Below are 141635 nucleotides of genomic sequence, written 5' to 3'. Positions count from 1 at the left end.
CATTGCACTGACTCCAGTAGTTGCTAAGTGCTTTGAGAAGCTGGTCCTAAAGTACATAAAGGACTGCCTCCCACCTAGCTTCGACCCCCACCAGTTTGCCTACAAGGCCTATAAGGCAAACTGGTCCACCGAGGATGCAATTTCCACTGCCCTCCACTCTGGATATTCCTAGGATTTCATTAAGGATGTTCTTCATTGATTTGCGCTCGGCCTTTAATACCATCATCCCAGACATCCTCATAGCCAAGCTGATAAACTTAGACTTCCCTGCAACACCATCATATAATTTGCAGATGACACCACTCTGATGGAACTCATCACTGACGATGATGATACCGCCTACAGAGATGAGATCCAACATCTAAGAGAGTGGTGTGACTACAATAACCTAACTCTCAACACCAGGAAAACCAAGGAAGTGGTCATGGACTTCAGCAAGATAAAAACTGACCCTCCACCCTGGACTCCAATGCCAACACTAGATATTCCTCAATAGCAAGGGCAATCGTAAAAGACCGCCTCCATCCTAACCACCATCTACTCAACATCCTGCCCTCTGGAAAAAGGTTCAGATCCATTAGGTGCAAAACCAACAGACTAAAGAACAGCTTCTTCCCGTGGGCTGTCAGGAACATAAATGCAAACTGAGAGTTTCTTACAATTATTCTGTTGATGCTACTTGCTATTTATTATTATTACTATTTGTGTGTGTGTGTGTGCGTTTGTGAGTTTCCTTTTTCTTCCGTACAATATTCTGCTCCTCCTGTGCAATATTTCGGCAGATGTGCAATCCATCTATCCATCCATCCATCTTCTTCCGCTTTATCCGGGGCCGGGTCACGGGGGCAGCAGCCTAAGCAGAGAAGCCCAGATCTCCCTCTCCCCAGACGCCTCCTCCAGCTTATCCAGGGGAACACCAAGAGATGTGCAGTCTCCATCCCTTAATCTCCATAGCCCTTCCACCCTTATTTATTATTAACTATATTTTATTATGAGGTCTACATCGTGTACATAGTGTTCCTACATCGTCTGTTCTTCTTCTTTCTTGTTTTCTTTACTTTCACAACTTTGTGGTCTTGCTTCCAAATTTCAGTGTGCAGAGCAATTATTCCTATAATTGGTCTGCAATCATAGGAAGTGTTTGATTGATGTAATAACCAATAAAGGCATTTCTATTGATTATTGAGAAGGGAATGAATAATTCTGGACATGACACTTTTTGCTCAAATGTAAATAAAAGCTGAGAAATATTTTTTCACAATGATGCCTCTTGTACATCGTCTTATTATCTTTTGGGAGATGCCTGTGTCATTTCCAGTAAAAAACAAACAAACCCTTTAATAAAAGTAACTTTAAGTCAACATTTACCAGGGGCATGCTGCCTGAAAAGAGGATGAATAATATCCATTAGCTTACCAAGATAAGAAAAACATCTGAAGCAGAAAGATAAAATTATACAGTGCACTAGTGTTGTCAAGTTGAGACAGTGCTGAAGTGCATGTTTACATGAAAGCAGCTACATGCACATACTTGCCTGCCCAGAGCAGTTCACAGAGTGCTCTTTCAGTTTAGGCAGGGCTTCATGGGGTGACTTGGTGGTGGCGGACCTGAAAGTAGAACCATATACTTTACTGTGTACTGCACACAGAAGGCATTGAATTCTTTGTAAGTATGTGGTTTTGTCATTTGATATTAACCACTGTGGGTTCCTTGTGAAAAGGAAATTCTAATTAAATAGTAAACTTTTTCATGAAAGCTTTCATCCTGGTTAATATGTTTGCAATCCATATTACTGCCAAGGCACGTTATTGAAGTACTCGATGATGGAAAAGTAAAAAAATAAAATAACATCAAAATAAACAGCAGTGGTGCATTTAAAATGACACATAATTAACCATATCTACAATTTATAAATTACAGGTTTTAAAGTTGCCTTCCGGTGGGTTTAGGATCGTATATCATGATAAATATTTCACCTTTACAATTTAGCCAGATTACAGGTTTGTGCGTGGAAGGTAGCTGTGCCTCATTAATAGACAAGTATGCATCCCCAGGGCAGAGACAATATGTGCCAATATACACCAACACTGAGTGCTCAGCTCTCATGTACTCATCAACCTGTAAACTGACACGCACAGTGAAGAGAGAGAGAAAGAGAGAGAGTGTGTGTGTGTCTGGGCCTGTCTGTATTTTTGTATCACTGTGTATAGGGTACCTGTCTCTACCCTCCACAGGGGGTTTTGGATGTAGTTTCTCAGACTTCAGAATGACAGTTTTCACCTTTGCAGGATGCAGTGTCTGATGGGAACCAGGTTCTCTAAACTGGGGAATTTCTGTAGAGACACACAACACTGTGAGCAGGTTCAGTGCCATGGGTTCAGTTACCTATCTATTCCTTGTTATCAAAGAAGTGTTCATTGGTAGAAAATTTTAGGTCACTCTATAAAGTGTCAGAAAAAGCTGTGGGTGCAACCACTTTATCTTCAAGTGTAACATATACAATATGCTCATTGGCGTTCTTAAAGAAAATCAGCCAACAAAATAAATTTCCCTTTCACTTCAGTTCAGCTTGTTCTAAAACTGGAAAAGAAGAAAACAAGTCAGTGTAACCACAGACTTATAGTTTTCCTGCATAATATCTTCTTTCTTTTATTTTTCAATACCAAACTGTCATAAAACACATAGGTACATATAGAAGTAATAATCTTTTCCTGTTTTCCTGCATGACAATCCTGCAGGCAGTTTGACAGATTTAACAAACAAGACACTACATGTGGCTGCTGATGGTATTTTGGACAGAACCAGATCCATCTAAAGCTAAAGCAATCATATGCATGCTCAATGCCATTTATTTTTAATACCATTTGATCTATTTCTGCTTCTATAGTTACTGCAGCTCCAGCTCATCCTGACTGTGGGAAAAGAATTTTGTTTTTTCTCTGTTGATAAGCCGTCTAGAACATCCTGTATTTGATTCAGTGCACTGTCAAATCCCAGCTCAGCACAGAATTGTTAGGCTTGTGCAAAAGGCTCATTCACCTCCTCCGTTCCTTGGGTCTGGAGCTGATGACAAGCGCCATCCATTTTCATCTCTGGCTTTGTTGCCTGGCTGAAGACAGTGGACAGCTTGCAGGGTGACAGGGTTTGCAGTATGATGGTTTTCAAACCTGGATAGTTCACTGGGCTGTAAAGAAGCAGTGCTCCCAGGTCTCTGCAGGGGAAACAATACCAGAGTACATGTATAATGCATTAATTTTACACTGTAACACTGAAAAACAAACATTTTAGCTTACCTTGTTAAAGGCTAAAGGCAACATACCGGTTCCATCCGTGGCATTAATAAAAGCTCTATTAAATTTCATCTGGACCTTTAAATTGATGAGAGATTAGTTAATTTTCAAGAAAAAAAGTTGTAATGATTCCACATAATAAGAAATACTATGAACAGCCACCTTGTTGTTCTTAAAGGAACCTTTGAAGAGCAGCAGCATACCTAACGCATCCCTCGGAAGGTTCTCAACTGAATGGAGTCTCCTGTGATACAGCTGCACCACTGATTGATGTATTGCTCAAAGGGACACACAAGTGTCATCTGTGCATGCACAAAATGTCAAAAAAAAAAAAAAGTACAGGAAAGGTTTGACATCTTGACAAATGTATTTACTGTCTTGAGAGGACTTAAGGAAACTAGAAAAAGTTGCATTTCCTGCAAAAATGCAGTGTGAATGCCTTGTAGTGGAATCTGAAAACAGCAGAAGAAGGAGAACAATCTGCTGAAAAGAGCTGAAGAAGCTGAAGTTTGGTCTGGTCTCAAGGCGGCTACTCATGTCACTGAGCCAAAGTGGTTCTCCAGAAACTGAAAAGAGATGGAGAAACTGACAATTCTGCTAAAATGAGCAGAAGAGGCTGAGATTTGTGCTGATAAGAGGTGAAAAAGCTGAAAATTCTGCTGAAAAGAGGTGAACTTTTTGAAATTTTTTCCAAAAAGAGGTGAAGAAAGTAAAACATTTTGCTAAAAAGAGGTGAACTTGTAGAACTTTCTGCTAAAAAGAGATGAACACACTGAAAATTTCGCTGAAAATGGGCCAAGAAACTGAAAATTTTGCTTAAAAGAGATAAAGAAGCAGAACGTTGCACTGAAAAGAGGTGAATCAGCAGAATTTCTGCTGACAAGAGGTAACAAAGCTGAAGTTTCTGCTGAAAACAGCTTAAAAAGCTGAAATTTGTGTTGAAAAGAGGTGAAAAACAGAAATTTGTGTTGAAAAAAGTTTAACTGTTAACTGAAAAAAATGTTGCCATAAGCGGGATTTCAACCCGGGCCTCCTGCTATGAGAGCAGCTGCTCATCTCACTGAGTTAAAACACAGCTAACCCCGACACGCAAAATCAGTGGCCACACTGATAATGTACTCCATTCATTTCAATGGGCAAAAAAAATTGCATAAAAAATGTAATATCTCAAAAAGTATAGAAGAGATATAGCCAGCATAAGCAGAAAGGGCAGATTTTTTAAAAGTTTGAATGGCAAAAATCGGATAAAAACTGTGGGGCCAGTTAAGGGCCAAAAAACGTACGTAAGCAACAAGAACTAGAAAAAGTTGCATTTCCTGTGAAAATGCAGTGTGAATGCTGTGTATTGGAATCTGAAAACAGCAGAAGGAGAAATATCTTCTGAAAAAACCGTAGTGTTTGCTGAAAACTGCTGCATTTGAAAGGGTACACTGAACAGTGTCAATAAAGCACAGTGAGAGCAAATGGAGAAGATGTGTAACAGCCACAGGTAGGATTCGAACCTGCACCACCGTGTCTCACGGCGGCTGCTCATCTCACTGAGCCAAACTAGCTCTCATCCCAAAGAGAGATATGATGAGAGAATAAATGTTCAGTTTGTGCTGGAAAGAGGTGAAAAAGCTGAACTTTCTGCTGAAAACAGATGAAAAAGCTGAAATGGATATTAGAAAATTTGCTAAAATAATTAAACATTGCAGAATTTTAATAAATTGGCAGAAATATTGACCAGGCTGCACAACCGTCAGCTTGAAGTATTTGCGGAAAACATGTTGTCATGGGCGAGATTCGAACCTGGGCCTCACGCTCTGAGAATGACTGTTCATCTCACTGAGCTAAAACACAGCTCGCCCCAGCGAGCAAAATCAGTGATCACACTTGTAATGTGGTCCATACATCAAAATGGGCCAAAAAATGTCATAAAAAGCTTAATATCTCAAAAAGTATAGCCGTTATGAGCACCAAAAGATATAGGAGGGATTAGCAGAAAGAGCAGAGGAAACATATTATATTAATCTGTCACATTAAAAGCTGCGGATGCGTTACATAATCCTCCTTTGTCTGTTTTAAATCACTGTCCTAAGCAAAGCTCACTGGAGCACTGCTAATAGCTTCAAATACAAACCAAGCATAGTACATATTTGTGAAAAAAAGAAATAAAAGAACACTTACAGTGTGCTGTGATAACAATGCAAGATACATGATCAACAGTATAAAGAGAGGTTCAAATTTGAGTTATGTAAAATATATGAATATATATCTAAATAATGGATTATGCCAGTCTATGCACCCATATAAAGTGCAAGTTCACTCTGTCTATACACTGATCGATGATGGTATCATAATAACAGGTTATGTGCCAAGTTTGCACATTATTTTTTAGTCCAGATGCACTGCAGCCCTGTTCAATAAGATAATCCACAATCTGGCAACCCAAAGTCAGTAAATGATGATTTAAGAGATGTAACCACTTCTTTAAAATTTAACTGCAAAGTTTTTTCTCGTTGGGCTTACCTGCAGCCAGAGGTGTGGTCTCTTTTAAACTCCAAGACTGGAGCAGTTTCCCAGCCAGAAGAACGTTGGGATCACATTGGATCACTTTGAATTTGTTTCCCAAATCCAAGTTCTACTGAGAGATGCTAAAGGTCCACAGTTCTACCAGCTGGACCCCTTTTACAACAGATCAATCAACTGAACAAACAGACAGACACACAGAGAGACAGACAGATGGATTTAACTTCCTTAAAGTCGTCTGGTGTTCAATGTAGGAGGATACTTTTGCCCAAATGTAGTCCATTTCTATAAACAAGCACAAACATTAGGTTAAGATGAATTGGTCACTTTGTAGTATTAACATAAACTACCGCCAGATGAGTCAGTCATTTCTGGGAAAGACACTCAGAAGGTGAAGTTTGTCAAATTGTTCCTGCCTGACTGCAACTCCAACAGATCAAGACAAGCATGTCCTGGCCTCCAGCAAAGCACCCCTGCAAGGATGCTCGAGTCAGGTTTCCAAATGTCCGAAACTTGAGCATCAGGTCAAGCTTCATGAATGTGCAGAAGATAAAGCTGTTGAACACAGGAACAAAAAGCAGGCAATAGTCAGGTGGTGCAGCCACTACAGAGTCAGGTATTTATTTGAACTAAGCTAGTAAACTATCTTAATAATCTACTAACTTTAAAATTTCAGCTTATAATAGGCTAATAATAAAGAACCATGTCTGGACATGCTATTTAAAATGAACCACAAACTGTATTTGAATAATGTTTTTGATGGCCAATCCAGATTAATTTCAGTGTTGACTAGTGAATAATGAATGTGTGTAACACATGGAATCACAAGTCATTTTTTCCCCACACGCAAGTAGTACTTCTGCAGAAAACAAGACTGAAAACCCCCTGCGTCATCTCCCCATTTAAAACTGGATGCCATGTTGTTTTCATGTTGAATAGTGGTCGGGTCAGACCGTCTCTTACAAAGTGACGACTATAACTCAGTTTTGCCTAGAAGGACTTTTTTAAATAAGCACAAGTGATATGGTTAGTACATGCAGGCACTGGGTTTGGCAGAGACAGGACCAGGTGAGGCAGGACCAGGTGGTGCCCTGACGTCTGGCGGCATGGCAGCCACAGGCGGTGGAACTGGTGATGGTAAAGTAGGAGGTGGCTGAACAAACTCACTAGAGCCATCAGCGGACATGAGGATGTGCTGGAGCGGTTTTCTTGAACCTGAACTGAAAGATGTGAACACACACTGGACATGCGCGTAACTACTCTGGGGATGGAAGTCTGTGACCATGGACCATGTCTCACTGGAGTAGTAGGCATGATAAGGTGAGTATGATCAAAGCCTATAAGCAGTAGTGGAGCTACTTTATTAACAGATGGTAATGGGATACCTTGGACTGCTTGTATTTCCTTTGGAGCGAGAATATAGGGTAGGTGTGTTCTGAAAGTGCTAACTGACTTGTAGCGAAGGCATTATTAATTGTGAAAGTTTTCTCTGGGTGTGAAATGGGCGAGATCTTGAAACTTAAAGAACCTTGAATGCTTTCAACTTCTTGACAGACAGTTCTGAGTGATACGTTTTCAGCTTTCCCAGTTAGGTGGAGATGCTGCGCAGCTGATGTCAGAAGCATGGTACATTGGGAGCCGTTGTCAAGTACTGCATATGTTTCAAGAGTTCTTTTGCCATTACACAGGAGCACTTTCACAACCTTTAATAGTACACTAGGACAATCACCCTGTCTATCAAAAGACAATGTCCTCACTACAGGATTAACTTCAGTTCTAGGTCTCTGATTTACATCACACAGGCTCTGTAGATGTCGTCCCATGCAGGTGGCAAAGTCTTTTCTCAGATCACACTTTGCAGCCTGATGAGTCCTAGCACAACCCCAACACCATTTGTTCCTCTTTATCCAGTTTATTCTCTCGTCCTTTGTTTTGTGAATAAACTCAGGATACTTGCTGATGTGGTGTTCAGGTGAGCAGCAATATGCGCATGTTGCCTTAGTCGTTATGATGGGCTGTGCTGGCTGTACCGGATCATCAGATGTATTTGATGTAGAATTGTTGTGAGTGGAGATGAATACTTACGGGCACATGGCTGGTTGAAGGATGAAACAGCACGGTCCTTTCTTGGTTGACACCTGCACTCCATTTGCAACCAGGATGAGAACAAAGGTAAGGTATACGTCATTTCTCCTTGTTCCCTATAAACATGCCGTTTAAAGCGACTAGAATGCTCTGCAGGCAGCTTTTCAAGCAGGTGATCAACATGGGACCCACAATGTAGTTCTGTCCTTGATCACCCATGGTGCAAAGCAAACCAACTAGAGCTTGTACACGAAGAGCGAAGTTATCCAGAGTCCGACCATCGCCTGCTCTGATAGGAGGAAGCTCTAGTGTATTCCGTAGTTCTTTCAATGTTAATTGTCTGGGTTGCCCGTAATGCTCATCGAGGGCTTTGATGGCTTGAGTATATGGGTCAGGAGCATAGGAAAAGGCAAGAGCTAATCGTTTAGCTTGGTATACTCTCAGATGATCGAGAAGGACATGATATTTGAAGTGCTCTGTCTCGTGAGGGACAAGAAGGTTGGTAAGGGCCATCCGTAACATACTGTATTGCATTTCATCTTCTCTGGTAAGGTCTGGGAAAGAAGGACCCTCAAGCTTATATACATGTGTTCTGGTAGTAACAGGGTGACTAGAACTAGCAGTAATGGGTACCGACGGTTTCTGTGCATGCAAACCATAGATGTAGCTGGTTGCTGCTTTAAAGGAAGGTGCTGCTTTTATTCTGGAATGCAAATGAAAGGTTCATCTAATGGAACAGCAGGTTGAACACAGGGGATCTGGTAAGGATCCTGCAGCGAGGGAGTGTCATCTTGTGTAGGAAAAACTGGTCTAGGCAAACCACTTGAAGGAACTGCAGCATCTAATATTGATGAATTCTGTGAAGGAGGGCTGGTAGCAGGAACTGTACCAGAATGACGACTAATCTGTGGGAGCTGAGAGGGTGATTTACAGGTTGCTGAATCAATCACTGGGAACTGCTCATGTTGCAGATGCGTTTGAGGAATGGAGGATTTGATTTCATCAGATGAGACAGTGCAAATTAAAGATCTTGAGGAACTGCAAGAACGGGGAGGAGATAAATGAATCATGAATTGCCTAATCTTCCTCATCGTAATCAGGAGTTCCTCATCACCTCATCTTGATTGGTGGGTAAAGGAGCAGGGTGTGTCTCTGGCTGGATATCTGCCTGTCCGTCAGGATCCTGCAGGCCATGTGTGTCTGTGTCAATATGCTGGCGTTCAGTTTGACACCTTGTCTCACATCTAGCACTTCTAGCTCCAGGATACTGAACCTCATACTGTTGTAGGTAGGCAGGGGGTTGCCTTTCACAACCAGAACATCTTAAATCTTCAGTTAATGGAAGCAAGATGCATCTGGTGAAGTGATTGTGCTGAAAGGTGAGTCTTTACAACACTAATAATAAAGAACCATGTCTGGACATGGTATTTAAAATCGACAAGAAACTGTACACGCACTAGTGTTAGTGAAACCTCTTTATAGTCCTATACAAATACAGGCCATTTACCATAAAAAGAGCGTGAAACACATACTTTTTACCTATTTACAGTTTGGCCTATGACAAGAGATTTTCAACCATCCTATTTGAACTAGTGTATTTTCATTTGAGGTTGCCTTTAACTTGTTTTTAGAAACTTTGTATTGTTCTGAGACAACACTCCACTGTTAAGGTTTGGCTCAACTTGAGCAGGAATCCTGTGAAATCTTCATATTTCTCTGTTCTCTTCTCCAGAATTTCTCTTTGCAAAAGAGGAAGACCAAAGAGCTGGAGGTGTTCAGTTGCAAACAGAGAGTTCAGTTCCTTGTGAAACAAACAAGCTTAAAACAAGACAAAATTGGTTGTGTTTGACAAATTCATTTCAGAATTGAGATTTCCTTATTTTATTCTTACTTTATTTTGCAAATTTATTTGAGAATTACTTTATCCAATTAAGTTTAATTTCATGTTGTTGTTTGTAAAGATCTGGATGGATATTTTTTATTTTCTTATTCTTTTGTTCAGTTTTATTTTTCAAGACTTGGTAAATTGACTTTCTTTATAATTTGGCCTGCCCTTTTTATTTTTTTATTTTTTATTTTGGTTTTGGCAATAGTGAGTAATTTTGGGTTCGAAAATATTTGATATAGTATAATTACGGTAAATGTTGCTATTAGTTGTTATAATCTGATAAGGAATATTTTATGTCATTTTTTTGTTGTTTTATTTTTCAGTTTACCCACTGAGAAAAAAATAATTACCAATAAATACCATCTTACTGTTCAGTGCGATTTATTCCAATTTTTTGCAGGACTGTTGCATATTATTATCATCATCATTATTATTATTATTATTATGGGAGTGTGTGTGTGTGGAGGGGGGATTAATCACCATTTTATCATCATCAGCCTTTGACGGAAACTCACACGGATCGTTTCATGTTCATGTTTCACGTTTCATGAATTTCGTGATCCGCAAATATTTACTTAACTTAAGGCCACCTACACACTCTAAAGCAGGGAGCCAAGCTTAAAGGATAAGCTTGATAAGACACCTACGAACTGGGATTTTAGGTTTTGTTTAGCAAGTTAATCCAAAGAAAGCTTCACTCCTGTTATGCTGAACTGACTTCGTACAGCACCTAGAAACGAAAGCATGAAAAACAAAATCATCTACGTACACAGACTACGTCACATAGTAGTAGTAGTCCGGGACTGCGCACTCTTCACTTTTTTTTCCCCGAACTTTATTTGAAATTATAAAGCGAACAGTCAGACATTCCAGTTCAGTTCTCTTCACTTTAGCTCCTAAGAAGATTCGTGTTGAGTTTTGACGTGAGACGATATGAACGGAAAAATAAGCCTTCTCCTTCTTTTTCTCGTCTTCCTTACATCGACACCAGGTAAGACCTCTTCATGTTTTATGGGTGATTTTTTTTTATTTAGAACATAAATCTACAGTTCATAATCTAAAAAAACATTGCTCTTTTACATTTACAATGAAACTTATTATTAAACACTGTTGGAAATGTCGAGTTTAAACTGAGTGGTTAACGGTGTTTTGAGCGTGAACAATACAAACAAAAAAAACAAAAAAAACCCAAAAAAGACCAAAATATGTTTATTCAAAAAATGAATTTGCAGTGTTGTTAAAGTATACCAAGCTGCTAAAAATACACGCACAATATTAGGCACATGAGCGTGTGTAAGTACTCATTCGCCTGGCTCCTTACAGCCTTGTGAATAATATAAATGTGATGCTGACAAGTGATGAGATTATTACATTAAAAAGTTATTTTTAAGCAATACTGGTGGAAGATAAATGACTGACATTCCAAAGCTGACATCTATAAAGAAATTAATTCAATCAGAACATCTCCTTCCAACTGACTTTTATCAATTACAAACAAAACAGTGAACAAAACTGATGAAAGTCTGTTGGAATGAAATGTGATTCAATAAAATGGTGACAAGCAAGACAGTGCGGGGAAGTTGTATTTTTCCCTCATAGGCACCTGTTGTTTCTTCAGGTGTGCAGAGATTTTATTTTTAAGGCAGTTTAAAGAAAGCTAAATACAGGCAATGTAAGGCATTTTCATCCTCAGTTTCGTTTTTACTTTGTTCCTCTCATTTCTTTCATTATGTGTGATTAAATTATTTTAGTCCCTTTACCCTCCCCTTACAAAACATTGCCCCTGCAGTGCCCCCACTTTATCCAAGCACTGCTCTTTGTGTTATGGTTTCGTTATTATTCACAAGCCTATCTGACTTCCAGTAAGTCCAGTCTGTTATTTATTAATTCTGCTTCCTAACACCGTGTTTAACAATGTTATCAGTGACATCACGACCTGACCCAGCAGCAGTGGCGGTCCTAGCCTGTTTGGTTGTTATTGATCCCTTTACCCCTAGTCCTAAAGTGTATATTTATTTTCTTACTCTTATATATATTGTTTGTTTACTTGCACTGCTGCAAAAGGAGCCTCGTCGTCTCGTCTCTCTATATACTGGACTGTATGTAGCGGAGATGACAATAAAGTTTACTTTGACTTCAGCAGCGAGCAGGCGCACACTTTTCGCGTATAGAATTTCGGTAAAGCATTGGTGCAGATTATAAGTCTGTATTATAATGTCTGGTGTTTTCGTGTTTGTTGTTTTGTTTTATTTTGAGAGTTGGTTATTAGATGCCGCTCCAGCCACCAGTGAATCCCTCTCCTCCCTGTGCCGCAAGCAGCAGGTGCACCTCGCATACGGAGGGCGCCCTTACTCCCAGGAAATGGGTGATAGAAAACCGATCGGTGCCTATACCATTCCCAATATGCGCTGGCTGATGTCGGGGCAGCATGAGTACGAGCAATTTTTTATTTTATTTTGCCGATGCCCGTGATGCCGATGTACTGGCAAAAAATTACCAGGACATTTTCCGTTTTTCTACGGAATTTTTTTTTTACAGTGTAAGTCTACAGCTGCCTAAAGCATTCATGGTCCTGCAAATGTGTCCATCAGTGTACATGTGTACATTTTTTTTTTTTTGTATTCCAGTTTAGTTCTTTCTGGTGTCCAGCAATAAAGCTGCCCTTTTGAGTTTGTTTCATTTTCGTGTCTGAGTCTGCATTTCGGTCCTTTCCTGTCTGCCTGGACACAGATCATGACAGTTATGCGCCTCATAAGCCTTTTAAAACCCCAGAATGGCAGCCATTGCCTGAAGGAGCGCAGTATTCATCAAATTCCTTTTAGGTAGCAAGAGCAGGCGCCAACTGGAAGAAGCGTGGAGAGAATTCACAGAGCAGAACCTTCTAAATAGGACAGCACACAATAACCATTTACATTCTTTTACATTATTAGGGGAATCTAAAACATTTTTACATTAAACGTCATACTTATTTCTCTAATTCTGATTCTTTAGGGAGCCCCTCATTAATTCCTCTGTCTGCAACAAGTTATTATAGCCCCTGCACCAACCCCCCCAATTTTCTTATTAGCCAGTTTCTGGAAGCCTGCTAAGGGGCACCAGGGCTGTACTGCCTGCCCTTTGTGGTAATGCTGTGGCATTTAAAGATATCGGTGACATTATCTCAGGGTAAAAGTAGAATACTGCTAGTGACTGCACTGTGAAGCCCGAGTTTCATTAACCAGACAAATATGATCATTTTAGACTAAAGCAATGCTTTTTTTCACATGTCATTATGAATGTCATTGACAGGTGTGTGCCCACTGAGTTTCCAGGAAGTAAATGTCGAGGCAGGTGAGATGGCAGTACTGCAGTGCCCTTCTTACAGAGAGTACCGTGATGGAGATGCTGAGGTGTTCTGGACCAGTCACACCGTGGATGAAATGAAACTCTTCAACATGTCAACATCAGCTGAGCAGAGGCAGATGGGTGTGCTGGTTCATGGAAGAATCCTTGTTATTCTCAGAGCTTCAGTAAACCATCAGGGGAATTACTCCTGCTCTTTTCGGTAAAATGAATGGTTTCCTTGTCTAAGACTGACATCAAACAAAAGTCGTGCCCACACACTGACATAAAGTACTATTTCCTATACGACAGGATAGCAGAGCAAGTTTAACTTGTATTATATTTTATTATAACATTTTAAGGTTGTTATTGAACATCACGGCACCAGAAAAGCACTTTTTATATTTGTACTGAACCAGGTTGCTTGTTGGCATTATGGTATGACAGTTTCCCTAAATGCTGGTAACATATATGTGAGGATCCTGTGTTTGCAAATAACAACCCGCCATCTGAAGTTAGCAAATCCTGAAACACAACTGAGGACGGCGGGTTGTTGTTAAGGTACAGAAAAACTGGGACAAAGCCATATTTTATTCAAACTAGAACATAGAAAACATTCATTTTTTTATAAACTTAGATGGTTTAACAACTAATGTACCATTTTAAGTAAATTTTAAGAAAACAATCATTTTAATCATTCTTAATAATTTTCAATTAATAACTTTGAATTTGACAGCAGCCGCATGTCTCAAAAGGTGGGACAGGGCCATGTTTAACACTGTGTAGCATCACCTCTTCTTTGAACAACAGTCTGTGAACATCGGGGAACTGGGTAGAGCAGCTGCTGGATATTTGGGAAAGGAATGTTGTCCCATTCTCAACAGTCACTCTTCATTGCCCTATTTTTTTTGTCCAGTGTTTTGATTGGTGAAAGGTCTAAACACCAGGCAGGCCAATTCAGCACCTGGACTCTTCTACTTCAAAGCCATGCTGTTGTAATGACAGCAGTATGCAGTTTAGCATTGTCTTGCTGAAATATGCAAGGCCTTCTCCGAAAGACATAGTCATAGAGTATATGTGGCTTTAAAACATGTATATGTATATACCAGCATCCATTATTACAAGCTGTGTAACACGTTGCCAAAAAATCTTTCAAGTTTTGTTTCGTCTGACCTCAGGACAGTTTTTCGCTTTGCCTCAGTGAATCATAGAAGATGATTATGTTGTTCTTTGCATGGTGGTGCATTAGCCTACATTAGTGGATGGCACAAGTGTCCCTGAGCCCATGCTGTGATTTTCATGATAAATTAAATTTAAACCAGTGCTGCCTGCAGGCCTAAAGTTAAAATCATGATTTTCATGTGTAACACAAACACTTCCTTCTCAACCTTTTATTGGTTGAAAAGTGTTTTGTTGAATTTTGTTGAGACATGTCATCAAATTCAAAATGAGTGTTTTCCTGAAATGGTACGTCTCAGTCAAAACATTTGTTTTCTGAGTTCTGTTGTGAGTAAAATAAATAAATCAGGTAAAATAAAATCAGACAACGGCACACAAGAAGCATGAGTGTATCACAGGTTATTAGGTTTCATCTTCTGTGGGTCAGAGAAGAGCCTCTCAGTAATCCAGCGTTAAAGGAATGGATTACTGAAGGCGAAGCTGAGAGGGATTTTTATACAGAATACCAGATATGTTAGTTTCATTTCACTGTTTGCAGCACAAAACTTTCTCAGCTAATAATAAATCCTGATGGACAAATAAGTAGATGAACACCATTTTAAAACTAATTCTTTAAGTCTTCTCTTACTTTCCCATTTTTTTGTTTCATTTTGCTTGTTGCTCAGAATGAAAGTAAAAACTTCCTGTTACTGTTTTCTTTCCTTGGTAGGAATTCCAGCAGACAGTCCTGGATAAGCCTCAAAGTATACACAGCGCAGTCCAGAGACTCTGAACAAATGAACCAGATCTCTAAAGTATGTTACACAGAGGAGTACTGCAAGTTGTATTGCCCTGAAAAAAATGTTCGCTTTAACACCCTGAATATCACCAGCAGCGGCATCACATGGCACAAGGTAAACAGAGCAGATTATGTGAATGAGATCAAACTGTAAAATATTGTTACAGGGTTTTAATGTTTTTCCAAATTTGACAGCTGACTACTTAAAAATTGAGCTTATATGTTGTAGGAGGGCGGGTCATCACCAAAAGACGGTTACTTCCCAAGTGTGAAAAAAGAGGACAGTGGCTACTATACCTGCACCCGGTCTTACCTGTATGATGGTCAAATATATAACATGACCTCTACGGTGAAACTTGATGTCCAACCAAGCAGTAAGAAAAACACATTTTGCAGATATTTATTTTTAATGATTTTAATACGTGCTTTTCAAAAGGTTTTTTTTTATTTCCACAGAAATAACTAAGAAAGCAGTGATAATTTCACCAGAGAACAAGCAGGTATTTGAGGTAGATTTAGGTGAGTTATTGTCTATATTCATACACCTTCATACTCTTGGCTAAAGCTTAAATGTTAATCGTTTATAACAACCTGTCTTAACTCTGCTTTTTCTAGGTTCAACAGTGGTGATTGATTGTAAAGCAGTTATGATGTCAGACACTGATGACTTGTTTTGGTTAAATGGAAATTCATTTGTGGATGCAGACACTAGTCTACCAGTTTTCTATAATGATACACGGTAAATATTTCACACACAGGTCCTCTGTGGGTCACACTGATGTTATATGTAGTCACATCAGCTCAGATATGAATTCTGTTTTTAGATCTGCCTCAGTCATTTCCTTCTCTTCTCAGGGTCATCAGCACAGAGGGAATCAGCATGAGAACATCTCTAATCTTCAGAAAAGTATCAGAGGACCATCTGTCAAAAAATTATACCTGTAAACTGCAATCTGCCTACCAAACAAGCCTTGTCACTATCACTCTAAAACAAAAAGGTATGGCCAGCTGAACATTTTGAGTACTTAATAATACTCTTTAATGTGTTTATTTATTAGATGAGCTAATTTAGAAAATCCCCATCACTCCCTACAGCTGCTCCTTCCTCTTACTTTGTGGCTTTATGGATTGTGGGCTTTGTGCTGATGGTGATGGTACTAACAGCAATTATTTATGCAAAGTTTAAAGTCGAGATCACGCTTTTCCTTCGTCAAATTCTTGGCTGCCATCGAACCATCCCAGGTAGTATTCATACATTTTGCTAATTCAAACATTGTCTGTGTTCACATTTTTGTCAGAACGGCAAAAATCTGCTTTTTTCTATCCACTTTTAAAACAACATTTTTATTTCTTTCCATTTAGATGGAAAAAGCTACAACGCCTGCTTGATGTATTACAAGAGTAGCACAGATCCAGGACTAAATGAAGATGACAGAAAAAGGCTGGAGAGTGAAATGAAGTACAGATTTGGTTATAGTCTCTGTTGCTACAGTCCTGATGTTGTACCAGAGAGAGGTGCTTACATTTTTCATATTTTTACAAAATTGTTATTCTAAATTTTGTCCTTACAAATTCAATCAAGGGGAAAACAACGCACTCTGATCTGTGCTTGTCTGCTCCTGTAGGAGAGGCTGTGTTAGACTGCATAAAGCAGAGTCAGACAGTGGTTCTGGTCCCCTGCTCAGAAGATTCTGGTTCAGGAGTCGACCTGCTGAACAGTATCCAAGCATCCCTCAAGAAGTTGCAGACTCACGTGGTTTTGATTAAAACTGAGACAGCCAGAGTCTTGAGCACAAGTTCATCTTCAGAGGCCTTAAAACTCTGCAAAGCTGCAGACTGTGTCACCTGGAAGGGAAAAAGCTCAATGCTGCCCTCTTCTGCCTTCTGGAAGCTGCTACGTTATTACCTACCTGCCCCGCAGAGAGCACCCAGAGCTTTAATATGACTGTACAGTATTTAGGATGTAAGACTGTATTTCCTCCACTGAACACACACACATGTAAAGGAAGCTCTTAAAACATGTGGTTATCCTATTTGGTCTTTCATCAAGTCAGCAAAGAGGCACAGAGAAGACGATCAGACAGAAACTAGGGAGGATCAGAAAGACAAACACAACAATATTGTCATCCCCTATGTAGCATCTTTATCAGAAAAACTCAGGAGAGTCTTCTCCGAGCACAACATCCCAGTGTACTTCAGACCCAGCCACACAAAAACTGGTTCATCCCAAAGACAGAACTCCTAAACACAAACTTAACAATGTGGTGTATGCTGTACAGTGCAGTGAGGAATGCCCAGACCTCTACATTGGAGAGACCAAACAGCCACTTCATAAACGCATGGCACAACATAGAAGAGCCACCTCCACGGGACAAGACTCGGCAGTCCATCTGCATCTAGGACAAAGACACTCCTTCGAGGACACCAATGTTCACATTTAGGACAGAGAAGACAGATGGTTTGAAAGAGGAGTGGAGGAAGCCGTCTATGTCCACTGTCAATGACAATCTATGAACAGAGGTGGTGGTTTACAACACCAACTGTCTGCCATCTATAACCCAGTTTTGAGATCCCTTCCCAGACGCCTTAACGCCCACTCACATCCTGGGCCATCTGACCTCAGGAAATCACATGATAGGGTTAGGGCTAGGTTTCACTATGAGTACACCCGAAACCATGCATGATTGTGACCCACACCCGTTTTCACACCTTGGCTCATGTGATTAGGTAGAGGATCAATAGGGGGCCCATGTCCCTCTTGGTGGGTTACTCCCATAGAGCTTAAATCTGGGACTCTCCATCATTTGACCCTAGAACTGAAGAAGCTTTTCGGTTGAGAGGTGAAAAGTCTTCAAGCAACTTTAAGAAGTCCAGACGCTTTTCTTTCCAAGCTCCTTAGACTGTAAGCTGGAGAGGAAGCAGCATCTCACTAATCCAGAAGATCTTCATTTAGTCTGGATAAAAGCATAACATTTTAACTATTAGAGGAAATATTTATTCATAACCATCACACAAATGTATCATTATATACAGACACTTTTATTGCTGGTGATATATATATATATATGTCTGTGAAGGTTCTCAGTCATCCAGGTCATCGTAGTCAAAGGAGCTTGCAAAGAAAAGCGTCTGGACTTCTTTAAGTTACTTGAAGACGTTTCACCTCTCATCCGAGAAGCTTCTTCAGTTCTAAGGTCAAATGGTGGAGAGTCCCAGATATAAACCTAGTGGGAGTATCCCCCCACAGAGGGACAAAAGGACCCCCTGATGATCCTCTAATCGCCTGAGCCAAGGTGTGAAACTGGGTGTGGGTCCCAATCAGCCAGAGTTTCGGGTGTGTTCATTGTGAAACCTGGCCCCACCTTATCATGCGAATTCCTGAGGTCAGATGGCCCAGGATGTGAGTGGGCGTTAAGGCGTCTGGGAAGGGATCTCAAAACTGGATTATAGATGGCAGAGAGTTGGTGTCGTAAACCCCCGCCTCTGTTCAAAGATGGTCGCTCACAGTGGACATAGATGGCTTCTTTCACTCCTCTTTCAAACCATCTGTCCTCTCTGTCCAAAATGTGAACATTGGCATCCTCGAAAGAGTGTCCTTTATCCTTAAGATGCAGATGGACTGCATCACACTCACTCACATCCTGGGCCATCTGACCTCAGGAATTCGCATGATTCACAATTCCTCTGAATTTCTTGGTTTTGCCTCAGAAACAGCTTTTTTGATGTCACCCGACAAGTTTTCTATTAGATTAAGGTGTGGGGATTGGGCTGGCCACTCCATAAGCTTAATTTTGTTGGCAGCATGACCTTGTCAATTATTTTTGATATAAGCGAATTGATCCATGATCCCTGGTGTGCGATAAATAGTTCCGACACCATAGTAAGAGAAACATCCCCATATCATGATGCTTGAACTACCATGCTTCACCGTCTTGAGAGTGTACTGTGGCTTGAATTCAGTGTTTGGAGGTCGTCTAACAAACTGTTTGCGGTCCTTGGACCCAAAAAGAACAATCTTACTTTCATCAGTCCACAAAATGTTTCTCCATTTCTCTTTAGGCCAGTCGATATGTTCTTTGACAAATTGTATCGTCTTTAGCACGTCTTTTTTTTTTAGTAGCGTGACTTTGCGGGGGCTTCTTCCTGATAGATTAGCCTCACACAAGCATCTTCTAATTGTCACAGTACTCACAGGTAACTTCAGACTGTCTCTGATCTCCCTGGATCTGATTATTGGCTGAGTCTTTGCCATGCTGGCTATTGTTCGATCCATTCGAATGGTAGTCTCTCTGGTTTGGCTTTCCATTTTAAAGCATTGGAGATCATTTTAGCTGAGCAGCCTATGATTTTCTGCACTTCTTGATATGTTTCCCCCTATCCAATCAACGTTTTGATTAAAGCACGCTGTTCTTCTGAATAATGAATGACCTCACTGATTGGACTCCATGCTATTATTTTGAGCACGCCCCTTTCACTTAATCATTCAGTTACACAGACTCAGGTGCATTCATATCGAGAATGTTGGGTCTGTTGGTCTCTCTAACTCTACTACATCTACTGATAAATTATTTGCCATGTAATAATATGTTTTATACCAAAAACACTGGTTGATCTGGTTAGTCATGTTGGACTGCTATTATTTTGAACACAACTGTGAATGACTTTAGGTTTATTAGTTCCCTTTCTGTTCCTTCACTTTTGTCTTTCTTCTTCTCCTGTTTAGATAGCTTTCCCCATTCAGTTGTGTATCTCTGTTTTATTTTGCTGAGTGTTACTTCCTGTGTCTTTAACTTTAACTTTCCTGTCTTGTTTGGTTAGTTGTCTTCTCCACCGTTTTCCACTTCCCTCATTACATTTTGAATGTATTGTCCCATTCTCCGCTTGTACTTTGTTGTTGTCTCTCTAAGACTTCTGGTTCTGTATCCGTATGTTTAATGATTTCTGGAGACACTGGATTCCCAGGCTTTCATTTACATATTCTCTGGTTTTCTGGACTTTGTAACTTGACCCAGTATTTCATATTAAACCTTTGCGTTTGCGATGGGAGAAATGAAGTGTTCGAGAGATCAAATCATTTGGAACAGCTGTTTTGGAAAAAGATTTGCTCTTTTGGAGAATTTGGAACACATTACTACAGCGACATCTGGTGGCCAAATAAATGTGATTTTAAATTATTGCACTGAATAAATGTGAATGTTTTCATGTGTCTTTGTCTTTTTGTCTGTCACCTTTTCTGTTGGTTTATAGTATTATTTGTATGGAAGGATATTTTGTTTGAACCAGTCAGTAATTGTAGGTTGCGCTTCTGCACATAAAGACATCAATCAATATTTATAGGGTGTGTTTTTATGCATGTTTAATTATTTTTATTAAGAAAAACAACATGTTCAACAGTACGTGTTCAACAGTACTGAGACAATTTTGTCTTTTGCACGAAATCTCCTGCTTTGAATGATATTCTCTCTTGGGAGACTGATGTGGTTGGAGTGGAAAGATTGGCTAGCTGGAATAGATGAGGGAATATGGTGGCATGTTGGTCCAGTAATCTAGAGGGTCATCTCCTCTTGGTACATATAGGGCTTAGAGAGTGTTGAACCTCAGCAGTAGCATTATCTGTGACACCCTATCCATGGTTGGTTCACCGACCCTGCTGTCAAAAACATGGCAGAGCTTGTACTGTAGTGGCTGATAATTTTAGGATGTGCACATCTTTCTTGAGGGTTGAGATGGATAAGCCCTTTTTGATGTCATCAAGGCAGGCTGTGGCTTGGGCTACCATTATTTGCCTCCTGACATGATGTCACCCTGTCAATGATCCCACTTTACCTGTCAGTGGACATCACTCCTCGATCACGATTTTGAATTGATTACTCCACAAACACAAGCCACAGCTTTTCTGTCACTGCAACTTATCATTGATCATGTTCTTCATTTAATTCTTAAATTAAATGTCTGGCCACAAATGAAGACAAATCATTTTAATTCTCCCCAAAGATACTGAGGCTGGGCTTGGGGGCCACCTACAGGCTGTGGAGGCTCAATGTATCTACAAATTCACCACCCAACAAAATATGGGTCTTAGTAATGTGGAACCGGGTGAGCATAGGCAATGTGTCTGCATCAGAAGACAGAGGAGCTGAGTCACACAAAAGAAGTCAAAGGAACACTGCTTCATACAACATTGGAGAATTTTATCCACATTACTTTTGTAAAGTGGATATTTGATAATATAAAAAGCATAAGATACACTATGTTTAATTCAAGGTTCCATCAGTTTTTCCCTAATGAAATGAATTTAAACAAGCACCTGTTTGGAAAAATCTGGATGTGGAAACCATGTTATAGGTCTGGAATCTGTCCTTCATGACCATTGTCTCTCTCTCATTTAAGAAAAATCCCGCAAACCTGTTAACATCAGCTAGGCATGTTTTGCCGTGTTATTGTTAGCAAGTAAATCATGAAAGTGGTTCTCAGAAGAGGAAGGAGAGCAGAGAGAGGATGAGTTTGCTGTCAGGACTTTGGATCTGAGCAATGCTGTCATTGACTTTGCTGTGAGCAAGGCTTGAAAGACGAAGTTCTGATGGGTGAGTTGTTTGACTTTGTGTCTATGTGAAGGACTGAAACATTGCTACCAATTTATGTTAAAAAATATATGTTGTAATACATGTGTGAGTGCGTGCTACATCTAGAAGCTGGTCCACTGGAAAAGCTCATTGAGCGAGCAATTCTTTAAATGAGTGTGATTGTTTGTCATGATGACCTCATCCAGTCTGCGAAGACCTATTGTTCTCTCTTTTTTTCTGTGCTTGTAGAGATCACAGTTGTCTTTGTGTTACTTCAGCAAAGCTAAATCTCTTTGGGGGATTTTGGTAGTTTAGTTAAAAAATATGATGTGGGATTAGAGCATAAGCTTAGATATGTGTGTCCACTCACCTCACCTCCAGTGTTGGTCAAGTTACTTGAAAAAAGTAATCAGTAACTAATTACCGATAACTTCCCCAAAAAAGTAATCCCGTTACTTTACTGATTACTTATTTTCAAAAGTAATTAATTACTTAGTTACTTAGTTACTTTTTAAAAACACAATTTACAACCTGAATAGGTGATAAAGCGATAGATCTTTCAGCCCAATTCTACTTTTTCTACATAATCCATTATACAAAATGTAATCAAATGGAAAAGTCTCTTTTTTAAACTTGTTTTATTAGTTTTAACCTTTTAACTTTATGCATCAAGCAAAAATTTAATTATATGCAACATTCTCTGACTGGAAGACATTTGTTTAATATTTAAACTTATTTTCTGCACATTCCAGCACATAAAATATTTTTTTGTGTGTGTGTTTACACTCAGTCTTTCAAATAGATGCAAGTAAAACACAGCAGAAAATAAATAAAATCAAAGACTAGCGGTCCTTTTGCTCTATTTTCACCTGTAAAGCAGGAGTGGGGTAGGCGGAGGTTTACCCTGGTGCAGGTGTGCCGCACCGGTCAGTTGAAGAATCCGCGAGTGTCTCTGTGAGTTTCCCATTACGTCGTAGCGCACTCGGTGCTTACTTGGAAGTTTAGGGGGGGTTTTATCGCTGTAAAAAGAAGTTTTCTTCCCACGCACAACGGACACTAATGTTTTTGTCACTTTTTATGGAATCAAACTCAAAGTAAGGTCAGTACTTCCACGCTTTAAACGCTGCACGCTCATACTCTCTCCCGCACTCGATATATGATCCACTGTTGATCTGCACACAGCTGTTGTCACGAAGGTTGGACTCGCTTACGTCACTGTCATGAGACATTCTCTCAAAAAAAATCATGGTTTTAGTAACGCAGTAACGCAGCGTTCCTACAGGAAAGTAACGGTAATCTAATTACCGTTTTTGCAATAGCATTCCCTTACCTTACTCGTTACCTGAAAAAAGTAATCAGATCTCCCAGAGATCTGCCCATGTCTGCTCACCTCTGACTGCAGTTGTTGTCCATGATGCTGATCAAAAGCTGAAATTATACTATTGATTTTATTTATTATGCTGTGTTTGCTCCAGAACAATCTGAGCCCCAAAATATCTTCACTGGGACCTGTCATACAGTTGATATGCCCGTGGAAGTAAAATGAAGCGCGATGAATTCAGAAGCATAGCCATGCTCACACATTTTGCTAAAAAAACCCAACAAAAACAAAACAAGCAAGAACATCCCACTATTATCTCATAAAACACATGCTCCTGTACTGATTTCTTGTGGTCTCATGCACAACTCTAGTGTATCCAGCATTAACACATCTTTGGACTTCATGCTCAGAATTCCAGGGTAAAGTAAACAAATGAAAGTTGAACTCCAAATCTTTTATCTGCTTGATTCACCGTGGAATAAAGAGGTAACAGGCTTCACCTGCACATGAAAATCAACCTAATTCGTAAGTTCACTAAGGAAGCTCTTATCTGTCTGCTTTCCTGGGTCTTCTTTCTGACAGCCTTCTTCTAGCCAGTCAGCCTCCATTCTTTGTGCAACCCACCTTTACCCAAACTCCATCTCATACAAGGATCTCAGAGCTCCATCCAAGCCTCCATCTTTATCTTGACCACCACCAGCATCTAGACTCCAGGGTCTCCTGCCCTAATTCCTGTCACTGCTGGGATTCAGTCTCACTGTGCTGAGCCATATGAGTCCAATCACCAAATAGCTTTGAATTGAACTCTATATATTAGTAAATCGCGCTCAGTTCCTTCTTATGATACCTCCTTATAAACTGCCTTTGAAAATAGTTAGTTAGTTCGTTCCACTTCTCACGTGTACACCACTCTGTATTGGTCTTTCACATAAAATTCCAATAAAATTGATTCATGTTTGTGGCTGTAATGTGACAAAATGTGGGAAGGTTCAAGGGGGCCGAATACTTTTGCAAGCCACTGTATCATGAATTCAACCTGTCCCAAGCTGCAGTTTCCAACTACTAATGGCTTTGACAAAATCGCATAAAAAGCACATGCAACAATAAAAACATTATGATCCAGACACATGCTCTGCCAATCTGATCGGGCTGTTCATAGCACTTCCTACATTGGAATAAACAACATCACGTTGTCAGCACAAACAATCACATGTCTGTCATTACCTGCGAAAAAAGGAAGTGACATCATTTTCATGGGAAAGGTAGTTTTTTTGTTGTTTGTCTTTTTTTCCTCTCCAGGAAATGAAAGTCATGTTTGACTTTCATTTCATTTGCTAATGAAAGTCACGTTTGACTTTGTGCCTCTTTCTGTATTGTTCCCGGGATGCTTAGGTTTGATTGCACTGTTGGAAATAGTTTATTTTGATGCACATGCTGTTTTTGCAAATTGTGCACAATAATATCCATTTTCATGTTTTGCTGCAGTTAATAAAAATTAGTGCATCTCAAAAATGAAATTTAAAGACTGTGCATTTTTTTGCATTTGCATTTGCAATTTTGAGTAGAAGAATGTGTAAAATCAAAAACAATTTTCAATTTCTTTGTAGTTTATTGCACTCTTTAGCAATTTAAATAGTTACTATGGACTTAATGCATACATATTATTAAGATTTAGGATATAACAGTTGTAATGATGCATAGAAGCTTGAAATGCTCAAAAAAAATGGCACTACAGCATGTAAAAATCTAAAGATGAGGTCTGGTGGTTCTATGTTGGGCTTAAAAGGGTTAAATGCCTGTAGTAAGGAGCCTGTTAACAGAGATAAATTGATCAAATTTTAAAAAGGAGTTATACCATTAATTAATGCTATGACTTCTTTGAGCAGTCTTGTAGGGATGGAGTTTAATAGACATGTTGATGGTTTGGAAGAAGTAATTATTGGAGTCAGCTCTGAAAAATCAAGTGCTCTCATTTTAAGCTGTGTTGGTAATTTTGTGGAGCCAGGAGTGTGAGCATAGCACGAGCCACTGGGTCCAAGTCCTCCATCATATCTGACACCAGTTCCACAGACAATTCCAGGACAAGTCCCCTTGGCATCCATCTGGTCTGACCTGTCCATCCTGTTGCTCCTGTTGAAGTTCTGCTGTCTTCATTCTTGTGCCACTTCTCCACATGCTCTGTGACTGCCCGACTGCCGTCACCTCCCATCTTTTACAAAGAGTGAGCGCATGTGATGATTTCTTTGATTAAGATGGGGTAGGACATAAAAACCTTTCAAAATAAAAGCATGCAAAAATATATACAAACATGGTCTAAGGAGCTTGGAAAGAAAAGCGTCTGGACTTCTTTAAGTTGCTTAAAGACTTTTCACCTCTCATCTGAGAAGCTTCTTCAGTTCTAAAGTGAAATGGTGGAGAGTCCCAGATTTAAGCTCTGTGGGAGTAACCCACCAAGAGGGACAAAGGACCACCTAATGATCCTCTACCTAATCACACAAGCCAAGATGTGAGAACGAGTGTAGGTCACAATCAGCCAAGGTTTCGGGTGAACTCATTGTGAAACCTAGCCCCACCCTGTCATGTGATTTATGAGTTTTCCTAAACTCCTAAACAGAAACTTAACAGCATAGTGTATGCTGTACAGTGTAGCGAGGAATGCTCAGACCAAACAGCCACTTCATAAACGCATGGCACAACATAGAAGAGCCACCTCCACGGGACAAGACTCAGCAGTCCATCTGCATCTAAAGGACAAAGGTCCCTCCTTCGAGGATGCCAATGTTCACATTTTGGACAGAGAATATGGTTTGAAAGAGGAATGAAAAAAGCCATCTATGTCCACTGTGAATGACCATCTTTGAACAGAGGCGGCGGTTTACGACACCAACTGTCTGCCATCTATGATACAGTGTTGAGATCCCTTCCCAGACACCTTAATGCCCACTCACATCCTGGGCCTTTTGACTTCAGGAAATCACATGATAGGTGGGGCTAGGTTTGACTCGAAACCTTGGCTGATTGTGACGAACACCCTTTTTCACACCTTGGCTCGTGTGACCTTAGAACTGAAGAAGCTTCTCGGATGAGAGGTGAAACGACTTCAAGCAAATTAAAGAAGTCCAGACGCTTTTCTTTCCATGCTCCATAGACTACGATGACCTGGATGACTGAGAACCTTCACAGATATCTACAAACATGCATAAAACCATACGATAAAACCAAACCAATAAAACACACTAAATAAAACATTAAAACCACTTCCACCCCATAACAAAATGTTGAGGAATATGGACAGTTTACCTCTTACTGTCATTTTCTTAAGGTTTCAGCTCTTTAAATCGAGTTTTTTATTCAGGAATCTGGTCTTTTTTCTTAAAACTTAATAAATCGATGAATCACTAGGGATCGTCTTAATAGACTTCATAATGTTCTTGAATAAACAGATCTACTATTATTGCGTTTCATATGGGGACTTCTGAAATTTGATTTGAGAGTACTCTGGGAACTTTTTTTGTGGTGTCTGTTTAAAAAAAAGAAACCGTTTCTTCTTTCAAATCTAAGGTAAGATCCACTTCGTTAGATCTGTTATGCTATTAGATGTGACAAAGTGACATGACAAAATGAAAATGAATTTTAAAAAAAACAACTAAATTTAAAGTTAAGGGGTAACAACATTTCAAGACTAGTTGTCTCCTAGAAGATTTATAAAAAAAATAAATAAATAAAACCACAAACACACACAGTTTTATGTAAAGTAGATAAAGGTGTTATACATATGTGGAAATATGTAGGATCTTTCTCCGGCTTAGGGCCAATGTGCTAGCAATGACAAATGTAGCTTAGACAAGAAATGGCCTGATGTTGGACTGCATGACTAAATTAACCAGTTCCTCATTCTTACCAGAGAATCATTGCTCAAGTTCAGTGATCACTCATTCCAGAAAGGAAATACTAATTTCCTTTTAAGATCCTCTAACTCGGAAGAACAGCTGACCAACGTATGTCCTCCACAAGTCAATTCCAAAACAAATCCATCTGTAGGTATCTGTGTAAACATGCTGTTACAGACAGGAGAGCCTGGAAAGCATCATCTTCTTCTACAGGGAGTGCAGAATTATTAGGCAAGTTGTATTTTTGAGGAATAATTTTATTATTGAACAACAACCATGTTCTCAATGAACCCAAAAAACTCATTAATATCAAAGCTGAATGTTTTTGGAAGTAGTTTTTAGTTTGTTTTTAGTTTTAGCTATTTTAGGGGGATATCTGTGTGTGCAGGTGACTATTACTGTGCATAATTATTAGGCAACTTAACAAAAAACAAATATATACCCATTTCAATTATTTATTTTTACCAGTGAAACCAATATAACATCTCCACATTCACAAATATACATCTCTGACATTCAAAAACAAAACAAAAACAAATCAGCAACCAATATAGCCACCTTTCTTTGCAAGGACACTCAAAAGCCTGCCATCCATGGATTCTGTCAGTGTTTTGATCTGTTCACCATCAACATTGCGTGCAGCAGCAACCACAGCCTCCCAGACACTGTTCAGAGAGGTGTACTGTTTTCCCTCCTTGTAAATCTCACATTTGATGATGGACCACAGGTTCTCAATGGGGTTCGGATCAGGTGAACAAGGAGGCCATGTCATTAGTTTTTCTTCTTTTATACCCTTTCTTGCCAGCCACGCTGTGGAGTACTTGGACGCGTGTGATGGAGCATTGTCCTGCATGAAAATCATGTTTTTCTTGAAGGATGCAGACTTCTTCCTGTACCACTGCTTGAAGAAGGTGTCTTCCAGAAACTGGCAGTAGGACTGGGAGTTGAGCTTGACTCCATCCTCAACCCGAAAAGGCCCCACAAGCTCATCTTTGATGATACCAGCCCAAACCAGTACTCCACCTCCACCTTGCTGGCGTCTGAGTCGGACTGGAGCTCTCTGCCCTTTACCAATCCAGCCACGGGCCCATCCATCTGGCCCATCAAGACTCACTCTCATTTCATCAGTCCATAAAACCTTAGAAAAATCAGTCTTGAGATATTTCTTGGCCCAGTCTTGACGTTTCAGCTTGTGTGTCTTGTTCAGTGGTGGTCGTCTTTCAGCCTTTCTTACCTTGGCCATGTCTCTGAGTATTGCACACCTTGTGCTTTTGGGCACTCCAGTGATGTTGCAGCTCTGAAATATGGCCAAACTGGTGGCAAGTGGCATCTTGGCAGCTGCACGCTTGACTTTTCTCAGTTCATGGGCAGTTATTTGGCGCCTTGGTTTTTCCACACGCTTCTTGCGACCCTGTTGACTATTTTGAATGAAACGCTTGATTGTTCGATGATCACGCTTCAGAAGCTTTGCAATTTTGAGACTGCTGCATCCCTCTGCAAGATATCTCACTATTTTTGACTTTTCTGAGCCTGTCAAGTCCTTCTTTTGACCCATTTTGCCAAAGGAAAGGACGTTGCCTAATAATTATGCACACCTGATATACGGTGTTGATGTCATTAGACCACACCCCTTCTCATTACAGAGATGCACATCACCTAATATGCTTAATTGGTAGTAGGCTTTCGAGCCTATACAGCTTGGAGTAAGACAACATGCATGAAGAGGATGATGTGGACAAAATACTCATTTGCCTAATAATTCTGCACTCCCTGTAACTGACAAATGTGGTGTACGTGTGGTTTGATTGAGGTGTAAAACACTGTAAGAACTGCTTTAAAAAATATCATGCACCATAGGAAACTGCCTTTGTTGTGGCTTTCTACCATTTCTTCATGGTCTCGAAATAATCTAGCTTGCCTCCCCAGCATGCAGGTCACTGCCACAACACGTTACAGGTGCTCCCTACTTTCATGTATTTCAGTGAAACTTGCATTTTCTATCTGATGTAAAACACTGCCTGAAACAGACTTGCTTTAAAGTTGTTTCAGGAAACTACATGTTTTTTAAAGAGGTCAATGTCTTTATCCAATTCTTAACTTTAAACCTTCCTTAGGACCTAAAAATAGCCCGTGGAGGGGAAGGGGGGTCTGCAGTTTTTCATACAAGTTTAACATTTCAGTGGTGAACTTACACATGGCTGTAGCTCAGGAGGCGTAGCAGATGAGATCTACTAATCAGAAGGTTGGTGATTCAGCCCCTGGTTGCTTGGGCAAGATGTTATCCTGAAGTTGCTCTCCTATGCAACTGTTGGAGGGTGAACGTTAGAAAGTAACCTAAACAGAAAAGGTGCTTCTTTGAGAATAGGTGAATGGGGAATGCTGTATAAAGCTCTTTGAGTGCTCAGCTATGAAAGAACTATTCCAGGTTTGTCCTGATATGCTGCATTTGGTTACGCCAAGCATCTCTACTTTGGCCCTGCCTGTGCAAGGGACATTGCTCCAGACATCTTGTGGTTTGTTCAGATGCAGTTTTTCTAAATCTGTTGCCATGCTCTTCTTAGAGAGAACAGGCTTTCTCTTTGCAAGCCTGCCAAACAAGTCAGTCCTTTTCTAACTGTGCTATCATGAACTTTAATATTTCACATGGTAACTGAGCCCTGAGATGTAGCTCTTGTTTGCTTATTGTCCCAATCTCCCACCCAGCTTATTTCTAAGTGTTCCCATCTAAGCATAAAAATTTATTTTTTTGTATCTTTAGTGATTTGTTAATCACAGATGATTTGAAAGGCATCCTTATCTGAATTTATTGCTCTTACTTGTGATGGTATTTTCATATTCTTTTGGTTTTCGAAGGAAAAAACCACCAAAAACCAGTTGACAGAAGCAGGGATGTTACTGCAGAGGTCACTTTCACATCCTGAAAGTAAAAGGATATGAAAGCTGATGGGTCAAAAAGTCTTAGTTCTAAGGCTTATCAAATCACAAACACTGCAAAAAAAAAAAAAAAAGTTTTGCATTACCACTGTGTTACTGGACTGAGAGCTGCATTTTTTAAAGTATTCATGTCAGTGTGAAGCAACTTTATTCACTGGCCAGGCTGCTACTGCAGATTTGTTTGCAGTACCAGCTGTGCTTACAAACAAAGAGATATGTGGGTGGAATCATATCTCTGTCAAACGTTTCGAACAAAACACACACACACACACACACACACACACACACACACACACACACACACACAAATCATTCACCATAGGGACAATTGTCGGTATATCCACTGCTACACCGCAAATAATAACTGTTGAAAATGAATTCTGCAAATTGTATTTTCATAAAAGGTGCACAAATACGGTTTAAAACAGGTTTTTGTTGCAGCCTGGGTGTGACAGGATTAAAGGAACTGACCTGAAATGGCCACCAAAGTGACCAACCACATTAGGACCTCTTCCTTTAGGCCCCGCCCTCCACACGGCTCAGTTGATTCGCGCAAAGCATTCTGCTCCCAGGCAGACACCTGACAGTGCCAAGCTCACAGTAGGCACTCTCGCGCCTGCGATCTCTTATTTGTGCACGCCCCTGAGTTTTACCCTCGAGGATCTCATTTTCGCTCGTGATTATGGGGTTTTTTTCCTCTCATGGATATGTTTGTCACTATTTCTTTCTTGGGGAAGTGAAAAGTTTCACTTTCTCTATGTGTCTTCATAGGTGTTCCTCAGACTGACGATATGAAGGGAAAAATACTTCTGGTCCTTTTGTTATTCTGGCCAGGTAAGATTTAGACCTTCACATTTTATAGGTGAAGTGAACTTAAGCAAAGGGTATATAAATCTGTTCCTTTAATAGGCCAGTCATATAGCTAGAATTCCAGCACAGGAGGTCACATACTTGATGGCATAATAGCTCAGCTAAGGTTTACTGTGTACTTTACCACCTAGCTTTAAAAGGACAATTAGTAATTTTGCCTGAATATAAGCACTGGACTCATTTGGAAGAAAGTGGTACAGAACTGTACACCAGCATACTGAACTGAAGATTAAACTGATTAAACTGATTGGTTCAACAGATATCTCTAAAATGCAGTAGATATAACACTCACTGAACACAAAAAAGAATTAAATAAAAAGAAAAACAGGTCAGATGTTAAAATGACTTTCTTTATTCCTTCAAAACCTATAATGAATATGTTCCTGCTGCCACTAGAGGGAGACTTGAGTTCAAATATATCTAGCATAAAATGACTTGGCTTCGTTTGTGGCTAGCTAAGCTCTACCATGTAAAACTAAGCTGCAATGAAGCTGTAGCCTGTGTCTACCTGCTGGTAAGAACCTTCCTTATGTTTCTCCACCAAATCACAGTGATGCTCATATGACATCAAAAGGGGCTTATCCCTCTGGTGATGAACAAAAAAAAAAAACAACAAAAAAAATGAAAAGAAGAAAAGCGAAACAGAAAAGTGCACAGGATAACGGTTAGTTGTACATTCACAAGGATGAGTCTGCAACTGCTTTATGATGTGTTTGTTAGCTGTGCTGCCTGCACTCTGTGGTTATGTGGCATTTAAAGATATCTGTGACATCAGCTCATGCTAAAAGTAGAATACTGGTAGTGACTGCACTGCGAAGCCGGAGTTAGATTAATCGGACAAATTTGATCCTTTTAGTCTACAACAGTGCTTATTTTCATATGTCATTACGAATGTCATTGACAGGTGTGTGCCCACTGAGTTTCCAGGAAGTACATGTCAAGTCAGGTGAGATGGCAGTACTGCAGTGCCCTTCTTACAGAGGGTACAGTGATGGAGATGCTGAGGTGTTCTGGACCAGTCACACCGTGGATGAAATAAAACTCTTCAACAAGTCATCATCAGCTGAGCAGAGGCAGATGGGTGTGCTGGTTCATGGAAGAATCCTTGTCATTCTCAGAGCTTCAGTAAACCATCAAGGGAATTACTCCTGCTCTTTTCGGTAAAATTTAATACAATTCCCACATTAACGGTTTAATTATCTAAGACTGACATCAAACAAAGCCACACACCTCATTTATGAATAGATGTCGTGCCCACACACTGATATAAACTACTATTTCCTACACAACAGGATACCAGAGCAACTTTTATCTTGTGGTTATTTTTGAAAGCTTGTTATTGAACATCCTTCGGCACCAGAAAAGCGATTTTTATCTTTGTCCTGAACCAGGTTACTTGTTGGCATTATGGTGTAAAACATCTATGTGACAATCATCCGAGGTTAGAAGAATCCAAAAGCACAACTGAGGATGCTAGGTTGTCGTAAATGCTAACATCTGCAAAGCAAAGATGCAGGGAGTTCATGAGGTCATGAACTTGGATGAGTTTAAATACCTGGAGTTAACAATTCAGAGCAACAATGCACAAGAGAGGGAAAGGAGAGAGCACAGGAAGGGTGGAGCAGGTGGAGACTAGTGTCAGGTGATGTGTGACAGAAGGAGAACAGCAAGAGTGAAGGGGAAGGTTTTACAAGATAGGAGTGAGGCCTGCTATGATGTTTGCTTTGGAGACTGTGGAGCTGGCAAAAATAGAGCAGGTGGAGAGTCAAAGATGTGTATGTTTTCACTGGACATGACCAGCATTGGCGAGGATCACTAATGTCATTCAGATTCATCTTCTCTGAATTGTAAAGAATCGCACTAATCCAACATTGAAGTGATGGATTGAAAAAAAGAGAAGGAAATTAAACACTTTATATATTTTTTATTTTCTCGACAGTAATTCCAGCAGGCGTTCCTGGATCAACCTCAGAGTATACACAGTGGAGTCCAAAGAGTCTGGAAAAATCATCCAGGAATCTAAAACATGTTACACAGATAAGTCCTTCACTTTATATTGCCATGATGAAAATATTCTCTTTGATACCTGGAATATCACCAGAAACAGCACTACATGTCACAAGGTAAACAGAGCAGATTATGTGAATGAGATCAAAGCAGTGTTTTACTGTTTTTCCATATACAACATATGTGCTATGTTGTAGGAGGGCAAGCCATTTCCAAAAGACGGTTACTTCTTGAGTGTGAAAAAAGAGGACAGTGACATCTATACCTGTACCTGGTCTTACCTGTATGATGGTCAAATATATAACATGACCTCTATGGTGAAACTTGATGTCCAACCAAGCGGTAAGAAAAACACATTCTGTAAATTTTTATTTTCAAAGACTTTAATATGTGTTTTTCAGAATATCAGCCTTTTTTCTTTTCTTTTTTTTAAATTTGTGCAGAAATAACTAAGAAAGCAGTGATAATTTCACCAGAGAACAACCAAGAATTTGATGTAGATTTAGGTGAGTTATTGTCTATATTCATACACCTTCACACTCTTGGCTAAAGCTTTAATGTTAATCATTAATTAAATCTGTGTAAACTCTGCTTTTTCTAGATTCAACAGTGGTGATTGATTGTAAAGCAGTAACGTCTTCGGACACTGATGACTTGTTTTGGTTAAGCGGCGATTCATTTGTGGAGACCGATAGCACTCTGCCCGTTTTCTATAATTATACATGGTAAATATTTCACACACAGATTATATATAACTGATATGCTTTATACAAACGTCACAGCTATCAATTCTGCTTTTAGAGCTGCCTCAGTCATGTTGTTCATCTCCTTTTCAGGGTCAACAGCACAGAGGAAATCAGCATGACAGCATCTCTAGTCTTCAGACAAGTGTCAGAGGAGGATCTGTCAAACAATTATACCTGTAAACTGCAATCTGACTATGAAACAAGCTTTGTCACCATCACCTTAAAGCAAAACGGTATGGCCAGTTGAACACTTTGAGTCATTTTATAAATAAATATGTCGATGAAACTTGATGTCCAGCCAAGTGGTAATAAAACAAATTTAGTGACATTTTATTTTCAAAAACTTTAACGTGTGCTTTTCAAAAGGTTTTAGATTTTGGCGTTTTTTTTGTTTCTTTTTTAATAGAAACTTTTATACCACCAATGATCATTTCACCAAAGAACAACCAAGAATTTGATGTAGATTTAGGTGAGTTATTGTCTGTATTCATATGCCTTCACACTCTTGTCTAAAGCTTTAATATTAATCATTAATAAAATCTGTGTAAACTCTGCTTTTTCTAGATTCAACAGTGGTGATTGATTGTAAAGCAGTAACGTCTTCGGACACTGATGACTTGTTCTGGTTAAGCGGCGATTCATTTGTGGAGACAAATAGCAGTCTGCCCGTTTTCTATAATTATACATGGTAAATATTTCACACGCAGATTATATGTAACTGGTATGTTTTATGTATCCGTCACAACTATGAATTCTGCTTTTAGAGCTGCCTCAATCATGTTGTTCATGTCCTTTTCAGGGTCAACAGCACAGAGGAAATCAGCATGACAGCATCTCTAGTCTTCAGACAAGTGTCAGAGGAGGATCTGTCAAACAATTATACCTGTAAACTGCAATCTGACTATGAAACAAGCTTTGTGACCATCACCCTAAAACAAAATGGTATGGCCAGTTGAACACTTTGAGTCATTTTATGAATAAATATGTAGATGAAACTTGATGTCCAGCCAAGTGGTAATAAAAACAAATTTTGTAACATTTTATTTTCAAAGACTTTATTTGTTCTTTTCGAAAGGTTTTAGATTTTTTTTTTATGTTTGTTCTTCTTTAATAGAACCGTTTATACCGCCAGTGATCATTTCACCAAAGAACAACCAAGAATTTGAGGTAGATTTAGGTGAGTTATTGTCTACATCCACATACCTTCACACTCTTGTCTAAAGCTTTAATGTTAATCAGTTATAAAATCTATGTAAACTCTGCTTTTTCTAGACTCTACAGTGGTGATTGATTGTAAAGCAGTCACGTCTTCAGACATTGATGAATTGTTCTGGTTAAGCGGCGATTCATTTGTGGAGACCGATAGCACTCTGCCCATTTTCTACAATTATACATGGTAAATATTTCACACACAGATTATATATAACTGATATGTTTTGTTTCTGTCACAGCTTTGAATTCGGCTTTTAGAGCTGCCTCGATCATGTTGTTCATATCCTTGTCAGGGTCAACAGCACAGAGGAAATCAGCATGACAGCATCTCTAGTCTTCAGACAAGTGTCAGAGGAGGATCTGTCAAACAATTATACCTGTAAACTGCAATCTGACTCCCAAACAAGCTTTGTGACCATCACCTTAAAGCAAAAAGGTATGAATCAGTGAACTCTGAGTAATCTGTATTTTTTGTTTATTTTTCAATAAAGGGTGTCACCGTCATTCTGACCAAATAAAAGTGTCTTAGTGTGTTGTTAATGTTCTGATTACTCTCCATTACTCCCTACAGCTGTTTCACATCTCGCCATGGGTTTATGCATTTTTCTTGCTGTGTTGATGGTATTACCAGTAGCTATTTATACTATGTTTAACATCATTCTTTGGCTGCAAAAAAATCTTGGCTTCTACCACAGAGCCCCAGGTGGGATACTATTTTAAACATGTGTTACAGATTCAGATTTTTTTGTCATTTTAACGATAGCATTTTACTGAAGTGAACTTCAGTGTGATTGTTTGTTTTTCTTTGTTATGATAAGACAGGGAAACTGCATCGTTTGAAGACTCGCTTCTAAACAGAAACAGCAGGAGGCCTTGAGTACAGGTTCATCACCAGGGGCCTCACAGCTCTGCAAGGCTGTGTCACCTGAAAGGGCTCCATGTTGCACTCCTCCTCCTTCTGAAAGAAGCTACGCCATTACCTGCCCGTCCCACAGAGAGCACCCAGAGATTTAATATTAGTATACAGGTAGAGGTACATTCAGAGTTTATTTTAGACACCTGAACATTGCCAGGTGCCAGGCATCCGCCTAGCAACGAAAAAAAATTAAACATATGTCTCTCTTTGTGATATATGGGTAACATGGACCTGTACGAGCTCATATGTTTATGGACAGCACACATACTCACACATTGCAAATGTGTGAGTATGTGTGCAATGCATCTGCAGACATCGAAGCTGCATTTCTCTTTACTAAGGAAAATGTCACAATGTTTCCAGAAAATTACTTGCTTTAATTTATTGCATCGTAAAGAGCAAAAAGGTTGAAGTTTGTATTGCTCTGAAGGAGCGTTATTATGCACGAACGCTCCTGGAGGTAAATAACTGGTCAGTTTTGCAACTGTTAATAATGTTCATGTTATGGCGGCTTATCAAACATATTGACTCAGCTTACTTTATGTGCAGGCATTTGTAATTTTTTAGTAGTTGATATCATATTTTACTTTATTAGCCTTTCTACTCCTTAGGTTATGACACTGGTATGATTAATTTCCTTATCTAAGAGTAAGGATTAAGCTTGAAACTAAGATTTTTATCATAATAGATTTTTTTTTTTTTTTTTGTAGTGAATGTTATTACGGGTACATCGTTATTTAAAGGAGAAGTGAAACAAACAAGCAAAAAAAGCAATCATCGAGTCTTAGTAATGATATGAGTGTTTCTTTAGCTTATTATATTTGTGTAGGTGTATTTTTATTATTTTATTTTTTTAAAACATAAAACTGTGATGGTTGTCTTCAGGCTCTGATGACATCAACCACTGTGCCTTAAGACTCAAAATGCAACATACATCAGGAGAAGTAATTGTAGAAGAAATTGTAGAAAAGGGGAAAAAAAATAGTGATGGTTTTACAGACAGACTAATATCCATTGATATTCATTCTTGGGTTTATGGAGTTCATTATACAAGTCCTGGTGTGACTCTTTAATAGTGGAAAGATTTACCTATACACTGACCTACCTAGTGTGTTTTTACTGATGAGCACAACTGCAGTAGGAGTAACAAATTAATCAATAAAATCAGATTTTGTAGAGAATAAAGATGTGTTGATTCCAGCCAGTTTGTTTATCCATTTATTATTGTCACTGTAAATGTCTCTCCTCTGTATGTGGAACCCCCCAAAAATAATCTCTGTGTGGCATCTTACTGGATGTCTAATTTCACAAAATGCATCTCGAGGACAGAGCAGGCTTGCAGGAAGAGCTATGATAGAGGACGCACAGGTGTGTTTTTTTTCCTGTGCTGTACAGAAGAGGTGTAACAAAAAAAGCTGGACTACACAAATCAAATAGACTTTTAAAAAAAGTGTTTCTTTGTATTTTTACATTTCTGTTATTAAAGATGATAAACTCAGTGACCAAACTTTATGCCCTTCACCATCTGCCAATGTAACATGTACTGCTTTTAATAACTGTGAGACTCCAAAGTTAACATATCTCATTGATGTTGATATCTGGACTCTCTCTGCACTGCATGAAACACACATTCAGTAATCGGGGGGGGATACCATACATATTGGCCAATTAATACATTTTACTACTTGCCAGCAACTTACAGTATCTAAACATTTCTTATTATACATGCAAAATTTAGAGAGCATCAAAGACCACTTTTAATATGAGAATCAAAGGAAAAACAAATGGCCCTAATTTTTCAGCATTTGGATGAATCTGTGCAGAGAGTATAGACATGCACACTGGACAGCTCATCCTGCTACTTTGTATCAGCAGTCACATCATCAGTAAAGACTAGTTACCTGGCACATAATCTCCGCATGTCATGAGGCTGCAGAATGTGTGTGGAGGACAAAAATGCAGACATACGGGGCTGAATGGAACTGAAAACTGTTATTTGGCTGATAGCGGTAATTCCAATAAAGCAAAACACAAAGTTCAAAAGCAAAGTGAAAACAATAACTGTAAGGGGGCTGTAAGGGATGTAAGTGTGTAAGAATGCTACAGAACACGATAAATTATTGTTGCATGGTTTGCTGTCTTTCACTGGAACCTGTCGTTGCTGAAGTGTGTTTCCATTTATAACGATTCTCTCTTCCAGACTGCAACTGCAGGCCTACGTTTAATGTTTTTGATGTATGGCCTATTTATTTATTTAAAAATAAATAAATAAACAATCATTTATTTATTCCTGTCTATATGTATGTGATTTTCTGATTACAACTAGCATAGTGCGCTTGTTCTGTTGGTGAGTTACACGCAGCGGAATATCATCTCTTATTCTGCAACCTTGCTTCATACTGCATGGCTCTTAGCAGAATGGGCATTTATATTGAAATGAACTCTGTTTCGCAAACAACGCAACTTTTGCAAATCATCTGCAAAACTTACCACACTAAAGACCCGTTTTTTAATAGTCAAATGGGACCACAAGGTGGCAGTAAGTCACTGGATGAATGCAAATAAACCTTAGAAGATCATATAAGGGGCAGAATGCTGTTCTTATGTAATGATGACTTCACATTGGCAATGTTTAAATTAATCTAATGATTGTTTATCTGTTTATAGCTATAATTGTTCAAGCTCATGGGCATTAATTTCTTCCACACAAACCCTCTCAGATATGCTGATTATCGCATTTAGTCTACAACATCAAGAAAAATGCTGTCATTTCCAACCTTCCCTGCAACAGATTAAAGACACAGTACAAAACAGTGCCGTTAAACATACTTTGTAAGAGTAAAAAAGGAAATTCAACTCAAATGCTTCAGGAGTGGGAGTTGGTGTGGTTCAACATGTTGTGGATACAGAGATGCTCTTCTGCATAACTTGGTTAACAAGAGGTAATTTGAGCTGTTGTTGCCTTCCTATAAGCTTGAGGGATTCTAGCCATCTGCCCTCCACACACCAATAAGCCATTTTAACCTGGGATTGCACCATTGACATCCAGGGGTCCGAGTTGCAAGAAAGGATTTTTATTTTATATTCGGTGTTATGGTACATGAAGGTTAGCTATGGTGTGGTTTCTAAAAAGGGGGGAAAAAACCCATTACAATAAAAATAAGGACTAAAGGTCAAGGTAACTGGATTCAGACACTCACATTACAATCCCATTAAGAAGGTGAATTATCCACATTTTGCTGTACAAAAAAATGCAAATATATATTTTAAACAAGCATTAAGATGGTACTCCAACACAAAGAATGACAGTATCTCTACCTAGGCAGCCGGTCAGTAGTCAAACCTTCATTTTGTCTCTGTAGATCAGGATTATTGTTCCATCTCCACTTAACACTGGCACACAACACAGTGCATTAAACAAAAGTCACATTAAACACTGAAGTTGACTACTAAACCCTGAATAAGGGGAGGAAACTATCAGGTAATTCTACAGGTAATTAGACTAATTAGTAAGTAAACTAAAAGTGTGAAAAAACTGAGTAATTAAACAATACAGTCAAACTCATGTTCAGATGACGTACACTAGGCTAAACAGGATGGACTAGTTTCCAACAGCTCTCTGCTTCTCCCTCTGCCCGAGAGCAAATCACACCAGCCTGTAAGTATAAATACACTGAGTAATGTAGTTGCAATAACAGGATTTTTTCTACAGCACTATTCAGAATCAGAATTTCAAATAAAAGAAAACTCTGGGTAACCATTGGAAATTTGAGCCGATCAAGAAAATTCCTCATGGGGTGTACCTGCAAGTCTGGTAAAACTGTTGCATCAAGTGTGCCTTGTCTAAGTGAACTTAGTCAGCTCTGTTAAAATATCCCCAAATGGAAAGGTGTAACATCACATGGAACATCTGGGGCAATACCCAGTGGGCAAGAAATGGGAAAGGCCCACTCAAAAAACTGTCAAAGAGGCTCTTCCTCTATTGGATTGTTATTTTCATAATTGGACACATTATAAAAGCTCCATTATATGTGTAAGTCATAGTTCTAAGTCATGAACCAAATCCTAATCCCTTTTTATAAACTTTTAGCTGTCATTTTAACTCCACTGGTTATAACAGGAACCTGTTGTGAAACTTTTGATTGCAGAGGGGTATGCTGGGAAATAAATTGCATATACTTCCTGACCTTGTTCCCTGCCACCTATGCAACATGCCCGCAAACTGTGCAACAATTGTTTTGTTTTGTTTTGTTTTGGGGGGTTTTGTTAGGCATGTGTATCGTTTTAAATTATGTATCGCGAAGCAAATCAATAAAGTGGTGCTAACATGGGGAAGAAGAACCCACCGGGGCTTTGGATCTGAGTGGTGCTGTCATTGACTTTACTGAGCGCAAGGACTGAAAGATGAAACTGTTGCAGGTGAGTAGTTTTCTGTGTTTTTGTAAAGGATTGAAACATGACTAATGCTAAATAATGCGCTGAAAATATGCGCTCATACGGAAATGCTATGCGTGTGTCATTAGAAACTAATACACTGGAAATGATCTTTGAATAAATTAGTATGCTTGTTTGGAAATGTGACCCCATACAGTCAGTCTGTGAGGAGCTGTGGTTAACGGGTTTTCCTCTTTTGTTCTTTCCTTGTAAAGATCACAGTTTTCTTTGTGTCGCTAAATGTGTTTTGGGGGCTTTGGCAGATTAGTTGAAAACGATGATGTGCGGTTAGAGCATAAGCTTAGATATATGTGTCCACTCCACTGACCTGTGACTGCAATTGTTGTCCACGGTGCTGATGAAAAGAGTTATGCTATTTTTTTCCAGTGTGTGTGTGAGAACAGTATATAAACACATAACTGCTAGTTGAAAGAAACAGTTGGGGGGGTTTCACACCATGAGATTCATGTCACAGCGGTTACCACCTACCTGAAATGGTGTGAAAAAAACATCGTCCTAGCTTTCGCAATGACATAAAGGCTATGGGAAAAGGCACATGGTAGACTTGCGTTCTTGCAGTTTCTTGTAGTTTGATGTAAACGGCTTTAGGGGACGCAGCGACACTTGTGGTGAAAAGATATCATACATCATAAAAGCAGTGAAGCTCGCGGGGCTGTTGCACCCGCAACTTGGGGCTTTTCCTTCAGTTTCTTTTTACCTCCCTCCCTTCTTTTCATCATTGCGCATTTTTGGTTTGGTTAATTCACATCTGGAGTACAGCAGAATTGCATCATCCGCTGTTTTTGACGCAGATAATGAGGGCTTGGAGTGCTCTGCCGAAGGATACCGCGACGATCCTGTCGTTCATCTTCATCACATTTTTATCAGGTAAGAGACCAATATCGCTAATTGTCATTCCCTCGGGACAGGAGGATATAATATGCTAATTATGTAATGAGATGGAAATTACGTGTAACACAGCAGAGAATTAGAAACTAAAACGATCAAATATCAGCTACTTAACTCTTACTTAACTGTAATAAACTAACAGATGGCTTTCATATCAGTCTGACCTAATCCTGATAAACTTGCGACAGTTTTAATTACAAAGTCATAAATAATGAGCCAATAAGGTTAATTATTAAGGTTAATTAATTTCCTCTTAACTAGAAAAAATGATCAAAGTCTGACAGCATAGCTGCTTTACAATCAATCACCACTGTTGAGCTTAAAAAGCAATGTTTACACCGATTTCAGTACCCATTAAAATTTAAGCTTTAGGTGTACGAATATAGACAATAACCCACCTAAATCTACCTCAAATAACTGGTTGTTCTTTGGTGAAATTATCACTGCTTTCTTAGTTATTTGTGTGCAAAGAAAACAAAAAAACAAAAACTATACCTATGGAAAAGCATATTTTCAAATGTTACAAAATAATCGGTTTTAGAATAACTGATTCATTGATTTGTGATAATTTAATGTGTGACAGTTTATCATTGCAGCTGGAAGATATTTCTTAAGCCACAAACTCCAATGTTTGCCTGTGACAACACATTATTCTTCATTTAGCTGTTGTTTTCAATATTAAGCATTAAGTAGTAACCTAACTAATTACTGTGCTTAGAAAAATAGACGTAGTGGAGAAAATGCAAAATATATTTTATCTAAATAATAACAATCTTAATATCGATATAACAGATAGAAGATAGAAAAAGCAGAGTATAGTACACCAGTATTGCACCCTATCTAAGAAATAAGCATTTGAATGTGTTTTGCATCACTGGCTTGCTAATTACTTTATTTTCTTGCTCCATGCTCAGTTCCGTCAGCTGCAAGATGTTTGACTATTTTATTGCACGTATCATTGCATTCTCCGTGACACTGCCAGTTATGGTTGGAGGGTGCTTATCTGGTATAGATCAACTTTCATCTTCAAGTCTCAGACTCATAGCAAGCATGATTATCTTGCAGTGCCCTGTAACCACTAAAAAAAGAGCATGCACGTACATACATAAAACGGTCAAGGTTTGCCTTTGTGACTAATATCGTTTTATAAATGAAAGTGATGACATTTACTAATATATATGAGTGACTGATGCTTCTCTATGGTATCGCTGCAATTACAGATAATTAAACAACAAAATCTGTTAAGCTATATAATGACAAAAAACACATTGAAACATGTTTTCTAGTAGAACATGTTAGAGTGTGAACACTGGGCTCATTCAAAGTAATATTAACTCAGTTTTTGCTCAGAGTAAAAAATGTCATCAATCGTTCAGGCTCTGCAGAGGACTAGGATCAACACCTAGACCAGATACCCCAACTTCAGGCCTCGCGGGCCAGTGTCCTGCAGGTTTAGATGTGTACGTGATCCAACACAGCTGATTCAAATGGCTAAATGATCTCCTCAACATGTCTTGCAGTTCTCCAGAGGCCTAGTAATGAACTAATCGTTTGATTCAGATGTGTAGACCCAGGGTGAGATCTAAAACCTGCAGGACACCGGCCCTCGAGGCCTGGAGTTGGGGACACCTGACCTAGACTGTAAACGATTCACTAAACCATAGCAAATAAACTGCACAGGCATAGCAAAACTAAATCTCTAAATCATGTTGTTCATTTTGTTCATAATGTCTGTTGATATGTTGGCTGATAGTGAGACAGAGCGATGAGTTTACGTGCAAGCTTTATCGATAGGCAGGAAGCACATGTTCCCCAGGACTTCAAAAAAAAAAAGTTAAATCAGCCAGATTTCTGTCTGATATACTCAAACATTTTGTTCAAGCAGCCCTTGAGCTAGTTCATGTTATAATTTTAATCAATGACACGCTGAAATTATTTCACTTTGCAGGTGTCTGTCCCCAGAGTCCCAAAGAAATACGTGTCAAGGAAGGGGAAATTGTGGCAGAGTTCTTCAAGGAGTGTGATCATAATGAAACACTCTGGAGAAGTTTCACCAAGCAGGGGATGCATCTACACAACAACACGCCTGCAGCTGAGCACAGGCAGATGGGGGTGATGGTTCAACAGGGAATCCTTGTGATTCTCAGTGCCTCTGAGAAAAATGAGGGAAACTACTCATGCTCTCTCAAGTAAGATACAAGCACTCATACAGTAATAACATAACTGACCTTACTTATCATATGTTAAACTTTCATATTTCAGAGTATTTTCTTAAGCACGTGCATTTTTAATCTATGAGTCATTCAGGCAGTGATTTGTTTGCAGCAGATATCTCATTCACAGTTTTTAAAAAAGTAGCAGTATTTCAGGAAACTGTGTTTCCTCTGCTACTGCTGTGTGTCAGCAAGTTCATGGATGTGAAATTACAAAGTGCAGACTGTATTTAAAGGATGGAATTAGCTTTAAGCTCTGAATATCTCTGTGATAACACTGAGAAATTCCAGCAAGTAGATTAGCCTCAAAATACACACTGAGCAGATCCAGAGAGCATGAAAATGGACGGTGGGTTGTTTGGTACATGCTGCTATCCTGACCTAGAACATCTGGCAGTAAGATGCAGACCATTCAAATAGGTTAGGGAGTTCTGCTCCATCCTGATCGTAGCTGCCTATATTCAATGGTGGGCTAATGCTAAATTAGCACTGGAGGATCTGTACTGCCTGATCAACAGGCACATGAATGCAACTCCGGAGGCGGCTGTGATTGTGGCTCGTGATTTCAACTATGTGGAACTAAAAGCAGTGTTTCCAAATTTCCAAATTCATAAACTTCCCAACAAGAGACAATAGTATTCTGCTCCTGGTTTACTGTAACATCTCAGGTGCATACAAGGCAGTGGCAGTTCCACACTTAGGCAGGTCAGACCAAATCTCTGTGCAGCTGATCCCAGCCTAAAAACCTCTGATCTGCAAAGCTCGAGATGCTACCTACAGGTCAGGTAACAGGCTGGCTTATAACAGGGATGGGAAGGAACTGAAAAAAACAAATCCAGCAAGCAAAGTTAAGGTACAAACAGCGCATTGAAGAGATCTTAAAAAATAGCAACCCACAATATATGTGCAGATGCATCAGGAGCATAACAGACTGTAAACACAGTAACCAACAGGCCAGTCATCATCCAGCTCTCCCCGACACCTTGAACAGTTTCTTTGCATGCTTTGACTCATCCAGCAGCAAAGAGACTGTACATCTCCCCTGGAGGAGCAGCACCAGTCTTTCGTCCTGCAGCTACACCAGCATAATAAAATGCACCACCAGATTGAGAGACAACTTCTTTCCCAGAGCTGTGACGATCCAATTCAGAAAGCTCAGAAAAATGCACAACCGGATTTCCAAAAAAGCTGGGACAAAGCTATATTTTATTCAAAGTAGAACATAGAAAACATTTATTCATTTGTTAAAACTGAAATGGTGGTAGGATGTTGCAATCATATTCTGCCAAAAAGACTTTCAACTTTTGTTTCATCTGACCAAAGAACAGTTTTTCACTTTGTCTCAGTGCATTGAAAAAGAGCTTTGAGTGAAAGAAGATGGCGTCTCTCGGTTATGTTCTTCTCTGCATGGTGTTGCTTTAACCTGCATTAGTGGAGCCCATGTAGTCGTTTCCATGGTTAATTCATTTTCAATCTTGATTTTCGTCCTTGTCCCTGGCACACAGAGATTCCTTCACATTCTTAGAAATGTTTGATGATATTATGTTGATGATGATACGTCTCTGCAATTTTAGGAGGGACATTCTTCTGAAAATTGCAGATGTAACACTAGAAACAATTCATTTTCAACCTTTTATCGGCTCTCTCAATTTTGTTGAGACATGTCATCAAATTCAATTTTCCTGAAATGGTAGCTCTCACTCAGAATATTGGTTGTGTTTTCTGAGTTTTGTTGTGAGTAAAATAAATAAGGTAAAATAAAATCAAATAAAATAAGACAAAGATACACAAAATCACGAGTGTATCACAGGTCATCGGGTTTCTGTAGGTCAGAGAAGAATCTTTCAGTAATCCAGCATTAAAGGAATGGATTACTGAAGGCGAAGCTGAGAGGGATTTTTATACAGAATGCCAGATATGTTAGTTTCATTTCACTGTTTGCAGCACAAAACTTTCTCAGCTAATAATAAATCCCCACTTAGTAGATGAACACCATTTTAAAAATTATCCTTTAAATCTTCTCTTACTTTCAAAATAATTGTTTTTTTGTTTGTTTGTTTTTTTTGCTTGTTGCTCAGAATGAAAGTTAAAACTTCCTGTTACTCAAAGGAGCTTGCAAAGAAAAGCGTCTGGACTTCTTTAAGTTACTTGAAGACGTTTCACCTCTCATCCGAGAAGCTTCTTCAGTTCTAAGGTCAAATGGTGGAGAGTCCCAGATATAAACCTAGTGGGAGTATCCCCCCACAGAGGGACAAAAGGACCCCCTGATGATCCTCTAATCGCCTGAGCCAAGGTGTGAAAGCGGGTGTGGGTCCCAATCAGCCAGAGTTTCGGGTGTGTTCATTGTGAAACCTGGCCCCACCTTATCATGCGAATTCCTGAGGTCAGATGGCCCAGGATGTGAGTGGGCGTTAAGGCGTCTGGGAAGGGATCTCAAAACTGGATTATAGATGGCAGAGAGTTGGTGTCGTAAACCCCCGCCTCTGTTCAAAGATGGTCGCTCACAGTGGACATAGATGGCTTCTTTCACTCCTCTTTCAAACCATCTGTCCTCTCTGTCCAAAATGTGAACATTGGCATCCTCGAAAGAGTGTCCTTTATCCTTAAGATGCAGATGGACTGCTGAGTCTTGTCCTGTGGAGGTGGCTCTTCTGTGTTGTGCCATGCGCTTGTGAAGTGGCTGTTTGGTCTCTCCAATGTAGAGGTCTGGGCATTTCTCGCTGCACTGGTTCACCCGAAAGACAAAACGCCAAAACACAGACTTAACAATGTGGTGTATGCTGTACAGTGCAGCGAGAAATGCCCAGACCTCTACATTGGAGAGACCAAACAGCCACTTCACAAGCGCATGGCACAACACAGAAGAGCCACCTCCACAGGACAAGACTCAGCAGTCCATCTGCATCTTAAGGATAAAGGACACTCTTTCGAGGATGCCAATGTTCACATTTTGGACAGAGAGGACAGATGGTTTGAAAGAGGAGTGAAAGAAGCCATCTATGTCCACTGTGAGCGACCATCTTTGAACAGAGGCGGGGGTTTACGACACCAACTCTCTGCCATCTATAATCCAGTTTTGAGATCCCTTCCCAGACGCCTTAACGCCCACTCACATCCTGGGCCATCTGACCTCAGGAATTCGCATGATAAGGTGGGGCCAGGTTTCACAATGAACACACCCGAAACTCTGGCTGATTGGGACCCACACCCGCTTTCACACCTTGGCTCAGGCGATTAGAGGATCATCAGGGGGTCCTTTTGTCCCTCTGTGGGGGGATACTCCCACTAGGTTTATATCTGGGACTCTCCACCATTTGACCTTAGAACTGAAGAAGCTTCTCGGATGAGAGGTGAAACGTCTTCAAGTAACTTAAAGAAGTCCAGACGCTTTTCTTTGCAAGCTCCTTTGACTACGATGACCTGGATGACTGAGAACCTTCACAGACATATCTTCCTGTTACTGTTTTCTTCCCTTGGTAGGAATTCCAGCAGACAGTCCTGGATAAGCCTCAAAGTATACACAGCGCAGTCCAGAGACTCTGAACAAATGAACCAGATCTCTAAAGTATGTTACACAGAGGAGTACTGCAAGTTGGATTGCCCTGAAAAAAAATTTCCCTTTAACACCCTGAATATCACCAGAAGCGGCACCACATGGCACAAGGTAAACAGAGCAGATTATGTGAATGAGATCAAACTGTAAAATATTGTTACAGGGTTTTAATGTTTTTCCAAATTTGACAGCTGACTACTTAAAAATTGAGCTTATATGTTGTAGGAGGGCGGGTCATCACCAAAAGACAGTTACTTCCCAAGTGTGAAAAAAGAGGACAGTGGCTACTATACCTGCACCCGGTCTTACCTGTATGATGGTCAAATATATAACATGACCTCTACGGTGAAACTTGATGTCCAACCAAGCAGTAAGAAAAACACATTTTGCAGATATTTATTTTTAATGATTTTAATACGTGTTTTTCAAAAGGTTTTTTTTTATTTCCACAGAAATAACTAAGAAAGCAGTGATAATTTCACCAGAGAACAAGCAGGTATTTGAGGTAGATTTAGGTGAGTTATTGTCTATATTCATACACCTTCACACTCTTGGCTAAAGCTTAAATGTTAATCATTTATAACAATCTGTGTTAACTCTGCTTTTTCCAGGCTCAACAGTGGTGATTGATTGTAAAGCAGTTATGATGTCAGACACTGATGACTTGTTTTGGTTAAATGGAAATTCATTTGTGGATGCAGACACTAGTCTACCAGTTTTCTATAATGATACACGGTAAATATTTCACACACAGGTCCTCTGTGGGTCACACTGATGTTATATGTAGTCACATCAGCTCAGATATGAATTCTGCGTTTAGATCTGCCTCAGTCATTTCCTTCTCTTCTCAGGGTCATCAGCACAGAGGGAATCAGCATGAGAACATCTCTAATCTTCAGAAAAGTGTCAGAGGACGATCTGTCAAAAAACTATACGTGTAAACTGCAATCTCGCTACCAAACAAGCCTTGTCACTATCACTATAAAACAAAAAGGTATGGCCAGCTGAACATTTGAGTATTTTTTTTAAACAATTTAAAATATAAGTTAAGCATGATTAGGACAGATTGAAAAGGCATCTTTCACGTTGTTACAATTAAATAAGAGTTAAGTAGCTGATATTTGATCATTTTAACCTCCCCATTATTTCCCTGCAGCTTCCTGTTCGTACAAGTCTCTTGGTGTCTGCTTTGTCATCATTGTTGTGGTGACATTTGTGACTGTAGTTACCTATGTGAAGTTTAAGATTGACATCACTCTTTTCCTAAGAGACACTCTTAAGTGGTCTGGCAGCATTTCAGGTGAGAGAAATGCTTTTTGTTTCTTTTTACCTGACAACACATGTTTAAGCATTTGTGCTTTTTGTGTGGGCTGCAGACAAAGCAACAACAGTGACGGAGTTTATTGTTCTTTGCTCAGATGGAAAATGCTTTGATGCCTTTTTAATGTGTTACAAATGCGACACGGCTGGAGGATTAAATCCTAGCGACAAAAGATGGCTGGAGAGTGTTTTGGAAGAGAAATTTGGTTACAGTCTCTGTCTTTATGATCGTGACGTCTTACCAGGGAAAGGTATGGATTGAGAAGGATCCTCTGCAGAACATTTACTTACATAAATAAAGATAGAAATTCATGAATTGATTTGCATTCTGAAATCTGGTTGTTTGCAGCAATCGCAGACGCTGTGCTAGACTGCGTAGAGCAGAGCCGGGCGGTAGTTTTGGTTCCCGTCTCTCCAGACCCTGATCCAGAGTCTGGCCTGCTGAGTGCGATCCACGAAGCCCTCGTGGAGCGGCAGACTCGCTTGGTTTTCATCACCACTGAGACATCAATGGCTTCAAAATCGGATTCCTTTCCAGAGGCTTTACAGTTTCTTAGTAAGGCTGGGAACTGCGTCACCTGGAAGGGCATAAGCTCCATGCCAACTTCCTCCTCCTTCTGGAAGCAGCTACGATATTACCTTCCTGCACCACAGCAGGCGCCAACAGTAAAGCTTTTACCACAGACAATCCAGGATGTTACTTCATGATAAAATGTTTAGTTAAGTCAGAATTAATAACTTCTATCTGGTCTTAACATATGAGTAAGTTTACACACGTCACCAACAGCTTATATTTTGAGTTTAAGACAAATTAATATTTATGTTTGTTTTTTTTAAATTCAGCATTGTTATTTTATTCTATTTAATCAATTTCATTCCTGTTTTTGCAAACATTTCTTCTGTACAGTATGACAATACCAGCAACTGTTTTAGTAAGCTACAGAGAATTTAAATGTATGAAGTTTATGTGTAAAATTGCTTCATCTTGTTGTGTTATTAGGCATCTTTAAATCAGCCTTTAGGCTGTTCCTCCTGATGAGTTCAGTCCAAGTACTGTTTTCATAATGTTTCAGTGAATGTAAATCCTAGTTTTCATCATACCATACTTGAACTTTTCTCATTTATTATTACCAATGCCATATCATCCTACTCTTTGTCCAGTTTTTATCTTCCTCGCTTGTACATACTGCTTGCACTTACTGAAACATAGTGCTGTGCCTTTTGGCCAAATATGTTCAAAGCACATTTCATCTTATATATTAATAAAATTAAAATAAATGTATTTTTATCCTACCTTATGTATGTATAGTCAATATAATTCCAATAGTGCTGTCAGCGTTAATCTTGTTAAAATGAGGTTAACGCCATAACTGCATTAATGCCGCATTTTAACAAGATTAACGCTGACAGCACAAAATTCCAATTAAAGGACTGAATAAAAACACACAAAAACCTCTACTGCTCCCCTGTTTCTTTTAATAACTGTAATTCCAACACAATAATCTTATTGTCAGGTTGAGGTCTACAAAGGAGGTCATAAAATACTCTGAATACAGCCAGTGTCTTACTGAGAACGTGGCATGTGGAGATTAGGGTAAATACTATCCACAATAAGCATCTAGTTAGATAACATGTTTCTAAGGTTTTCAGAGCTGAGTACAATAACCTCAGTTTTGTCTGAATTTAAAAGCAAGAAATTAAAGGTCATTGAGGTCTTTATGGGGTGGCTGTAGCTCAGCAGGTCATCTACTGATCAAAAGGTTGGTGGTTTGATTCCTGCATGCCAAATATCCTTGGCCAAGATACTAGCCCCAAGTTGCTCTTTGATGCATCCATTGGAGTTTGAATGTGTGTGAATGTTAGATAGAAAGCACTTACGTAGAAAAAAGTGTTTGCATGAATGGGTGAATGACGCAAGTTATATAAAGTGCTTTAAATGCTCAAATAAAGTAATGGTTTAACTACTGTCAGCCTGAAGACCTGTGGTACAGAATAGAGAATGGCTGATCATATTTAAGATTGAAGCTTTAATTAATGGTAAGACGTCTTTGAGCAGTTTTGTAGGATTGGAGTTTAAAAGACACATTGATGGTTTGGAGGAAATAATTACTACAATTGTTGTCGCACATAATACAAGGATAATTTTAGTTTCGAAGTTTGTACAAGGTTCACAGTAACAGTCAAATTTACAGTCAAATTTCTTGAATATATATTTCAGGTAGAAATGTGAAAAAAAAGAATTCCCGTTTTAACCACAGATTTTACCTAAATCTCTGTGGCAAGTAGATATTGGCTGCAGCTTGCCTTTTAGCAGCGAACTGTTTCCAGCGCTTTCAAGAATCCTTGCACACATAGCAGAAAAGTCCTTTTGGATGTGATTCTTGTCATCTAGGTTTTCCCTAAAGCTTCAAGGTTATCCTTATCCCTGACACATATATCTCCACTATGATGCCCAATAAATATGCATGCCACCACACAGCAGATACCATCATAAGCTTGTATGTGCATGTAGCAGCGCAACAACAATGAACCTGGATCACACCATTTTGCCGTTTTCAACAGATGATGTGTAGTTCTTAACACATCTGTTCTAAAAGATCATACAGTGGTAATTATATATATAAAATTGTGTTTGGGGTTTGCTTTATTTATGTATTTATTTATTTTTTGCACTAAATCCTGAAAGGGTCCCCTACCTCTGTCAAACAGGGTTTCCCTTAAAACACAAGTAAAATATAAGCCTACAGACAAATGTTGTTCTGCTGTTCACACAGGAAGTGGCTAAGAAGTAGCAGGAACTCAAATATTAGAGTGAGTTCCAGTGAAATGATGTTCGGGTGTAACTAAACAGGAAATTGTATGACACCACATGCTGCAACATATGTCCTGTGAATTGCTTCAACCGCAAGATTTTCCACCAAAGAAGAAGAAAGAACATGAAAAGTAGGAAATACTAAGAACTCCATCACTGCGACGCCTGACACCAACAACCGGCTTTCTCAGATTCGAAGACGCAGCATGGAAACTGCATATTTCCTGTTTTTTCTACACCTTTCCTTGAAGGGATACTGTGAAGCAAATCATCAAACAAACAAATCAGGTATTTATCATAATACAAATTGTAAATCATACATTACAGCAGAAGTGTTTTAAAATGTTGCATTTTTTTAGAGGAAGTGTGAAGAGTGACTATTTTAGATTGAAATATGACAACAACACAACTCATCTGTGTGTCCAGATCTTCAGAAGCACTACAAAGCTGCGGAGGGACAAAATTTTACGATGCCATACTGTAACTGTTCAAAGATGGTGGATATGAAGAGTACAAGTTCCAGTGCTGAAGGAGGAGGAAATGAAGAGCAATTCCTAGACTGTGGAAAACTGTTTATAGCTGAAGCTAAACATTCTGGAAATTATTCATGTTTCACAAAGTAAATAATGCTAAGTTCAAGTACTGATATGTTGTATACAGTGATATATTGTTCCTATTTTAGGTATGCTTAAAGACACTGCACCCTGGAACAGTTTTTTGTTTTTTGCTGCTGTAATTATTTCTCTTGCCCATAGAGACCCTAACGAGGACTCAGATAAAAATAGCACAAAATGCCAAATGTTACTAAAAATCACTGTTTAATCAAGGAATCCATGCCCTGACCCACCAGGGCATGGATTCCTCTAAACCCCTGAAGGTGGGTTGTGGTATCTGGCAGTGTTGTCTGACATTTGGTTTATTTTACTAACTCTTTCTTTATTTTAAGTCATAATTTAGAAATCTAAACAATGACTCCCTCTGAGTGGATCACACTGCAAATCATCCCACCTTTCTGCACAACTTAATTAATGGATCTTGTCTTGTCATTCTCTTTTTAGTCACAGACAAAGGAGTCTTTATATAAGTCCTGTAAGTTATGAGGTAAGGCCTACAATGATTGGACTGTTTTTTTCAAGCACATCCCACAGATGCTTGACTGGACTGAGATCTGGGGAATTTGGAGGCCAAGTCAATACCTCAAATTCATTCCTCAAATTCAATACCTCAAAATCAGTCCTCAAACCATTCCTGAACCATTTTGGTTTTGTAGCAGGGAGCATTATCCTGCTGAAAGAGGCCACAGCCATCAGATAATACCATGAAAGGGTGTATATGGTCTGCAACACTGCTTAGTTAGGTGGTACGTGTCAAAGTAACATCCATATGGATGACAGGATCCAATGTTTCCCAGCAAAATATATCCAAATGCATCACACTGCCTCTGTCGACTCGACTTCTTCCGACCAGAACCCTGTCGCTGGTTTTACCAATGATAATACTTGATATTAACTGCTGCCCGGGAATATTCCACACGAGCTGCAGGTTGGGAGATGCTCTGACCCAGTCGTCTAGCCATCACACTTTGGCTCTTGCCAGACTCACTCAAATTCTTACTCTTGACCATTTTTCCTGCTTTTAACGTCAATTTTGAGGACAAACTGTTGCTCCCTAACATATCCCACCCACTAACAGGTGCCACGATGAAGTGATAATCAGTGTTATTCACTTTTCCTGTCAGTGGTCATCTTATGTCAGATTGAAGTTTATTAGCATAGAAAGATGTCTGTGGCTTTCACCCTCATCATTTTCACTGTAGGTGTTTCAGCAAGACACCTCTTCTCAGCCACTAACAGATATACACATGAGAATGCGAAACCTGTTTTCACTTTAAAAGTGTCAATGTGTGAGTCACACCTCTGAGATGTTTAAATGTTATCATTAGTCAATGAAACTTCACATTTATAGTACCTTTCACAAATCTGAATGCGGCCCAGTTCATTGAGTGCAGTAATTTAATTAAAACTTGTTTAAAACCTTCTTTTAAAACTATCTTCAAATGCAAAATAAATTGTTTTCAATGAGTGTAAATGACTTGCTGCTTCACAAATTTCTATTACATGTTCGTGTCTCTGCTATCCAGTGGCAACAAGCTGTTCTTCCGTCTGCAAGTGGAGAAAATGAGATGCCTTTGGCGTAATGAAAGCATTAAAATCCTGGTTGTGTGTGCTGGTGGTCACATCTCCTGCCCAGGCTTCGGCTGTAGTAACAACACAAATGTCACTTGGTACAAGGTGAGGTCCATACAAGATAGTAGTAACCACTTCATAATCTAAACATTGAAATCACAGCAAAACAAGTGTGCTTTCTTACAGAATAAAAAGAAGGTTTCAGACCAACACAGGCCGTCCCGGGAAGTCAGAGAGGTGTTATATCTCGAATCAGTCCATGAAAAGGATGCTGGAGTATTTTTCTGTGACACACAAATAATTGAGGGAGGAGTGACATGGACTTTGAGGACGGGGGTTGAGGTCATAGTTATACGTAAGTGCTGTCTTCATGTTCTCATATGTATGTGTATTTTTGTTTTCTTATATGATCAAGATATTATCACTATGGTTAAAAGTTCATGATATATATAAGTACCACCAATTTTGAGCAAACACAGTAGCATACAGTTAGGACCATAATTGTTTGGAATATGACAAATTTGTGTCATTTTTCTTTGTGCTACCACAGTGGATTTTAAAATCAATCAGGATGAAACTGAAATACAGACCTTCAGCTTTAATTCAAGGGGCTTAATAATCAATATTTTTAGATTAGCTGTAAATTACAGCATTTTTTTAAATAAATAACCCCCTATTTAAAGAGGATCGAAACTAACTGGGCTCACAAACAGAATTTTAAATACAATGATGATTTTAAAAATATGGAAGAAAATCCTTTGCAATCATTGTGTAGCCCACCCGTACTTACCGTGCCAGGTAAGCACCTTGGGTTCTTTAAACCAAACAACTTTAATCCAATAAGAGTATGTCAAATATTACTTAGTCTCTTGAGTGTTGTTAGATGAACTTTAAAATACTAGGATACCTATTTAAAACTATCAAATGCAGGTATTGTAAAAGTAACAAATTTAGTACACTTACAAATCGCTAATGTAACACTTAGTCATCAAATACCCCAACCTTAGTAACTAAGGAAATAAAATGACTCGGACCAGTTTCAGAAACAATTGAGTTGAATTAAATTATCTTGAAAACTAAAACAGAGAATTATGTAAAATGCTGGGTTACAATTACTTTAAAATGTCTCATTATTGTTTGGTATGGTCATTTGGATAACCCAAATTCAACTTCAGTAACACAAAGGTGGGTCCACACTCTCTCTGTGCACACACTCAAGCCAGCATATGTTAAAATAAAATAACACCAACAGAAATGAAAACTTGTTGCAGGCCTGAAGTGATGCTTGGGAGCAGTGTGGCCCAAAACGTGATGGTCACTTCACTCAAAGACGAAAAAATACATAAAATATTGTACGCTATAATGCTGAACTTGCAGTCTTTATGCTCTTGGAAGAGCATGATGAGGAAAAGAACTCGCTGTTGGAAGCTATCTGGCAGTAAAAGTCTCTGCACCTCTAGCTTGTAGTCTCTCAGTCAGTTCAAGGAATGAAGAGTGATCGGCAGACATCCAAAGATGGTGCGGGCTCCGTCTTAGTATCACATACACTCTAGGTTGTCTTGGCATCTCTTAACTACCTGATGAATATTCACAGTTTCTACATATTTAGCCACTCAGCTAATGAGCTGACACCCGTGTGTGTTGTGATGCTAACTTAAAGCTAATGCAAACATGAGCAGCTGCACTGTGGGGTTTTTTTAGGAGAAATGTCTCCAGCTTCTCACAGGCAGTTTGTAGAATGTGCATATCCACAAAGACTGTTGATAGTCCAATTCATACATACACTTTCTGCACTTAGTCCAATCACTTCCGCCCAAGATTACGTCCACTTAAAATCATGAGCCCTTCGCAACATCGCAGAACGTAAGTTTGGATAACATCATAGAAAGCTCACGGCTCTCCCAACGGGAGATTGAGAGACCAGTGTTGGACTGTTAGAACAGCTTTGAAATTCATATGAGTTGTTCGCACTAAAGTAAAAAGCACCATCACTTCATGCGGATACCCTCTCGGTGCCAGCTGCGGTCGCAAGGCTGGAGCCGAACAAAAACACCCTGATAACGACTGTGTTTAGTCTGTTCCTTCCCATTCCATGCAAGGCCACCTGGGTTGGCTGGAAGACTGTTTACTTAGCCTAGCAGGGCGAAGGACACTGTCTCAGCTGAACTCTGGACCCGCACACACATACATATACTGATATGCACACACTCATCCCCCCTCCCTTTCCAAACGCCTTCGACGCTTATTCCCTTCCGATGCTGACGGTGGATCAAGGAGACCAGCGCACGCAGGCCCGGATGTACTGTCTAAATCGGCTGTCTCTCACCCTTTACCCACCCCTGTTGCTTGTCATGTGTTTCTTTGGTGTATTAAGAGTTTTTTTTCATGTGCTATGTGCAGAGGTGTTTTTTTTTTTTCTGTTCTCAAACTGATCTCCCTGTTGGAGCTCAGTCTGGGGGGAGTTATTTTTTTATCTCCTTATCTTTCCTCATGTTGTGCTTTTCCATGTTATACCCCTCTGACCTGTCTTCCCCATGTGATGTTTTGTGTCATGTATGTATGGTCGGAGGGTAAGATGGCGCCGCCAATTATGAAATTTCCCCTTGTGGGACTAATAAAGGTATATCAAATCAAATCAAATCAAATCAAACAGGATACTTGTAAATATGAACCATATAATATGACCTATATAATGGAAATACTATTTAAACAAAAATATTAAACAACGCATTGTACTCTTTTTAATGTTTCAACACATTTTAATAAATGATACCTGGTTAAATGATAAATTTAACCTGGTCACAAATGATCACTTGAATTGATAACACATAGGCTACTGGATTTCCTCTCTTGAGATACTCTACCAGGCCATGACTACAGCCACCTTTGGGTGCTGCTCGCTTGGGGTCTCTGTCTTCAGTTACTACAAAGCATGCTCTGTGGGGATTACAGATCAGCTGACTGACTTAAATAGTATCCCATCTCTGTTTTTGCACTATGCTTTCCATCATTATCCATTTGCACTGTAATGTGGAGTTTAATCAGTTTTGTATCATTTGGCTTAACCTGAGCAGAGTACAGAGAAAGAGTATAGCCCTGTACACTTCATCCTGATACTTCTACGATCAGTCACATCATCAGTAAACACTAATTACCTTTTCTACTCACAGCCATACATGCCCGTAACCATTTGCACCACCTTTTCTGACACATAATGCAGTATGCTTTGGATCATGAAGTTTTCTGCCTGTCTAATTTGGCCTTCCTGTTCTTAAATGCAATCGGTGGATTGCGACTTTTTGTAATCTCTTTGTACTCACATTCATGACGCAATTTCTTGAATGTAGATGTCAGTGATATGCCTATCTTCTTGACAAAGTTCTCAATTTAGCTGGATGTTGCGAAAGTTTTTTTTAGTTTTTTGTTTGTTTGTCTTAACCAAGTTAAAACTTCTGCGATCAAGAACTTTAGTTGTCTTCAATGGTCTTTAAGATGTTTTGGTGTTGCTGAACTGGCCAGTGCATTCATTTTTATTTATTTTTTTACAATCTACCATACTGTTTTTTGGCACATGATTAAGACTCAACATGATGGCCTCCTTCATTTGCACCTCTTTGGACTGCACACTAAGAGTTCCAGTGAACAGCATCCAAATATGGGAAAAAAACAGTATGGGAATATGTATAACAATGGCTGTAATTCCGAAACAGTTTGTGTAACACATTTGTCAAAGTCCTTAAATTAAAGCTGAAACTACACTTCAATAGCATTTCGGCTGTTTGATTTTAAAATCCACTGTAATAGTGAACAGCAGGCAAAAAAACAAGCAAAATTACAAAAAGTTGTGTCGTATTGACCTAACTGTAACTCTAGGATTGTTAATCTTAACCTAACTGCTGGGCATTTAAAATTACATAGTCCAATTCATACATGCACAGTTGCACAGACTTCTCGTCCTTTCTGCGCATCTCAGTGCAGCTACCAATCACAACATTCATTTTCGCCCATAATTCTTCCACTTAAAATCATGAGCCTCAACACCAGCATCTTTAAGCTTTCATTTATTCACTAAAACATTTCTGCACTGAAACACTGATTGGCACAGCATCAATAGCCGCTAGATGTTTTATCTGGTTAATGCTCTATACATAGTCTAGCTATTAACATTCAGCGACTGCACTATTCCATTCCTGCTATTGCTATGTGATCCATAGCTATTAACAAGGGTGCACATAAGTGGTCCACAGGTGCGCATTCGCTGTCAAAATAAAAGACGCTCATTTTAACACACTTTTGAAAAGTCAGATTCTATAAATTGCAATAATATTTTTTTTTCTAGGCCAGGTCAGACAAATTTGTTCTTTCACCAGTATGTCATTAGTGTATTCATTTACACTGATGCAATGGTATTTCATCCATATTCCTATCCCATAATTTCAAGAAATATAAAATTACACAAAGGACACCTGAACGCCACTGTCCTATAAGAAAACCAGTTACATCCCAAACTCAATTTGTACATTACACACTCTACCAAAAAATGTTATTTGGTTCATATGCTGCTCAGAAACGGAATACCACAGGGCCTAACCCACAGGAGGCGGTTAAGTGGTTAACTGTTTGTGTGGTTGTTGCTATCATTGCTTTCCTGTGTAAGAACAACTTAGAATGCATGCAAATACATATGGTGATAGTACATTTCATTTATCTGTAGATTTGTCTTATAAAAGAGCTCCGGGTATGCAGCTAGCTATAAGTTAGTGCTGTTACAGTTAAAACTTAGCATACTGTGCTCTGAGCCCCTCTGTAGCTTGCTGACAATTGTTGTGATGCAAAAATCAGCCTGACAGAGCTGCCTGCATCTTGGCTTATTTCTGCTTGTTTCTTGCTGAATTTTAAGGTGTCGGTATGTCTTGATATACACAGATTGCAAGGAGTCATTTGAATTGTTGTAGTGGCTGTTTCAAAGTAGAGCTCAGATCTATATGTGTATGACTGTTTCTGTAGTAAATTAGGTACACATTTCTGACTTCATTTCCAATCGCCTTCACAGCACCGCCATCACGCAGTCCTCCCAGGATTCCTGTTGATAATGAGCCAAAGGAAGTGGAAATTGGTGATTAGTTACATCATTCTGAAAAACTTATTTTAAAGAAAAACATGTACAGGAAGTGAACACACAAAATCAAGCAGCCCATCAGTTGTTTGTGTCACTTCTAGTGACCTGCTTTTAATGGCTTTTTTTCTCCTCCACTCAATTTAGGCCAGCCTTACACACTCTTATGTAAGGCACTTTTTCCTTTTGAACTAAATTTTTCACCAAAGATAGAGTGGTACATGGATAATGATGGTAACATGACTCTACTAGACAGTAAGTAAGTCGCATCAGTCCCTTACTACTAATGTTATAAAATCCATTCATGTAGCATGCAAAGCTCTCAACATCATCTCTGTAATGCAGACAGAATTCGACAAACAGAGAGTCTTTGAAAAAGTACATGGAAGAGTACGAGGTCATACAGGTAGCTACGATAAATGAGGTGACACCACAGCACTTGACGTACACGTACACCTGCATCGCCAGTAATACATTTGGAAACATCAGCGCCACAATCAAGCTGAAAAGGAAAATTAAAGGTATTAATGTTCTTATTGTTACTTCATGTGTTCATGATTTAGTCAGACTATATTTGTAATAACACTGTTATATCACTGTGCTTTAGTCACTGTTGTGGTCTGCTGCAATAGACAATATTTTTGCAAAAAAAAGAAAGAAACGAATCACCAAACAAGCAAACAATGTGATGACATCCAATCTAAAGCTAAAGAGAAAGCTATTTAACTCATATTCATCACAAACAAAATTCTTAAAGCACGTGAGGCTTGCTCTGTGTCTGCTTAATGTGTAGTTAAACTGTTTCAGTTTTGTGTTCCAGCTTCTACCCATCCAGCTTCCCATGTCGGTCACTCCTGCTTTGAAGACGTAATACAATCTAAAAGTTGTTCTTTTGTTGTTGCTTTTTTTCTTCTTGCAGTGCAATGGCCATCGCTGGTTGGGTATCCAGTTACAGCCTTCCTGCTGGTGGGTGGGCTGGGAATCATCGTGCATGTAAAATGGCTGGAGATACAGCTCATCTACAGATGCTACTTTAAAAATGGAAAACACAATGGAGGTTAATGCAGATGCACATAGACGGGCACACCTGTCTCTCCTCTTTATAGGACGTGGCATTACTTCAGGATGGGCATTACATCCATAGGCTAACTGAAACGCTGTGTCAATGCTTTAAAATAGTCACTTTCTGTAGTAGTGGCAGTCAATATATTGTTTTGTCTCCACAAAGAAAGACTGTTATCATATGTATTTTTTTCCCACGCTGTCTTTCGCAACTTGACACCTCTACCAGATGAGAAAGAGTTTGATGTGTTTCTGTCGTATGTGTGGAGCCCTGCATCAGAAGAAGTGTTGGAAGGTGAGATCATTTCCTCCAGATCACCTCTTAATGATGAGGAAGGTAAGCCAAAGCAAGGATTCTTTTTTCACCCTATTACATTTTTAAAAAACATAAAGTAACAGTTTCTTTTGTTGACAGGAAACCTGTGTATCACCAACCTACTTAACGAGGAAGTTAAAGCTACCAAAAAGCCACTAGAGGTGCTGCTGCCCCAAGTGTTAGAGGACCAGTGGGGGTATCGCCTCTGTCTACTGGAGAGGGATGTGATTCCTGGAGGAGGTTAAAAGATCAGATATGTGTGTCTGTGTGAGAGGTGTTTCCCAAAAAGGTTCCTAATTTCTTTTTTCTCTACAGCATACACAAATGACGTGGTTCTTGCAATAAAGAAAAGCCAAATGCTTATCTGTGTCCTGTCAGATGACTACTTCACCAACAGTAATGCTGTGTTTGAACTGGAATCAGGAGTTCAGGTAGGATTACATACTCACAAAGCAGAACTTTTTCTTGTTTTGTATAGTTTCTGTAGTAATTAGAGATGGCACGATATCACTTTTTTTTTTTTCCAATACCGATTCCGATATCATAAATTTGGATATCTGCCAATACCGATATGAATCCGATACAGCGCATTTTGTAATCAATAAAACAGTTTTTTATAAATATCTTGCTGCATTTTGTACAAGTTCATACTCAAGTTTTAAAAAAACAAGAGACTGAAGCTATTCTGTTATACCTGTATGCAAAAAATACACTCCACCCAAAACATTTTATAGTTCAGCAACACTGATCAATCTAATAAATTTAAACCTACACCATCCTCCCTATTCTGGTATTTTATAGAGTACTTACCTACCTAACTAATAGGGTTGCCAACTCCCAGCAAAAATATTAGGGAACCACCCCCCGCCCTTAATCGATGTAATCAACTTTAATTTAATGCAGGTGTAAAACAAATGCACAGAAATCAATTATTTTTCTACAATATTTAAAGAGATTCAACATCTTTCTTCAACAGAATTGCAGACTGCACAGATGGTACCTTCCCAAAGGAAAACGTACTATAGCTTACTAGGGTGTATATTACACTTATTAGTTACTATATACAATAATGGATTTCTATACATTTAATCAGATGACCACTTTTGTTGTAAGATTCAGATAATTATTTATTCAAAGTTTTTAAATGACATAACAAAGAAAAATATTTCTTTGTGCCCCCCTTTCCCTGTTAATGCCCTACCTGGCCCCCGACAAAATCTTACTAGATCCGCCCCTGCACAGTTACCAGCCGTCAGCTACCTAGAAAAGGATCCTGTTGTTATTTGTCTCTCAGAAACAGTTCATAACGTCCCTTCAACTCATTCATGTCACCTAAAAGGTTAATCTGTTTCTCCATCACCTGTTCAGCTCTGATGATTCAGTAAGGACATCTCCTGGTTTCATCTTCATGTTTCCCTCTCACCACATATCCAAACGGATATCATGACCAGCAGCTTTTACAGCCGTGGCTCCAGCAAACCTCAGCTGATACTAGAAAGTAATATTAAATACATTCTAACAACAGCTTATCAAGCTGAAAGATGGGACTTGCTGCAGAAAAGCCGATCAGCTGATCATTGATCAGTTTCATGTTTGAAGTAATAACAGGAGAGGAAGGGGAGTGAATGAGAGAACTAGATGCAACTGCACAGCAAAGACAGAATAACTCCAGCTTTGTGTCTATTTTTTAATTCTAGCTGAAGTATGGGACAAATCGCTTCCTTTTCACCTCAATATGGAACTCCGATGGCCAGTCCAGCTGTGGATCCATATATCAGTTGTTAAGCTTAACGTGGAAATACTATGCAAACATTCAGGGATGAACTTACACACTTGCTTTACTTCTCTGGGATAGTTTTTTCGCCAAGATGAAATGCCGCGGTTAGGAAGCATGTAGCGAGGCTCCAAATGCTCCAACAGACCACCGACAGGTCTGGCAGACAACAGCCGCTCTATCACGTGACACATACTGCTCCGATGCGCCGAGCTGGGTTACGCCAATTAGCGCGTTTTGTGAGGTGATTTTGTGATACTTCGGATCGGATTACATTTTTTATTTCTCTCCGATATCCGATCCAGTAATTTAAGTCAGTATCGGACCGATACCGATACGTAATATCGGATCGGTCCATCTCTAGTAGTAATCAGACCAGATGGACTGTTACATGTAAGACAGGTTAAAATTCATTGATTACTGATCCCCCCGGGATAACCTGTGGCAAAAACGACTCTCACAATCACACTTCTAGGTCACAGTTTTAAATCTCTTCTGCAATCGCATACAAAAATTGTTAATAACTGATATTATTGGATTTTATATTTGAATACCCAAGTACACTACATTGCCAAAACTATTTGCTCATCTGCCTTCACACATATATGAACTTGAGTGACATCCCGTTCTTAAACCATAGGTTTAATATGATGTCGGCCCGCCCTTTGCACCTATAACAGCTTCGACTCTTCTGGGAAGGCTTTCCACATGAGTGTGTTTATGGGAATTTTTGACCACTCTTCCAGAAGTGCATTTGTAAGGTCAGACAGTGATGTCAGACTATGTTGCTTTTGGAAGGCCTGGCTTGCGGTCTCCACTCTAATTCATCCCAAAGGTATTCTATGGGACAGTCTAGGGACTAACTGGACTTCTTCCACACCAAACTCACTCATCCCTGTCTTTATGGACCTTGCTCTGTGAACTGGTGCACACCCATGTTGGAACAGTAAGGGGCCATCTCCTTTCACTGGAACTAAGAAACAGAGCCCAGCTCCTTAAAGACATATACCATAATCTCCACCTCCATCACACTTGGTATAATGCAGTCAGACAAGTACCGTTATCTTGGCAACTGCCAAACCACACTTGTCCATTGGATGCCAGATGGAAAAGCGTGATTTATTTACTCCCATTGTACATTTTCTGCACATTGGATGCATGCATGTGGAGATTGATCCAGATCCGCTTCCGCACCTGCAACTAACACACTAAGACATTTTGATTATTTGTCATTCACTGCTATCATTCTCATCACCAACACTCCTATTTTTTTCTTTTGTGTCCACTAGGGTAGCTGGTGACCTGCAGTATCACCCTCTGCCCCAGCTGGAGACAATTCTCACGCACACTTTGACACTCCTCTCCTTTTTTTCTTTTCTTTTGTTTTCCTTGTTTTTGTTCCCCATTTTCATCATTTTTAAAACCCATTTTTCACTGTTTTTACACCCACAGATCAACCTATTAACTCACTTCTCCAACATCTCTTTTCCTTTCTCCCCAACTGTTCTTCTACCTTTCAACTGGTTCATGCTCAGTGAACCCTTTCTCACACAACCATTCTCTGCCATCTTACAACCCACAGTTCTTACCATACAGTCACATCTTGAGTTTTGTCCCTGGCCGCCTGGTAGAAGGCCCGCCGCCTTACTGGATCCAGCCGCCTTACTTCCTTCAACAGCTTTGTAGATATTTGAAGTTTACACAGCTACGTTCTCCCCTGAAAATATGTTAAAAGTTTATTTTGTGACCCAGAAAGAGTAATAAGAGTAATATTAAAAACTTAGTAGCGGCCGCTATTGTTGAAAACTGGAATTGGCTGATCCACGCTATGAATTCTGGGATATGGTGGGCCATGAAGGACACACCCGACCCATCCTTAAAATTCGTGGAAAAGGAGGACGCATTTCTCTGCATTCGGATGAGTCTACGAATTTGGACAGCCTTTGTCGCATCGCTGTGATGTAATCGGCCTACAAATGCAGCCCATGAATTTGGACACCCCCAACGGTACCTTTTCCCTCAGGGGTGATCAGCCCGTCCACGGAACCGTTGTTCAGCGATCACACGGACCATCCTGTTTGTGACATCATCTTATTGCGGAAGTTTTCCATTAAATAAAGCCTGCAGACAAGTGGTGAGCGGTAGCTAACATTCTTTAATCAAATCAAAGAACAGAAAACTAAGCTTGGTGGAGAGGATGCATGACCGAGGGGCAGACGGTCAGCAGAGTCCCTCTCTGAGCCTTGCATGGCTCTCAGTTAAATACCTTCTCTAGGATCAAAAGGCAGTACACAGCTGTTTCACACCTTAAGGTTCACACTCCCTTGCTGGATGATCTGATATCCTCGTGTTGGTGTTGTTCCCAGACCATCATGAAAATGTTGTTCCAGGTTCAACATTGCAAGTGACCAATCACATTGTTGTGACTTTATTCTTTTGCGCGCCAAGCCATTCGTGCATTTATGAAATTCCAATGTTGCAAGGACAATATCAATTCTGCTTACTGTTTATTAAAGGGTTACGGTTAGGGTTAGGGTTAGGGTCAGGGTCCATTGATCGGTGGACAGAGGCGGTTTCTCGCAGCTTAAGTACAGTTTTTTGTTTTACGCCGGTTTTTCCCGAAGTCGCAAAAGTATGACGTCACAACATTCTGATTGGTCACTTGCAATGTTGATCCTGGAACAACATTTAGTATGATGATCTGGGAACAACACCAACACGAGGAAATCAGATCGTGCCTCCCTTGCTACCTCCCAGAGTCCTCGAAGAGACAAAAGACTCTTCCTGTGGAGCTGTCTGCTTCCCCCCAACTTCCTTACCAGACCCCCACCATCTGTCTAACTGCTTGAGTGTGAGACATGCTAAAATCCAGTGGCACTAAGGCATTATATAATAAAATAATGTGAATAATACATAAATAAAAGACATTCTTATACACATATCACGGTACCGCACTGGAGTTCACTGAGCTCCAGATTCCATTCAATTCAATTCAAAATTTATTTGTATAGCACATTTAAAAACAACTAACCCTTTGGTTAACTAACAGTTAATCAAAGTGCTTCACAATCAGTTAAGAACAAGAGAAAGCAATAGGAAACAAATATAGATAAATTAGAAACAAATACTGATAAATGAGAAGACAATGAATTAACATTAAAAACATAAAACAGGTACTCAAACTGAACTCGAATTAAAAGCCAAAGTAAAAAAGTGAGTTTTAAGACGCGACTTAAAAGACTGAATAGACTCTGAAGTACGAATCTCCTCTGGCAGATTATTCCAGAGTCTGGGTGCTGCTGCTACGAAGGCCCGATCTCCTCTATGCTTCGATCAAGGCCTCGGTTGTGCTAAGAGCATCTGGTTGGGTGATCTCAGCACTCTTTTGGGGTCATACATGTTGAGGAGTTTGTTTAAATAACTGGGCGCCATATTATTTAAAACTTTAAAAGTAAGTAAAAGAATCTTAAAATCAATACGATACTTTACAGGAAGCCAGTGTAAATTTGCTAAAACTGGAATGATGTGTTCATGCATTCTAACACCTGTTAAAAGAAGTGCAGCATCATTTTGGACTAACTGCAAGCGATGGAGAGATAAGTGTTAAGGACCCAAATAGAGTGAATTGCAGTAGTCCAGTCTAGAGGTGATTAAGGCATGAATAAGTGTTTCTAGGTCTCTTGGAGGAAGATGAAGCGGTCTCCATGCCTAGATGCTTGGTTTTGTACACCTGTGGCCGTGGACTTCATTTTAACAAATGTTTTGATGGTAATTGAATACTTTTGGCAGTTAAGTGTACCTTCTAAAGCTTTATTTCTTCCCTGGACACATTATGAAAACATGCAATTTTCCTTCCAAACTTCACACTTATGTTTAGCAAATAATGACTATGTAGAAGTTGCCAGTGGAAAACTTTCATTTTGCAAGAAGCACAACCCGAATACAATCCTGTAAGTTTCATTTAATCACTTTAGTGACTTAAACTGAAACCAATAGCTGTGTGAATCTTCTTTTACGATAAAGGTGCAATTTTTTAAACAAGAAAATATTTAAAATTTCTTAACAATTAGATTATTATCGTTTATTTATCATTATTGTTTTGTTTTGGGGTTTTTTACACATTTTTAGGCTTTGCTGCAAAACTCTGTCCTAAAACTCCTGCTTTTATGGACCACTAAAGCCTCGCCATCTCTTATCCAGCCTGATCCCCCCCTGCCCACACTTGTGCAAAGGGCCTTGGGAGTGCTACCCAGCCTGGATTGGAGGTCAGGGGAACCTTCCCACAGCAACTTCTGGAGATCTTTAAGGAAGACCATGCCCAAAAACAAAGTGAAGCTAGTTTCAGTGAGGTAGCATTAATGATTATTTTTGGTGTTGGAAGAAACTATAGAATTTATAAGGTTACTCTTCTTTTCTTACTGTACATTATATTTATTTACTGTGTACTGTAAAGGTGAAAGTTCTCTTAATATATTTTTCATTAAAATGTTGCACTTTCAGCAAAAGCCATTCAACCACAATTAACCACAGAACGTCAAAGGAAATCATCATTAAAAAAAACCACAGAAATCCTTATGATACCTGAAATATTTTCATGTGTATACTGTGCATAGTATTTTTTTTAACTTTGAAATACTGTTTAACACCTTGGTTTTGCTTTGTACTTATTTTTCTTATATAGAGCTTACAGTTTATCATTCATATTTATTCTCTGAGCGTCTGCAATAAAAAAAATTCTTCCTGGCTTTAATAATGTATTTTGATTCTAAAGGTCGGAACAAAAACACACGTTAAGGAAATTTCCATGACACAGATGTAGATTCATAGCTATCATTTTAACATTTTGGGAGGGGAAAAAGGGTGAGTCACCTCCTATACTATAGGGCTGGGCATCGTCACTGATTTCTAGAATCAGTTTGATTCTTTTTCACAAGCTCCCGATTCGATTCGATCCACGATTTGATTAAATTCAATTTTGACTAAGTCAGAAATATAAGTCTGATCAATTATCAGTATTGACACCTATAAGACTTTATCAGAGGTGTGAGCATCACAGCAGATGCCTTTGTGTCAAAGTAACTGAAGATAAAACACAGAAAAACATGAAGATTTTCCTGGCCTGGCTTTAAAGCAGATAACCTTAAAAATATACTGCAGTAGACCAAAAACTGAAAAAAAACATGAATCAGCATACGATCATTACCTAATGCTGCTGAAGTGAAGCAGAGCAATGTTAGAGGTTTTATTAGAGACACAGCTAAGCGTTTTGCAATTTGGCATAATTTTAAAAATTTTACATTTCTTCAGTATTCAACATAAAAAATGAGGCTTTCTTGTTGGAAGTCTTTTTTTTTTTTTTTTTAAACTAGTCTACCGCTGTAAATGACGGTAGACTGGTGGGTAATAAGCAAATTAATAATGCAGACAAAAGAGATTTGAGATGGGAAACTGTTCTTGAAGTACACTGAGAGAGAGAAGTGCAGGAAGTGTGATTTTATTGTGGTAGAAGCCAAAAAAAAGCAAAAGTAAGAGGAAATTCACAATGATGTTTATGTGAAGCGAAATGTGAAGCATAGTTTGGATCTTCTTTTGCTGCTGGTTCAGTCAATTTTGGTTGGACTGACAAAATCTGCAGCATCGGGATCTGTGAGCTGTCGGCTTTCAGCCCCAACAGCGTGTACGTGCCATCAGGTGAGAAATGAATCGATGTCGCTTTATTCAAGGTGAAATTGATTTTAATTGGAAAATCAATTATCAAAACTCAGCCCTACTATACTATAGTCACCTCCTATACTAACTTTATTAGTGTCGGTGAGTATTTGTATGTACCTGGTTTCACATGTTACAGAGAAAGTATAGACTGACTTATAAATACACATTTAAAAAAAAGGAAATATTTAATGGAAACAGATTTCAGCATAACGTTGATTGAATTTATTAGGGGACGTTAACAGAACACTCAACCCACAGAAATTCAAAGTTCATATTTCTCATTAAGATGGATTTCCCCCAGACTGTAAAGCACAATGTATATCAGTGAGGTGCAACTTAAAATGGGCCTGATTAACATATGAACAGCACTGTTACCCGCACCCTGGTATCCACATCATGCTGCATTCAGTCTGGGTTTCACACAGAGGTCAACTACAGACATATTAGTTTTGGACATAAAAATGAAATCAGACATATTTCTACAGTAATTAGCCTGAATGGGTAAAAGAAAGCAAGCATAACAAAAACACAGAGGTGTCTGAGGTGGCACAGCCGGTGAAAACCAAGGATCTGAAACTGACAAACTCATGCCTATGTCTAGTGTACTTCACACTCAAGACAGCATGGGTCTCACACTCTGATTTGTGGCATTTTAGAAATAAAACACTGTGGCACTCCTATTTACATTTTTACACAGAAATTAAGCAAGCAGCACACTTGCTCACCAGCTTTGGATAGGAGCAAAGGAAAATGTGGGGTGTAAGGTGAGAGTTTTGTTTTTTTCATTAACCTGAAAAAGCAAATACAATTGTAGCCATCATACTGGGGAATTTCTTTTCATCACCAGTTCACACCTTTTACACAGAGGTCAACCAGTATTTCAAAGTGGAAACACAAATTCAGTCACAATCAAAGCAGGCTTAAAGTATTCATCATCACAGACCCACAGAGAAGTTGGAAAAACTAGGACTCTAATGACTAATTATCTGAGCCTTCACTGATATTTAACATGGTTAACCTATACAAAATTAGCTAGTAGTGACAAAATTTGCTGTAGTTATTTACAAGTTTTCTGCTTGGGACTTTAGCTTCCTTTCCCAAAGCTTTTGATGATCGGAAAATCCCTGTTTGCCCTTGTTGAAGGAATTAGGTCCTGCAGATGTTGGCGTTTCCCTAAAAAGGTGACAGAAGTAAAGAAATTAAAGATTTCAAAGCTGACCACAGAAGCCAAGTGCAAAATTGTAAAGTACAGTCTATACCTCCCAATGTTCTTCATCCTCATCTTTGCTTCTGGAGGCATCTCCTCAGGTTCACTCTACATGACAAAAGAAAGTTAATATCAGCCTCTGAACATCTACTGTTCAAGCATTTGTGTGATCGTGACATGCCTGCATGCACAGGCACTTACATCATCATCTTCGTTAAAAACAGACGCTAGGCCCAGCTTTTTTGCAGGAAGTGATGGCGCAGTCTCTTTGGGCTTCTAAAAACAGGTTGGGGGACATGACAATTAGGAAAACAAAATAAAACACCACAACTTAGCATCACACCTCTCTGCTCAGAAATCACAATCCTTCCTTCAGCTTCTGAATTATAGCAGTGAATAAAGAAGTTTATGCAACAACACATAAGGTCAACGTGAAACTGACCTCTGATATTTTGGATCTTACCAACACCAATATGTATATGAATACATTTATAAAATGGAGAAAATAGGGATGAAAGGTGTTTTGTGAGTCAACCGTCATAGTGATGGCTGATCATCCAAAACTAGTCATTTGATTCTTATGTCCTATTGACTGTTAATGACAATTTTGAAGAACTTCACTCAAGGCAATAAATTGCGATTGCATTCACAGTGTCTTTTGGAAGCATAAACACAGCAACATGCAAATCTTGGATGAGGTAAATTCCTTATTCTTTCAACACCTTTCACACTGGTGGCCAGATTCAAATGACATGTCTTTTTAAAACTTTTAAAAACTTCACTACTACTTTTTAAAAACTCTTTAGGATTTTTCTGAGCAGTGTGCCATGATCATTTACAATCCCATGCTCAAACTTTTATGCTATTCAGACACTGTGTACAACAATTTCATGGGTGTTACAACACCCATTATATTAATAGGGTACAGATTTTTAAATAACTACGTTGCACAGTGTTAGTCTACAGTCTCACATACTCACAGGTGCTCCCAGTTTAATAGATATGGGGTTTGTTTTCTTCCCCAATTGACTGCTCATGCTGAAACCTATTTTGGAGACTTTGGTTGGTGCTGGTGGGTCTGCTGAAGACTCGTCTTCATCTTCGTGGGTGAGATGCTGGGATGTGCGTTTGACTGCGGTCCCTTCTCCCCCCACAGTGCTACAAGAGACAGGCTTAGTTTTCACTCTGCCTCCCTCCTCCTGCGGCCCTGCTTGAGGCAAGACAACTCACCAAGGTGAACAACTGTTTCCTGGGCGTTATTAAATCCATCATCTTTACCTGTATGGCTAGCCATTAATGAACCAACGAAACATAAGTACCACTCTACCATTTAATTTGGTGCTTTATCAATCCACGTGACGACTGTGTGCGTAGTAAGTCGCAACCTTATCAGAATTTGGTGTTTGAGGCACTCTACATGATGTATAAGACCAGGTAACCCCAAGCTAAGATGCCAGCGCAAACTAGCATTAGTTAGCTAATAGCACACCAGCTATTCCGGCGAGTTATGAAGCTGAAAACAAAACAGTGGACTGTAGTAAAGAGTGATGCCTTTGGTTTATCAATTGTAAATTAATAGTACATCTGACACGCACCTAAATAGGTTAACGTCAACACAATGTTAACTGCTAACTTGTCATTAGCAAGCTTATCTACTTAGCATGAAGTTGTCTTAAGACTCCTTCTGCTAACGTCTCTTCTTAGTTTTAATAAACAGGGGGTATATCAAGCTAACACTGACTACTTTATATTTTTCAACCATATTATACACTATAAAACAGCACACATATCACCTCTGTCGTCGGTGTTACCCCTCCTTTTACGCTCGTTATCCGCCATTTTTTCTCCACTCAATTTCACCGCTAGTCGTCTTCTGGCGCTGTTAGCAGTACAACCCTCCCACTCTGATGGTAGAAGAAGAGGAAAATGGACGTAGCAATATGACAGCGAGCTAACCTGGTAAACAGAAACTGGTAAGAATAAGGAACTTAACGAGTTTAATCGCATAGCGTGTTATTTATAGCTTGTAGGTATTTAGGTAAAGCTACAGGTCGACTTGAGTTAATATTAAAAGTTGACCCTAATGTGAAATATTACCTGTTGTAGCTTTGCTATCCTCAGCTATGCTACGTGTTAATGTAATGCTGTGTTGGCTAACCTAACATTTATGTTACAGTTCATTAGCGCTGTAAGACCCAGTGTGTTTTATATACACGGCTGATATCTTTTAGATTACTTCCACTAACGGTTATTTTGCATAGTTAACATAATTGATAGACTTTATGCATTTTTGTCACCCTTGGATAACTTTCTGTCTTTTGTTGTTTGTTTGTTTTTTAAATTCCCAGGCCCTTTAAAAGCTTGCCCTAAGACAATGTACCAGCCAAGATGGGACAGACAATGTGCGTATGCTCCCGTGCCTCCATCACTATTGATAACAAAAAGTATTATTTTGTCCAGAAGCTCGACGAAGGGTAAGAAAACATTTTCACACTGTATGACTTTAACTACGCAGAAGTATATCATAAGATTTTATATTTGTCACCAAATCCTAAATTAGAAAAAGAAACAAATGAATAATTAATCCTCTAAGAGTTATCCTGATGTAGCTCATTACTGTGACCTTCATTCATGAGTCTCACTGCTGCACTTGGTGACCGCATCTCAACTTACAGGGAACATGGGCACTGGTTGTTAGTTTGTAAACAGATCCTATACACTCTCTTCGTTATTTTGTTTTATTAACAGGGACAAATCAAGTTTATAACCTCAGATTTGCTGGGAAATCATAAGGCAATGAAAGATGGATTAATGCATTGTTGATTATTAAAACTTTTTGGCTCCAGTTTCTTCTTTTACCTGTTCCCTTTTAGGATAATAGTGGTTATCTCCCTTTGTCTCACCTTTGCCATAGTCTTCCTCTGTCACACAAACCCTTTGTATATCCTCCTTCACTACATCCATGAATCTTCTCTGTGGCCTTCCTCTTTTCCTGCTGTCTGACATATATCTACTATCCCTCCTCTGTGCATGTCCAAACAATCTTTGTTTTCTAACTGTGTTTCCAAAGCCGTCCCTCTGATCTACTTATTTCTAATCCTGTCCAATCAGGTCACTCCCAGTGAAAATCTTAGCGTCTTCAACTCTGCCCACTCTTTGTTTTTGTTTTGTTTGTTTGTTTGTTTGTTTGTTTTTTGGGGGGGGGCAGTATCACAGGCTCCAAGCCATACGTCATAGCAGGTTTCACTACCATCTTGCAAACCTTCACTTTGATTCATTTGCTATCCTTCTGTCATAAATCCCCCTGATAGTTGTCTCAACAAACTCCAACCCACTCCCTGCACACTTTTCTTCACCTCCTTTGTTCAAACAAAAGCAAATATGTATGGCATGTCACTGTTCCTTTCCTTTTAAGTCAGTTTTGCATTGATAAACCTTTTTCTCTTTTCAGTGGGTTCAGTTTCGTTGATCTGGTTGAAGGGGTAAAGGATGGGCACTTCTATGCCCTGAAGAGAATCCTATGTCATGACCGTGAGGGTCGCCAGGAGGCTCAGACAGAGGTGGAGATGCACCAGATGTTTAACCACCCCAACGTCTTGAGCCTGGTTGCACATGCCTTTGTTGATCATGGAGGCAAGACTGAAGCCTGGCTACTTCTGCCATATATGAGAGTAAGTTTTTGCAGCAGTTATCATTAGCATAATCTTGAGAGAAATGATCTTGGTCTGATATGCTTGCATGCTTATGCAAACAGAAAGGAAGTCTGTGGTCTGTTCTGGAGAAGCTGAGAGACAAGGGGAGCTCAATGCCTGAAAAACAGATTTTGCAAATCTTTCGTGGTATCTGCTCTGGACTCAAGGCCATTCACGACAAAGGCTATGCACACAGGTAATCCCCAAACTAACTGAGATGTTGAATAAGAAATTATATGAAAAAAAGAATAAACATTGTGCTGTTATGCATTATTTGATTAAAACTTTAATCTTACTTCAGATCTGTTTATTTTTGACTTGGGGTATGCAGTTTTTCAGCAGCAGTGCATGGTGGTGCAGAAATGACAAGCAAGTGCACTACATGCATATATCATGTTTCACACATTTCCAAAGAAATACCAGATTATTTTGCCATATTCAGATTCATTACTCCCATAAAGGGGGAAAATCCATAATTTTTATCTTTTAGAAAGCTCCACAATACTTATGCATTTAGAAACAAAAACATTATTTCACCACTTAAATAAGTCGAACCAGTTGTGTGTCTTGCAGCTCATTGCCATATTGTCTTTATTGATGGTCAGCTGAAAATAGCTTGACCAGATTCCAACAAACAAAATATGGGACACAAACAAAATATGACCCACACAAACCCACAGTGTTTGTGTGGGTCAAAGTGGGACACATTTACAATGCTGGGAGGTGGTCAAATGCAATATATTTGAACGTAACCTTTTAAACTTTCTTGCCAACTTACTAAATAGTTGTCAGTAGCATCTGTATATCTCATATCTGACAATTTTAGTAATTTTTAACAAGTTATGGCACATGCACACAGACGATGTCACTTCACAGAATAATTGTTCTTGTGCAAAATGTAAAAATAACTTTAGAAAAACAAATTTCTCACTATATACTACCTTTTCATTTTCTGTGTTGTAGTTTCTATCACTTTCACAAAAATTTGCAAAGCTTCTTACTTTTTGGTAATTTGGAACTTTGGGTATAACATTAGTCAGGCTAATGTGACTATGCTAAAAATACTTCCCTTCATACACATTGACTAAAAGCCAGGCTTTAGAAAAGTGCATGTATTGAAGAACCAGTCAAAATGTAGCACATTGTCTCAAGATTATTTGTCTAAATAGTTGTACTTCTTTTGAAAAACAAACTAAAGGTAGTTTGGTTATCATCAAAATGGCATTTTCAGCTCGAGTGACCAGATGTTCCTCTTTATGTGGGACTGCACAGCATTTTTACTTCTTGTCCAACGTCCCACAGCTTACCCGAGTGACTGGTTGTTTCCAGATGGTCAGCAACAGGCCTCCAGGCCTGAGTGACTGATGCAACAGTCAACCTGCTTTTGTGTTTTTTGTTTTTAACCCGACAGAGTTGTCTACATCTAAATGCCTGCTGTGTGCTATAATTTGACAGAGACATAAAGCCCACAAATGTGCTTCTTGATGAGGATGACAGGCCAGTTCTGATGGACCTTGGCTCAATGAACCGTGCCAGGATTGAGGTAAAATCCAGGGTCTAAGAAGGATTTTTAAGATTTGTGGCTTTGTTTTTTTGTTGGGTTTTTTTGTGAAAAAACAAGACAGTTAGTTTAACTGAAGCCTGAGGTCAGACTGGTCGCCACAGCATTTTTGTGCTCTGAATGTGTAAGAACAAAGTGCCATCCTCACTACTTTTATTGTGTTTGTTTATACTGAAAAGTAATTTTCAGGCTTTTATTTAATTGAATTCAATTCAATTTTATTGAATTTAATTTTATTGAATTTAAATGTTGCTGAGTTGCTGAGCTCCACCACTAGATGGCAGAGTAGTGAAGCTCATATTTAGGTTATACTGCTAAATGTCTGGATTTTGTCTTTAGTTTCTCAGAACACAGCTGTTTTCTTTCTAGATTTTCTTTTTCTTTTTTTTTAACATAATGGACTGTGTAATGAGCAATGTCACATGTGACTTTTAACATTCCCATAGCTTTTATTGTTAGATTTGCTTTTTGTATGTCTCTGAAACTACTTTGTGGTTCTTTAACACATCCATCCAACGTCTTACCGCTAGAGCCCCTAAACTACTTAACCCACGATGGATTTAATAAAAATGACTTCATTGCAGGTAAAAGGATCCAGAGAAGCCATGACCATACAGGACTGGGCCGCCCAGCGGTGCACCATTTCGTACAGGGCTCCTGAACTCTTCAATGTTGAGAGCCACTGCATTATAGATGAGCGCACTGATATCTGGGTAAAGCTGTGTAGACCTTTTTCCTCTTGGCTTGTCTGTGTTGCGTATGTATGTTCTCAGTAAATGTCACTCACAGATGAAACCTCTTTCTTGTGCTTTGCTGTCCCTACCATTCCAGTCACTTGGCTGTGTGCTTTACTGTATGATGATGTTGGAAGGGCCGTACGATCTGATATTTCAGAAGGGAGACAGTGTTGCTCTGGCTGTCCAGAATCCAGTATCCATCCCTCCCTCTTGCAGGTCAGTCTTCAGGCTGTAGCTTGAAAGTTTCCTATTTATTTAAATGTTTGTGTTACTGCTTTGCAGAGTAGTAGGAAAAAACAGTTGTTTTGAATTGAGAAGCCCTGGAGAATAAAAGCATGTTCCAGTTCTAATGGCGTGCAACTGATTTTAGGACCGATAGTAACAGGAATAGGTACCTTACCAAGATTTTTGTATGCTTGACTTTTCTTTGGTACTGTTCAGTTAAGCTAACACAACACTGACCTCTCAAATGTAGTACAAAAAAACTAAGTTTAGTTTCTCTTTCATTTTTAAAAAAAAAAGCTATGTGGCTGTGAGCCTGGCTACACCCTGGAAACCTTTTCGCTGTTAATAAAAGTTGTGCATGCTTAAGTCTTAAGCTACCCCTCATTTCATCATATTTTCATAGGAAGGAAAAGGTATTACAGTTCTTTGAAGTTCTTTCAAAAGTTTGAAAGTCAAGATTTGGTATCACCACCTTTTATTCTTCAACAGAGCTTGAACTCTCTTAGGCAAGCTTTCTGTCATTTTTTTTTTAAAAAGTAGTCTTCAGGAATGGTTTTTCATTAATGTTGAAGTTTGAGCTCTGAGGTGGCCAATCTGTGACCGATGGTCTTTAGGATCATTTACATGCTGAAAAATGAAGCAGTTGCCAACCAGATGCTTTCCTCATGGCATTGCATGGTGTATCTAACCTCACTTTTCTGTGTTGATAATTTCACAAATGTTGTTCTCCAACACCACTGGTTGAAATGCAGCCCCGAATCATGATGGAGCCTCCACCATGCGTCATAGATTGGTGTGGACACTCTCTATTGTACCTCTCACCTGTACTTCTCCAAACATACTAAGATTTGAACCACAGTTACCAAATCTGGATTCATCACCCCATAAGACCTGTTCCTACTGATTTTCAGTCCAGTTCTTGTGTAATTTGGTCAACCTGAACCTTTTCTCCATGTTTATTCCCTTCTTTAACAATGGCTTCTTGACAGCCATCCTTCCCCAAAGACCGTTTCTGATTAGGCTTCAGGGAACACTGGCTGTATCAATTGAAGGGTCTGTTTGTTATAGGTCTTTGCTGTAATTTTTTATTTATTCATTTATTTGTTTGTATTGCTGAAGGGCATGACTTCCAGATACTGTTCAACTACTGTACATGGTTTGTAGCCCTGTCACTTCTTCTTCTGTTGTCCTCCACTTTGCCACATTATTCTTTCTGCTGAGATATACCAAGTTTTCAGCTAATGGCTCTCTAGGAATGACCTTGTTTCTGTAAAAATATCATTTTTTTATGCCTGTCAAACTGTTATTTTGGCTTTCTTTTTTTTTCTTTTTTTTTGGAAGATTGAACTAAAGTTGTGACATGCTGCTCTTAGCACAGAACCCATTCTAAATGGTTATTTTAGGCACTTTGTTGAGTTGTCTATTATCTATAGACACTGGTTCATCCCTGGAGTTAGGCGCCTTTTTCTGCTTGAATCATTCATATGTCAGTGTGAAGTGGCTTAACAAACAAAAAAGATTCCTCTGAAAATGCTCGGTACAGGGACTGGACTGAAAATGAGTGAAAAAGCTTACAAGAAATTCTGACTCCTTGGAACCAAAATCTAAAGAAGTGTATCGAACCTAAAGTTGGTATTTTTCTTGTACCCAGATACTCAGAGGGTCTGCAGATGCTGCTGAGCTCCATAATGGTGTCAAATCCTCAGGAGAGACCGAACATCAACTGGGTTCTTGATCAAGTACAGGACCTGCAGAGTCGCAGCCCAAACACCCAAACCAACATGGTCTGATCCTGCACAGTGAACCAAATGTGTGGTCATGTAGACCTTTGAAAGGAACATCTTAGTTCCAGGTTAAAATTCTTTGATTTATTTATTGACTCTAATATACCAATTTTCACTCATCTTGGGGAGCTTGGCATGAGTTTAGTTTGAATGTTCCAGTTCAGTTTGGGTATCACAAAACATTTGTATAGTCCTCCTAAAGCTCTGAAGAATCAGAGAAGCCTTACATGTAATTACACCCAGAAGCCAATTATGGCTGAGGTTATGTGCATCTGATAATGAAGTGGGTCTGTTTTGTAATCTCAACGTTCTTCCAAGAGTAGAATAAAGAGGACACCACTCTGGACACCACTCTGTCAATTCAGTTTGAGGCTGGAACTAGCAGGGTGGGATTTTAGTTTGGGACTATGATGAGGGCAACAGGCTAGCTTTATTACTCTATATGAAGGTTAAAATCAGTGTACATTAACTTAAAATTCAGTTATGAAGAAAAGCTGCCTAGCTACTGGCTGTGGCCTTACAAAATAAGCATATTTCTATAATAATACTTTAAGATATTCAACTTTGTTTTTTTTCTCAGTTATAGTGTGGTTGTTTTTTGTTTTCTTAATGACAATGGTGATAACATAAAAGCTTTGCCAAAATTTCCTGTGAGTGAAAGCTGCCCCAGATGACATTCCCTAGCAAGAAGGAATAGGTTCCACTTTCTTTCTTTATTTTTCCCCCTTTAATTCCTTATTATTCCTTATTATGTGTAACACTTAGTTACACGTGTGTACCGTAATCGTCAGCTTTCTCATTTTAGCAGAGATGGAGAAAAGAGGCAGGAGTCTCCTCGTCTGCATTTCTCCACATATTCAATTACTTGCACACAAAAAAGGAAAGAAGAGAATGATTGGAGATGTCAGCTTCTAATGTTACAACAGTAAATTCAAATTTTAATGACACTGAGGAATTACTTCATGGCATGCTTGTCATCAAAATTGCAATTTTATGTGACATTATAGGGTTGGTTTTTGTTTTGTTTTTATTAAACTTCACTTTTCACTGTATTGTGTTTTAACAGTTAAATATTTTCCATTCCAGCTATGTTTGTGTTGAATCCTGCGTTTTCACTCATGAGTGATTACAGTTTGTCACTTTTGTTTTCTCAGGGTACGCAAACATCTCCAAGGGTCTGATGGTGTTTCTCATTAGACCCTAATGATACTTTTTAAATGGTTACTAGACACAGTAAGTTTTTAGGCATTTTAAATTTCATTTGTGGCTGTCCTGCAGTGATGAAGTACATTATAATAAAACTAAGAAGTCCAGTTAATTGTTGGTACGTACTGGAACAGTAATTAACACAGCATTTAACTGTATCACCACCTCCTACTAAGCCTGTATATGTAAACTGACTATGAACTTCTGTGTGGCTGTTAATGGCGCACAAACTGGCTTGATGCCTGCAGTAAGAAATCTCTCCTGTATTACAGACACACTGGTGAAGATCACAGATGAGTGTGTTATTTTATTTTGTAAAATCCTTTTGAAGTTGTGTTTATTCACTGTCACGTAAAAGGATAAATGTGGTAAATATGTAGCACTATGTACACAGTTTTTAATATACTTGTGAAATAAAATGGCATCGTGGCATTTTAAAAGTAGTCTGTCAAATTATGTGAATCTGTGTTTAAGTACAGTTACCTCTACGACTTCATCGCCCGATTTAAAAAAAACAAACAAACAAAAAAAGCATTCTGAAAGCATTAATTAGTTGGTTAAACTTCATAAATTCAACCTAGGGGATCATCAGATATTTGCATTTCAATTGTTTGATAACCTGATGTTTTGTGATGTCAAAGTGTCATCATGCAGCATCAATTTGCAGCCTATAAAATTTTATTTTTAAATGTGATATCATGGTGGATGATCAATCACAATTCGCAGATAATAGTAATTTATGATGTACAGAAAGCAAGTTATCAATTTCCGTATCATTAGTTGGCTCTACAAATTAATGAGAATTAAAATTAGTTTGCTTACAAACAGTCTCCTCCAGTAAAAGGTTAATCTCGTTCACCACCAAATTAAAGTGTTTGAGTTTAGGAGTGTTATGTGATCATGTGGTCAGTAGTAACCATGGACACAAAAAGCATGAAAATATGTGGATGTATCAGCATGTCATAGCATTGATTACATATTACTGATGAAAGCCCCAACCGTGCCTAATTAATGTGGGAGTCAATCACTCCCTCCCTGATCATCACCACCTAACACGACACCAGTGGTATGCACTGTGTGGCAAAACAATATTTTAAGTTCTTCCTTTATCATTTTTGCATGCGTAATTTTGTCAGCAGTATGTTAACGTCTTTGCTAAATGGTTTGAATTTCATTTTGATACATCAGGAGTGAGAATCTGATGAGCTTGTAGTATGAAGGGATGTTATGCTATGAAATGGAAAAGTGCCCAAAAAACAACAAATAGGACCTTGAGCACAAGTTTGGTAATGATCCATTAGGGCTGATCATTGTGTCCAGTACTGTAGGGGTGTTGTGAACTGTGGGCAGTTGGACAGATGCCTTACCATGAGCCCATCAGTGTTTCAGCCAAATGAGCTAATGACGAATAAAACCTTTGTAATTTCTACATTTGAGGTTACATCTTACCTATATTGGTTATCAAGCTACAGAAATCACGGAGTTATCACATGACAGTGCCCAAATTAACTGTGTATGTGGCGTAGCACAGAATATCTGGGTTATGAAAATCGCTAAAATTGTCAGATATAGCTAAAAAAAAAAAAAAAAAAAGGGTAACAATCTTTGGACACACCTAAAGTGAAGGGCAAAATTTGTTACGGGACAGAAGAGCAGCTGAGAAGCTGAGATGACACCAAAATATAATCAAAATATTTAGACTACAACATTGTGTCCCATTTGTCCCACATAAACACATTTGTCTACCTCACATTTAGTTTTCTGGGGGATCTGGCCAGCATACTTCTGTGGTGAATCCATGTAGTGACTACAATGCATCAATGATTAAAGTGGCCAACAGCACTACCAAGTATTTATACCTGTGTTTTTGATGGTGATGTGTCGTGGTTACTATATACCTATATGTAGATTTAATGCAGAAGCATAAATCTCCTGTAAGCTCCATATTCACTGCAGAAGTATAAATTAAGTAGTGGCTGAACAGAAGGAAATACCTGCTGCCTGGTCCAAAACCCGACCTTTAAAAGATTAAACTGCGGTGTTATGTGGTTTTCAAATACGTTTTTGGTTTTTTGCGCACACTTTTAAATTAAAAGAATTCTATATTTCAATCAAGCTGTCTCAGTCTCCGTTAAATTGTATCCAGTGGCTGACAATCACAGCCTTCATTTGATGGCACCGAGCGCTGGTGGCCGTTCTCTGCATCTTTCCTCCTGCGCTTATGTTCGCAAACAAATATCCAATCGCACATGTAGCTGAATTTACAGCCTTAACACCCACTCAGATCACTGAGGTGTCACACTTCACGGCTGCCCCAATTACTTTCAGAGGTAATGTCTACCTCCGCGGGCGCAAACACACAAATATGACCAGCCGTAAAGTTCACCCGCCTCGCATATTTACAGTGCGTATGCCCTCTTATACACAAACACCCTAAGGAATCATTACACTTGAATTAATAATATTCCATCTAATTTTTTCCTCAGGCCCACCTACAAATCCCAGCCTCCCCTGAGTGGGGGTGCTGGGTTCAGGACAGAGCTGTTTTTATGGGTTCAACAGGGATACAGACACACTCTGGGCCTACCTTTTATATTCACGATCATCTCCATGTGAGGGGCTGAATGATGTCATACAACACAAGTGCAAGGTCAACAGAGCGGCCGCCTGCGTTTTAGCACAGTTTCACATGCTTTTGGTTATCACTCATTAAGTGGACCCACACCGCTGGTTCGGATGCTGTGTGTGCCTGAGTGATCTGCATTCCCCCCTCCAAGACTTGAATCACAAGCACACTTTAGCTCTCACACCATAAACCATCTGCAGGCTTTATTGATTTGGCGATGAATCAATTAGTGAATTATTTAATTAGCAAAACATTATGGGTCAGTGCAGGGCTGCTCCCACCCCGCAGTGCTCCTGGGTCTCTTTAAATCATTTTGCACATATGTTTGGGACCCGTGTGAGTATGTGCACGTCATCATATCTCTGCAAAAATGACCACACAGAAGTCACGTGGTCTTTGTTTTGGACCTTGAATTCAGACACGATCCCGGGGAGACCTTGTAAAGTCGCCCAGTAAGTTCCTGTTGCCACTTGCCAGATGAGGGCCCGTGTTTCTTTAAAGCTTTATGTGTACAGACTGAAAACTTTTGCTGTCACTCAAGTCCAGATTAGTCTTGGCTGCGGCTGAAAGAGGGAGAAATATGGACATTACGTCTCCCTCGTAGAGTGGATGAGTTACAGCCCGGGCTTGTGATCGGGGCGTCCTTTTGAAGAAGGAGCTTTCTGTGCGCTCATTAATTCATGGGAGTGTTTGGGTTAAAATGCATAATGAGTTCATTAAGGGGGATTGGCGTAATCAAGAAAGGTATTGGCTTAATTACTGGCACAGAGCCAGACCTATCCGTTCTCCCTGAGACCGGCAACCCACCCTGTCCACAGAGCTCACTAATTTAATTAAGTGTACAAAACAGTACACCCTAACGTCGCCCTTGGGGGCAATTATGGCACCAGAGATTGAAAGATCTCCGCCGGGGGTATTTTACTTACTGGCAGGAGATTGCCTGTGTCAGTTAGCTGATTGCATTGATTATATTGATTTGTAACAGCTTTTCGGGTAATTTCATCTGCAAAGGTGAGAGCAACACGTTGGCCCGGGGACTTTTTTATTTATTCTTTTTTTATCTAGACACTGGACTCTTTTGCCAAGTGATTAGATGAAATGGAGCTCCACAATAAGTCTTTTAAAGTGGGAGTTGGGGGAGGTGGATCGATAGTTTTTATTTGCTGTATAAGGTCAACACAGGTCGGATGTTATGAATTCTTTTAAAGGCATCACAACTCCTTCACCAGCAGCGTGGCCACCTTGTTGTGGTTGTGCTGAATCTGCAAGAGAGGGGCTTAAATGGGCAGCTATAGGACTGATCTTCAGCTCATAACAGAGACATGTGGGGCAGGTTAGGCTACCTGAGTCAAGCAAACCAGGACACAGAGCTAGGTTGACTCTTTTTAAAGTGCTGGAGAGATACCCCCTACAAGTGCGCATGCTACTTTTTCTTCCTCTTTTTTTCAAGCAAACTCACTCTAGCTTAGCGGACCCTAAATGTAGGAACTTTTAGTTTTAGCCCTCACAACGTGGTTCCAATCTAAAGGGATGACATCTAGAATCACTGCTAAAGCCATATTATTTGATTTATATGGATTGTACAGTTTGCATTTCCATCAAAATTAAGCATGTTCCCACCTCAACATGCAAAAGCCACACAGATAAAGGGCTTAAATTTAGTTTCTGATGTCTTTAAATATGTTTATGAGGAGCTGTGTTTGCTCAGTTGTTAGGCAGACATACACAACCTCAGACACACAATGACATCATCTTCACAACTGTGTTCTCCAAACTGGGGGATGTCTTGGCTGTTGTAGAAATGATTCCTTTTCTGTCAATTAAAGAGAAGAATGTGCTCTGACATATTAGTTTTAATTGCAGGCCTATAACCTTTGCTAAGTGTGGCAAAGGTACAAAGAGGCTAACAGTTTGATGAGCAGTTCATCAGCGAGAATTAAGAGGATAGGATGACAAGATAATCCAGAGGTGGCATGGTCATTAAAGGTGGCCAGAGGAGAGCAAATTAGCTGATTAAACAACTTCCCACCCAGCCTGTGTCATGCAAGCAGAAAGGAAGGCCTTCACGGTGATGGACGAGGGGGCGTGGAGGAGGCGTTCATGTCGCTTGCTGGTAGAGTTGTCATCGAGTGAGTGAAGTGTCTTCATCAATTTGGAGCCATTATCATGTCAAAAGGAGAGGGTGGCACTTGCTGGAGGGGAACAGATTGGGGGAGGAGAGACACTGAAAGCCCATCTGCATACTATAAGCTTATTCATTTTCTCTCTCACACACACACATACTCTCCTTGCTCCTCCAGCCCCTCCTCCCAAGGCAGGCCAGTTTACCGTAAGGCCGTTTAATTTTCCTGAAATAGGGCTGTGACAGCTGTGTCATGCTGATGAGAAGGTGCTGAGAAGAGTGGCAGCCTGTCACATCTCATCTATCTCAGCTCACACTCTGCTGAACTTTTGCTGCCTTCACCTCCCCTCGTTTCGTTTTACTTCTTCTGGGATGTCACACTTTTTTTTCTTCTAATGAATGCAGACATGTCAGTCTGTTAAATTTGCTGTTGTGCAAGGGAAGGCTGATTGGTGATTGGCACAAGAAGAGTACAAAAGTAATAAGTGGGAGCTGCTTTTTATTTTACTTGCATAGATTGTTATGGGTCCCTTTATCATCTGACCTGGCTCAATTATGCCAATTGGATATCACAGAGACACAGAGAGGTTGTGGGGACAGCCAAATGAAACGCAGAGAGTGTGCGTGTGTGTATGAAACATGGAGTAAAGACATAGGGAATGAGAGTAGAAAATAGCTTGTTGGTGGAATATGCATCACTTAGCGTGTATTACTTTGCAGAGAGAAGGACAACAATTTAAATGTTAGTGATGTCATTTCCACCCGTCAGTCATGTCAGCGGCGATAAATGTGGAGCCATTACATAAATGAGATGTTGGCGTGACCCTCTCTATGCATGCATGCAGATACACTCACCCGTGTCGCTTTAGTTTTATGTCAATAGTAAACGAGCCTAGAATAGAAAAAAAACCCATCTCTTTTGTTATAAAAGTTGTTTTGCTTTGTTTGTTTGTTTGTTTTAAGTGTAAGTCCTGAACCAAAATTGGGTTAGTAGCCGAGATTATCGTCTTATGTAGTTTTTGGCTATTTGTAAAGTATTTTCAGAGAAAAGCTTATAATACAAAAGAATGTACACGAATACAAAAGTCAGAGGTTTACAAGCAGCAAATATATTTAGAGTTAGGACCAAAAGTTAAATTTTAGGCAATGGCACTTTTTCTTATACTTCTGTCCATCACTACAGTGCATTTTAAATCAACCAATCAAGATGTGCAGACTTTTAGCTTTAATTTAAAGGGGTTTTGCGAAACGTTTGCATTAACTGTGTGGGAGTTACAGCCTCGAGCACCACAGGGGATGCACATTGAAAGAGGAGGTATTTGTAACATGGTGGACTAATGTTGCCTGTATCAATTCATCTCCATGTTTATTGTGTGAAGTGGGAGTGGTTTTGTGTGTCACATTTGCTGTTTGCCTATGGCTGTGATGGGTTGGACTAATTGAAGGCAGGTGTATTTGACTGCACTGATACTCTAGTCTACTTATAGCCCGCACTGCAAACACTGCTGTAATATTGTCTGTCTGTGCAGGTATGTGATATGACCTGATGTGTTTATGATGGATAGCTTGTTACTCTGTAACTTGTATGATGAAACTGGGTGATATTTTGTCTCTCTGTGCAGGCCAGGACCTACTACATGCCACAGCCTAAAGGCAGAGTTGAGTTGCTGAGGCACGGAGTGATTACTGGCATTCTTCTTACAGGGTGGTGGGTCTTGGAAGACAATTGCTGATCCCTGTTAAAGCGGTCAACATGTGAAGTGCAACTGGCTTGTGACATAGCTTGCTCTGGCCTTGAACTGTGTGTTTTATTCTGTACTCAAGTGGGACACTGGACTGTTTTATCCTTCATTTTTGAGTCATTGTATTAATAAATGATCTCTTAGAATTTTGACTGTCATCTTTTGCCCACGACTGAGACAGTTGGTCAGACCTAAAATCTCTGTGTTGCATACAAACAGCATCAAAGTCACAAAGTTCCCCAACATTCAGTATCCAACAAGTGCAGTGAAGAAAGGTCTTATAAATCCCGTTTTTAGACAATCATGAGCAGTTTCTCTCCTTCTCCATACTTTCTTTTTTCACATCCCATCATTCTGGTCCAAGTTGTTCTTGGTTTCATCCGTCTGTTTTGATGGAAAGTCTAATATTGACATACCGTTCTTGAGGGTAACCAGAAGTTTACACGTTGCCTCCTCTAGAGATTTCTTTGATTTGGTTTTTCTTAAAGATTTTTACAATCAGCAACTTGAAATATCTTCCAGGTCTTTGTGGCAGAGGTGACTTGTGCATTCCTCCTTTTTACAATATACCAGGTCGTTCATTTGGCCACCCCTTAGGTTTTTGGGGGGGGTTTTGGTTTTTTTTTTATAGTCTTAGCTGTATTAGGTATTTTGTTTGTTTTGTTTTTAAGGTTAATAACGGGCTCCCCCACTTTCATCAAAATCTCTTGGGACTTCAAACACAGCTGCAATGTTTGATTTAAAAATGCACTGTGGTTGTGTACAGACACAAAAGCTAGTTACTAGTTAGCTCGTACACGGGCACAAGCTGATCAAACGGTGCGCATCCGTTCGAAAGCAGCTTTTGCAATAATTTACAGTAACATGGATAAGTAATTTAATAAGGGTCATCTCCATCAGTCTTCCAATGTGTAGTTAAAACAGCTGAGGCTGCAGTTGTTCTGCTAACCTGTGCTTATTTCTGTGCATATTCAAATACCAGTACCTGTGCCTACATGCGGACACGCAGGTTCAGCCTTCACAAACAGTCGAGTGGAGCCGTTGCGGCTACGCCTCAGCCCGGGACTGTCACTGTTAGTGATCCCAGCCTCTTTGATGCTGTCAGCCAGACAGATTACCCTGCTTTTAACCATCTTTTGAACTAAGCATGCCACACAAAAGCCTGCAGTACACCATCATGCCAGTGCAAACACTTATTCACATTAATGCCATTTTATTCGCTGTCGTTACTTCACAAGTGGAGGAAGGACGCATTTGTTCTGAGTCATTATTTAGATAATATGTCACTCACACTGAAAGCGGGCTGAATTAGAAAAGGTCAACAGTTCAGTGAAAGTATCCATAGCTGAAAGGAGAAAACCATCATCATCATATGTTGATTAGCCAAACACACCTGGGAAAGTATGTTTATTACATCAACTCACAAACTCACTTGCTTACGGATCATAATAAGGATAATAATATCCTTTTATTCTAAGAGTTGCCAGCTCGTCCATCTGCCTTACACTCCACATGCCTTTATAAGACACAACTGCATGTCATCAACAATGTTTTTGTCCTCTCTGTCACTGCACGTTTCTGCAGACGTCTGTGGATGGGAGTTTCATGTTTATGAGCTGCAGGTAGTGGCCTGACCAACCTGCTCAGTGTTTGTTGTCTTTTGTATTTCAGAGGTTTGCTTTTTTCTCTCCTTCCCCTCCTCACTTCAACCACTCGAGGCAAATGGTTGTCCTCCGTGACCCTGGTTCGACCACCGGGTTTGTTCTTGCTAAAAGTGGTTCTTTTTTTCCTCTCCACTAAGTTTTTAATTCAGTTGTTTATAATGTTTTTTTTTTCCTTTTTTTGTTTTTTGCAAGAGTAAGAGACATGAAGTTAGAGATACAAACACTTCTTTAGAACATAAAACCATTTTTGTGTCACTTTGCAGTTTGCAGCGCTGAGGTAGGAGGGATGGGAAGGCAGGGTTGGAAGGTCAGTGTCTCTGCTGCCGGAGGAAGGGAAGCAGTCAGCATAGGTTTGAGTGGGTAAGAAAGGGGGAATTTAATTAGAGCAAGTGCCTGCATCCCCCTGTGGTGTCCTGCTCCGAATTACTATTTGCTGCCAAGGGTTAACTGGCCTGATAAATGGGATCAGTCACACTTGTACACACACATACAAATACAAACACCTGTGCTGTGGAGAGGAGAGGACTAAGGCCTGTATGATACAAACAGAATGAGTGATGATACAAATATCGAAATAGCATGTAGTCCAAACACTGCGTTCACCTAAGCAATGACTTGTTTTGTGTTTGGATCCTATTGAAACCAGATTTTAAATTTCAATCTATCTTTATGCTTTAGGTTAATATGTTAAGCCTTTTATCTTAGTGCGTTACTGAAGGCTTGGTTAGTATAACCCCAGTTTGTATGCCTGCTGGATTTGAAGACACTTAAGTGGATTTGCTAAATGTTAATCAGCCAGCAATTTTTTTTACAAGCCTGGATGCTGTTTAAAGCTACTTAATGTTCTTCTGATGCATTTCCAGAACCTTTAGAGTGCCCTCGAACCCTTCGGATCGCGGATGGCTTCCTTCTGTTTATCTAATGAGTTATTTGGACTCAGACTCGAAAACGAATTCTAATCTTGTTAACAACTTCACAAAAAATTTTGCCCATAACCTAAGAGTGGATAGGTCAATGATGACAAATTTCAACATTATCTTAAGGCAGCTTAAAGGCCAGACTTACTGAGCGGGGCAAAACAGCGCGCGCGTACAATTCCCAAATGCTCATAGGCTTGGTTCGTTTTATGGGGATCCTATCCTATGTTTTCCTTTTGTCAATCCCCAAACCTGTTCATTTCAATATCGAGCGCTAAAAAAAGTTTTTTCCTCCTTAAATGTCTGTGCAGTTAGCAGTGTTGGGTAAGTTACTTTAAATTAGTAACTTAGTTACATTACTAGTTACTTCCATCAAAAGTAACTCAGTTACTTCAAGTTACTCGTTACTTTCAAAGTAACTAGTTACTAGGGAAAGTAACTTTGGTTTACTCAGACTTCTCTTGTTAATGTGTTGCTAACTGGATACCCAGCAAGAGTGCCAGTCTTCTAGCTTGCTTACTTGCCACAAGTGCACTGTGCCACCTACCAAAGGAAAAAATAATGTGCATATTTCCACGAGAGAAATCCCATGCCTGGACCGTCGTTGACCGCCGCCATGATTCTAGCCTACGTCACAGCGTCATGTGCGCTTTTTACATCCAACACAAAAACTGCAGTCGTGGTGCTTTCGATTGTACTCAGAACTCAGAAATTCTGCCTTCTGAATAGGAAGATGTAGGTAACACCAGACTGCAGATGAGCTGCATACAGGGCTGGACTGGGACAAAAAATCAGCCCGGGCATTTTGACTAGAGACCGGCCCGCCATTATAGGAAAAATCATAAAGCCTTTGAATGAAAACAAACGCTGTTGTGACAGTGATGTACACTGTCTTGATGGTATATATGTATCAATCTATCAATTGTTTGTTGTAAGACTCAGATAATTATTTATTAAAAGCTAGACATTTGAAATGAGAATAAGAAAGTATTTCTTTGTGCCCCCCTTTCCCTGTTAATGCTCTACCTGGCCCCCTGGCAACACTTTGCTAGATCCGCCCCTGCACAGTTACCAGCTGTCAGCTACATAGAAAAGGATCCTGGTGTTATTTATCTCTCAGAAACAGTTCACAACTTCCCTTCAACTCATTCATGTCACCTAAAAGGTAAACCTGTTTCTCCATCACCTGTTCAGCTCTGATGATTCAGTAAGGACATCTCCTGGTTTCATCTTCATGTTTACATCTCACCACATAACCAAACCGATATCATGACCAGCAGCTTTACAGCTGTGGCTCCAGCAAACATCAGCTGATACTAGAAATTAATATTAAATAAATTCTAACAACAGCTGATCAAACGTGCTGCTGTTGTTTAACGCGACATCCGGTGGTTTCCTCTTTCTGGCGCAAAGCGGACGATAAATAAACAAGAGGGAAAAGCCGATCAGCTGATCATTGATCAGTTTCATGATTAAAGTAGCAACAGGAGAGGGAGTGGAGAGAATGAGAGAAGAAGAGGCAGCTGTGCAGCAAAGACACAGAATAACTCCAGCTTTGTGTCTTTTTCATTGTAGCTGAAGTCCGGGACAAACTGTTCCTTTTCACCTCAATACGAAACGCGTAATAATTTCTCTGAATATGAGACGATTCCGTTTTTTAGGGAACGGTTGGCAACTCTAATAATTAACCTATGAACAAAATAAAGTTCAACATCATTAACATCATAGCTCCCACCCAGCTGTATAGAAACCCCGTCATGCTAGCTAGCACGCAGTACGAAAAAGTCAGCACAACGAAAATAAACTCCAACTAAACTTGGTTTATATCTGACCCAGATAGACTGCAGGTCTTACCTGAAGTTCAGTTCACCTGACACTCGGACGGGCGACCGCTTCGGGTCTCTCCTCCTCCTGCGTCCCCTTCCCCTCATCCACCTGCTGGCCTCCACCACTTGCTAATGTTACTGAATCTGTGGAAGCTCCGCGATAGCCACCACACGAAGTAACGAATAACGAGCCTATCTAAATCCCAGTAACGAGTAACGCGTTCCTGATTTTGGCATAATAACTAGTTACCGTGCTCGTTACCACAATAATAACGTAGTTACTGTAACGCGTTACTTAATAACGCGTTAGTCCCAACACTGGCAGTTAGCACTAAGTTGTGTGTCACAAATGTTAGGAAATTAGTTTGCACACATGATTTAAAAATTCTCTTCTCTATATTTTGCACTTTGAGAAAGGATTTCCCAAAAACACATATGCAACAGGGTCAGTCGCAAGATCCCTCGTCTTACAACGTCAGAACCCAGTTTAGGCTAAATCTGGCTGGTAATACCCAAAAGGTCAGAGGCAAGTTTCTACCTCTAGGTCTTTGTCTCTTAACCGTTTCATGTGGCTGTAAGATGTTTGCATCTTCTCCTCCAGGGTCTTCTCTGTGTTATTGTAGGATCTTTACCTTACACTATAAAGCATATTGTTGTGATTTGGTGCTGCATAATTAAAACTAAACTGAAATTGAATTGAAATAATTGAATGTGAGACTTCTGACAGTCATTGAGATTTCATCAGGTGTTTCACTGAGTAAAAAACATCAATTTGAAAAGTGTCCTTGACACTACCTGTCAAATGTTTGGTGACATTCATAAACTCAACACACCTCAGTGAATAAATAGGATTGTGTGAAAGGCTGCATTGTGTTTTTGTTTTTTTTATTCAAAGCAAATATTGTGTCCAATAATAGCTTAGCGTGGTTCCCCTGATAGCAGAACAGAAAGTACCTAATGGAAGAATTTATTTCGATACAGCTGTGTTGTAGGGTCAAGCCTGTGGGAGGCAGAGGAGATAGGGGTTAGTGCAGGAAAGGGAGTTATTGCAAGAATATAGGAAGATAGTGAAGGACATTAAAAACAGTTCTGAAAAGATTAGTAAGTGTATCCGTACGTTTATACAATGGATTCATATTTCTACTCAGTCTTAAGTCAGTGCAAAAGTTGAATGTTTGGCCACAAGACTGTTTCTATTTCAAAGTGGAAATGCTTTTGTATGTCAGAAGGAACAAAAAAATAAAAAATAAAAATGATACGAGCATTTAGTTGGAAGAAGATTAATGAAATTATCATGTCATTAATCTTTAAAACCTGAAACCTGAAATAGTGAAAGTGGAGTTTTTACTGAACCTTATGACAAATTCTGAAAAATTAAAACAAAAAAACCCATTAAATTACATCTTAAATATGCATATATGAAGTTTAATTTATCATATTTGCTACATCTGGCATTTTTTTAGCCAGCAATTTATTCCCAAACACATATTGTGCAATTTATTTAGGTTTTTCAGAGAGAAAAAAATCAGGTTGATGATGTAGGAGTCTCAAAAACTGTATGTATATCATATAAATATGATACACTAGGGGTTAAGGAGATAAACCCTTCATTGGCTATCCCCAGAAGCCATTTAGCCTAGTTCAGCATGAAATATGAAGTCAGGTAAAAGTTAGCCTGGTTCTCTCAAAATGTTTGACATACACAACTGACCAAAACCTCCCAAATGAAGAATTTTATTGATGTGCTCGAACATCTTTACTAAGTCATAATTCAATAAATATTGCAATTTGTATAGTGATTTAAAAATAAATTAGAATACAGGTATATCATGTTCATGTCGGTGCTCTGCAAGTGCTAATATGAAAGCAGGGCTACCATAACTTAGCATAAAGCTTGCCATAAAGGCTAATTATATACACCTAAATAAATAAATTAATGATGTTAGAACTTTATTTAGTTGTCACTGTCAAGTTGCTGTTGTGTGCATTGCAGCCCACTGCCACAATGACCCAGCAAAGCTTTAATGATACTTTAAAGATATGTGTAGAGTGTGGTGTGAGCCTCAGAGTGAGACACAACAAATCCTTTAATTGTAGACTAACCTTTGCTTCGAGACACAGTGTGAGACGAAGCAGAAGACAAATTTCATTCTCTCATCAGGTCAGAACCTCTAACAGATCGGGCAGTTACTATTTCGGTTAGTTCACACACTGCGCGAGTCCCACCATGGCACATTTCCCGAGTCGCAACACGTCAGTACACCAAGAGCAAACAGAATATAACAAACGGCACTAATTTCATAAGACTATTTGTACAAAACCAAATGTCACCAAACATGAGATATTGAAATGTAAATATGGTACATTTTCATTTCTCAGAATCATTTTTAGAATATAAACAGATCAGCACACAAACAGCTGAATTTAAAATTTACACCACACGTCACTAAAATACAACTTACATGAGATAGAATCATAAAGAGTGAAACACAGGATACAATATGAAAGTATACAAGTAAGTTAACCATATAATCTGTTCTAAAATTTAACCAGCAACCAGTGGGACAGTTAGATCCATCATTTGTTGGGAAAAAAGTAAATGTTGGAATTTTGCCTCCAAACAACCACAGTGAAGTTTTTTCAGTCAAACAATCAAGATGTGATTGAAGTGCAGACTTTCAGCTTTAATTCAAGGGGATTATGAAAAGTTCATTAACTGTTTAGGAGTTACAGCAATTTTGGTGCAGATCTCCTTTTTCTGAGGTTCAAAAGTAAATGGACAGTTCACTGACAAGCAATTTATCATGTCATTACTGGGTTTAGTTCTGATAGCTGCTAGTATGTATCTGTAAAATCCTCCAAAATTATAGATGAAAATCGGGTGCATCTTCTGGCAATGCCATGTCTTAACAAAGCTAATCCAGACGCACCCTGAAGTCTAGTCTGGTTGTTCTTCGGGCCTCTCCACAAACTTTCCTAAAATTTGGCCTCTATAGTATGTTGACCTTGCCATGGCAGTGGAAAAATGTCATGCTAAATTCTAACTATCCTACATATTGACTCAAAAGCACAGAGTCTCCAGTTATTTGTGACAGGCTGTGTAAAAGTGATTTAGCCCACCTTAAATATTGAGCATGTGTAATTTACTGAGAGGACGGGCCACCTATTCACCTCTCTAACCTTTGGGCAGTAAATATGACAAATTTGAAGTACAAAGAGTGAAGGAGAGATGAGTCAATGAGGTGCGCACACACACACACACAGATGTTTGTATTTAAACCACTTTACTTGCTCCCTCAAAACGGGTATTGTGTTTGTCAAGAATAAAACTTAAGATTAACCAGGAGAGTGTTTGGTTTGAATGAAAATTTACTTAAAGTCAAAAAGGGCCAAAGCTAAGGTAGATATTTCTGATTTCAATTTTTTATCTAATCTTGTATTTCAAGCTGAATTTATAGAGATCTGTCAAGTGGGAATTTATGGGAGTATTTTGACTGCCAATTCATCAGGCCTGTGCTACTGACCATTCTTTGTCACACCTCTGATAACATTTTGATCAATTCAGAGCCGTTAAAATATACCCTGCTGCTGTGATTTACCTCTACTCCAATTTCAAAGATTGGTCAATCTTGATAGTGACCTGTTAGCCAATTGACAAAGTCAATAGACTAAACAGGTCTATTGACCAGTCAAAAGTGACCGATCAATTCATTTCACTTTTTGAAATATTAACTTTGTCCTCACAGAAATCATGTGTTGGGAGGTGACTCTCCTAGTATTAGTCGACAGAAATGCATTTACTTAAAACTTTACCCTCATGCAGGGTCTAATTTGTTGTCCAGGTTACACAGAGTATTCAAAAACTTAGTATACATGCTTATGAAATAGCAAAACTTACACCTGGCCTCTATTTCCTTTAAGGCCGTCTCCATGTGGACCTCTGCACCACAATGCTTAATTTAGATCACTCTGTGGGGCACGCCATTCTGCCAGTTGCATATGGGATTTTAACATAGGTCTTCATGTTGAGCATCATTATTAGTAATGGCCTGAATCTGGTATGACCCACCACTCAAAACTGGAAGAGTTCGTAGTCCATAGCCAAAGCCCTGAGGTCTGTATCGTGTCAAATGTGGTGCAAAAAAAACAACAACAACAAGGAGGAGGGTGGTGTGGCCTCAACAACAGCAAGAAGGTCCTGGGTTCAAATCTAGTCTGGGGCCCTGCCTTTAGTTTTTCTGTGTGGAGCATTTTCTCTCCATATCTGTGGGGTTTACTCCAACTTCCTCCCAGGCTGCATGTGGTTAGGTGATTCTAAACTGACTGTGAATGCAAATGCGTGTCTCTGTGAGTTGGCCCTGCAACAGACTGGTGATCTTTCCAGGATGTACTTTGTCTTTTATACTATGACTGTTGAGATAACCTCCAGCCCTCCTGTAACCCTGAATGGGAGAAGAGGATGGATGGACAGTCTATTTGTTTGACAAAAGGCAACCTGTATCCTTTCATCCATTCTCTTTTTCTTGTCCTTATCAGGGTCACAGGGGCACTGGAGCCTTTCCCTGCGAGATGCAGGTACACCCTGCACAGGTCACAAATCTGACAATAACACATAATGACAAACAACCATTCACAATCTCACCCACAGACAATTTAAAAATCACCAATTAACCTAACCCCACTAATTGCATGTCCTTGGACCGTGGGAGGAAGGTACCTGGAAAGAACTCACATATACACAGGCAGAACATGTAAACTCCACAGAGAAAGGCATGACGGTGGAGTCTATCTCTGGAGTTTCGTGCTGTGAGGCAACACTGCGAGCCATCACACCATCGTGCTGCCTGCAGGCCACATCCTTTTAAAGGAAAAAAAAATAATAAATGTCAAAGTTGATTATTCAAGCTCATAAATTGATCTAAAAAGAGGGTTGCCTTAAGCTTTATGGCACTTAAAAGGTGACAGTAATTTATGTTTGTTCATTTTCATTTGAATTCTGTTCTTCTATATGCAAACCAGAAAAAAATCGGTTTGGGTCTTGTGAAGTTTCTTTTGAAACAGACTTCTCACACATACAACCTCTTTCCAAAGTGCTTTTAATGTCAGTGTGGAATTCGAATGTAACGCCCTGTTGTGTCTGTTGGAGAACTTTCAGTACAAACGCCCTGAACTGTCCTCACAGCATGCTGACAAGGCTATTTGACAGCAACAACTGCTCACCATCTGAACTTTTAATCTCTCTTCTTCTCTCGCTCTGTGTTAGTCTGCATGTTGAGTTTGTGCAGGTACAAATTAACGTATAGGCACTATATTGCAACACCAAATCTAACCTTTAACTTGACTGAGATATAAACATAGTGTCCAAACTTTGGGAGTTTAAAAGTAATGGTGCATGTGAACCATTACTGGTACATTACAGTTACATTTGTGCACAGAGTTAACACATTATAACTGATTCAGCTAAGAAAGCTTTAAAAGGAAAGTCTCCATTGCTCTTCACAAAAATATCTAAGAATAAACAAGCAGATTAATGGAACAAAGTTTCACAGAAAGATAAAACAAGAATAAACTCAAACCATTTATCTGATGAAAAGAGTCTGAATTGGGGATTTCCAATCCTATGGCCAACTGACTGAGAAAATAGCACCTCCTCTGTCAAACATGGTGTAGGGTCGCTTATGGCTGTTGGTGGTTTATGGGACGCTGGAATTTACAAATGGTTTAACAGCTGAGAGGGGAACAGCAGAATTACTACTTAATATTCTGCAGATTATCTAAACCTTAAAAAAGAGCTTGATGAAAAAAAAAGAGTCAACTTAATATTTTTAGCATATTTCAAATACATTTTCTGCAAATGAAAAAACCTTCAGTATCCGGTATGTTGCTCTCATATCTCCCGCCGCTCTTCTGCGGTTTGCCTTCAATAACCTTTGGTTACAGTTAACATGCAAATTGGGCAATAAGAAGCTATTACCTGATTGTTAATGGCAGCAGGCGGCTTCCTCACAGCGGAAAGAATGGCAGAAGAATTGTTATCAGGAGCAATGAGCTGCATCTCTAAAAGTGCAATTAGATGTAGATTTATATGTCACTTTCGACAACAGAGAATCGCTTACAGTGGTGGTAAAGACACAAAAATGTATAACATAGTTGAAACTGAATTGATCTGTAGAGGCGGAAAACCAAAAGCACAAACGGCCAGCTGGCGGAGATCTTCAAAGCTGAATATCCTCATAAGTGGCCTGATAATGTACGGCGGAGAGGGCTGGTGAGATAGCAGGGTGAAAGTAATGATGTCTTGTTGTGGCTGATAAGGTGACTTTATCTCATATCTCCCATATCTATGCACAATGGGGCCCTTGTATGGGTGATAGTAAAACATGGGGCTGTTAGATGGAACAACCCATTAAATGGCCATAAAAGTCGCACTGGACTGGATAATGTGAAAGGAAGCTTTGTTTTCCATTGTGGAATAATGAAACAGGTGAGCAGGGAAACAGACTGAAGAGTCATAAGGTTGGAATTCCCCAAATCAGACTCTTCATGAATTAAGCCTCTGAAGCCGATGTCTCTTGTTGTTTTATCAGATATCTCCGCATTTCAAGCCATTAATCGCCTAAGATCAAACTGGAATGGTGCAAAGGGGCTATTCAGATCAGGCTATAATTATTATTATCTATTTTTAGAGATCTTTATGTTTCACATTTTGCATATGTGGTGCTCAAAAGGTGTTACCTAACCTAAAAGCCAGATAATGGTGTTAGAGCTATCACATGTCAAATCATATTAATCTGTGGTCCATGTATTTAAGGCCTCTTGTAGACTGATTATATCTAAATATGGAGAGTTTTCATTATCCAGGTCCAGATGGGTGGTAGTTTCTAACAGTGGATTGAATGTGATTGCATTCACACTTTTCTTAACCTGACAGTGCTGGGATTGGTCAGCTGTGAAGTGGTGAGAGCAGAGCCAATAATTGCACTGTGATTCATCCCAAATCAGTCTAAATGTTGCCCTCTGGAAAACATTGACCTGTGGAAAAATTTTGGTATAAACTAGTTTTGATCATAACCCAGACCTCAGGCCTTAAAGTAATGGATCAGTTTAGGAAAAGCGGGGGTTTAAAATAAGTATTTTTCTAGGGAACAGTTATGGTGATGGCATACTGTCATCTGGTAACATGAAACAAAGCTTGGCTTCCAGCGCAGCCTCCTACTTATGCAGACTTTGTTGATCCCTTTCATCCTTTGCGCCTGTCATAGTTAATGCAGATCTTTCTTCTCAGTGGGAGCTTAACAGCATCCTCTAACGCTGAACATTTTAAGAAAATGTGAAAGTGCTAAAAGATGCAGTTCTGCTAATGGCTACTTGAGGATCTCCAAAATCAGGCCAAAAAAATGCACAAATATACAGTAGAAGAATATATGACCTTACAACTCCCTGGGTCAAATTATATTAGGGTGTAAGGTCAGCATTTTAAGCCATTAGTTGTCCAGAGTTCTTAATCTCACCTTATATAACCTCTGAACTGTGGTATTGGTACCATTGAGAGCATTTTATTGCACTTATCAGAGAGATAATAGGGCTCAAAGCAAACCCGTACATGCTGTCACATTAAATATTTTGGGTCTCTTTGTGTGATGAATGAAACTGACCAAGTTAGCTTTAGTCAGGAGTTTGCCTACCAAACCAACATGAGTAATGTAAATTTGGCTAACAACAAACCTAGCTTGATAATAAAGACTTTATGTTGTGTAAATTAATAAAGAAAATACTTGAATTGGTTACCATTTCAAGAGGTTTAGGTTATTGTAAGCCTTTTGGTTGTCAAACATCATACATTTGCAGAATTGGGGAAATTTCCTGGTTTCCCGAGCAGGAAGTACCTCACACACACTCGCCCTGCTAACTTTCCAATTACGGTCAGTTTGCACCTTCTGTGCCAGCCGAGGATGTGATCGTCTTTTCATTTGGCTTCTTTTACTCTATATAAAGTGTACACTAGTTTGCATAAAAACAAAGCTCTCACACAGAAACATCCAAAAGTTCAAAGGTTTTTTTATCATTGCAGTGCATTCCAGCTTTGGCAAACACCTGTGTTATCTCTCTGCTCGACGCTCATAAACATGCTAATGCACAATGAAAGCGAGAGAGAGAGAGAGGAGAGTGAAGGGGCCAAAGTAGCAAAGACAGACAACGGAAGATTCACATCCAGCGGGCTAGATGTCATATGGCAAAGCTCAATATTGGTTAATAAATGAAGGGGGACAGGATACAGAGACAAGGAGGAGAAGTAAAAGTAATAAATTACTTTTATCTCCTTAATGAGACAACATTAATTTTGGTCTCAAGGTCTGCCAGAAAAGTGAGTTGATTTATCATCTGTCTTTAACGCTGTGGGAATTAGTCTAATTACCAGAGCTATGGAGAGCTGATTTTCACTTCACAGTAAGCCCATTGTGCACCACAACCATTTATCACAGCAGCAGTCTGGTCGTTGTACTCCAGGCCTGGTGGGAAAGGTGGTGTTGGTCAACAGCGTCCCTGAAACCTTTGTGTGTCACAACATGCCTGAAGAGAGGGCAGATCCAGGAATGTGCACACACAATCAAAGTAAGCTGGATTAAGATCAATCACAGTGCCTAGGTATTGTATCAATGACAGCGAATCAAAGAAAATATATCTTTCAATGTCCGTTACATTGCTTTGTTGATGTTTTTCCATGTTCTGTGTTGTTCTGACGAACTATAGAAACGCCTGAACTTTCTCCGTTCTGCTCTATCAGCAGCTGGAAAGATCTTATCAATACCTCAAACTACCAAGAATCACTGACCCAGTGGAGGTGAAAAACATAATGACTGGTCCAGCATGCAAATAGAACAAGAGCACACCTGACTTAGTTTAAGGACAGGGTGAGCTGTCTCAGAGCTGTGGTAATGATTGAAAAATATGCCTGTAATTGCTGATAAGCTCTTTAATGTTTCAGTAAACTCCTGTTAGCCGCTAGGTTTACTGACGCATAACTCGTCGATAAACTCTGGCTTTGTAGTCAAGGGCTCGCGGCTCCTTTGAACCAATTGTCCTCTCACAGAGAGAAGGGTGTGCACTGCTTTTGGAGAGTTCCACTAAAGGTTCAAGGGGGCATGTGCATGTGAGGACATGTGTCACAAGGGAAGAAGGGAAAGGAAGTAATGATAGTTTAGATCTGAAAACATTTATTATTAAGCCTTCCACCACATTAAAATAAGACACTTTCAGCTACACCTGCTGTCAGATATTTCACCTGCAAACTGCAGCCTGGAGTAATGTTTGCTCTTACTGACTCATTTTTAACAACAGTGTAATTAAGCTATCATGCTATTCCCATTGTCCTGCATTTTACCTAGTTTTGACCTCTGAGAGGTTTGCCCATAACTAATCACAAGACAGATCGCATTACTATATCTGCTGTTTATAGTTTCAAAGTAAACAAGTAAGAAGAAGTCATCAGCTTTGCAAGAAGCCATGTGACTATATACTTCAGCACTGTAAGCTAGATGGTAAAATCTGCAGCCAAGAATTTGTGCTTGAAATCAGTGCTCGAAATTGCAAGAAACCCAAGAGCTACATTTCAAACTCTACAAACCTCAGTTAGCAAAGTTGCACATGAACAAACCACATGACTTCTGGAACAATGTCCTTTGGACAGACAAGAACAAAGTGAAGATGTTAGGCTATTATTCAAAGTAGTATATTTGGTGAACACAAATTACCTCATACAGCCGTCTAACACGGTGGTGGAGGGATGACGATTGGGGCTTATTTTGAAGCCATGTGCCACAGCAGCAAATCTACAACAGATTGCCCAAAAAAGAAAAGAATCAACGTTTTGTAATGGCCTGGTCAAAGTCCGGGCCAAAGACCTCGACCTGATTGAAACCCTGTGGCGGGACCTTAAGAGGGCTGCGTATGAACAAATGCCTGGAAACCTCAATGAATCACTAGAGTTTCTTTTGATTTTTTTCTACTATTAAATTCATGAGCATCTTGCAAAAATAAAAAATAAAAATCATAGCATTCTCTCCAACAACATTCAAATTTATATCATCAAACAGACACTTAAGAAATTGCTGAGCTAACCTCAACAGCTTCTTCTTCTAAACTATTAAAGCTCTTTAGACCCCATCTCAATTACACCAGCTCCACCTGTTCTGTCTGTAGACATTTATATTAATCAGTCTTCTCTTCATTAATAAGATTTGTATTATAAGTTCTTAAACCTTCTGATCCAGCTGTTATATTCAATTATTAACTTATTTAGGATTAGCAGGACTTATGCACATATAGCAGCAAAATTTCATCTTTTAGGAGGAAAAGACCATCCATCGTCAGAAGAATGCACCAGACACTGGAAGCAGGCGCTGATTTAATTTAATTCGTGGACCTCTGTTGGCAGACTCAAGTGACAGGTTTAGCGGTGGTCTGGCTATTTAAATACTTTCAAATAATAAAGGCAAAAGAAAAGAGGGGAGAGGTTGCGAGAAACAGGCAGAAGGTAGCACTGATTACCCAGGAGCAAATTACCTCTATATCAGCCCCGGAGACAGACACCAATCTGCCTGATAGAGAGAGAGAGAGAGAGAGCTGAGGATGAGAGACACCGCAGTAACACGGGTAAAGGAGAAAGAGAGAGTGAGAAATGGGCGGACTAGCAATTTCCTGGAGGTCAACTGCACCGCACATACACACGTGTGCACACAATTTTACAGATTTAAGAAGGGGGTGTCCTCAAACAGGTGGCGTTTTTGTTCACATCAGCAGAACGAAGCACACAAAGGCCCACATGTGCTTTTATGTGGAAAATGTAATATTGTGACATGAGGAAAAGATGACTATTTGTTAGTGAAGGTGTTAGAGCCTAAAACATATTCTTGGGAACACATAAAACAAATAAATATAAATATTAGATTGTTAGCATTACACAAGCCACAACTGCACAGGAAAAAATCACATTATTTATAGTTATTGTTGGGTTGGATAGAGATCTGAAATGTCGCATTATCAAAAGATGGAGTTTTCCTTCTGGTGCAGCAACATGCAGATTCCACTTATTATTCTGTGACTTATAATTTTTGATAAACTGTATCTCTATCGATGTTGTGGTACCATGTCTGAGAGACGAAGAGAGACGGATGTACGCCGCCTTTCTCCAGTCTTAAAACTGCATTAGTTCACATTAAGCAGAGGGCCAATTAACTTATAGCCTCTTCTGCCAAGTCATTACACTTTTATACGGTTTGTGTGCAATTCCTGATCGTAAACTTTAATAGCATCGGTATGGCCTTGGTATAGGAATGAAACAAACCATTAATACTAATGATTTAAATACCGTACACAACGTCTCTAACGTCACACCAATCAGAGGTAACCAATAACATTAGTGTTGAAAACAGGCCAGTATTTGGCTCTAAGGTGTGGAGGATATTAGCAGCACTAATAATTAGTCTGGACAATGAAAGCAGCGTATAATTCTTTGTTTATGGCAGCCAGGTAGCCGCAATCTGTGGAGAGTACGATGAGCTGGCAGTAAGATAGATACTGAAAATACAATTGCCCAATCTTCTAATGTACTTCGGTGCTTTGATGCAGTTGAAGGTGTTTGCAGGCGGGACAAGGGTTGGACATTACCTCACTCTGAATGCTTTCTGGGGGGAGAAACGAGCGAGTAATTAGCTGATTAGAGGCCCGTCAGAGCAGCTCGAGCTCCAGCCAATCCCCAGCTGGTAGAGGCCTCCAGGGGTGGAGAAGGACGGCTGGTGTAGAGGGAAACATACCTCTGTGGGTTAGTTTTCCAAGAGACTCGATGGTGCGGACTGACATAAAGGCGCAATTTAAAGAAACCGGTGCACGCGCGCACACGCGGGTGTCAGTTAGAGTGGCATTTAGCCGAAACAAGTACAACGAGGAAAAAACCTGCTAATGTGTTTTTTAAACGAATATACAGTTCTCGGGTTATTTTTCTTTATAAAGGGGGGAAAGGAGAGCTTATGAGTTTGTGACTGAAGAGCACGGCACAGGTGCGCACCTGGAGAGAGCTCGACTTGTTTTTTCTAAAGACTCCTCAGTCCCGCTCTCTCTCGCTCTCTCTCTGCTGCTGCTGCTGCTGAAGCCATCATGGAGAAATCGAAAAACTTTAGAATCGACGCTCTTCTCGCCGATGAGACCAATCGGTGTGGTCGAGACCTCTCACCCGGTCTGAGCAGCGACAGCCCGGCCGGCAGCCCGGTCTCATGCCGCCGTGCGGACACTCCGTCCCCGCGAGGAGCGCACCTTCAGACCGGAATAATCCCCAAGCAGAGTGTCCTCAATCTGCCCCATCCGGGGCTTGCATCGCTGCCTCAGGGAGCGATTCCCGGCATGTATCCTGCACCCATGTACCCACTGTCGGCGTTGGGTGGACAACACCCTGCGTTCGCCTACACTGGCTTCACGCACCTATCGCAGACCTACCCAGAGCACCTGAAGGTGGCTGCCATGGCTGGATCTCTGCCCCTGGAGCACTGGATCCGCGCTGGGCTCATGGTGCCACGACTGCCGGATTACAGCTGTAAGTGTGATGACATTAGATAAGCAGAGGTCCAGAATAATCTAACTTTAAAATAAATAAATATATAAATAAAAATAAATTAATTTCACAGGAGAATTTATTTAATTTGTTTTATTTTCAGACAGCTGTGTGTTACACTGAAAGAGAAAGAGTTTAGGCGGAACTGGTCAAGTTAATCTTATTATTATTATTATTATTATTATTATTATTATTATTATGCTTAATTAATAACTAAATAGTCATTTCGGGGGTTTTTTGTGTGCTTATTTTTTCATGATATCAAGCACACAGCACCGATTTATTGTTTAAATCACAAACCGGACTAACGAATCTGACATAGATTTTTTTCTATTCTCCAAAGTTTTATTACATTTTAAAACCTTAATATTTAATAATAATCTGAGAAAGAAACGGGCAGCATTTTGATTTGTTTATTTATTATTCATAAATACATTTCACTGGCAGCGTAATTTAAAGCCTTCGGTTCGCTTTGCTTTGTGCGCCTTCTGTTGTTTTTGTTGTTGTTGTTGTTTTTTATCTAACTAAGTCCTGTATGTTGCGTTAATGGCAGTCATACATCGTCCCTCACAGTACAGTGGCACCTGTTTTACTGCTTCTCTGTCATATTTTAATTTTGCCCCATTTATTTCTCTATAAACGCCAGCCCGATGAAAACTGTCTTTGTGTGACGAAGAAACTATAAACAAACACCTAAAACGTTCTGTAGTTCATCAATAAAATCCCAAAAGCCTTCATTGAATTTTCATTAAGTTAATGGCATGCCTGTGTTTTTATGGCCCCTGCGCCCGCTTCTGCCGTGTCCCCCCCGTCAACAATAAACTGGAGTAAAGCTATTATAGTTAATGATGGCCGGAGAGTGCCGGCATATGTGCGTCTGTTCCCACCCACAACATTACCATGAACTTCTGATGTCCTTGATGTTACAGTATATAAATAAGAGTGGTGGCAGCCAGTGAGCAAATATTCCTGGATAGAGCCTTAAATGAATCCAAATAATTAGGAAATAACGTTATAATATTAATATTCACATATTCACCCATCCTGTTTTTAGGTGATTTAGGTTTTTAAAATATACACTTATAGTCATCTTGCATGGGACCACACACAAACTGATAACTTTGCTGTTCCTCTTCCAGCGGGTGCTCAGTCAGGCCTGTTGGGGAAATGCAGGAGGCCCCGCACTGCCTTCACCAGCCAGCAGCTCCTGGAGCTGGAGAACCAGTTCAAGCTTAACAAATACCTGTCCAGGCCCAAGCGCTTCGAGGTGGCCACTTCACTCATGCTGACCGAAACACAGGTGAGCCAGACCAGAGACTGCAGAGCTCCTGTTTACATCTCCAGATCAAATTTATTGACCCGAAGTACATTATTCTCAACTTTTAAAAGCCAAAGCTGACTACAGCTACAGACCAGACACAGCGCTCAACAGATGCCAGCACACTGTATGTGTGTAGTTACAGTTATAACATTTATATCTATTTTTTATTTTCTTAATAAGAATAACTTGGTAGAGTTAAAGGAGTGTGAAACCCATCACCTAATAACACTAAATGAGCCACAATATCAAAATAGGAAAAAAAAAGAAAACAACCAATCAACAGATTTCATCTTTCTTTTTCTTTTTCTTTTTCTTTTTTTATTGTAGCCTTAAATAAGACCAAACCATTTTTATACCATGAAAACAGCCAGCAGCACTCTATTAGATCAGCTTTAAATGTTACATTTCACTAAAGTATCTTCATTCTTGTTGCAGTTAGCTGATCAGCAAACTGCTTCTCATGTCCACAGATGTTGTGTTGTCAATCATCTGTGGCAGTTTTCAGTGTTCATTGTTTACCTATCTTCATATATTCATGTGTGTAAGAGTCACATGTCTTATGTTTCTGTTAATATTTATTTGTCGCTGATTGTTTCAGTGTTATGAATGCTAATATCTCTGGTAGGAGGAGGAGGGATAAAAAATTTGTGATAATAAAGAGTGATGTCGTTAATGATGACCACAGCATGAACCCCAAAATAACACTTTTTATCCTCCCCAACACTGACATGCAATATGAAACATATCACCTTAAAAATGAAGGTAAAATAGAATAAACAATTTATAAAGCAGCTTTTATCTAACAAAGAAAAAAGAAATAGGAAAGAGAGAGCTTCTGGAGCTGTGACCAAACTTGTCTTTGTTTCTGTTCAGACAAACCCCGGGTTGCGTTTCTTCTTTTAAACATGTGTTCTTCTTCTACTATGATCACTTCGCAGGTGAAGATCTGGTTCCAAAATCGGAGGATGAAGTGGAAGCGCAGTCGGAAGGCAAAGGAGCAGGCCACTGCCTCCACCCAGTCTGAGGCAGAGAGACTACGCAGCTCGGGAAAGACAGGCTCCGACAAATCCAGTGAGAGCAGACGAGCTTTGAACCCAGACGAACGAAGAATAGCTCTCGAATTAGAGGATGGAGAAGAGGAAGAAGATGGAGAGGATGAGGAGGAAGAAGTAGCGGAGGCGCCCCAGCGTGGCTTTCCTCTTTCTGCGGGTAACCTAGTTGGGATCCAGCAAACCACGGACTTCTTGCAGCGTAACGATGAAGCTGGCTACAGCTCCCACAGCCCTTTCTCTGATGATGAGCTGGATGGGGTGGAAGTGGGTGGGGGTGACAGGAAAATTGGGGCAGGACTGTGAATACACACCCAGAAAAAGGTTTAAAAAAAAAACATGAGAATTACCTGAGTGTTTCAGCGACATCACAACAGGAAAGTCTGTGTTTGTGAGAGAGGACAAACCTAAAGATCTTCACCTCGTATGCTCTGAGAAGGTTTTTCCAATCAAGACATTTGTTGGACTCATTCACACAATCACACATAAACAAATGCAGGATTATGACGCGTGTATAGTGCTTAAACTATTTGTGAATAGAATTATCACTAAGTAATTTACATTGCTGCAGCATGCTGGAAAAAAGTGCTTCTTTCTTTCCCTAATTTTGCTCTTTTTTAATGCGCCAGGCATCCTCTGTGGCAAACTTGTGTTTCCTCCATCCACTCACAGCCTGAGCTCCACTCAGTGAACACATTTTTTAGGAATTAAATGTTAAGAGGAGTGAACTGTAACACATTCAAACAGTTTGATGAGGTTCAGGAGGCGCACGAGCCGTGTGACCATTGATAGAACGGACAAAGGCTCAGAAACAGCTGCAGTTCCAGATGTTTTTGCTCCCAGACTTTGCACAACATCCCATGTAGCGCATTTCCATTTGTGCATTTAATGTGAATATTCAGATTTTTTTTTTTCAATAATATTTATGACTTGGTTGTCGTCACTTACATGTAAATAGATGAACTTAATTTATTTGAATGATTGAAGGATGAATCGTACGTGTATTTATCTCAAACTTGTGTGGTGTAAATGTGAAATAAAGAAAATGGCAACAAAAGAGGTGAATTATTTCCATTTGATGTGATAGAAATGTATATATATATATATATATAGACAAATACATTTGATTTCAATTGTTTTTTAAAATGCATAAAAGAACTCACACAGGGATGATGCTGAACGTTGAAGGAGCTGCTTACCTGCTGCCTCGTGATTAAATTACCAGCTGAAGTCTGCAAAGCAACGTCTGCTAACAGCTGCTGTGGATGGATAAGATATACTTCTATTTATTCTATTATTAAATTCAATTTCAATTTTTGTCACAGGGCTAATACACAGAGAGAGAGACAACCTGTTGTGCTCACATTCACACCTAAGACCTATTGATAATCAGTCTAACAAGCAAGTCTCTAGACTGTGGGAAGAAGCTGGAGTACCCAGAGAGAACCTATGGAATTTTTTCTGAAAAATCAGGGAATCATTTGCACAACTAAAATTAATCCAGAAAGCAAGAAGAATGTAATTATGATGTGTTTTTCAGTCTGGACCAAAGTGCTAGATAACCACTCTGAGAGTTGTTGTGCAAAAGAAAGGAAAAAAAAAACACAAACAGCTTTATCTCACTCCTGTGAAAATGCTCCTTGGCTACAAAAGCAATCTGTTCATGTTTGCGTCTTTTTCAGCTCCCACCCATTAGCTCACATCCCTGCTGCCTCTGGTAGTAAACCAAAGCACAAGTACGCCTCATTTCACAGTTTTAATTTACTGCAGAGGCTCTCAGATATTAATTACTTGGTGAGGTTTACTGATGGCCAAATAATTAAGCTAATGAATAGGAAGTAAAGCAATCAAAAGCCTGATGGGGAGCGGTCACATAGGCCCATTTTAATTTCCAAGAGCAACGGCATGATGAGTTTGTGCAACCGCAAGAGGCTTTTTATTGGACCCCCATGTAAGGGCTGTGATTAAGGAGCAGACTGGAGGACATGCAGTGTGGTGAAACTTAACCCCCTCTCAGACCACGGTCACATATTTATATAGTGATTAAATGCATTCTTAACTGGTGGCAGTGATTTAGCAGTGCTTTTAGCACCCTTATGAGGCTCTTGGCTGTTCTGTCTTATATATATAAGAGACTTAAGAGACCCTTAAGAGCATCACTTGTTAAAAAATATACTTTTAATATGAAAATCATGTATATGTTTGTGTAGGATAAATAATTGCCTGAATAATAACAGCTGACATCAAGTACAAAGAATCACCTTGACATCAAACTTTATCGGAACAAATCTGATAACATATTCATAAAACTGTGTTATGAGACCTCTGCTGAAATATTCCCAGTGCATCTGGGAATATTTGCATATCTTTTAAACTTCACTTTATCAAAATATGGAATTGCCACCTTTTGATTAAAAGCTGACTTTTTCTTAAATGCAACTCTTTGCGTATTTTATTTATCTGTCACATCCTTACAGCCAGCACAAAGCAACTCAACGTCTAATCTAAACTGAATTAGTTTGATTTGTCTGTCTTGGAATTATACTTCATAGTCAAACACAAGAGCACAAATACATAAGCATTCATGCCATTTGTGCAAGTTTTATTTTCTGTGACAGTAAAGGATCAACTTCATGAAAAAAAAGACCTCCAGAGCTTCTGAGGTGAGGCTGTGGTAAACTATGAGGACCTTCTTAGTGGCAATACAGAGGAAATCCCTGCTCAGAGAGACCTCACAGAAGATCAAAGGTTTTATAACGAAGGGGGTAAAATAAAGAAAGGTGGAAGCACACAAGGATACACTATGAGTTTTAACACGTGGTCAGGGCTTTAACAAATCTGGTTAAGATCGAAATGATGATTAACCTGAAGCAGCATCAAATCCGCTTTTTTTATTTATTTATTTAGCTCGCCGGTGTTTAACTCCAAAGAAGTTTTCGTTTAACTTTGACTTGATTTAATAGGAGTGAACGTAACACGCCTGCAGAGTGAGCCTCTATCAAACCGCAGCTTTTAATTTGGCTGATGAAAAATCTCACGAATCAATAGGAGCTCATTTAGTTGTGTGACTTGTCAGCTCTATGACGAATGCCATTTGGCCCATTTTATGACAGAGGGCCCTCTGACACAGGACGCGCGCGCACACACACACACACACACACACAAAATCACAGCTAATTGATAAGGCAGCGGAGGAATATATGGAGGTCATTGATTCTGTTTCTCCTCTAATTTAATCTGAATACACTGTGCGTGTTGATTAAAAAATTTCCCCCCTCGCGTAAATTACACTCACCGCTGATAACGCTGTCACTTTCCGGCAACAAAAAGTGCTGACGGGCTCCTGCCTCTCTCTGTTTTTCCCCAATAATGCGCAGAGAGCCCGCGTCTTTCTATAAAAATCTTTCACTGTCTATTGAATCACTCAAGTCAGCCCGTGAGACGTCAAGAACGGTTTACCAGAAACCCCCATTTTCATGGTTAGACAAATAAATTGGCCTTCTTCTTTTTTTTCTTTTTTTTGCTTTGTCGGATTATAAATCAGCGTGCCCTTAAAATATTTACACCCTGTAGTTTAATCAATCAGCAAAATGCCGGACTCATTACGTAAATATGAACAGATTGTGCGATCTTTTAACGTAATCACACGTACCGCCGCAGGTTTCCCTGGGCCCTGTCCTGTCACTTAACTAATGGACAAGTAAGGCTGCGGTGAGCGACGGGGTCCCATAAATCCACATCTGTCCGACTTAAAACGCTGTTCTAAAGCACGAAAAAGGGCACTTTTTTTCTTTTTTCTTTGCCAGTAAAGTTTATTGAAGAGGCGTTTTAGGGGTGAATGTATTCATGGGCGTCATTTATTATTGCAGGAAAAGTAGGGTGAATTAAGGCTGATTGGGACCGTTTTTTTGAATTTCCGTCCCGTGTAAATGTTCGTGTCATAAATTTACTGAATAAAAAAATAAATAAAAATCATGATGGATTTCTGCAACAATGGAGAGGCCGTCCATCTGTGTGAGGAGGAATGAAGGTTATCTCACTTTTCAAGGAGACGTAAACTGACACCAGGCCTGTTTTCTCTTTAAGTGTTTGGATCTTCTGGATGATTGTGACAACCTTTATCATTAGTAAGGAAAAGTTTTTTTTTGTTTTTTTTAAATTATAATACAATGTAATTTTTCGGGCATATTAATTTGCTTTCCTGCTCATCATAATTTTTCTGATTAACTTTATTAAATTATAAAGCCACACTCTCACAACACTTCCCTTACAGTGACAGCTGGATGCTCTGATGTCAAAGCTTCCAGTCATGCCAATCCAGAAAAGGGCCGTGCAGAGGTCCAGTCTGGACTGTAGAAGCATGGGTTATGATAACATGGCTGTGGTTAAGGTCAGCAATGTCTTGCTTGAAAAAATCACCTGGTTCGTGATTTTTTTTTTTCTGCATACAAGTGAAGTAAGGCCTGTTCCACTCTGGTGTAGACAAGAAACAAAATGTAGGTGGAGTGAGCTTGCAGAGCTGACACTGTTAATATTGTCACTGGTGTGACCATCGTGGACAGGATTAGAAATGAGTCTATCACAGGGACAGTCGTAGAAATAGAGGCAAGGCTGCGATAGTTCAGACATGTTCAAGGATTAGTGAAAAAATTGGACAAAGTATGTTGGAGATGGCGCTGCCAGGCAGGAGGAAAAGACGAAGACCACAGTTTGCCATGCAGTTCATGGGTGTAATGACACCCGCTTCAGATGTTATCAGTCCATAAAATGGGCGTTATTAGCAGAAATCAGCCCCATATTTATGGGCCAATAGAGGGCCATTTCCACCTGCTAGTTTGTTCCGAATGATGTTATCATCCATTCAGATGGAGGATCGCTAACAGAAACATGGGAAGACTCCACATCTACTCTCGCTGGAATCCAAGGAGGACACTCGGAGGGGTGGTGTGACAGAGGAGGATGCTGGGACAAGGTTAGATGGAGGGGGTGATGATCTGCTGCCGTGACCTCTAAGGATTGTATCTGCATGAAGAGCATATGCAGAATATATGCGTCTTTTATATTTTTGTTCACTGATAAAGCAATTTAGTTTTTCCCCAATACTAGAAACATCACATTAACACATATTTACTGGTTTTGTTGCAGTAGAACATCACACTCATGTTTCAATCAGTGTTTTGTGGAATATATAAACTACAACAACTTAACTTAAACTGAATCATGATGCCTTCGCGAACAACTTCCTGGTTGACACCAACCTGTCACAACAAGGAATTTTTACTTCGTGTTTTTACAGATGATCTTGGTAAAATAAATTAAGAAGAAGAATTTTTAATTTTCTGTCATCAGGTAAGAAATAAAGCCTGTTTAGATACTGTTTCATTCAGTCACTTCTCCCAACCACTCTTTAATTTATATACTCTGTAGCTTAAACTAAAATTCATGCTGGTCAGGAATATACTAATAATAATATGTTGTGTTTTAATGTTATTAAAACACAACATATTATTATTAGTATATTAATTTATGTATAAATTATGTATGTGTAAAAATATGTATATTTTTAATTAAATCTATAAATCAAGGATAAACTTATTATTAGGAGAAAGCGCTCTTCGTGTCACCAGGTGTATGATGTCAGTGAACTTTGTCAAGCTTCGGATTATTTGTTAATAAAATATATGAAATGCAAAAAACAGAAACACGCTGACACGTGTACGAAGAAGGACCATGTCTGCCCTCTTGTGGCAAAACCAAGAATGACACCTCGTCTGGGTGGCCTTACCAGCTGCAACCCCTCCCCGGCTTATGATTGTAATTTTGCTGGTAAATCCTCAAATTAACTCAAAACACAATTGATGATCACACGTTTACAAATCCAGTATTACACTTTGATGTCATATAAAATAAGCAAGAGTAATTTTGAAATGACATCAAGACAACATAGCTAGTTACTGCTGTACTGGTGATATGAATGTGAAATTCATAATTTACACAGTCTCACATTTCAAGACATAAATCTAAAGGTAATTAGAAACCCTGCTGTCTATCAGTGAGTGTTTGTGGTCATTATTATTATTTGCAGTAGCACTTATTGTTGTTGTTGTTGTAGTAATATTTTGTGTTAATTGCGTTTTTCTAATGTAAATGCGCATTTTCTGCGCCGTTTTGCTCTTTTGGGTGCGCTTGTGTGCGAGGGGCGGGCCGGCTTCAGAAGGGCGGGTGTTCGTAGTTTTGAAGCGCATGATGAAGCCGTGAACAGCCTGCAGCTTTGCCTCAGCCTCCTCTGCATCGTTTGCTAATTGTGAAACTGGGAGAAGCGTGAGCAGAGAGCCAGCCGACGCTCAGACAGACAGACTGCCCACTGTGAACACTGTGACCGTGAACATGGCTTCCTCGGAGCTTGGTGAGTTTCTCTGAGCATGAAGCAAACTTTCTGAGTTTTGGTGCAGGCTGCTAGCTGACTGGCTAACATTAGCCAACGTGGTTAGCTCCACTTCACTAAAAACGGGCATTTATTCTTCGTTTGCGTTTGTAAAATGACAACAAGTCCTGGGTTAAATCTCTGCTCATCTGTCTTTGCAGCACTTCTGAGTGTTTCTGACAAAACTGGACTGTTGGACTTCGCTAAGAGGCTGGTGGGTGTGGGGCTGTCTCTGGTGGCCTCAGGGGGCACAGCCAAAGCCCTGCGGGATGCTGGACTGGCCGTCAGGTGGGTGCTCCACTAGCCCTTAAAGTCAAAGCCATAGGCGTCCACATGTATTACTGCAGTACTGTAGATACCTGCAGCATGTGAGGCCCTCTCTAAGTTCTCAGAGTCTCTGCTTTGTGTCAGGGATGTGTCTGAACTGACTGGACATCCAGAGATGCTGGGCGGCAGAGTGAAGACCCTGCATCCTGCAGTGCATGGAGGTATCCTGGCCAGAAAAACACCCAGTGACACCGCTGACATGGAGAAGCTGGGCTACAGCCTGGTAAGGTGAGACAAACACAGCAAACAGAAATGGGCAAAAGCTTTCTCAAGCATGTAAAATACTCTGATGTGTACAGTATGATGGATGTTTGTGTGTACTTGCAGTAGAAAGAGAAAAAGCTGAGTGGAAATGAAACCCTTGTGCATGTGTGACCCATGTGGAGTGCAGGCACGTGCTTGTTAATCAAGAAGCATGTCGAGTTGATTTGGCTGCCGGATAATTGGAAACCTGCTGCCCGTGCATGCTCATCCTGTGACTCCTGTTTGATTGGAAGAATCTGATTAGATTTCACTGTGTCCTCAGTGGAAAATTAAACAACACGTGACTGAAGTTTAGCAGATGACTGTTTCTTAACAACTTTTTTTTTTTTCTTTTAAAGACAAGAAAATCAGTGGATCCTGTTGTCAGTGTGCAATACTTGCTTTTTTTTTTGTCGGATTATTAAAAAGGTTTGGCAACATATGAAAAAATGCTGAAACTGCAGTAAAGTTAATGGATTTTATGATTTCATTTACTGACTGTTTACACAAGTAGTCATAAGACACGCTCGAGCAAAGCTTGTCTTGCTTTGTACTTTCTTTGGTAGTGGTCTCAAATAAAGAAGCGGAAAAATGTATTGCGTGGACACACGATTAACCCCATTCAGTTTGTAACACCGTGCTGCAAAACACGATTTTGATCATTACAGGTTGAACATTAGAGCTTTTCAAACAGCAGGTGACCCTGCTTACTAATACCTACCACGAAAAATGCCCGGTGCCCACCAAAGATGTTTTATCCAGAACCAAAGGGAAGCACCAGCACGTTGATAAAACGATCTGTTTAACCAGTTGTGGTAATTTCATTCACATAAGTATGTCAGACACTTCTGCTCAACAGAATCCGAGGAAATACGTGGATTTCTCTCAGACAAGTTGCAATAAGTTCATCGAGTTTATTATGCCTATATGCATAGACTGAAAACACTATGCATGTATAAGAGAATTAACCGTGAACAGCTTGTTTTGAGCATGTGGATTCCCATAAACACCTTAGGTCTATGTAGTATCTCCCACTGAACTGATCTCCATCTTTAACTTATCTGAAGCTGGCAGAACTGCTGTGTAGTGTGCCTCCACAGCTGGATCAGTAAGAAGCAGCTGTTTAGCTAGAAAAATGCACCCGCATTTAAAATGTGAGGGCCCTCAGTTCGTTTTTGTACTCCAGTGTTTGAAAGTTTTTAAGTATGAAAAGATTTTCCTTTGTTTGCCCTCTTCAAGAGTGGTGGTGTGCAACCTGTACCCATTCATAAAGACCGTCTCTAACCCGGATGTCACGGTGGAGGATGCCGTAGAGCAGATTGATATCGGTAATGCATAGAAGTGCACTCTTTGCTTGCCTGTCTTACTAATGATGAAACACTTATTTATTTGTGTACTCTGCGTGTATTGATAAAAACTGTTATTTCTTCTCAGGTGGTGTAACTCTGCTCAGAGCAGCAGCCAAGAACCACGCTCGGGTCACCATTGTGTGCGATCCTGCTGACTATTTGCTGGTTGCCAAGGAGATGGAGAATTCGGCGGACAAAGACACGACCCTGGAAACTCGCCGGACTCTGGCCCTGAAAGTGAGTCTGTTTTGTTGCAAGCGTGTGACCTGATTTTCTGAGAAAGGAATTTTAGGAAAATACAAACTTGTAGACTTTTTGAGGTGGGCTTTTAGATTTAAGGGTTTTAATGTTATAATGCAGTTTTGGGGGGGAGCAGGGTTGAGGTGAGGGTTGGTTTTGGATTATATTTTGAAAATGGGGTAAAAGGGCATGAGCTGTCACCTCTCCAAACGCATAATTTCTTTATGCGTTTCTGCTTTATCATACCTGTCAGAGGGACACCATTTAAAGTTTGTCATTCAATTAAATTTTATTTATATAGCACCAGATAAGACTAGACAAGATAAAAACCCTACAGTAATACAGAGAAAATCCCAATAATTGAATGACCCACTGTGAGCGCACGCTTGGTGACAGTGGGAAGGAAAATTCCCTTTTAACAGGAAGAAACCTCCAGTAGAGCCAGGCTCAGGGAGGGGCGGCTATCAGCCGTGACCAGGTGATCACACGAAGTCACATGTTTGCCTGTTGGTTGGTATACTGCAGTTTCAGAAATTCACATATCACTACTTTTTATATTTTATAAATTGCTAGCTGCTTATTTTGGTTGGGGGGTAGGGCAGGGAAACATGGCCAAAAATATTTATCACAATATATTTGAAAATTTGCGATAAAGATATAACTGACGATATAATTGGCGCGAGACAAAATACTTTACTTTACTTTAAGTCCACAACTTTATTAGTGCAAAAAAAGCCCCATCAATGTATTTTCACTTAAACAAGCAGCTGTTTTTTGTGCATTAAAGATATATAAAAGTTTTGCAGTGCAAATGCAAAATCCTTGCTGACAGTTTAACCGAAAGGCATTTCCAGTGGAAATTGGCCGACATATCCTCAGCATAACCATGTGTAATATCCACAAAACTTAAATAGAGGTTATACACACAATACAGTAATATTATGTTGAAGCACAGTACGTATCACTCCGCGAGGCTCCTGACTGCGGTTGCCGTAATGCTCCGACAATCCATCAAGCGGTGCGGTTTCGTAACTTACGGAAGTCGTACTAAAACATTGTTTTTGACAGATTTTCAAGCGCCGTGTATGACATAAAATTGGTTCGAGGTCAGTAAACACAACCAGAATTCATACATAAGGCACACGGGATTATAAGGAGCACACAAAGGATTGATTTTAAGTGCGTCTTATTTTCTGAAAAACACGGTAATAACGACGGCCCGCTAGCATGCTCTACCAAAAATTGTCCTTTGGTGTGTATCTGACTTGCAAAAGCCAAACCATTTCCATATCACTGAAGTTGCAGCATTTTTACAAACCAATTCTGGTTCATCTGTTTCATTCAACAATCCTCATTCTCCATCACCGCCATGCTTTTTCTGCCATGTGCGTATGAAAACAAAGACACTGCGCATGTGCGTTTTCCCCATATTCTATCGCCATATTTCATTTTCTTATCATTGCCTAACATTAAACCGGTATTACAGTGAACGGTATGATATGACCCAGCCCTATTGGGGGCAGGGTGTCTTTAAAGCCTGATCATGTATTGAAGGAGCCATATGTTACAGCTAGTTGCCTTCAAAACGATGTTGCTTAAACTTAAATTTTAATAACCAGTTGAGTCAAAGACCGTTTCCTGATGGGATTAGTCATAATCCTGCGTGGAGAATTTTTAAAAGTGCAGTTTCAGAGTTGATCACATGAGCCTCGAACATCCATCCATTCTGTTCAGACTTGTTCCACTTTAAGCTCCATGCTGAAAAGAGACTTTTTGTTTGGAGTAAGAGGGGAAATCAAGCCTCCGGCTCTTTTTTTTTTTTTTTTTTTTTTTTATAAGGTATTGTTGCCAAAATAGCTGCTGCTGCTGTTGGAGTCTTGATGTGTGGGGACTTCAGGGAGTTTGCTTTCTTTTGATCAATCCTTTATAATCACAACATTGTATTACCTAGTGCTATTTTAAGCTGGCTTATGATTAAAAATAAAAAACAAAAGCTTGAGGGTGATCATTAAGGAGTTGCTACTCCCCCTGTGACTATTTGTTCTGGTTTTGCTATTTGCTCAGAGAAGAGGGTCAGCGAGTCGAAGTCCAGGCTGTTTATCACAGAGTGATGAAATGTGTTTAACTTACAGAGTTTAACATTTGAGGAGCAGTGAACTCTAACCTCACAGTCTGACTGCACTGAGCATTGAGTTAAATACTGATAACTGTCCCACTTTGCCTGCAGCCCTTTTTTCTTGTGGAGAGATGGTTCCTTCCCTAAAACATCAGAAAGTGATGTAAGCAGTTTTGTTTTTTTTCTTCTTCCTAACCTTTCTCTACTCGTTCTGCTTCCTGTGCAGGCCTTCACACACACAGCACAGTATGATGAGGCTATATCCGACTACTTCCGCGGGCAGTACAGCCGCGGCGTGTCCCAGCTGCCTCTGCGATACGGCATGAACCCCCACCAAGCACCCGCTCAAATCTACACTCTGCGCGCGGCTCTGCCGCTCACAGGTACCCTCACACCACACCATGCCACGCCGCAATCTGTCATTTAATGTCACCCATCCTCTTTTAACGTTCTCTCTCTTAGTGGTCAACGGTGCTCCTGGCTTTATCAACCTGTGCGACGCTCTGAACGCGTGGCAGCTCGTTAGGGAGCTGAAGAGAGCCCTCGGCATGGCTGCAGCGACTTCCTTCAAACACGTCAGCCCTGCTGGTAAGAAAGAAAGACCCCATTCAGACGCATTCTTACAGTTAACAGTGTCCGCATAGATCTGACAATGAAAGCTGTCACCTTGTTTCTGAAGGAGCCGCAGTAGGAGTTCCTCTGACCGAGGAAGAGGCCAAAGTGTGCATGGTGCACGACATGCTGAAGGACCTCAGCCCACTCGCCACCGCCTACGCAAGGGCAAGAGGTTAAAAAGTCATCTGTATAGCTGATGCCCTGAAAATGATTGTGTGCTGGGCTCTCTCTCTTTTTTTCTTTTTTTAATATGTTATACATTTACTCTGTGCCTCCAGGTTCAGACAGGATGTCTTCATTTGGAGATTTCATTGCTCTGTCAGATGTGTGTGACGTTCCCACTGCTAAGATCATATCAAGAGAGGTAAACAAGAGAGCAAGCTTTTTAATTTTTTTTAATCATTACTATTATTATTATCTTTATAATTTTTTTTTGGTAATGTAACATTCTTAGGTCTCAGACGGTATCATTGCTCCTGGTTATGATGAGGAGGCACTCAAAATCCTTTCCAAAAAGAAGAATGGCAACTACTGTGTGCTTCAGGTGAGGGCGCTGTTTCCACACGTCTGTATTTGTCTCTGTTTTTGGAAGCATGTCTTTGGACGTACTGACTAAAAGCCTCATAATTCTCAGACACATGCAGATTGAATAACCAGCTCTTTTCTTTTTCTAGGCAGATAATGTAACTGGAGTAGTTGCAAGTCATACTGAAGATAAAAATGTGTACAGTACATACATACTATGTAAATTGGGTTATGTCCATGCTTGTGTCTCAGATGGATCCTGACTACGAGCCCGATGACACCGAGGTGAGAGTGTTGTTCGGTCTCTATCTCAAACAAAAGAGGAATGGAGGACGTATCAATAAGGACTTCTTCTGCAACGTTGTTTCCAAAGGCTCGGTAAGACACTGAAGTGTGTTAACGTTTTACTGACTCGATCCAATCTGACAGATTCTTCTGTTGTGTCCTAAAGCTCTCTGAGGAAGCTGTGCGTGACCTCACCGTGGCAACCATCGCCGTCAAGTACACGCAGTCGAACTCTGTGTGCTATGCTAAAGACGGACAGGTAAGAGGTGGCGGGTAAATGAGGAAGGAATCCAGAGGAGCCTCAGTTGTTCCCTTATCTTTCTTCACCTGTGTTTTCCAGGTTATCGGTATTGGTGCAGGGCAGCAGTCTCGTATCCACTGCACTCGGCTGGCGGGTGACAAAGCTGACAACTGGTGGCTCAGGCACCACCCTCGAGTCCTGAGCATGAAGTTTCGCAGTGGTGTGAAGAGAGCAGAGATGGCCAACGCAATCGACCAGTATGTGAGCGACACCATTGGAGAGGTGAGGGAGTAACATTTGGAGACGTGCACTGTAGTTACCAGTGAGGAAAAAGTACAACTGTGTTTTTATTTTGTTTGGATGTAAACATTTCAAGACTGCATTCGTGTTTATGTGAATATTTAAAATGCGTACATGCAACCCTTTGTGTCTTAAATGCAAAGAGGAACTCAGCTTCTGACATGGACACAAATAAATATGCAGTTTTAAGTGTTTTGTACAATAGATACAATGAAGAATTACTGTATTTTGCGAGATGTAAACACATCCAATGTTCCTGTGCATATTGAGGACTGAGGCACAAAGCAGCAGAATATTTTATTACGTTAATAGATTCTGACTTTTTGTATACAAAAGATTTAAGATGTGCCCACCTCTGATGTTCAATGTCATGTCTAATCCAACAGCATGCCAAGTTTGAGACTGTGTGAGTAAATGAAAGGCTGTGTCCTGTGTATATTCTGTCCTGTGCCGGCAGGGCCCAGACTTGGAAGTTTGGAAGTCGATGTATGAAGAGGTCCCTGAGCTACTGTCAGAGACTGAAAAGAAGAACTGGATCAGCTCACTGCAGGCTGTGGCTGTCAGCTCTGACGCCTTCTTCCCTTTCAGAGATAACATAGATCGGGCCAAAAGGGTAAGTGCCTTGCATGAAGAACGTGTACATGCTGCACACACCTTGTCAATCTCACTGCAACTTAAACCCTGGTCTTCCTGTCATAACTCACATTTCCTTCCTGTGTGTGTCTGTCTCCAGAGCGGTGTTCAATACATTGCAGCTCCAGCGGGCTCTGCTGCTGATGAGGTTGTGATCAATGCCTGTAATGAGCAAGGCATTGCTCTGGTGCACACCAGCCTGCGACTCTTCCACCACTGAGTTCACTAAGCGTTGAGTTCGCTCTGTTTCATGTCTTTACAAAGACGAAATAAACGTGTGCAACATTGCTGATCTTCAGACATTCCTACATTTAGCTGAACTGTAGAAACAGACGCACAATTTTGTAACACACTAAATACATTCCTGACTTGTGATCAAAATGTTCAAGAGTGTAATACTGTAACTGCAGCTGATCCTTGTAGGTCAGTCTTGCAACACTATGAAATAAACTTGGAGTTTGACTTTTTTGTCTCTTTCATTGTGCTAACTGCATGGCACTGTTAGTTTATTGCATTAATCCAGACTCAAGGTCACAGTGCTTCATTGGGATTGCAGTGAGTTGTTCAGCAAAATTGAACTAGCGTGGAAAAAAATGTGGTTACAGTTAAATCACGATTCAGCAAAGGGAGCAATATATTTTTCACATGGGGCCAACCAGATTTGGATAAATGAATAAATGCAAAATATGAATAATGAAAAACCTGAAAATGTAAGTGTGACAAATATGCAGAAAACTAAGAAATCAGGAAGAGGGCAAATATTTTTTCCTGCCATTGTAAGCTTATTGTTGGCACCTTAACCCACCCCCCAACCCTAATAAGAAAACAAAACACCATGGTAATGTTTAAGAATCTCTCCAGCTTTATTAAAATAAGGGACTTCTATTTGTCATCGGTAGAAACACTTTGGCACAAAGTACAAAAATAGAACGGTTCACATCCTTGTTCAACACATTCACACGATGAGATCAAAGGGATAAATTAGCAGAACTTTAGAATGCGTCAATCACACACAGTGCGACCCCTCTGTAATGAAAGAGGGGCTACAGAAAAGAGAAGCACATTTTTGAGGACAGTTTCAGCAACACTGGTAATAACTACATTTTTTAGCACAGTAAGTACTTTATGGGTTTTGGTCAGGATACAATTGAAAAAAATTTAAATGGGAAACAAATGCCAATTTGACAGATGCGTAAATCTGACTGGACAAGTTCTAAATAACTTTAGAAAGTTGGGGGTTTCTGTTTCTAATACATCACAATTTCAGAAGCCTGGCAGTCGACAGTGAATAGACTCAAGTGAAGATTAATGATGAGGGCAGCAGGGCAATGTGTCAGCAATGTGATAAGGCAGTTAGTTTGTTTCATCACAGACAGCGTGGCTTCTACAAGGTGAGACAGTGCAGCAACTTGACGGTAAGGGAGCAAAGCAGATGTCAGATGACCAGCTCATCATTCCCGAGGATTGTGAGGAACGTGTGCATCTGCCAGCAGTTCAGGCCGGAGGCACTCGATGGGGCAGTGAATGTTCTGGAGGATGAACGGTGGCACAGTTTTAAACTTTGACACGTGCAGACTGTTACACAACAGATTACTGCAATTTGAAAACTGATATTTACAGTTTGTATTATGTCTCCTGATTTTCAATACATTTCACTCACTTTGCGCAGTGTGTTGTCTCCATATCTGATTGGCTGCAGCAGACCGACATCGACATCGCCACCTGGTCTCCTGCAGTTCTCGCATCGCCAGCCCTAATAAAGGCAAAAAAAAGCATTTAACCACGCCCTCCGTATCTCTGGATGATCCCGTATGATGTAACGAGAACATGCGGAAGGCTCACGTGTCTTACCTGTTGTCCTCCAAAGCACGTGCAGGTGCAAATAGAACCCAGGTACTCCTTCTGCCACTGGTTGCCCACCCGGTAAGTTTTGCCATCATCGTAACACGTGGACTCATCTGCGTGAATCGATATTTGGGTTAAAAATGACACGCAGCTCATTCACTTTGTAACAGCCACAGAACATTTCAATTAAAAAGTTAAAGAGGCCTTACGTGGTTCACACTTAAACTCTCCTTTGCCGTTTCCTAAACAAGTGCAGCTCATTAAGTTCCCGTTCTCTGAGCGACGGTCCCATTTCTCTCCAATTCTGTAGTTGTTGCCATTGTCGTGGCACCACTCTGAGAAGAACATACAGAAACCGAGTGAAACTTATTCAATTTCCATCCATGTACACGTATTGGGGAAAGATACCCTAAAAACCTACTAGATGAATCACATCTGAAGTGGCCGCTGCCCAGGCCCAGACACCTGCACGACAGCTTGAAGCCTGTCTCAGACATCCGCTCCCATTCAGCACCGACGTCGTGATGGGTGGCAGTAAAGGCATCATAGCACGTGTCTTTATTTGAGGAATCTCCCTCTGTAACTGAAGGAAGAAGAAAGTGGGGGGAAAATTAACCACGATGGGCTTCATTCAGTTTCCTTTAATAATATATTCAGATACATCAAAGCTGGAAGCTTACTTGTGTTTCCAGCAGTTACTGTCTGCTCCAGAATCTTGTGTTTGAGGGCCCCCAGGAGTGCCTCCACAATAACGTTATAGTCTGCTCCGGGAGTGAGTCCTAGCAGGGTAGCAGTAGTGGCTGTGCCTGGCAGGCGGACCTGGGTAGAGAGGAAGAAATCATAGCTTATTCTCATAAATGGGAATAATGAGAATAATTGAATAATGGACTGGCCTCTTACCTGGAACATCTTCTCATTTAGCTGTGTGATGGGATGACAGGACACCAGGTAGGCATTGCTCTGCCTATAAGGCTTCCAGGAGACGGTGGTCTGAGTTTGGGCCTCCAGCGGCACACTTGTCTCGTTAAAGAGTATGGGTCCAACGGGCATGTTTAGCTTCACAATGGGCTTTCTGCGGCCTTCTGCATCAGGAAGGGGCACAAACACCAGGGGCTCACGAACTTGGCCATAGGGAGAAAGTGGATTCTGATTATATCCGTTGTCTCCATTGTTGTTGTACTCTCTGTACTCCACATGCTGGCTCTGATCACCAAACCCATCCTGGTTATTGGTGCCCACTAACTGGACCTTGTTGTCCAGAGATTCAGGCACATCCAGCCTGCTATTTCCAGGGCGGTTAGGCTGGGGCAGAGGCAAAGGAAGCAAGGGGTCTTGAGCTGGCGGGAGAGACGAGGTTACGGAAGCAAGCAGGTTAGACGAGGGGGAGTTAAAGCAGAGCAGCTCTAACACATCTCAGCCAAAAGGGATGACGGATACGCAGCAATGCAACTCACTGCAAAGTGTGTCATAATGCACTATTACAAACACACAAGATATTTTGAATGACATTTGCGAGGACATTCAAAATAACAAAGTGGGTATTATCGGTTTAGATTTTGGAAACACACTTGATCTAAAGCTTCATACAGCTCCAGCTGAGCAGATGAAAGCTGCCGTTCCACCCCTTAATCTTACCAGTAACTGACTCGAACTCTGAATGGATCCTTTTTACTTCACATTTATCACCATACAGAGAAAAAAGTATCAGTATAAGTACTCACGAGTCCTGCTCCTGCCCACCAGAGGTGTGCTTCTCTGCGTGTTTTGGATGGCGATGATCTTGATGATGTACTCTGTGTCTGGTCTTAGATCTGAGCAAAGAAAAGGAAAACTGTTGTTTTTCCGCGCGTAATTGGTGTGTCAGGATAATCCTGCGTGATGCTTTAAAAGTCAAATAAAAGTACGTACCATTGATGGTGGCGTAGTTTTGGCCAGCGTGGGGTCTTGGGAAAAGCTCCTGTGGTCTTCCTCCCGACTCTTCATAGGTGACATAGTATCCTGTGATTTGCGTGGCAGGTGGCTGCCAGGTGAAGGAGATGGAGTAGGGGGTGACGGACGTAAACTGCAGGTTGGTGGCCGCCTGGACCTGCGGGGCAGCTGTAAGGACAAATACAGCTGTTAAACTGCCCGAATGCTATTTTTTTTCTCTGTGTGTGCAAACTAGGATGTGACTTGTGTGAGGCTGAAGCTGCATTTGTTGTGACTTAACCCTTTATCAACATAAGATCATACAAGCATCCTGGATTTATTTTGTAATTTTGGCTGTAAAATTACAAATTATTTCTCACTTTAACGCTGTAATGCCAAAAGTATCATATCTGATACATGCATTTTTGTGACCTCTACATCACGAGTGTGATTTTTTAATCTTTGAAAAACTAATGTACACAATCAGATTAAAAATGCAAAACTGCCAGAGATTTAGGTATCCTCAAGCTGCTAGCCCCAAACAGGTCAGGAAACCTTGCATGCTTCTGCCTCTTCTAGTTGCAGTTGTCTCTTGAATTACATAACTTAAGGAACTGTGATGTGTACTATGCAGATCAGTGTACTGTAACATTATGTAATGACAGAAATAAAAAACCAGAATATTACACTGAAATTAACATTTGTTTAAAAAAAAAAAAGAAGCCGTTTTTAAACCTGGATTTTTGCATTACCTGTTTGAATTCTGAGAGTGAAGGGGTCGCTCCTTGTGTTCCCACTCAGAGTGTACATGTTAACATTGTAAATAGTGTTGGACTGCAAACCTACAACACAAAAACACACTTTAAAGCAAGACTGAAGCTCCAAAATCACTCTTTAAGACCTTAAATGCGTTAAAGTGTGGCGTACCGGTGAGGGTGTAGGTGTAAGCTTCACTTGGGATGGTCTTGGTGATGGTGGGATACGATCCACTCTGGGGAATGGCTTCAATAAGGAAACCAGTGAAAGGTTCCAGCTTGGAACGCCAGGTCAGTGTGAAAGAACTATCCGTTACTTTGATGAGACGCACGCGGCGAGGAGCACTCAAAGCTGCGTTGAGGTGAAACAGAAGCAATTTTAAAAGGATCAGTTACACCACGAGTGAGGTCTGCAGATGTGTCCATTTATGGCGCAGCACGTTACCTTGCAGCGTGGTGGTTTCTGCCTCCGCTGGTCTGCTTGTGACTGTGTTCTTCAGAGCGTAAACCTGCACCTGGTATGTGGTTGCCACCTACACAGTACACAGTTCATATTTACTCACTGACCCATTGTGGATCCATGTAAAGATTCACACATGAACTCTGCTTACCATGAGCCCTGGCACCACAACACGAGTGGTGTCCGGAGCAACGTTCATTTCTCTGTGAGGGCTGTTGATGTTCTTGGGGCTCACGACTACACGGTAGCCGGTCAGGCGCGCATCTGGAGCTCGCCATGACACAGTGAAGGAGGAAGGACTGACCTCTGAGATCGCCAGGTTGGTGGGAGCAGGGATTACTGAAGCACAAAGACACAGTGTCAAGGCCAAAGTTTTAAGACGGGGATATCAAATGGAGACAAATGCTTTGGTGTATTTCTGCTTAGCGCTACCTGTGGCCTGAGTTCCCACCAACGGTGAGCTGGGTGTTCGGTCATGGAGGGCGATGACCTTAACAGTATACTCTGTTCCAGGGCGAAGGTTTCTAAGCACCACACTGTCCTGGTCCCCTCTGGGTGCTGGGCGCAGCTCTCTCTCACCTTCCTCTGCACTGGTGTACAAGACACGGTATGACGTTACTGCACCGTCTGGGCTGTCCCAGGAGATGCGCATGGAGGTGGAGTCGATGTCAGAAAAGGTGAGCTCCTTCGGACGGTCCATAGCTGCAGAAAAAGAGGAACAGAAAGATTCCTCAGTGCTAAATAGATTTTTCCTGTTGGCTTTGAAGGAAATTTACCTGAATTTCCTGTAGCAAAACTGCCGAGTATAGCTCTAACATAGTGCAAGGGAATCAGGACAAATAAAGTTAGAGCTGAAAGAGAAGTGAATTAAGTGAGACTAACCAGTGACTGCATTTTCTATTAGCGGGGAAGACGGCTGTCCATTATTGCCCAGGGCATAGACACTCACAAGATACTCAGCAGTGGGCATCAGACCCGTGAAAGTCACCTCAGTCTGATCTGTAACAGGAGAGCAGAAAAGGAGCCAATAAGATGATGAGTGTTGTGTGTGAAAAATTAAATCATCATGGCAATCTGATTGTGAGCATCTGGCATTCCTTGCAGGCCTTACCAGGAGCCAAATCCTCAGAGTAGGAGGGTCCCACGCCATTTTTGGGAATACTTGTGACTCTGTAGCCTCTGATTGGTCCCCGAGCAGGAGACCAACGTACTGTGATGGCGTTGTCACTTATATCAGCCACCCGCATGTCAGGGGGGGCCTCGATATCTAAAGGAACAATGGTTAAAGCTTTAGATTTACCATAAACACTCAACATTAAGTTGCTTTTCCAAAAATTTTCCCGTATTTCTGTACCAGTCCTGTGTGTTATGTAGACGGGGACACTGGTGGCGGGGTTATCGCCTCGTCCGCTAATTGCATAGACTGTGATGGTGTATTCAGTGCCGGGATTCAGTCCGGTGATGGTGGCAGTGGTCTGAGTGCCTGGGACATTAATCTCCCGAGGAGTCTCGCCACCTGAGAGGACAGTAAAGAAGGCCCAAGTGTTAAACTTGTGTGGCTGACGTTAGAGGAAACCAAGAATTCAAAAATAAAATGTACAGACTTGTTCCTGCATAGGTGATCCTGTAGTTTCTCACTGAGATAGAGGGAGCATCCCAGCGTATGGTGACAGTGGTTGGGGTGGATCTTGTTACCACTAGGTCAGTGGGCGAATCAGAGACTGAAAAACATTAAATAACAGAATAGAGAAAATCACAGAGGATAATTATGGAGGAAAAAAAAACATTAAAACAGATGAGGAATGATCACGCCCACTAACTAAAAGAATAGGTGGGACTCACTTGTTGCCTGTGTGCCAGTCAGAGGCTGACTCTCCTGGCTGCTGCTCACAGCATACACATATATCATGTACTCGATTTCAGGTGACAGTCCAGTCAAAGTGTAGTGGGTTCTGGTCGGGGGGAGCCTCTCATCCTTGGCATGTCCACCACTGGTCTTCTGATAGCGGATTCGGTAGCCCGTGATTCTAGCCTGTGGAGCTTGCCAGTGAACTGTAAAGGAGTCGGTCCGAATGTCGGAGAAGTCCAAGCCAGTCGGGGAATCCAGCGCTGGAAGAAAAATGTAGTGAAAAACTGAGATACATTTTCAGTTATATACAAAGATAATGCCAAATACAGTCTTTCTAGTAGAAATAAGAAAACGTTAATGTAAAATATCTGAAATGGATCAACTGATATTAATAAAAAATCACACAAAAAGTCACCAAATGCAGGCAAGCTTTAAATAGATTAGGTACCTCTGGAATAAGAGACAAAATATTTATTGTTGATATTATTTATAGTAGCATTGTAGTTATTCTGTTGTAGTTTATTCTGCAGGATATTACGCACTCATACATCTTGTCAATCACACTGTATTCACACTCTCGTTTAACACCCTTTTTACCCTAATGAACATCACATCAAGAAACTAGTGACTGAGATAATAAACTAATACCAGTGAAGTGAGAATTGGGATCTTTATAGACTCTTATGCTTCTTTTAAGTTTCTCCCCGCCCATCATTAGAAAAATGATGGACATTTCAGACTCGGGGGCTACATCCATCTTTTATTTGCAACACCCTTGGTTCTTCTGTGAGGCCACCTGTGTAGATACTCACTTGTTTTTTGAGTCCCTGTGGCTGGTCTACTTTCTCGTTCACCATACACACACACCACACTGATACGATAGTCAGTGTTGGGCTGCAGGTCTGTGAAGATGATTGGTACAATTAGTATTGTTCGAGATGGAGCAGCACAAGTCATTTTGCCTTTTCAAGCCTCTGAGTTCTTCTTACTTTGCAGCAAGTAGGTGTTGGTAGCTCCTCCAACATTGACCTCCTTGATGTCATTATCAGTGGATACGGGGTGATAACGGATAACGAACCGAGAGATGTCGTTTGGTGTGGCAATTCTGGGGACTGACCAAGTCACCCTAATGTGGTCAGGGCCCACTCCTCCAAACTGCAGGTTGGTGGGAGCTGGAATGGCTGTAAAAATGAGGGGTTATAAGCTATAGCTATCACTGGTAACGCAATGAGTTTAAGAAAATAACGGCGGACTTCCAGTGGCACAAAGAAAATATCAGAGAAATGATTAAATTCAGATATTTACTGCAGTGTGGCACACTTAAAAAAGAATAAAGGTGCCTCAGATCAAGACCCAACCCCTCCCCAGTGATGGACTGAAAGAATAAATCACCAGCATGCGTTTGCTTTGTGTGTGTGGCCGGCTCGCTGTCCCCCTCTTCTGTAACAGTGAAGATACTGATGTCATAGTCCACACCGGGCTCCAAACCACGAATCGTGTAATAACCAGCAGATGCTTCCACCATATCTTGAAAAATTGGCAAGCTCTGGCCTGAAGCTACTACCACTATCCGGTAACCAATAATGGTAGTACTGTTCAGAGGGATCCAGCGTAGCCCAATGGTGGTGTCAGTAATGTCGACAAAGTCAATTTGACTTGGAGCGGGGATGTCTGAAAGGGTTAGGCATGTTGCAAAGCGCAAGCAAAATTAGACAGACAGAAAAGCCCCAATTATTTCATTGGTTATATCAAGAACATTCATTTAATTCCCGATAAAGCATTCAGAGAACCTGGGTATAACAGTAACCATGCAAGACAATTACACATAACTGGATTGGAAAACATTCAGAATTAAAATTATAATTAAAGGTAAATATAAGGCAGTAATAATACTACTAATGGACGTGCAAAAAAATCCCAAAAATATTCACCCTACCAAGTGATAAACACGATTTCCATGCAAATGGTCAGTTAGCCAATAATCATGCTAGCAGTAGATTATAAAAAAAAGCTGCATTAGACATTTGAACCAAAACTGAGCTTAAAGAACACTGACATTTAGATTTAAATTGGTTGCCAAATAGTGAGCTCCAGCACACAGTCCCATGGCTACCAAATGTGCAAATGGGTAATCTTTTCGCTAACTTCAAAATGTAAGTGTATTTTTGTACATAATGACATTATTCTTCTATCTAGTGGGTAAAAATTAACTAATGCAGCTTTAGTTTCTTCTGAAACTAGGCCAAGCTCTGTGGGGATGGGAGTAGCAGGGTCCATTTTCATTGAATGGGAAAATTATGTCATTTGTTCCTCACGATGAACCAGACACACTAGTCTTTGTGGCTTTCTACCACGTGTAAATGACTTCCTCTGGCTCCTACCTGTTGTGACAATAGTGGACACTGGACTGCTTTCCACATTGTCCTTGGTAGCGAACACGCTGATGTTGTACTCCATACCCAGAGTCAAGTGCTCTAGAACAACTGAAGTCTGATCAACTGCAACAATCTCTTCAAGGGAGTATCCTCTCTGGCCATTGGTTGGTCTGCTTGTCACTCGGTAGCTTGTAATACCTGCAGAGAGACGGGAAATATAACAAATTCATGAATTAATATTAGAAATCAAAAGGAAATACCAGGAACAGCTTTTTGTTCTGGTGAAAAGAAAAAAACTATTTGAAGGCCAAGGTCTAGAGACCTTCTGTGATCCAATGGGCTGTCAGTGCGTGGGGAGCAAAGTCAATATTTACCTGGTGTTTTGGAGGCTACCCAGTAGGCTGTGAGAACTCCTGTGTTCGGGTTGGACTCAAGTCTGAGGTCAGTGGGAGGAGATAGAGCTGCAACAAGAAACAGCAGACCATGACGCATTGAAAAAAAACTTCAGCGCAGCAAAAAATGTCTGGCACAAAATCACGCCAAATGGTTTTAACGGCACTCTGTCAGCTCAGAGCAGTATCAAATCAACCGGACGATCGGTCACACAACTGGTTTTATAGTTGGTTTTGTTCAGCAGTCACTACAGTGCCTGGCTTTTTATTTGTGAAATTAAAACAGATACGTACAAGTGACAACATTGCGGGTGATGGGATTTCCGCGGTTCTGTCCATTGTAGATGGGCTGAACGCTGTACGTGTACTGAGTTCCTGGAGTCAGACCATCTACATAAACACGTCCAGAGGAAGAGGTTTCTTCCCTGGGAGACTCGCCTTCCTCGCTGGGCAGCACAGACAGCTGGGGAAATAAAACGGAAATGAGAAGAACTGGAGAATACGCTTAAAAGAAAAAACAATTAGAAACAATTAGCAATGGCCTAAAATCTGCCCACACCAGAGGGTAAATATTAGGCTCTTTGTCTCTTTACGGTTCCGCTATGTTCACCAGCTAGTTTCTAAATGTGCTTGGACACTGCTTGGAGATAAGTAGTTAGTGAACAGCTCCAGTGATTCCTCTAATGTAATGAGCTAACCTTGTAGCTGAACCTGCGGACGGGTATCCAGGTGACAATGATCGAGGTGTCGGTAACCTCAGTACTGAAAGTGGGAGCATTTCCCATCTGGGGAGCTGTAAGAAAGAGAAGAAGGGGGGGGGACAATATTTTAAAATGATTGGAGCAATTTATTCCCGTCTTTACTTGTGTTCGGTTTCTCCAAATACCGACCGGTGGTAAAGTATGTGGTGACGCCCTCGCTGAGCTCATTTTCGAGATCAGAGTAAAGGGTGGCAGTGTACTCCGTATCTGGACGTAGATTCTTCAGTAGGTACTGGGTGACCCTGCCTGGGATCCTCTTTTCAATGGGACTTGAGCCTTCGATGCTCAGGTAAAGGCGGAAACCACTGACAATGGCACGAGGAGCCTCCCAGACAATCAGTGCGCTGTCAGGGCCGATCTCAGTGAAGCGTACATCGGTGGGTGCATCAGGTTCTGGAGGAGGCAGAAAGCATAACACATGTAAGGCAAAAATGATCTGTTGTGTTTTGGATAAAATCCCTGCGTTTATGTATTTGGGCTTTTTTCCAAAGTGGCACTTACTAGTAGCTTTTTCTCCTACAAGAGGTTCACTCTCCACTCTGCTGCTGATGGCATAGACGTAGAAGCGGTAAAGCGTGCCTGGCTGCAAGTGGGTGATCTCAGAGTATGCACTGGTGGAGACAGGCAGCCCCAGGGGCCTTACGTCAGTGCCATCAGACCCAACGGGGGAGAAAGTGACTCTGTAACCTGACACCTCATTGGGTGGACCGGTCCAGGTGATGGTGACCTTCGTATCCGAAACCTCGTAGAACTGCAGGTCTGTGGGGGCTTGGACCACCTCTGTGGAGAGGAGAGTGCTAGTTGACTAACAAGGGTCACAGTCAAACCTTAGAGTCTCCTTAGGAGTTTTTTTACTATGTCATTGGTTATGTTTGGAGACAGATGTGAACTTAATATTTATTTTACATTTATTAGGCCCCATAGGTAAAAACATAACCTTTAAAAAAAAACCTCATACCTAAGTTATATATATAATAAGTATACAGAGCTAAATATGCATTATTAGGTGCAAATATTACTGCTGCTTTTTAAAAATCTTTAATTTAATTGTGCTTGGCTTAGATGAAATAGATGCTGTTAGCTTAGAGTCTAAAATGGAAATCCATTTAAAAATATTCTCAAAGATATTAGAATGATTTATGAATGATTTATGAATGATTTATGAATGCATCCTTGCCTTTCTAAGTGTTTTAAACTAAGTTTAAAGAGGTCACTGTTTTGCGGCCAAGTCTGATTTAAAAGAAGTCATCTGAGGTCCATAATATTTAAGGAGACAGGAAGAAAAATATTACAATGGTATGGCTATAACCATAAAAGCACATTTTGACAAAGCCATGTTTTGACAAGCCCTCTTAACTGAGCAGAGAAAAGCCCTTTCTAAGGCCCAATAAGGAATCTCCAGCTGCAAGTATAAACTGAATCTGTTCAGCCTTCACAGACAGCCGAAAGGCTAAGAATCACCTAAAAAGAATCCTGAGTGATCTAAAGAACAGCATATTGTTCAAATCTTTCACAAAAAGAAAAATTAAGTTTTACAGTGCTAACTCGTGAATTAATTCTGTTTAAAAGGCATATTATGTCTACCTTGCGGAGGAGATCCAGCAGTGTTGACCTGTACAAAAACAGGCTCACTCTCCTGGTCCTCTTCCACGGCGTAGATGCTGATGTTGTAAAGCAGACCGGGGCGAAGGTCAACCAGGGTCACGGACGTCTCTGACTCTGGGAGGGTCAGCTCTGTGCTGCTGCCTTCCACTGATGGTGTGTAGACCACACGGTAGCCTGCAGGCACAAGTATACAGTTATACACACAGCCAGGATAAGAAAAAGGATTTATATCTCAAACAAATACAAAATAAATGGTTTGTTACCAGTAATAGGAGCCTGAGGTCTGGACCAGCTGATTTGGATGGAGGTTTCGCCCACTTCATTGACAACATGCCTAGTAGGTGCGTCAGGAGCTGCCCAAAGGATGAGAGGATCATTCCTTCAAACGCACTTGGTGACTATGAGTGTAACATCACGACAGTGGAGAAGAGAGCTTGTCCTACCTGTGGTCTGTGAGGTAGTGAGGATGAGGTTCGGCTGCCCCCGACTTGGGACCTCGAAGACGCTGACGTTGTATCTGCGTCCAGGCAGGAGATTACTGATGGTGACAGAGGTGGATGTGCGAGGAACATCTGGAACACAGTCAAAAGTCAGAACTCTGTATAATAAAAACTGAATTGATCTGCAGGAAATATGGAGGCATTACGGAGGTTTCAGGGATGGTCAAAGGCTCTCACCCAGAACTTTAGGCTGGGACCCCTCCTCACTGAGCTCATACTCCACCCTGAAGCCAGAGATGGTCGTATCAGCTGATGTCCAGGATACAACAAAGCTGTTTGAGGTGATTTCTGTCACAGACTCGGAGGTGTCCAACACAGGTGGAGGTGCAGTCGTCTCTCCCTCATATGTCTCCACTTTTGAAATTAAGGAGCATGGCGTTATTTTAAATATTTCTTTAGATGTGCTGCTTTGGTGTAGCCATGTAGCTGTACAGCATACTCACAGGAGCCAAGGTTAGTAGTGAAATCAAAGCGCGTGACCTCACGGCGTCCATAGTTCTGAATGCTGATGAGCTGACCCTCATAGGTAATGCCTGGACGCAGCCCGCTAATGGTGTAGGAGTTGATGTTCCCCGGGATGGTGACCTCTCTCCAGGGAGAACGGGTGTTTTTCTGCAGATTAGCGATAACGAGAGGTTGGCAAGTTTAAACATTTTAATCTGTGAAGATAAAGAAGAGGTACTCAACAAGAACTTTTCAAAAGCGCTTAGGGAAAAAATAGAGATTTAAACATCTATATTTACTTTATAATGAGGTAAAATCCACCTGTGGGCAAAGACAGTTATGACTAAATAAATCAAAAGGGTGTGCAGTGGAGTCGTTAATTAGCTCTGGGAAATAAACCTGTGGTCTGTATATGTTAGAGACTGGGCAGCCATTCAGTGTCAGCTCTTCCATTAGGAGTATGTCAACTGGCTTTGAACTGTTAGAAAAATATAAACTTTTCAAGCAGGTTTTAGACTTTGAGTGGCTTTGCTGTCCAAGAAATACAGTCCAAACCCATAAAGCGGAAGCAAGTTTGACTTCAGTTGAAGTTCATTAACATCTCAACCTGCCTCAAGACGTCTTTGAGGTCTTCAAAGAGAAAAAACAACAACACTGGATGTTTATCTGGGCATCTGCTAAAAACCTGTGTCTGCGTGTACAGACTGCAAAGGCAAGTAAGTTTACCCTCTAATCACTTTGTTTGTTCAACCTTCAGACTTCACCAGAGGCACTCACCCTCAATCACAAATGTATCCGCCTTTACTAAATGCTACTATTCAGCAAAATTAAAGCCCAATTTTGAGCAAAGAAATACGACTCGCTTTCATTTCTGGAGGCAATTTGTAACCGAGGGAAGCGAAAGTGAGACTCACAACTCTCCATTTCAGGATGTACTGGGTGATCTGAACAGATGAAGGGGCGTTCCACTGAATAGGGCGAGAGTCGGACTGTTTCCCAGCCTCTGTGATGATCACCTGGATTGGTCTGCGGCCATCTAAGGAGAAAAAAAAAAAGATTTAGGAGAAGACATCAGGAGTAAAGGAAAGGGTAGAAGTGAGAAGATTTTTTTTCACATAACTTAACAGCATTGTGTGTAGGGAGTGTGGGTGAAAGTTGGCTACTTTTCGGTGAGTTCTGTCAGAGGGAGTCATTGCTCGGGGACAGAATCAAACCACCAGACGATGCTAAACCAGCTCAAACACCCACAGACATTTTCAAGTCAGATATAACGTCTGCATACTATATTCATCATGGTTTATCTCGTCTCTGTTCCCTAGAGAACACACACACACCCATAGATAGACACAGACAGACAGACAGACAGACAGACAGATAGACAGACAGACAGACAGACAGACAGACAGACAGACAGATAGATAGATAGATAGATAGATAGATAGATAGATAGATAGATAGATAGATAGATAGATAGATAGATAGATAGATAGATAGATAGATAGATAGATAGATAGAGATAGGACTTTCTGATTGCGTGAGATTCATTTAGCAAGGTCAGTGTTGTTTGATTCAAGGCTCACAATGCAGTACAAATTCCCCCAGTAAACAACTAAACAAAGACAGGAAGTGACTGCCTTCTAAGCCCCTCTCCCTTGTTCAGCAATTCACCTTGTTCCAGCTTAGCAAGTCAACAAAACATCATTCAGCATCAGACAGACAGGGTAACTCCAGCTTGTCAAAATTTCAACATTTGGCAGACTTTAAAGTTACACAAAAAAAAAGAAACCCACAAACCCCCGCTTCCCTCCACCTGTCTGGCAAGGTTAGGAGTAAGTGGGAGGAAGTCAATAATGAATGGGAGTTGGTTTAGTACAGCAAACATGAACTGAGCACCAAAATCCATATAGGTCGGTGGAAAAGCTAAAAGAAAGGACATTCAGACCAATGGTTACAAATGAGAAAAGCTTTAGGTTTAGGCTGTTCTTCAGGCTAAATTTTCTACCTGTTTGTTTACATTCTGGCTCATTTTTGACCACAGAAGTCCCTTAGATGCTGAAGAAACTATTTTGAATAAGTCGATCTGGCCACGGTGGAACACCTAAAATGCCAAAACTAAGCATTCAGAATGGCAGTCCAAAAAATCAAAGGGTATCAAAAGTAGCTACGCCCATCTTTCATGTACTCTCTATGACTCAGAACATGTGGACTTTTAAAACAGAGCTGTGCATTTTTACCTTGGTAGGTCTGCTGGGGCTCGCATCTCATTTCTCCAATCCCATTGCCATAACAATAACAGCGGTAGTAGATGCCATGGATGGCTTTGTCCCACGTCTCGCCGATCTGATAGAACGTCCTGGTTTGTGGTTCTTGACACTGATCTATTGCAGAAAACACAAGGAGACAAAAGAGTTGAGCAGATGGGACAGACAACAGCGGGGTTGTTTTTCTGCCTTTTCTGTCTTTCAGCTGCAGCAGTTCTCAGTATTTAATCCCCAAAAAGCCAATCAGTAATGAGCCGTGAACGTACCAATAGCGTCACACTTCCAGTATCCACGTCCTTGTCCGAAGCAGGTGCAGTTCATCATGTAGCCTTGGTCGTGGCGCTTGGTGAATTCCTGGTTTACTTCATAGGTCAAACCATCAACTATACACTGATCTGGATGCACAGAGAAAAGACAGGAAGATGAATTCACCTTTTATTTAAAGTTTCACATTATTTGGAGAGTATTTGAAGACAAAATATAAAAGGTTTTGTTAGATTTAGCCCTCTGACCTAAAAGCTGTGAGTAAGCAACACAGTTCCACTCCCCACGGCCGTTTCCCAGGCATGTGCACTGCATCATGTGACCCAAGACGTCATGGCGTTTGTCCCACTTGTCGCCCACACGGCGCATCACTCCATCACTGGTGGTGCATACCTCTTCATGAGCTAATTAAAGAAGGAAACATAAAAAAGCTATCAGTGTGTTGGTACATGTATACATTCACATGGTGCTGCGTATGTCCAGACACAGAGTTTTTCTTGGTCCACTTCAACCCAGAATTTGTATGTTACTGTTACGTAACAGCCTTAATAGCATCATCACTCTCCCATGACCTCTTTAAGTGCCAATTATTTACTCCCCAATTGTCTACAAGTGAACCTTGCAACCAAATCATCATTATAGTCTGTGAGAAACGACTTGATGAGAAGAAGACAAAAAGCATTTTGTGCAATCGGAACAAAAATGGCAAAAGTATTTAAATGCCCAACTGTGTTATATAACAATATACCAGTTCAGTACCTTCAAATGAGAAAAACAGCAAACACACTCACCAGCCATGGGACAGAATCCAAAACGCTGTTCTGAATCATAGTCGTAGGTGGTGCCACACCATCTCATGTTGTCACGGCGCCCATCGGTGGTGCAATCGGTGTAGTTGCGACCGCTGTAGAGGAAGGGAAAGTGGCACAGGGCCCCATTGGAGTTCCCACCCCGTGTTGTCACAATTGCTGGATTCAAGAAAGTACACATACAAGTTAATTCATGCTTAATTGGCTCTAACCACACAATTATTCACACAATCTTTATTATGTGAGTGGCAAAACTAAAGATGCTAGACAACAGTAACTGCACATCAATTTTTGGGGCAAAGTTGCAGTTTACATCTATATTCCTGAGTCTCACCATTCTTTTCAGTGCAGAAAGAGTACTGCTGGTCTCTCTGATAGTCTGAGGTTGTAGAGCACCACAGCTGCCCATCTGAACGTCCATCTGAGGTGCAAGAGTAGTAGGTCTTCCCCATGAAGACAAAGGGGAATACACAGGGTTGGCCATCAGAGTTCCCACCGTACACCTGGTTCCTGGCCTCTGTGGGAAAAGGGGAGGGAGGGTGGGAAAAATGACTTCAGTATACCAATCAAAGAGCAACATGCAGAGCTGAATGGAGCCAACAGAAAATTACAAAAGACTGCAATTTCTCTGGGATTGACTCCAAGAGCCACTTGAGCCAGCCTCAAGACTTCTGTATTAAAATACCCAATTTTATTTGCTTCTGGTACACACCCCATTCTTGACAGCTGACTCCATTGCCCAAACAGGTGCAGAGCATCTGTTTGCTGCCCTGGTTTTTGATCCAGCGCTGTCCATCGTAGTAGTAGGCTCCAGAGTCGGTGCGACAGGTTCTCTCAGCGGGAAGCTCAAGCTGCCGGACTGGGGTCAACACGACTCTGGCTGTAAACACATTTTAAAAAACAACCAACGTCAGGTCTGTTAACAGCGACAAGCTCAGAGCTCTTGTTGAGCACTGGTTTCTGATTTTCAAGTCTCACCTCTTCCTGAGCTGTGTCTTTCACACTTTGATTCTCCTCTGCCGTTTCCTAGGCACACACACTGCAGGCGATGTCCGCTTGTGTCAGTCCTCGTCCATGTGTCTCCAATACGGTAGGACCTCCTTGTATCCTGGTCATTGCAGCGGTCTGGTTGGTGTACAACAGTGGTTAGTAGCTGCCCCTGAAGAAAAGCTTGCATTTGTGCTTGTGTATGTTTGGATTCTGCTTACTTCTTGAGGTGCATGTGATGCGTCCATTCCCCTCGCCCATACAGGTGCAATCCAGCATCATCCAGCCTTGGTATGGCTTCTCCCAGGTGTCTCCTACAGCATACGTGGCAGCTAAGCTATTGTCATAGCACCTTTCCCCTGCAGAAAGATAAACAAATCTTGATTTACTGAATCTGCAGAATCTAAATCACACTGGGCAATTTGTATTAGACATAAACCAAACAAAAATCAATAGCTGGAGTGAAAGATGAGCAAATCAGAGGACATGCTGTCTCACTCGCTTATCTTGTTTGACTGGACTCATGTCAAATATTTGCAGTGGTATCAAAGAGTCACGCTTCTGGGAAATGTGTATGTGTGCATCCATGTTTGTGTGTATGATGAATATATAAACTTTGATCTTTTGCAATATTTTACATTTGTCTGCTTTTCATAGTTCATATGTAAAATTTTCTTTTCTGCCCTGCTCACCGAGAGGTTTGCATGTCCACTCTCCTTTGCCATTTCCAAGACACACACACTCCAACATGTAGGCACCGGTGTCATGAGGCCTCTGCCAAGTGTCCCCGATTTTATAAGACCTCCCATCATCGTGGCATCGATCTGTGAATGACAAAATGTGAACTTGCTGATTTCAAAGACCTCTTGTATATGCGAGATGGCACACATATACTTGTATTGCCATGTGTGTCATGCACTTTGACAAAGAAAAAACTACCATGCTAAGACATACCACTCCAGCACATTATGCTGTTTCAACAAGGTTAGTATTTGGTATTCTAGGAACTCACGCGCTATTGTGCAGCTGATCTTGCCGGAACCAATGCAGGTGCAGTCCCAAGTCATCCTCTCATGTAATCTCTCATAGGTTTCACCCACCTGGTATGTCCGGTCATTGTACTTATCATAACAGGATTCCTCCACTGAGAGGAAAAAACAAACAGCACAAAGTTAAAGAGGCTCTTACCGAGAAGCTGTTCTGGAGTCTTCTCTTGCTGCGTAAAAACGCACAACATCTGTGCCTTTCTCCGTGTATTCGTTGCTTTTTGTGTGTGTGTTTTGTTTTTCTTTCTTTTTTTATTATTTTCACTTGTCGGGATCAACACAAGAGTCGTGAAACAAGTGATAGTGCACTACAAAGACGCACTAACCTTCAGGCTTAGTTTTACACTTGATGCCTGCTGCTCCCCTGCAGGTGCACACCAATGTGCTACCAAGGTAAGGTTTCTCCCACTGTTCGTTCACTCTGTATGAGCGACCGTTTTCCTCACAGCCGACTACAAATAATATATTATTAAACATTTTAACAGTAGAATGGACATTAAACTTTTTGTTTGCTTTGGCTCACATGGAAAGAAACATATCGAAATCACGTGTTTCTTTGTTGTTGTTGTTTTCATTTAACACAAAACGCACTAGAAATCTCTTTCTAATGCATGAAGTTACACAGTCAGGCCCCCTGAATTCAAGAATAAGTTCTTGTACCAACCTGGATTAATAGCCGATGTATCGTGAAGCTCGGGATACACCTGATACTGGCCAGTTTGTCTTTTGTTCTTCTTTGGCAAGCCGTGAACTGCGCTGCTTACGCACAGCGCAAGCAGTAACCCTGTGAGCGGGCTACCCTTCATTTTATGGAACGGAGATTTCAATGAAAAGCAGAAAAAACTAAGATGATGGGAAAAAAAGCAATAGCAAAAAATAAAAAAAGCAAGTGAAGTATTAAAGGGCTTGGAGAGAGCTGGTTCCTGCCCCTTATTCTCAGCTACCTCGGCTGCTCCTTCTCGACAGTTCACTTGGCCGAATCGCAGCTGGTGCGCCAGACCTAGCAGAGGGCTGCGCGCTGGTTTTATACTGGGACCGCCACAGCAGCAGAGGAGGGGTTTAACGGGAGACTGGAAGACCCGCCCGACAAAGTGTGAGCAATACTTATACTCCTCATTTTGAAGAAAAAACATCAAGCAATGAAGATAAATAAGCTTCTGTAATCTGTTCATCTGCACACATGCTGCCCTGTGTAGGGTTGGGAAGTCACGCTGAGGCGCAACAATTCAGTGCGAGTCTTACATAACCGCAAAAAAAAAGAAGAAGAAAGAAATGCCCATAACATTTGTTATACTGTAATCCCAGAATTACACAGTAATGGCCTCATGCTATAGTTTCTATAATTCCCACACCACTCTCCTACCTGGATTTGTGCAGCTATTGGGACCTATGGATCTAAACTACGGATTGAACATATTTTACATTAAATTATAATTTTAAAAAAAAATAAAACTGCAGTATGTGAATTTTACCCAGCTCGGCACAGAGTCGATAAGTAACAAAAAGTGGAACTTTATGCCTCCACCATGTCTGCTCACGGAGTTCACAGACGTATATTTTTTGTCCATGCTATAAAATCTGGTATAATCATCATTTTTTCTTTAATGTTGCGTAATTTTGTTTTAATCTTATCTTTATTCCTAAAACTGATGCTTCTTTTCGAAAATACTTAAAAGTAAGTAACTTTAAAATACCAGAATACTTTAAGGATTAAATGGATATGCCTACTGCTATTTTTCTTTTCTTTCTTTTTTAAAAAATTATGTTCTTCTAAATGTTAAGAAGTATATTCATCATTGGATGCACATGTGGTGTTTTATAACCACATTCTTTTACCTAATGAAATCATGTTAACCCAAATGTTACCAAATTACCTCAAATCTGGTGTGATCCTGGGGAATCAAAACACACTTATCTTTACTTTTACATTATATATATATATATACATATAGTTAATTTCCATGACATGAAATAAAATATATATATTCATATTAAATATCTCAAAAATGAAGTGAAATAACATTTCCAAGGTGGGCGGAAACAGTAAACCAGAGCACATTGTGCTGTTTTGGACATGTCCCGCTGCATGAGCTGTTACTCATGGGTCTGGTCAGGACAGCAGCTACTGTGTGCGCGACTGCGGACTGTAATAATTCCTGCCTCAGGTTCAAGGAACAAGTTATGCCAGAGGACTGAAGAATTAAACCGCAAGCAGATGTTTTTTGGGAAACAGAGGAAGAAAAACAGCAAAAGCCAAAAGCACAGTGAGTGCAACTGAGTCACCAATCTCCCCTGTTTGAAAAAAGCCTCTGAATTCTTTCCACTTGTGCAACAGCGCCAAAGCGCGGAGACTCGAAACACCAGAGAGTTTCAAGCGGCGAGCCTTAAAGTGTTACTTAACATCAACTTCCATATTCACTGCTGTGCAACAGGTTTCCTGAATGTGCACTCATGCATTTTCGGGAGGGTGATCCTGGTGTAAAAGAACGCATAAATATTTGAAAGAGAGAAACATTTACTCCATAGAGTGGTGCATTTTGGGTATGACTTAATTTCTTGGGTTGTTATGTCTCTGTCAGATTTATGAGCTGTCTCTGTCAAAGCCCCTGGAAGGCTGCCTGGCTTATATCATCTCTTCTTTGCTCACTGTCTCTGTTTTCCATACATAAGATCTATTTTGCAGCAAAGATTTATCCCTCACGCTGGTTGTTTTCATAACGATTTCTTTGTTCCCAGAATGATTTGTATTTGAAAGCTCAGTTGGATACCTCATAATCTCTGAAAGCTGGAACTGCTGCGACTGTTTTCTGAGTATGATTGATTTAATTTAGTGTCTGTCATCTTTTTCCACTGATATCAAAACAACACTTTCTTACACAAAGGAATACAGTTGAAAGCAAGACGGAGGGATGTGGACCATCTTCATTGCATTATACCCTAACAAACCTGTAGTTGTCAAAAAAGCCCACAGATTTAGATCACCTAAACAAGTATGTACGCCTTGATGTTTGCACTGCACAATATTGTAAAATATACAATGTTGAGCTTTCCTAAACAGTGTTTGCAGTTTTTTCACTTGTATTTTTATTCCCAAGAGTTTGTGAGAAGACCTGGGAATTTGTTTCTCTTTCATGGTAGAAAATTGTTCACTATCTGCCCCAAGTCATTGTTGGAGTGATATGTTTCATCCTTATAGCCACATTTACCGAAAGTTGATCAATATTGGAATTACTGGAATACTTTTTAGCTTTACTCAAGTTAAGTCAGCATTCGTTAAAATATGTTCAACACCATTCGTTAGTGTTCGTTGGTCTTAGAAGATGGTTACATTGGAGTTGAAAAGGGAAAGGCATGGTCAGCAACAATACTCAGGTAGCCTGTGGTGTTTAAACAATGCTCAGCTGGTACTAACGGGCCAAAAGTGCACCAAGAAGATATCTCCCACACCATTAAACCACCAGCCTGAACTGTTAATACAGAGCAGGATAAATCTGTATTTCATGTCGTTTATGCCATTGTGGACTCGCTTTCCTGATCTTAGCTGACATAAGTATCACCTGGTGTGGTCTTCTGCTGCTAAAGCTCATTTGCTTCAAGGTTCAATGCGCCACGCATTCTAAGATGCTCTTCTGCATTAGTTTAAAGGAGTCGCTATTTTTGAGTTACTGTTGCCTTCCTTTTAGCTTTAAGCAGTCTGGCCATTCTCCCCTGATCTCTGGCATCAACAAGCCATTTTCACCCAGAGAAATGCCACTTGGTGGATATTTTCTCTTTTTCAGACCATTCTCTCTAAACCCTAGAGATAGTTGCACAACAGTCCCAACAAATCACCAGTTTCTGAAATACTCAAGAGCAGTCCATCTGGCGCAAAAATCTATTTCAAAGTCACTTGAACCACCTTTTTCCCCTATTCTAATGCTCAGTTTGAACTTCACCAGGTTGTCGTGACCATGTCTGCATGTCTAAATGCATTGAGTTACTGCATTAATTGAAGGGGGCAGTGATTGTTAAAGGTCCACAGTGCAAAGTTGGTCAAATCTGTCCTGAAGGTTTCTGACAAATATGTACAAAATCCAAAGGGTAGAGTTTCCTCCTCCAAATCTGGAAGGCAAATTTGTTTTAAGGTGTGCCAATCGGTGACATATGTACAGCCTTCTAGTACTTGTTTGTAATGCGTGGTTCTCCATCCTGGCTTCACCAAACTGTGTACAGCCAGTTTGGAGAAAGAGAGCCAAACGGCCACAGCTGGATGGAAAAACTGGAGAGATGAAATACATAGGGGTGTGTGTGAAATGATAGAGAAAGATGGAAACGAAAATGGAAAGTGTTTGGAAAGAGAAAGCTGGAGGGTAATATGTCTGGCTTATAGACTGGAAGAGTGAAGGAGGAGATGAGCAGCAACCATGACTGACTGACTGTCACACCCACTTATGGCTGTTCTTCCACTGTTTGCCTTCAGCTCTCTGCCTGGAATAGAAATGCAATGAAAATCTGAACATGAAGAAGGCACCGCTCTTCTAGAGGAATATAAGAAACATAGAAAACAAAGTTGTTATGCAGAAGTTCATGCTGCAGACAGTCAGTGGATGAAGACAGTTGAGCAACATAATATAAGGTTGTCAGCATTCTCAATGATCCTCGTCATTGCTCACGTCTGAATCAGTCAGAATTTTCTGCACAGGATGCGAAGAGCTGCTGCACTGCTGGGAACAAATGTTAGAGGTCGGTGAGGAGGGATGGTGGTTGTGAATGCAAACTGTGACGAAGCACTTACCAAAGATTCCACAACACACTGCTACAAAGCAAAGTTACTGTGGAAACCAGATTGGGTTGGGTCATTTAAAGAGTGACAGTGAGGGTTGGATTTGACATGTGAGGGGTACTAATAACTTCGCTTCATTGCCTGAATTATATGTTGAGTCACACAAGAAAGTCACACGCCCGTGAAATGAGCTAACTTCATGGTCAGGAGTCCAGAGGAGCAAAGAGACCAGGCAAAATGTTGGACACATCACAAAAAGCAACTGAGTTTATAAGCAAATGACAACTTAAATGCAATTTTGTCAGCCTTCTGGATGCTACAATGGCTTTTTTTTCTAATGCTTTCTCATTCTTACTTTTTCAACTTCAAGGCTGAAAAATGCCAACATGCCAGAATCTGTCCGAAAAAGTTGACTTTTGGAGGATTTCTTTACCTGGCTGTTAGGGCTTGCATCAAGACATGCCACAATCTAGTTTCTCAAGTGGTTACTGGAGACTCACTCCTAAAGTGAGTCACCCCCATAGACTCTTATGTAAAGATTTTCAGCTTTACACCAAAAAAATTCAATTATAAAAACATGTATAGGTAGCTATAACTGATAGCTGTTTACTGTGCTTCACCTAAGCTGGTGGAAAACAAGGAACTTGGCCACTTAGCTTTGTTGGTAGTTAGTTAGCAAGTATGCTAACATTAATGCTAAAGTATTTGCTAACTTAGCAAGGTGCATTTATCATTTATCATTCATTCATTTTTGTCACTAAGTTAGCAAGCACGCTAGCATAAATGACAAATATCAACCAATAACAACCTATAATGCTAATAACACTCTGCTTAAAGGGGGCAAAAAAGAATTAGACTATTGTGCTCAAAGGCGCTAAAAGTGAGGGAAGCTCTTGACAGCTTTGACAAAGAAGGTCTAAGAAGTAGACCCAATCTGTCAACCCAATTTGGGCTTTGACAGTCAGGAAAAATTCGATGGATTAATGAATTTTAAAATACTGGAACCTGCATAACAGATGCCATTTAAATGTAAGCAGTTTGTATTTGGTGATGAATGTTTAGGGTCTGTTTCAATCTAAGAGCAGCGTTCTGCTACTCTCACTAAAATATTAACTATCACCTCCCCTTCTCCAGACAGCTGTGTTTCCTCTGGCCAGACACCGTTTATACAACAATTCCAACTTAATCCTATCTGTACCGCCATTTGCAGGGCAGCAGTCTTTTCTGATACCTCTCTTTCGAGCGTGGAAACCTTGTCTGTGTTTTTTACACTATGACATCAGATGTAAATAAGCACACCGTTAACAGGGCAGCAAATGTCTGTTTCCATTTCGGCAGTGAGTTGGTGTCTTTGTGTGAGAGAGTAAGAGACAAACTGGGCCTGATCAAGAGGACCTGTGGTCTTCTTTAACCTGTGTCCTCACACACGCCATCCACAGCCAGGCCAATGTGAATCACTCCACGTAGAAAGGAGAAGCTGACTTCCTTTGGCGTTAATTTGCCCAGACTGTGCCCGTTATTTTAATAAGGCTGATGGGAAAAGTCTGCATCTTGTTTACCCACTGGAGTGAAAAAATAGCCACTTTGTTAGGGTTGCAAGAATGAGCTTCACAGACATGCACAGAATTTGTGACCCATGCGAAAGTGTCTGTCCCTTTTCCTGTTGTCACACCAGCTAATAGTGATTAATTTGTTCATCACATTAATGAACTCGTGATTCTGCCGCCACTGAAAAGGTGATGATCTTCACATGGACAGGGCACATTTCCAAAAGACTTGCAGGAAGCCCTAAAGGCAGCGAGGTAGAGAGTCACTCAAGCCTGACCAGTTACTCACACTGTTTGGTGTGTGTCTGCGATGTGCGTTTGTGTGCGCACTGCTTGCCGCAGCTTGCTTGCTTCGTCATCTCTCATGGAGAAGGAGGTCCTCAGAAGATGCTGGAGGAAGCAGACAAAGAAGTGCTTTGAGTGGTCAGGACTTTTACTGACCTCCTGGAAAAGTGTCTGAATAGACCAAGAAAGATTCAGATGTGCTGCTGAGACAGAAAAAAAAACACACACAAACACACACGGGCAAACACAAGGATGGCATTGTTGCTAATGAGTAAATATAG

The 141635-nt window shown here is 40.3% G+C and overlaps 10 protein-coding genes across 16 annotated transcripts in view; 7 read left to right on the top strand and 3 right to left on the bottom strand.

The window, feature by feature from the left end:
• Positions 1–3537, bottom strand: part of LOC146393938 (coiled-coil domain-containing protein 81-like) — a 12910-nt gene extending 9373 nt beyond the window's left edge. The window contains exons 1-5 of the mRNA XM_084924703.1: positions 3453–3537; positions 3294–3368; positions 3040–3211; positions 2216–2333; positions 1535–1607 (exon numbers count right to left, since the gene is read on the bottom strand). Coding sequence (XP_084780829.1) covers positions 1535–1607; positions 2216–2333; positions 3040–3211; positions 3294–3368; positions 3453–3491 — 477 coding nt within the window. The 5' untranslated portion in view covers positions 3492–3537. The remainder of the gene's footprint in view (positions 1–1534; positions 1608–2215; positions 2334–3039; positions 3212–3293; positions 3369–3452) is intronic.
• Positions 3538–10224: 6687 nt separating this feature from the next.
• On the top strand, positions 10225–20376 carry LOC146393937 (interleukin-1 receptor accessory protein-like). Its single transcript, XM_084923350.1, has 10 exons — positions 10225–10765; positions 13063–13318; positions 14984–15167; positions 15282–15426; positions 15509–15571; positions 15668–15791; positions 15908–16050; positions 16148–16294; positions 16415–16567; positions 16678–20376. The coding sequence occupies exons 1-10, from the start codon at positions 10708–10710 to the stop codon at positions 16995–16997; spliced, it is 1593 nt and encodes a 530-aa protein (XP_084779476.1). The 5' UTR covers positions 10225–10707; the 3' UTR covers positions 16998–20376.
• Positions 20377–30337: 9961 nt separating this feature from the next.
• On the top strand, positions 30338–37748 carry LOC146393936 (uncharacterized). The gene is made up of 15 exons (XM_084923128.1): positions 30338–30594; positions 31535–31790; positions 32570–32753; positions 32835–32979; positions 33081–33143; positions 33239–33362; positions 33474–33616; positions 33790–33852; positions 33948–34071; positions 34183–34325; positions 34498–34560; positions 34656–34779; positions 34889–35031; positions 35167–35298; positions 35414–37748. Exons 1-15 carry the CDS (start codon positions 30552–30554, stop codon positions 35470–35472), a joined length of 1809 nt encoding a protein of 602 aa, XP_084779254.1. The 5' UTR covers positions 30338–30551; the 3' UTR covers positions 35473–37748.
• Positions 37749–39723: 1975 nt separating this feature from the next.
• LOC146393935 (interleukin-18 receptor 1-like) lies at positions 39724–49528 on the top strand. Its single transcript, XM_084923231.1, has 11 exons — positions 39724–39930; positions 40758–40833; positions 42803–43043; positions 46548–46731; positions 46846–46990; positions 47073–47135; positions 47232–47355; positions 47472–47614; positions 47777–47920; positions 48039–48191; positions 48290–49528. The coding sequence occupies exons 1-11, from the start codon at positions 39916–39918 to the stop codon at positions 48646–48648; spliced, it is 1647 nt and encodes a 548-aa protein (XP_084779357.1). The 5' UTR covers positions 39724–39915; the 3' UTR covers positions 48649–49528.
• Positions 49529–50757: 1229 nt separating this feature from the next.
• Positions 50758–66179, top strand: LOC146393934 (interleukin-18 receptor accessory protein-like). Its single transcript, XM_084923020.1, has 12 exons — positions 50758–51040; positions 51179–51371; positions 52893–53043; positions 53125–53293; positions 57992–58054; positions 58202–58313; positions 58400–58575; positions 58974–59111; positions 59346–59453; positions 59532–59672; positions 59748–59863; positions 65335–66179. Exons 1-12 carry the CDS (start codon positions 50959–50961, stop codon positions 65557–65559), a joined length of 1674 nt encoding a protein of 557 aa, XP_084779146.1. The 5' UTR covers positions 50758–50958; the 3' UTR covers positions 65560–66179.
• Positions 66180–67117: 938 nt separating this feature from the next.
• On the bottom strand, positions 67118–70014 carry pcnp (PEST proteolytic signal containing nuclear protein). Of its 2 annotated transcripts, none has more exons than XM_084922918.1 (5): positions 69919–70014; positions 69106–69332; positions 68327–68401; positions 68178–68233; positions 67118–68091 (listed from the first exon to the last, which is right to left on the bottom strand). In XM_084922918.1, the coding sequence occupies exons 1-5, from the start codon at positions 69962–69964 to the stop codon at positions 67980–67982; spliced, it is 516 nt and encodes a 171-aa protein (XP_084779044.1). In that variant the 5' UTR covers positions 69965–70014; the 3' UTR covers positions 67118–67979. The 2 variants fall into 2 exon arrangements, with proteins under 2 accessions (XP_084779044.1, XP_084778993.1); XM_084922867.1 differs by having other exon boundaries at positions 69106–69335; positions 69919–69992.
• Positions 69990–77770, top strand: stk16 (serine/threonine kinase 16). 3 transcript variants are annotated; one of them, XR_014799458.1, is made up of 9 exons: positions 69990–70098; positions 70474–70599; positions 71577–71796; positions 71880–72013; positions 73273–73360; positions 73963–74091; positions 74210–74331; positions 75992–76192; positions 77279–77770. XR_014799458.1 is itself a non-coding variant. In XM_084922298.1 (8 exons), exons 2-8 carry the CDS (start codon positions 70514–70516, stop codon positions 76128–76130), a joined length of 846 nt encoding a protein of 281 aa, XP_084778424.1. In that variant the 5' UTR covers positions 69990–70098; positions 70474–70513; the 3' UTR covers positions 76131–77770. The 3 variants fall into 3 exon arrangements, 2 of the variants coding, with proteins under 2 accessions (XP_084778424.1, XP_084777303.1); XM_084922298.1 differs by having other exon boundaries at positions 70474–70527; positions 75992–77770; XM_084921177.1 differs by having other exon boundaries at positions 75992–77770.
• Positions 77771–100210: 22440 nt separating this feature from the next.
• Positions 100211–104221, top strand: mnx2b (motor neuron and pancreas homeobox 2b). The gene is made up of 3 exons (XM_084924702.1): positions 100211–100813; positions 101971–102131; positions 103091–104221. Exons 1-3 carry the CDS (start codon positions 100381–100383, stop codon positions 103505–103507), a joined length of 1011 nt encoding a protein of 336 aa, XP_084780828.1. The 5' UTR covers positions 100211–100380; the 3' UTR covers positions 103508–104221.
• A 5198-nt stretch (positions 104222–109419) lies between these two features.
• Positions 109420–116961, top strand: atic (5-aminoimidazole-4-carboxamide ribonucleotide formyltransferase/IMP cyclohydrolase). The gene is made up of 15 exons (XM_084920120.1): positions 109420–109607; positions 109787–109913; positions 110037–110180; positions 111435–111523; positions 111630–111781; positions 114127–114283; positions 114363–114488; positions 114580–114687; positions 114794–114879; positions 114970–115059; positions 115293–115418; positions 115492–115584; positions 115666–115848; positions 116324–116479; positions 116600–116961. Exons 1-15 carry the CDS (start codon positions 109589–109591, stop codon positions 116717–116719), a joined length of 1776 nt encoding a protein of 591 aa, XP_084776246.1. The 5' UTR covers positions 109420–109588; the 3' UTR covers positions 116720–116961.
• Positions 116962–117338: 377 nt separating this feature from the next.
• On the bottom strand, positions 117339–135772 carry fn1b (fibronectin 1b). Of its 4 annotated transcripts, none has more exons than XM_084916764.1 (46): positions 135425–135772; positions 135087–135212; positions 134727–134858; positions 134407–134538; positions 133936–134073; positions 133706–133852; positions 133440–133607; positions 133062–133244; positions 132710–132886; positions 132167–132322; positions 131921–132049; positions 131628–131771; positions 130308–130429; positions 129393–129561; positions 129127–129303; positions 128893–129021; positions 128713–128802; positions 128429–128623; positions 127346–127624; positions 126974–127237; positions 126782–126876; positions 126378–126546; positions 126066–126152; positions 125698–125889; positions 124709–124987; positions 124306–124497; positions 124129–124218; positions 123310–123576; positions 123072–123188; positions 122822–122983; positions 122579–122734; positions 122350–122466; positions 121900–122169; positions 121619–121806; positions 121453–121540; positions 121180–121359; positions 121005–121094; positions 120253–120441; positions 120066–120155; positions 119245–119681; positions 119025–119163; positions 118766–118927; positions 118554–118679; positions 118351–118457; positions 118160–118252; positions 117339–118028 (listed from the first exon to the last, which is right to left on the bottom strand). In XM_084916764.1, the coding sequence occupies exons 1-46, from the start codon at positions 135564–135566 to the stop codon at positions 117951–117953; spliced, it is 7359 nt and encodes a 2452-aa protein (XP_084772890.1). In that variant the 5' UTR covers positions 135567–135772; the 3' UTR covers positions 117339–117950. The 4 variants fall into 4 exon arrangements, with proteins under 4 accessions (XP_084772890.1, XP_084774415.1, XP_084775121.1 ...); XM_084918289.1 differs by having other exon boundaries at positions 119245–119426; XM_084918995.1 differs by lacking the exon at positions 124709–124987.
• Positions 135773–141635: the final 5863 nt, after the last annotated feature.

This window comes from Perissodus microlepis, chromosome 1 (assembly GCF_051167445.1).
Source record: "Perissodus microlepis isolate ML-2025 ecotype Zambia chromosome 1, ASM5116744v1, whole genome shotgun sequence".
Classification (NCBI taxonomy): Eukaryota; Metazoa; Chordata; class Actinopteri; order Cichliformes; family Cichlidae; genus Perissodus; species Perissodus microlepis.
The sequence above is the reverse complement of the archived record's forward strand: the minus strand, read 5'-3'. Positions and strand labels throughout refer to the sequence as shown.

Coding starts and splice junctions, on each gene's coding strand:
- pcnp (XM_084922867.1), bottom strand. CDS start 69,964: ATGGCGGATAACGAGCGTAAAAGGAGGGGTAACACCGACGACAGAG. Junction 69,336..69,918: donor GGGTAACACCGACGACAGAG/GTGATATGTGTG, acceptor TCTTGCCTCAAG/CAGGGCCGCAGGAGGAGGGA. Junction 68,092..68,177: donor AGGATGAAGAACATTGGGAG/GTATAGACTGTA, acceptor TCACCTTTTTAG/GGAAACGCCAACATCTGCAG.
- LOC146393936 (XM_084923128.1), top strand. CDS start 30,552: ATGAAGGGAAAAATACTTCTGGTCCTTTTGTTATTCTGGCCAG. Junction 33,144..33,238: donor AGAATTTGATGTAGATTTAG/GTGAGTTATTGT, acceptor TGCTTTTTCTAG/ATTCAACAGTGGTGATTGAT. Junction 33,617..33,789: donor CATCACCTTAAAGCAAAACG/GTATGGCCAGTT, acceptor CTTTTTTAATAG/AAACTTTTATACCACCAATG.
- LOC146393934 (XM_084923020.1), top strand. CDS start 50,959: ATGGAAACTGCATATTTCCTGTTTTTTCTACACCTTTCCTTGAAGGGA. Junction 53,044..53,124: donor CAAATGTCACTTGGTACAAG/GTGAGGTCCATA, acceptor GCTTTCTTACAG/AATAAAAAGAAGGTTTCAGA. Junction 58,576..58,973: donor GCTGAAAAGGAAAATTAAAG/GTATTAATGTTC, acceptor TTCTTCTTGCAG/TGCAATGGCCATCGCTGGTT.
- fn1b (XM_084916764.1), bottom strand. CDS start 135,566: ATGAAGGGTAGCCCGCTCACAGGGTTACTGCTTGCGCTGTGCGTAAGC. Junction 122,984..123,071: donor GATCACCTATGCAGGAACAA/GTCTGTACATTT, acceptor CTGTCCTCTCAG/GTGGCGAGACTCCTCGGGAG. Junction 122,467..122,578: donor CTCTGAGGATTTGGCTCCTG/GTAAGGCCTGCA, acceptor CTCCTGTTACAG/ATCAGACTGAGGTGACTTTC.
- LOC146393935 (XM_084923231.1), top strand. Junction 46,991..47,072: donor ACTTGATGTCCAACCAAGCA/GTAAGAAAAACA, acceptor TTATTTCCACAG/AAATAACTAAGAAAGCAGTG. Junction 47,356..47,471: donor GTTTTCTATAATGATACACG/GTAAATATTTCA, acceptor TTCTCTTCTCAG/GGTCATCAGCACAGAGGGAA.
- LOC146393937 (XM_084923350.1), top strand. CDS start 10,708: ATGAACGGAAAAATAAGCCTTCTCCTTCTTTTTCTCGTCTTCCTTACA. Junction 15,168..15,281: donor GCGGCATCACATGGCACAAG/GTAAACAGAGCA, acceptor TATATGTTGTAG/GAGGGCGGGTCATCACCAAA. Junction 16,295..16,414: donor CTGCCATCGAACCATCCCAG/GTAGTATTCATA, acceptor CTTTCCATTTAG/ATGGAAAAAGCTACAACGCC.
- stk16 (XM_084921177.1), top strand. CDS start 70,514: ATGGGACAGACAATGTGCGTATGCTCCCGTGCCTCCATCACTATTGAT. Junction 71,797..71,879: donor TACTTCTGCCATATATGAGA/GTAAGTTTTTGC, acceptor TTATGCAAACAG/AAAGGAAGTCTGTGGTCTGT. Junction 74,332..75,991: donor TCCATCCCTCCCTCTTGCAG/GTCAGTCTTCAG, acceptor TCTTGTACCCAG/ATACTCAGAGGGTCTGCAGA.
- mnx2b (XM_084924702.1), top strand. CDS start 100,381: ATGGAGAAATCGAAAAACTTTAGAATCGACGCTCTTCTCGCCGATGAG. Junction 100,814..101,970: donor ACGACTGCCGGATTACAGCT/GTAAGTGTGATG, acceptor TTCCTCTTCCAG/CGGGTGCTCAGTCAGGCCTG. Junction 102,132..103,090: donor TCATGCTGACCGAAACACAG/GTGAGCCAGACC, acceptor ATCACTTCGCAG/GTGAAGATCTGGTTCCAAAA.
- atic (XM_084920120.1), top strand. Junction 109,914..110,036: donor GATGCTGGACTGGCCGTCAG/GTGGGTGCTCCA, acceptor GCTTTGTGTCAG/GGATGTGTCTGAACTGACTG. Junction 114,880..114,969: donor CTAAGATCATATCAAGAGAG/GTAAACAAGAGA, acceptor TAACATTCTTAG/GTCTCAGACGGTATCATTGC.